This window comes from Sinohyriopsis cumingii, chromosome 1, assembly GCF_028554795.1.
Source record: "Sinohyriopsis cumingii isolate HCF-2022 chromosome 1, ASM2855479v2, whole genome shotgun sequence".
Lineage (NCBI taxonomy): Eukaryota > Metazoa > Mollusca > Bivalvia > Unionida > Unionidae > Sinohyriopsis > Sinohyriopsis cumingii.
This window is the reverse complement of record NC_142961.1, coordinates 64,682,278-64,804,173: the sequence shown is the minus strand read 5'-3', so window position 1 is coordinate 64,804,173 and position 121,896 is coordinate 64,682,278. Positions and strand designations below refer to the sequence as shown.

Here is a 121,896-nt window from a genome sequence, read left to right as displayed (position 1 = left end):
GCTTCAGCAATATTTAAACTTCCTCTAAAATCATACCGTGGCAAACTGAGTGAAAAGTGATAAGATTGCCTAATGTGATAAGATCTTACGATGGTAACCTGAGTGGAGAGTGATAAGATTTCCCAAAGTGATAAGATCTTACGATGGCAAGCAGAATGAAGAGCTATAAGACAGTCTAATGTAAGAAAAAGATTTTCTAATAGTAGAACATTGTCGAAAAATAGAATTTCAATTTTCATTCATTCTAAAATACTTGCAATATTAGAGTATGGGCTGATTTTCAAATACACAAATATAATTTTCTTTGTAAATATAATATCTACTTTTTTCCATAAAGGCTGTCAATATTTCGCTTTGTAAAAACAATAGAAATAGAAAAATCGTGTCTTAAATTTTTATTTTTTTATTTTACAGATTCATCTTTATATCTATGACCGGGTTGTGTGTTTTCATCTCTGTGGGCTTAATGTTACGGGTCATTAATGTCACTAGTCTTGGAAAAGAAACAGAACTCTACTCCAAACTTCTAGAACCAACTAACAATCGATCATCCCGAGACATAACACCAGTCTGTAAGACAGCTTTTGAAAACTCAAGGGAGGAAACTCAACACATCGCCTTTTTAAAAGTCCATAAAGCCGCAAGTTCAACAATACAGAACATTTTGTATCGGTTCGGTTATGCGAGAAACTTGTCATTCGTCCTACCTATGCTCGATAATTACTTTTCCAAACAAAGTAGATATGTCCCTAAAGTCCTTAAACCCCTAAACGGGAAGAAACACGATATCCTATGCAACCACGCTGTTTTTAACTACACCGTCATTTCGTCTTATCTGAAGGAAGACGCTGTATACATTGGAATTATACGGGAACCCCTTTCGGCTTTCATATCAGCTGCCAATTATTACAGATATGTGTGGAATGACAAGTATCTGAAAAAAATCCCAGACAAGGAATTTTTGCACCAGTTGATAAACAATCCAAAGAAATATGAACCAAAACATACATTTTTGTCACAAACTTACAATAGAATGGCTTATGACTTCGGTTTTGATTTTCAAGCCCGTAAAAGAGGTCAAGAAGATGTGGAAAAATATCTCCAATATTTAGACGAAAAATTCTCTTTAGTTATCCTGGCAGAATATATTGATGAATCTTTGGTTCTCATGAAAAGGTTGTTCAAGTGGAAATTAAGAGATATAATTTATTTGTCCAATAACGAATTCACAAAAAATGCTACTACGACAGTTTCGTCAGAGGATATCAACGTGTTTAAAAAACGGAACTTTATTGATTATAAGTTTTATGATTTCTTTCACAAAAGGTTTTGGAATCAAATTACATGTCATGGTCCTGCAATATTTGAGGAAGTTCGACATTTCAAATCTATCCAAAAAATTGTCAAGTCGTGTTGCCGGATGACCAGTACACAGCCATGTGCAATTTCAGAGTCAGTCTGGAATGAAAAGTTTTACGTATCTAACGATGACTGCCGCCTGATGAATATGCCAGAACTGGATTTCTTTCGATTGTTAAAGAAAAGACATAAATTATTGATGAATAAATTTTCAGGCAGAAGTTGAAAGACAAACTTTTACGTTAAAGCCTGATCATTATTTTACGCGATCCATACTCAGTTTTTCTGTTGATATCAACAGATGTACAAGCTGCGTAATAATGCACTTCCGATGTAGCTGGACCTAAAGTTACATGTTCTGCAAAGATGGACAATCTTCACGCTCAACTAAGAATGATGAGAATGAATTGCATATAATGGCTAGCAACCTCTTCACATTGATAGAAGATTTACAGTTAAACCTTACAGATATTCTGTTCTTTTTGAGAAAGAAAGAGAGAGAGAGAGTAAGATGGATGCCGGGCGAGTAGTTAACATTACGTCTGTCCAATATTAATGATATCTACAGAGTTTACCGTGTGATGTAGTGATTCATTTTTGGACCAGCGTCTCTGCATGAAGCTTTTATCCTTCAGTTCATCTGTGGATTATGTGTCTTTCGCAAAATTTAGGCTTCTGGGAATTTTTAAGGCGAGTACTCATTTTCTTTGATGTGTACTCTTGTGTCAATTTACACCTTTTTGAGAAGACCCACAAAACTAACCTAATTGTGCTAATCAGATTGCACTAATTGCACTACTTGCTCCATAATTTTATTGAGATGCTTTAGGATTACAGTAATCTGCGCCAAAATCTCATCTCAGAATTGGTGTGGCAAAATGTGCAATCCAAAGAAAATTGTTAAGTCTTTACTGAACTGTAGTTTTCAGAGTGCCAGGAAGGAAAGAAGCCGGCCACTAACGGGAACAGCTACAAACTTTCTGTCTGGGGAACTGGTCGTAGATAATGAAGTATTGCCCTAATCCAGAGGGATCTATGAAAAGTCAAAATTGGTAGTAACTTATTAATCACGAGAGTTTATACGATGGCTTAGTTCTAGGCATTGTATCCCAGATGTCTGAGAAACTTCAAGTCGAACAGGTGGAGGAACTGGACATACAAATCGTAAACAAAACAAAAAAGAGGTGGACGGTAAAATTGAATCGATCAACTTTCAAAATAACCAGTTAAGAGAAGAATTAGTGGACCTAATGAAAGAACGTGAAAAGCTAAACGAAGAAATACAAAATATTAAAGATCGCTGCAAGGAAGACGTGAAGATTGCAAATCACAATGAACAATAATACTCAAGAGTAAATAATAAAACAAATTTTGAATATAACTCATTCACAAAAGCGATAATGTCAGAGCAGAATTTGCAGAGATGGTGAACAATGTTGAAATCGATGAGAAGAATGTTGACATCGATGAGACGGATGTTCATGTGATACGGCTGACACCGGGAACAACAATGCCCCAGAACCATTTAATGTTAAATTTTGGAATACGCAGACTAAAGGGACCATTGTTAAGAAGGAAGAGGATTTTAAGAGCAAATTTAATGTAAGAATGGTGGAAGATATTGGACTCATTCTACCCATCCCAAACTTTAATTTATCTGGTATTTTATTTGTAGTGTGAACGCCAAAACGAAAGCCGGTAAAAGTTAAATTTATCTTTTTGACGAAATCAATGAAACAATCAAGCCCAATCCGGAAGTGAAGTAAATTTCCCCATTGATTCTGAATACACTTGGAGGAATAAACTGTGTACCAAAGCTGACATGAACAGTTCCAATTTCAGCTATGCATGTTCTGAATTTGAAAAGTGACATTCGTAGAAGGAAAAAGCCTTTTCTTGTAAGATCTTCTCATAACCCTAAGGCTCAGTTTTGACATATAGATATAATTGTTTTTGAATCGCATTTATTTTTCTGAATTGTTGCTGCTAGGTTCGATGGTACAGAGTTACCAGTGTCAATTTAGTATGAATGTTGACATGTTTTGTTTGGGGTGGGTGGGGTGTGCCATGTTAAAATATACTTGTATGTACAGCTGTGTGTGTACATATATATATATATATATATATATATATATATATATATATATATATATATCCGATGATTCGAAATGAGACATTTTCAACGGACAATAAAGGACCATCTAATTTGGACTTTAGGACCATGGTCTTCGTCACGTGATACGCGCTACATCAGAGTTCACCCTAACCATCTTTTGATATATTTTAATATCAAATTCAATTTGGCATTTTTCCCCAATCGGATATTCATAAGCTATACTAATAACGTAAAGGTCATGCCCGTTAAATACATTTCTTTTACAGTTTTAATAAGAAAAATAAAAAAATATTTTCTTCATGCTGAGGTCAGCCCGGCTCTATTCGACGAATATGTGTTCAACCCGTAATACACTCTTATGCGGGGATCAGCCTAGCATGGATTTAGTTAAGATGGGATCAGCCCAAAATACATTTTCATGGTAGGATCAGCCTAACACATAGTCTACTTAAGCTGAGATCAGTCCAGAATACACTTAAAAGCTGGGACCAGTCTAGCACAGTCTACGGAAGCTGGGATCAGCCAAGATTACACTTTAATGCTGGGATCAGCTTAGCACCAGTTATCCTTGAGCTGGGATCAGCCCATAATACATAATAATTTGCTGGGATCAGCCTAGCATAGATTTATTTGAAGATAGGATTAGCCCAGAATATACTCGAATGCTGGGATCAGTCTAGCACATATTTTGCTTGAGCTGGGAGCAGCCTAGCACCAATTATACTTGAGCTGGGACCAGTCCAGAGAACACTGTAATGCTGGGATCAGCCTAGCACTGACTGTGAATCAGTCATTTACATTCAGATTCTAGCCCATGAGTAGCCCCCACAGACAGATCCAACTAGTTTTGAATTTTAAATTTAGTATTGATGCTATTTTGGTTATGAGTTTGATGTAGGACATTGGTAATAATCAATAGTGCCATGTTTGAGAGAAAGGGAGAGTGAGTGAGAGACGAATGCCTATAGATACTTGTGTATCATGTACGTCTTACAATGCATGTATTAAATCATTTCTCGTACAATTCAGTATTGTTTTGTTGTGCATAAACTTCACTCTCTCCATGTTCAAATTGTATAGTTATACTAGCACGTCTGCGTAGAAGAAACCGGATGTATATCTTTATTGGGATATATCATTCATTATACGTTTACGTGAGACACATAGTTGAGATTGAAAAGTATTGGAATAGGGGACTGAATGGGTTTATAAGTATTTTTTTTTTAAATCGAGCAATAGTGCTACCATCCTGATTAGAAATAATTCTGAATATATATATATATATATATATATATATATATATATATATATATATATATATATATATATATATATGTGTGTGTGTGTGTGTGTGTGTGTGTGTGTGTGTGTGTGTTCTTTTCAAATTATCATTTAATGGATAGGAATTTCCGCTAGTGATTGTATACGGTCATAATGATCATGTTAGTGTTTTTACAAATTTGAAAGAGGATATTTTAAATTTTGACAATTATTATGTTTTTGTTTGTTGTGACTGGAATTTTGTTCAAGGGAGCTTGACTTTTATAATACTTTGCACGATAAACACTGTATGGCCAGAACAGCAATGCCGGACATAAAAAATCAACTTGACTTACTAGATCTATGAAGAACAGTCAATCCGGAGAGCAGAGTATTTAATTGATGACCGGCAAACCTTGTGAAACGGAGAAGGTTGGGCTAATTTTTAATCTCTGGGGGCATGATTCCTTTAAACAGATCATTCAACAATAACACTACAGTTCCTATATCTGCATTACCTACAGGTTCTGGGTACTGGAAATATAATAAGTAAATAAAGCAAAATTAATATATTCTTTTGAAACCCAAAAAATTACTATATAGCCATCACAATAGAATTAATACCCAGGCCCGGCGCTAGTGCACGGCGAACGAGGCAACCGACTTGGGACCCGAACTAACTCGCAATGCAGTTTTTTTTTTTTTGCTTGGGATCCCGCGCTCATCGCTTGCTGCCTTGGGCCTCGCATACTGCCTTGGGGCCAGCACATCCTAGGGCAGGGTCTGATAATACTAATGCGAAGATGGTTTAAAAAAAAAAAAAAAAAAAAAAAAAAAAAAAAAAAAACAACACACTAAAGGTGCAATTAACTTCTAATGACCAACTGTTCTTTTTACAAATCATTAAAATGATTGTAAGGTCAAAATCAATTAAAAAACCAAGGCAGAACAGGAGGAACAAACTTTAAGCAAACTTTAAGCTGAAACCCGCACCTTAAATTTTTTAGTGAATCAAAATAACAATCCCGCTATTATGGAAGAACTGAACAAAAAACAAGGAGAAAATGAGATAAATGATACAATGTCACAATCAAAACCATGGTTGTACGAGTCTGATGGGAAGAAATTCCAAAATATTTCCTTAATTCAGTGTGTGTGTGTGTGTGTGTGTGTGATATTTGGATTTGTTACGTAGCTTTAAAACAAAGTTCAGTCATATCGCTACGATGTCAGCAGTGCGGCAGATTATAGTGATGTCTATCACGAGGGCATCATGTCGCAGACATGTAGCAAGATGTCCCACCCTGTCACATTATCCTGACACCAAGCCGACCAGTCCTAACAGTAACTCTTAATGCCGAGCGCCTAGCGAGTCAGCCGTTAGTACCATTTTTACAGGTCTTTGTTATGACTCGGCCGGGGTTCAAACCCGCTACTACCCGCATCCGAGGCAATTAACTCATTTATTGTTTTGTTTTGTGTTGTTTCTCTTTTCCTAATGAATTAAAACCGCTCCGATGGCCTAGTGGTTACAGCGTCCGTATGGACGATGGAACAAGGGTAGTAGGTAAAAAAAAGATATATTACAAAAACAGAAATAATTTTCTAAAAAACATATAGAAAAAGCAAGATCAGTAATAATTTTAAAACTCATAAACGCTTGTTTAACCATAATTAAAAAAGCTTGCAGGTCTTTAAATAAACTCATGTTACGGTAGGCTAACGTTGAGAAATGTGGTTTAGTACATGAAAAATATGAAATATTACACTAGCGCTGGTTCCAGTTTGGATTTACGGTCGAATTCTACAAGTTCGTTCGGAAAAGGCCGTTTTCTTTTAAGATCTCTAAACCCTGGATACAATATGCGACATATTTCAGCATTTCAGTCTCAGAGAATCATTGCTTGCGCTCCAAAAGAAGATAAAGACAGGCAATTTAGAATTTAAATAACTGGAGACGAATCTTACTACTTAGTGCAGATTACAAGAATTCATCGGCACTGTTGCTAATAGGGGCAAAAATTTCTCCCTTTTATTATTAGTGACTGCGAAAAGGATTTGTAAAAGGGAGGTCTACTGGTGAAATTACAAGAATTTTGTATTGCCCGATGCACTATTTTAAAGAAGAAATGAATCTGTTCCTTTCATATTGACGGACTTTGAAGAAGCCTTCGACTTAGTTGAATGTGACTTTGTGGAAAATACTCTGAAATCTTTTGACTTTGGAGGATCAATTCGTTACTTGTTCAGGGTATTTTGCTATACAGCAAAAAAGTTGTGTCATGAATAAACGACAGTTATCAACATTTTCTTCATTCGGACAGAGGTTGTCGCCAAGGATATTTTTTAGCATCTTATTTATTTATAATAGGAATCAAACTGCTTGTAAATATTAATAACAATAAACACACATATTAGAATAATTTTCCATAATTAGATGGAGCAGTTTATAAATGATGCTTCTGTGTTATTAAATGGTTCTCCTATCTGTTGAGGAAATATGTTGGCACATGACTCTTTTTATTAAAACTTATTTATTGCTGTTTTATCTTTTCATGACTTTCAGTTTTGGCTTCTGCCAACAAAAATAGTATTACAAACAAAGACAAACATGCAATTTAGTAGCACCTTGGTCTTTGTATGCGAGTGTGTCTTTGTGTACAACGTGTGTGTGTGTGTGTGTGTGTGTGTGAGTGTGTGTGATTTAAATTTTTAACGTAGTTTTAACAATTTTTCAGTCATATCGCTACGATGTCTGCAGTGTGGCAGTTTATAGTGTTGTCTAGCATTGGAACATCATGCCGCAAACATGTAGCATGATGTCCCACCCAGTCACATTATCCTGACACCAGGCCGACCAGTCCTAACACTAACCTTTTAATGCTGAGCGCCAAGCGAGTCAGCTGTTAGTACCATTTTTGTAAATCCTTGGTATGACTCGGCCGGGGATCGAACCCACGACCTCCCGCATCCGAGGCGGACGCACTAACCACCTGAACGGTTACAATATTTGTAAATATATGTGTATGTGTGTGCACACATGTGCGTAGTTATTTAAGTAAGCGAAAATATGTAAATATTAGAATGCAAAACAATTTAAGGTAATACCCCATAAAAACCAGGTCAGGTAGTGACGTATTTAGGAGGACATGTAAAATCCTGATAACCATGTTCAACTATAAAATATAAAAAAAAAATATTCTTTCTCAAGGATAAATCCACCGTTAGTTCTGTGTAGAAAGTAGAACTACATTTCAGATGGTGATTTACCTTCTAGGAAGGGGAGTAGGATAAAATTCTACTAAAAAGTTAATTGTTTTTGCACGGAAAGACTGTCTTACGAGAGTGACAAGATGTTTTGCATGCATTTTTCGTTAAGACAGACCTTGTATTGTACATAATATGGCAAGAGCTAAATAAAATGTTGAAAACTTCTGACGAAAGCTGAAATGTATATTGGCAACGAGTACACTCTCTGTCGCAAACCAGGAGCATAGTCTAAACTTCTAGATGTTCCGAAGACAAAGAAATATTTCTTCGCGCATGTTTTAAGGGACTTGAATTCCTTGACCGAATTGTGAAAGTTATACCACTTTCAACTTCCTTTATAATCAAGGCTATAACAAACCCATATATTTCAGACTGGCGAAAATGAACTTACTTCCGAACACCTAAGATTTATTTTGGGAAAATGTCGCTGTCGGTCGTTCGCACATTAACTGCCAGCTACACAAGGAAATTTTGAAGATTTGGCATAATGCACAAATTGTAGTTCCAAGCAAGCTATGCGTGCAAGAGAGATTTTCTTTCCTTCCTTTTTACATTGAAAGTCAGGAAACGTATGTCATGGGACATTGGCTACTGAGTGCATATATATTGACATATAGTGTGTGTGTGTGTGTGTGTGTGTGTGCGTGAAGACAGAGATGGAGGCAGAACTAAGGTAACAAAAAAAAAAAGAATAGAAGAAATGTATATTTTTATCTTGAGCGCACGCTTGTGAAGAGCGAAAGAGGCAGTTTTTGAGAGCAAAGAAAAGATAAAAGTTTATATCTTATTTATATTTATGTGTTCAAGTGTGTAACTGTGTGTGTGAACACGAAATCTTGCTTACATTTTAAAACATTCATAGGAACAGGAAAACACAAGCATATTAGGAACGGAGATTTGTAATAGAAAATAATATTGGCAGCAAATAATGTTGTAGTGCTACACGTATGTTGAAGGTAACATGGCTTATAAAGGGGGTTGTGTGTCATACACAAATTTATTTACAGATTTGGTAGCATACAATCCCCTTACTGTTTGTACTCCAGTTACCTGGAGATTGGTATTAGTGCCATATACATATTCTCAAGCACTGGCACTTACGCATGCGTACAAGAATGCATAAGTATTCCCTTTATCATTTTTAGTATCATTAGTGTTATGGAAAGCCTTCTTCATTCACTAGCCCACTTTTTATAATAGTTACCCAGATATTATCTATACCTTCTCGTATGTTGTCTTACTTTCTTGCTTTGAGGACAATAAACGTCAAAATCCTCAATAAACTCAACTTTTGCCTTTATATACATCAGGTACCATGAGTCTTATCACGTTAGCCGAAGAGTCTATTCATCACTAGACCTTCCCAAGTTTGATAGAAGGATGCTTATCAAAGCGGCCGACATTTGATGAGTGGGAAAATCACTAACGCATCCATTAAAGACATGCATGTTGACTAGGAAGGGGATCGGACAAAGGACAATGCCCTGAGCAACATTAGAGTCAACACCGAGACTATTTATCATAGAGAACAACCTTCTGTGTCCAACCCTGTAGAAAGTCTTAGACCGATGATGTTACTTTGGGATTTATGCTGTAACAATCTAATTTATGTCAAAGTCTTTTGTGATGTACCTTTTTAAATGTGTTAGCAAAGTCTATAATTATAATGTCAGTTTGGATATTTGAATTGTTGTCTATGGCAATTTCATTTAAAAAGTCTACCATTTGGTTGTGACGCGAACCTTTAGATTCAAAACCATGTTTTGTCACACAAGAAATTGTTCTTTTCTAAACTATTCATTATGGAGCTATCTATGTGCTCCACTTGTTTACATGTGATACGTATTAGATGGGCCTATAATTAATTTGCTCGTACCTTTCAATGTTTAACACAGGTAGACATTTGCTTCTTTCCAATCAGATGTTAAACTCTTCCATGCATTTTATCAGGTCACATTAACTTGGGGGTGGGTAGGGTAGAATTTTGAGAATGCCTTTCTCATTTGTGGTTGTATCAGGCACTAAAGAATACGGACTATGTCGATTGTTTGGTATAGGAATATTATTATTTTCTGCAGTGAATGCCTGTTGTAACTGGCTAAATAGAACAGCAGGGCTGTGAACTGTTCTTGTGAACGTACCCGTATATGTATATCGTACAAATTTTAAATATAAATATTGATACTGAAGCTTGGCATTAACCTTATGCCACTACCAGAAAGTGATACGTATGTCCCACAATCTACTAATGCCACTGTCAGAATGTGGTATTTCCTATAATCTGCAAATGCCACCACGCTAATGTGGTATGTCCTATAATCTGCTAATGCCACCGCCAGAATGTGGTATGTCCCACAATCTACTAATGCCACTGTCAGAATGTGGTATTTCCTATAATCTGCAAATGCCACCACGCTAATGTGGTATGTCCTATAATCTGCTAATGCCACCGCCAGAATGTGGTATGTCCTACAATCTGCTAATGCCACTGCCAGAATGTGGTATTTCCTATAATCTGCTAATGCCACTGCCAGAATGTGGTATGTCCTACAATCTGCTAATGCCACCGCCAGAATGTGGTATGTCCTACAATCTGCTAATGCCACTGCCAAAATGTGGTATTTCCTAGAATCTGCTAATGCCACTGCCAGAATGTGGTATGTCCTACAATTTGCTAATGCCACTGCCAGAATGTGGTATTTCCTATAATCTGCTAATGCCACTGCCATAATGTGGTATGTCCTACAATCTGCTAATGCCACTGCCAGAATGTGGTATGTTCTATAATCTGCTAATGCCACTGCCACAATGTGGTATGTACTACAATCTGCTAATGGCACTGCCAGAATGTGGTATGTCCTATAATCTGCTAATACCACTGCCAGAATGTGGTATGTCCTATAATCTGCTAATGCCACCACCAGAATGTGGTATGTCCTACAATCTGCTAATGCCACTGCCAGAATGTGGTATGTCCTAAAATCTGCTAATACCATTGCCAGAATGTGGTATGCCCTACAATCTGCTAATGCCACCACCAGAATGTGGCATTTCCTATAATCTGCTAATGCCACTGCCAGAATGTGGTATGTCCTACAATCTGCTAACGCCACCACCAGAAAGTGGTATGTCCTACAATCTGCTATCATATTCAACTTTTCTCTACTATGAGAAAAGAAAACAAATTAATTCAGACAATCAAAAATGTGTGCCAAAAGTGTTACTTTTTTTCCCACCAGCACAGAGTAGGATATTAAAATGTAATAGAATTTGCACTATCTATTGCTAAATTAGACTGGCATCATTCAAGTTTTGCACATCTGTTGAATTATAACTAATATTTAACACATGCAATCAGGTACTTTTCTAATTTAGAAAACATTAAATTGCATATTTTAAAATTCGATTTGCTGGTGTAGGACAGTTTGGGGGGATGGGAGAGCAAATTGTCATTCAACTTTTTGGGGGGAGCGGGGTGAGGTCGGAATTTCATGTGATACTACTGTTATGATGACATGTTGACAATTTTTTTTATTTTGATTTTTTTTATATGTTACCAGTATATACCATGGTTGATATCATATATCCCATAACATGGGTGTAAAGCTGTTATCTTATATATCCCATCAAATGGCTGTAAAGCTGATATCTTATATATCCCATCAAATGGCTGTAAAGCTGATATCTTATATATCCCATCAAATGGCTGTAAAGCTGTTATCTTATATATCCCATCAAATGGCTGTAAAGCTGATATCTTATATATCCCATCAAATGGCTGTAAAACTGTTATCTTATATATCCCATCAAATGGCTGTAAAGCTGATATCTTATATATCCCATCAAATGGCTGTAAAGCTGATTTCTTATATATCCCATAAAATGTTTGCATGGTCGATGCTATATATCCTGTAAAATGTTTGTTTGATCACTATGTGCTGAGTGGTCTAAAGTGCTCACCATTACAGATCACTCATACATCTCACCTCTCTCTGTTCTAATTTAAGTCTCGGCTTAACCAAATTGGGTATGTAAGAATGTTCGCCAGTAGCTTCCCATTAATTAAGTAGTTGGTTTTCCAAGGGTTCTCCTCCACTAAATGTACTGGCCATCATGTATAGCCTATCATGTGCTGAAACATATTTAACCTCACAAAACTAAACACAGATATGTTTTAAAATTCATAAATTTCTGCACGTTGCAATCACATTCCAAAATTGTAATCCTTTGTCTGCAGCTATGCAATATTACATTCTAATGTGTCTGTACACTAACTTCTGTATAAATTAATAGGTGAAAACTGATTTCCCACTTTATCCAGGAGAGTTCAGTAATTTTACTCAGATATCACAAAAACATACAATATTTTAACACTTTCTGAGGTAATAAAAAAATCATATTTACATTTACAAAAGCTTAATCTGGGAAAACAAATATGAATTTAACTGAGACCATTTAAAAAGTACATTAAATTAGACTTCCATAACATAATATTTCATCATGTGTCACAACAGATGCAAAGTACTCAGTTAGAAAGTTAACATAGCCTTATAATTATCAAAGTGTTTGGTTAGAAGGACTGATAGCTGTACCTTGATCAAAGTGCCTGGTTAGGACAACATAGCCATACCATGATACCCAAAGTACTTGGTTATGAGAATAACGTAGCCTTACTATGATACCCAAAGTACTTGGTTATGAGGATAACATAGCCTTTCCATGATACCCAAAGTACTTGGTTATGAGGATAACGTAGCCTTACTATGATACCCAAAGTACTTGGTTATGAGGATAACATAGCCTTTCCATGATACCCAAAGTACTTGGTTATGAGGATAACGTAGCCTTACTATGATACCCAAAGTACTTGGTTATGAGGATAACATAGCCTTTCCATGATACCCAAAGTACTTGGTTATGAGGATAACGTAGCCTTACCATGACACCCAAAGTCCATGGTTATGAGGATAACGTAGCCTTACCATGACACCCAAAGTCCTTGGTTATGAGGATAATGTAGCCTTACCATGACACCCAAAGTCCTTGGTTATGAGGATAACGTAGCCTTACCATGACACCCAAAGTCCTTGGTTATGAAGATAACGTAGCCTTACCATGACACCCAAAGTCCTTGGTTATGAGGATAACGTAGCCTTACCATGACACCCAAAGTTCTTGGTTATGAGGATAACGTAGCCTTACCATGACACCCAAAGTGCTTGGTTATGAGGATAACTTAGCCTTACCATGACACCCAAAGTACATGGTTATGAGGATAACATAGTCTCACCATGATACCCACCCAAAGTACTTGGTTATGAGGATAACGTAGACTCACCATGATACCCAAATTACTTGGTTATGAGGATAACATAGCCTCACCATGATACACAAAGTGCTTGGTTATGAGGATAACATAGCCTTACCATGACAGGCAGACAAAGTGATTGGTTAGGAAGATAACATGGCCTTACCATGATACACAAAGTACTTGGTTATGAGGATAACATAGCCTTACCATGATACACAAAGTACTTGGTTATGAGGATAACATAGCCTTACCATGACAGGCAGACAAAGTGCTTGGTTAGGAAGATAGCATGGCCATACCATGATACACAAAGTACTTGGTTATAAGGATAACATAGCCTCACCATGATACCCACCCAAAGTACTTGGTCATGAGGATAACATAGCCTTACCATGCTAGGCAGACAAAGAGCTTGGTTAGAAAGATAGCATGGCCTTACCATGATAAACAAAGTGCTTGGTTAGGAAGATAGCATGGCCTTACCATGATAAACAAAGTACTTGGTCATGAGGATAACATAGCCTTACCATGCTAGGCAGACAAAGTGCTTGGTTAGGAAGATAGCATGGCCTTACCATGATACACAAAGTACTTGGTTATGAGGATAACATAGCCTTACCATGGCAGGCAGACAAAGTGCTTCGTTAGGAAGATAGCATGGCCTAACCATGATACACAAAGTACTTGGTTATAAGGATAACATAGCCTCACCACGATACCCACCCAAAGTACTTGGTCATGAGGATAACATAGCCTTACCATGCTAGGCAGACAAAGAGCTTGGTTAGAAAGATAACATGGCCTTACCATGATAAACAAAGTACTTGGTTATGAGGATAACATAGCCTTACCATGCTAGGCAGACAAAGTGCTTGGTTAGGAAGATAGCATGGCCTTACCATAATACACAAAGTACTTGGTTATGATAACATAGCCTTACCATGACAGGCAGACAAAGTGCTTGGTTAGGAAGACAGCATGGCCTAACCATGAAACACAAAGTACTTGGTTATAAGGATAACATAGCCTCACCACGATACCCACCCAAAGTACTTGGTCATGAAGATAACATAGCCTTACCATGCTAGGCAGACAAAGAGCTTGGTTAGAAAGATAACATGGCCTTACCATGATAAACAAAGTACTTGGTTATGAGGATAACATGGCCTTACCATGATTAGTTATTTTTAATGTCAAGCTATACATACTGGTTATGCATAAGGATTAATTTGTTTTCTCATATTTTTTCAAAGGTAACTAAGTTACTTGCAAAAAATCTGATTGACCATTCAAACCTGGTCTAGTAACTACCTCCACACTACAGACCATCTGTTTACAAAAACCACATGCTTCATGTGACCAATAATTGTCATTTTGCTGTCTCATTAACCCCAATATATGACAACTAATGTTTTCTAGTTGCATTATCTGGACTGTCTTTTAACTGAGAAATCATCTTTTTAGACAGAGACTGATGGGTAAAAAGAGAGAAAGATGAGCAAGCATTTGTAGTGTTTAAAAGTATCTAACAAAAGTCCATGCTGTATACTGTCAGGTAAGTTTAGATATTTCATTGATTTCACAACTAAATGGAAAGTTTTGATGAAATAACAAAAACAATCAACTTCAGTACATGAGTGCAATCATATTTATTCATAAGTGCAAGTCAAAAAATGATGACATTTATTAACAGTGTTAACAAAATTTGACATTACACATGGCAAAACCAAATGAAGAAAATGCCACGGACTATATTGCTGAATTTTAAACTAATCAGTAATAACGGTATTGAAAATGCCAGTGACGATATGGCTGAATTTCAAACTAGTTTGTCAAAATGGTGAAGTACTGGATGCATCTGCATCTTATCTCCTCAAATTTCATGACTTTTTGATGGATAATCTGAATTTCTGAATTAAACACAGTGTAATGCAAGTCTCTGGAATATGAAATCTAGGTCACAATGACATAGTTTTGTCTCAGAAGTTTTTTTTAAAGATACTTAATATAAAGTTGATGTGATATGTGTGCTAATTGTTGTATCAAAGACAATGAGCTACACTCCAACATTAACACAGATTCCTTAATTGTGTGAAATCCATATCACAATGTCCTAGTTTTATCTAAATTGTGTTCATCATGACACATGTGAATCTCAAACTCATGACTCTGCATAAAATAGTGAGCAAAGCCAAATGTAAACCAAAGTTTTCAATCAGATCTCAGCTGACTTGATAGGGACATCAATCCAAACATCAGAGCTGTTTTGCAGTCCTGCCGAACTCCACAGTGAGATTTCAATCATTTAGACACACGAAATGAAGTGGCCCTTGTGTAAATGACTGCATGTATAGTAGTATCAGTAATCTGATCAACTTCAATTAGATAGCAAATCATTTTTAAATAATAAATACATAAACATTTTCAAAGAGAACAATATCTATGTCATGCATGGCTCATCTATTTGTAATTATAATCGCCATGACAACAACAATACTAGCACTAATATTATGATGTAATACAAGCATAGAAACATTTAATTAGAACATTAAGTGATCCTAAGACTTGACTAATATATCATTTTAATATATTACACAGCATGGAAGAAAATATATGTAAAAAATACAGGGAGAAATAGATTACAGATGCTTTTAACACTTAAGTACTTTGGGAAATCCTTTCACCACTGTGCCTTTCAATTACTTAAGTAGAATAATGTATTTCTTATCCCTGCATAGCTCTAGTTTTCTTTTACTTACTTGCAGAATAAATATGCACTCAAAGAAATGTGCACTCAAAAGGATGTTACAATAATAACAATAATATGATAATAATGCAGATATAAATAATGGATATCAGTCTTAATTATTTGTGATACTTCTTTGTATTTTCCATATACCCCTCTTTCCATATAAATGATCCATTGTGAAATGACACACAAATCAATTGCTCAAAAGCCTGTTTTTCTTCTTCATTTTACTGGTCTACTGTACAAACTCACTTATAAGCTGGGTCCAACTGCAAATAATATAGACTCTGGTCTGACATTGCTTAATGTGCCAGCAGATCAAGGTCTGACATTGCATAATGTGCCAGCAGATCAAGGTCTGACACTGCATAATGTGCCAGAAGATCAAGGTCTAACATTGCATAATGTGCCAGCAGATCAAGGTCTGACATTGTATAATGTGATAGCAGATCAAGGTCTGACATTCCATAATATGCCAGCAGATCAAGGTCTGACATTGTATAATATGCTGGCAGATAAAGGTCTGACATTGCATAATGTGCCAGCAGATCAAGGTCTGACATTGTATAACGTGATAGCAGATCAAGGTCTGACATTCCATAATGTGCCAGCAGATCAAAGTCTGACATTGCATAATGTGCCAGCCGACCAAGGTTTATGGTGTTTATTCTACTTATGAATCCTAACAGACTCCATGGATCCAGCTTTACTGGCACATTAAACAATGGCAGACCTGGATCTACGCAGTTGGATCTGACTTACATGTGAGTATGTGCTGTGTTTATTCCAACAACAGCCACAAACAAAGAACTAAACTGTAAAGACCTTTCTGTCTCACTGTCAGACCATGCTTAAGCTTTACAATACTAGCAGTGAAATAACCATATTTATCCATACATACATCACACCCTACTGTTATTAGCATAGTCACAGGCCTGCCAGAGTGTTTTGTCAGGTGATCAGTCTCTCTGCAGTGTGCTTCAAAATCCTCAGCAGAATGAACAGCATGGACCTCAAATTTACGATGGCAGATCTGAAACTACCATATATACTCACATACAAGTCACGTAATCATGTAATGCTCACAATGACTGTTGTGTAAACTTAAGTTGGGTCAACTTCAATTTGCAGAGATTCATATCTGCTTTTGCACACTGTACTGGTAGATCTGGCTCAACGCAGTTTATCAGGACTAATGAAACAAAAACATGGACCCAAACATGGATATACTAGCCCATTACACAATGGCAGATCATGGTTTATACTGTTTGCATTCGGTTCTGACTTGAACACAAGTACACGTTGTACAGAATTTGCAGCAGGCAGTCATTATAAATAAATAAACATACTAACAATAATTCCACATTTCTGCTACTGAGAAAACATCCAATTTTTTTAATGCAATTCGATTAGATATAAACATCCCTTATTGCAAGTATGATCTCTAGTGTTTTATTCATTGTAGTGAAAATCCATTTTACACAGATTAAGACACTGCTGACTGCAGGAAGTATCATTCATGACTAAATCTAAATAATATATAACGATTCCAATCGATTTACATTCCAATTTACATCTAACTGCAAATTATAACAATTCCAATCGATATGAAACAAAACTTTAACATTACAATATCACATTTCAAAAAACTGTATTGAAATTTGGTCCCTTAAAAATGGTCACAACCAACTGCATTTTCTGAGATCAAATGTAAAAAAAAACTTTTTCAGAGATCTACTTCTTATACAAAGATTGACATACATGTACGTGGAAAGTTTATCTTGATTTAGAAAGACCTTAACACAGTCACCAATTTCATGATTCGAAAGATGTTTACTTCAAACTCCAAGTAAACCAGGCTTTTGCTGACCAATGCCTTGTCTGCAAACCCTATATCTTGACTAAATATGACTTTCAAAACTTTTCAACACGAACTTTAGTGTAACAAGAGGCCCAAGTGGTTCTCACTTGGCCAACATCTACAAGAACCAAATGCAAGTGCAGATGGCCAAAAAATGTAAAAAATTTCTTCAAATACCACTCATTGCATATGTTATAAAAACAGCTGTTTCAAGGTTTCTTCAGTTTTTATACTGGTACATCAACATCATTTGTTAAAGGTCACCTGCCACTTATATTGTACAAACGTGTGATATTATTATAGTTATAAACAAATGGCATTGGTTATGTATGCACACCATAAAAATGTTTAATTAGACTTAAAACTCTGCTTTATAAAATGAAAAAATTAATCGGCAATCTCCGTAAACAATTGGTAGTTTCTGCGTGCCAAAACTGGATATGACGTACATTTATCCCTTCTATTCAACCTAGCCATTCAAGTGCTTAATTTCCCCACATAAATGTCTATGTGATATGGTGTATGATCGTGCTTTTGTACAGCAAATATGGTGCAATGTGTTGCATATGGATGTAACCAAGAGAGTGATGATGGGGAAAAAGCGTTCTTTCTTTTTCCGAAAAACCATGTTTACCAGAAAAAAGTGTATTTAATCTGTGGGACTGAATAGGGGAGGGATGGGAAAGTTGTATCATTTATGCCGGATTATAGTAAATTTGACCCAAAAACAATAAGGTCCAACTCAAAATACAATTCAGCCAAACTTAACAATAGTTTGTACGTTCTTTTTCTTCAACAAAAAATTAAATGCTATGTAAGATAGGTTTTGGGAAAAAAAACTAAATTTAAACAAACTATTTTGATATTCTTTGAAAGAAAATAATCATACTTCGTAACGTACATATTTATGAGAGAAAACACAAACTGACATATCTTGCTTGATCTAATTAAAATATTTATATACATTTTTTTATGCTAAGAAATATATGCATCTGCACAATGAAATTCTCAATTTAAGTCTTCCAATCAAATTATCCATAATCATTTATAAAACAAAAATACGTAACAGATAATATTCTACATAATGCGTATACATTTTGCTAAGGGTAGTGTACATGAGATATTATAACAAATATACTTAATTTTAGGCTTCATGTTGTAACACAGCTGCATACAATACATACTAGATTACACATGAGAGAGAGAGAGAGAGAAAGAATAATATTGAGCATTTTGTCAGTATTTAGTTGCTGCAATATTAAGCTCTTACCAGTTAATTTTATTGTTTGTTTTTATTTTTCAAGTTGTCTTAGTGTCTGCACGCATAAATTGAAAGCTTGTCATTACTGGTCAATATCGTCAATCATATCTGCTCCATTATTCCGTACAAATTAGAAAGGAAATAATTTTGTGTTTAATTTGTGCCCCCCCACCACCACGGTACAAAATAAATTGATAAACATAAACTTGTTTGAAAATAAATTGAAAGAAATTAACCTTGCATTGTTATCATAAATTCCTTCTTTTTCATCATGCAAAAATTATTTTAAAAAAATATATATCCACGAACTCCGTATATGTAGTGGATGCCGGCTTGTATATGCATTCTTAGTGTAGTGTGTATCACTTATGTCAAATAACAAAATCGCAAATGAGATGAAAGTATCAACCGATTGTTTGAAGGCACCTGCCTTTATGCATGATAAGTTACTTATTGCAAACTGACCCAGATTGTATTGTATCCAGGTTAACTATAAGTTGGTATCACGCCAATAAAAAAGTAATCTATATTTTAAAATACATTCAATGTGAGTGCAAATGATAATCTTTTTGCTAGCATGGATTACAAAAGTATTATTAAAGCAAGTTATTATTGCGTATAATATTTGCCCTGCAAACATCAATTATGATTACATATGGCAAACAAATAGAAGCCCGGGTGATAAACACAACTGGCATGGAGCAATAAACTCATTGTTTAAACTTACCGACAATATCAAATACATAGGTTATTTTATTACAATGCAAACCAAACCCGGAAAATTGACTTTGGTATCTTTTTAGTGTGCCGATTTTTTCTTCTGAAGTCGGCTGACAAAAGGAAGTCAAGTTTAGTTCCTTTGGATTCTTTAAGTGTGCCGATTTCTTTCATCTTTTTTTTTTTTTATAAAGTCTGCCAACACAGGGAAGCCAGCATTGATTCTTTTTACCTGTATTAACAGGAATTTTCAAAATAAATTGAAACAATGGAACAGTTTTGAAAGCGACACAATCTAGTGCGTCGTGCATGCATACCAATATAAGGCTGAACAGTAAATTAGTTTTCATTAGTTTCACCTAAAATATTCCCTATCCACAGTTTATAGTGTTTAATTTTTCGACAACAAGAAGCATGTACTTCGTCTTGTAGGATAAATGTACGTAATTTCCGGCTGCATCTTCTATAGGTGGGAAATCGTAACTAAGGTAAGTAACAGCGTTGTATACTTCTATTTTGAGTAATTAAATTATTATTTCTTCTTTACCCTTGATAATTTTTTTGTTTTTTGTGTGCAACTATTTTTAATCATGTAATGCAAATCTGATATAAATAGGAAAATGTTGGAGTATGGCCGGTGACCTTTAAATACTGAAAGGCCTTCTTTTGGATTTGGTCAGAATCTGTACAAAGACTTTTTTATACATAAAAAGTGGTGGAAATGGTTTCTTTACTTTCAAGCAATGATGCTTTATGTTAAATTTGGTCACATTCTGTAAAATGACTTTTTAAAAGACATTATTAAAAGATTTTCTATTTTTAGAAGCAGCAGCCATATCTGATGGCAGCATTTGTTTAAAGGCCAGTTTGTTCTTATTTGCTGTCTTCCCTTATTACTAGTTGAAACTAAATCCTTTTCTCAAATTGACAGCAAACAACATATTACAGTTAAAAATGGAAACCTAGATCCTATGAACACCATCATTTATCTCTAAATACTAGAGAAAAACTAAGTTACCAATATCATTTATCATTTAATAAACAGTGCATCTACTGATAAAAAACCTTGTCTATAGCACAAAACTATAGGATCAGACATTGTTTAGAACACACTTATCAAAAACCTGTCTATACAAAAACCCATCAAGAAACAGTCTTTAGAACAATTCATGTATGAAGTATTAATTTTGTTCATTTATTATTAAAATAATTCAACATGACCTTTTCACTGGCACCAAGAGGTCACAAAGGATTTGAGTGTGTCTGTCATCTTCACATGTGATTATTTATTAATATTGTTTACAATATTCCATATGTTATTGAAACTGTATGCAAAACATTTTGCATACTCTAGATATACTTGTATAGCACTTTCAGCTATACATTTAAATCTTATGATATAATGTTAAATGGTCTGAGAACACTGATCAAATAGGCAACAAATATGTATCAACTTAGAATTTTAAAAAACAAGCTGCAATGTATTGCCAGCCTGTCACGTGCAGAAAATGGCATTAAACTCCCCAAACCAAATCAGTGAACACTGATCATTGTGAGAAACAAAGAAACAATAAATAAAAAAAATTCGAAAAAAAAAGACAAACATACAAGATGAAATATATGTAATTACGAGAATAGATCTGGTGAATTTTCCTATGTCCTGGTTAACAACATCTGCATTGCATTTTTGCAGTTTTGCATTCAAATGAAAATAGAGAGTATATGGTATTTCACTGTTCAAGTAAAAAATATTGGAACTGCAATGGCTCTGTGGGTTAGAATGCCAAACTTGTAACAAGATAGATCCGATTTCAGATTTTGCCCAGAACACCCTCATGTATTTCTATGCAAGGTACTGACTCAGCCACATCATATGTCTCTAGGCAAGGCACGTAACTCAAATTGCCCTGGCATGATAGAACACTGAATGTGCTGATGTGCCCATACAGACAATAAGAATTTTATGTAATAAATAGGTATTATATTATAAAAAGATCTTTTTAACCAATAAAATTAACAATACTTCTTATGCCTGATAAAGAAAGAGTAAAAAGCAATCAAGTCAATGGAAAAATACTTTTTCGGTCTGAAAAGGATCATGTTCAACATCATTATTTACTAACTCTTAAAGCAGACATATACACAATTTTGGGGTCTGGAAGTAACTAGAGGATTTTGTGAAGAGAACATTTCACAACCTATACAAAATGGTGGATTTAATTTTATGCAAGTTTGTTTCCAACAATAACAATAAGAAGATTAAATTCTACATGAATATTTCTGATGTAACAATATTGAATCTATCAAATAAGGTGAATAAAACATGCCACAAGTTTGCATCTGATAGTATGTAATACAGAATTTATAAACTGTATGTTTTATGAATGCCAGTTTTTTAATCTAGTCATCATAATAACAGAAAATAGACTTCAATGACCTCATATTCCAAACCCTGATGATTTCTTACATTTTTTAGAGGTATATAATGGCGTGACATTTCAGTATTATATCAGGATTATTTCAGTATGAACTTACTACAATTATAAATGGGAACATTCTAGTACCAATTTGCTTCCTGCAATGGGGAAAACTAAGTCCTTTTTAACATAGTTTAATAGATATACCATGCAGCACATAATGGATAAAACTGTGATACTGTTATACTTCAAGTAATTTACTCCTATATCAATTAAATTTGTGCAAAGGAGAACATAATACCAGTACACCCATTATACCTAGCAACAAAAAATTGCACACACTAACTTGCAAAGATGGCCAATTGGTATCAAGATTTTGGTATCTACTGTCACCTGCTGTAAGCTATACAACTAACTGAACCTGATATTCATTTACCTGCTGAAAATAATAACTGAACCTTTTGTGTCATCAAGGTTTTTAGTTATCATTTCGGAAGAGTGGATGGAATCTATCAAAAATATGGAAGGGTATATCCACTGATCCTGCTGAAATGAATGATACCTGCTGTAGGTCAGAGAACTGAAACCCTCTGTCACTTTATACAGCATTTACCTACATAATGTTCAAATTCAACAGAGAAGAGCATATACCCAAGTCTGTCATTGCATATTATACAGGCAGATAAGGCCTGTTCACTTGAAATCATAAAGTTAAGAGACCGCCCATCTTATAATAATGAAGGACTTTAATATTGACCCTAATCTAGGTTGTAAATTAATGGGCTCAGATGTTAAAATGATTGTTATATCACTATAGAGGCTCAAAAATAGCATAAAATCTGATCCACCGGCACATTATGCAAAAGCAGATATGTTACGATGTGTGTGTGTGTGTGATAAGTAAGCATTACAGATATTTAGCAAAAACAGTATGTGTTTGTAAAGATACATATGCCCCACTGCAGACATTCTAATTAGATAGTCTAAGTTTAATTTTTTTTTTTTTTAAATTGGACAGATTTCTATAATAGCATGAAAATCCAATTAGGTGATTTTTTAATAAATATAAACATGCACTCAAAATTTAATATGGCTACCTCAAGTGGTGTTTGCTAACAAGGATTGTGTCACAAAGTCTGTCCAAAAAGTTTAAAAATGTGTAAAAATAACAATAATGAAAAATCACTGTATTAGCTTAAAAATCTAATCAGGTCATTATATGAATACAAATATGCCTACAAAATCAAATTTTTCTACCTCAGGCAGTTTTTGTTTAACTGCTAACAAGAATTTTGCTAAAACAAACAGTACAAGTATAAAAAAATTGGAAAATGCAAATTAATTTAAAAACTTCTGGAATGGCCTGAAAATCAAGTCGCATCAACTACATAAGGACATAAACATTACAATCAAGTTATATTTGTCTATGCTGAGTTTTTCTGTATAATCTTCCAAAACATTTTCTAGATGGATGGGCAGATGGACAGAACCAAATCATGATGACAACAGTTTAATCAACCAAATTTGTTCATCAAAAACTCAGAAAAAAATCTGCATGCTGTAAAAAAGCATCTTTTTATGACTTGATACAATAGGAACATAGATTTCATGCACATATAATTAGGTATCCAAAGACTATATACAATATTTATTACAACAACATGAAAAGAGTATTTTCACAATATATTCTTTATTTATCTAACATGGAATGATATGACTAAATGGCACTAATCGATTTGTCATCACACATCATCAAAAATTCCTCTTGGTGGAGGTCGTCCAATGGGGCGGCTAGTCTCATTGTGAACTACAGCCTGAGACTGGTATCCACCAACTGTATCAGAACGATTCATGTACTCATCTATCAGATCAGTGCTGCTTCCTCCAGTGTAGTCAATTGGTTCAGCTTGGTTAAGCAACTCTGAGCGATCATTTTTGTTATGACTTCTGGATGTAGTTTGACGTGCTGAAAAACCCAAATATCTGGTATTAAATATTTATCAATATATAGTAATCAATCTTGGAATTTTGCAACCTGAAAGTATTAATTAGAATATCATGACAGCTTTATAAAATAAAAAAGCCAACACGTTCTGATCAATACATGCTACCACAGGAATCTAATGATGAGGCTCACTTAAAGATTCACTGTGACCTTTCAAGGGATTATATGTACAGAAAGAACACCATAGCCATCACGAAGAAATAAGTGTTTGTAGTCAATGCAAAATAAAGTGCATGATCCCATTCATACAGTAAGATATGTCAATCAACAGCTAATGCATACTCTATTATTAGAAAAGAAGTAGAATTAGGACCCATGGTGACACCATGGTGAACATGCAGGATTTGTGACCAAATAGGTGTGGGTTAGAATCCTGCCATCAGATCAACCTAGGCCTGGCTACTGTGAGGTATCATACATTTTAAATAAAAACATGATGTTGATAAATGTACTAAATTAATCTGTTATAAAAAAAGACAATGTAAGACCTCTTAATTCTCAAAGACAATCATCTTGTTTTTAATGAATGACCTTTATTTGTGAACCTAGAAAGAATCATATTCCAAGGATCTATCAGAAAGACCAAGAATATTTAATCCCATGTCTTTGGGAAACTATGTGTGCATATGGGAAGGACCTGTATTACTCATCTGGTACAAATGATGATAAATGTTATACCTCACTAATCATAAGGCTTTGTTTTATTCAGGAATCGTAAGGCTTTGTTTTATTCAGTAATCATAAGGCTTTGTTTTACTCAGTAATCATAAGGCTTTGTTTTATTCAGTAACCATAAGGCTTTGTTTTATTCAGTAACCATAAGGCTTTGTTTTATTCAGTAACCATAAGGCTTTGTTTTATTCAGTAATCATAAGGCTTTGTTTTATTCAGTAATCATAAGGCTTGAAGAAAATGAGTCTTCTTCCTTTTAAATGCTGAGTGCTGAAACCATCTTTGATATTCTACACTGATAACAAGATTTAAAAATTAACTGCTGTGATTCATATATTGGATGTCAATTTTATACCGTTTTCATTTAGGACCATCAAGGCATTAAAAGAAGTCTTCTGGTGGAAACTTCATTTTCGAGGTGCAGTGATAACAAAGATGGATGCCATGATGACTATATTCATTATCAGGCTGGCACCATATCTATTTAGTATCAATTAGACATCATAATAAGTCTGTTGGTGAAAACACCATGTCAATATGATAGCCATCTAGGAGGAGGATTGAAAATAAGATTTTATTTGTGGCAGTCGTATCTGAAAACAGTCTGGCACCATGTTCATTTATGACCAACTAGACATCACAAAAAGTCTTTCAGTGAAAACCACCTACTGATATTACTATTCATTCTTGAAAAGGAGCAATAACATCATTTTCAATGTGGCAGGCATATTGACCAATAAGACATAATATTGACCAATAAGACATAATATTGACCATCATATTGACCAATAAGACATCATACTGACCAATAAGACATAATATTGACCAATAAGACATCATACTGACCAATAAGACATAATATTGACCAATAAGACATCATATTGACCAATAAGACATAATATTGACCATCATATTGACCAATAAGACATCATACTGACCAATAAGACATCATACTGACCAATAAGACATAATATTGACCAATAAGACATCATATTGACCAATAAGACATCATATTGACCAATAAGACATCATACTGACCAATAAGACATCATATTGACCAAAAAGACATCATACTGACCAATAAGACATCATACTGACCAATAAGACATCATATTGACCAATAAGACATCATATTGACCATCATATTGACCAATAAGACATCATACTGACCAATAAGACATCATACTGACCAATAAGACATAATATTGACCAATAAGACATCATCTTGACCAATAAGACATCATATTGACCATCATATTGACCAATAAGACATCATACTGACCAATAAGACATCATACTGACCAATAAGACATCATATTGACCATCATATTGACCAATAAGACATCATACTGACCAATAAGACATAATATTGACCAATAAGACATATATTGACCAATAAGACATCATATTGACCAATAAGACATCATATTGACCAATAAGACATCATACTGACCAATAAGACATCATACTGATCAATAAGACATCATATTGACCAATAAGACATCATATTGACCATCATATTGACCAATAAGACATCATACTGACCAATAAGACATCATACTGACCAATAAGACATCATATTGACCATCATATTGACCAATAAGACATCATACTGACCAATAAGACATAATATTGACCAATAAGACATCATATTGACCAATAAGACATCATATTGACCAATAAGACATCATACTGACCAATAAGACATCATATTGACCAATAAGACATCATACTGACCAATAAGACATCATACTGACCAGTAAGACATCATATTGACCATCATATTGACCAATAAGACATCATACTGACCAATAAGACATCATACTGACCAATAAGACATAATATTGACCAATAAGACATCATACTGACCAATAAGACATAATATTGACCAATAAGACATCATATTGACCAATAAGACATCATACTGACCAATAAGACATCATATTGACCATCATATTGACCAATAAGACATCATACTGACCAATAAGACATCATACTGACCAATAAGACATCATATTGACCATCATATTGACCAATAAGACATCATACTGACCAATAAGACATCATACTGACCAATAAGACATAATATTGACCAATAAGACATCATATTGACCAATAAGACATCATATTGACCAATAAGACATCATACTGACCAATAAGACATCATACTGACCAATAAGACATCATATTGACCAATAAGACATCATATTGACCATCATATTGACCAATAAGACATCATACTGACCAATAAGACATCATACTGACCAATAAGACATAATATTGTCCAATAAGACATCATACTGACCAATAAGACATCATATTGACCAATAAGACATCATACTGACCAATAAGACATCATATTGACCAATAAGACATCATATTGACCATCATATTGACCAATAAGACATAATAAGTCTTTTGGTGAAAACCCAATGTTGATATGACCATCCATTCAGGAAGAGTAGTAATAAAAAGATTTTCCATATGGCCATTCTGGTGGTCATATTGCCCAACCGATCTGCACCATTTTCATTTAGGTCTGATTATGTATCATAAGAAATCTTCTAGTGTAAACCCCATCTTAATATGAATTTCCATTCAGGAGGAATATCAATCAATATAAAAAAATTCTGAGGTTGGACTGTGGCAGCCCTTACTGACCATTAAATGAGCTACATTTTAAGATCTAGACAATTGATAAGATGTCTTCTGGCAAAAACCCCATGCTGATATGACCATCGATTCAGAAGAGTAGCAGTAACAAGATTTTCAAGATGGCCACTGCAGTGTCCATGTTGGATGTGTGAATAGCACCATTTTCATTTACTTGTAGTGAAGTTATTTGGATTTTTAACGAAGCATTAACACTTTTTCAGTCATATTGCTATGATGTCTGCAGTGTGGCAGTTTATAGTGATGTCTAGCACTGAGGCATCATGCCGCAGACATGTAGCATGATGTCCCACCCAGTCACATTATCCTGACACCAGGCTGACCAGTCCTAACACTAACCTCTTGATGCTGAGCACCAAGCGAGGCAGCTGTTAGTACCATTTTTGTAAGTCTCTGGTATGACTCAGCTGGGGATCGAACCCACGACCTCCCGCATCCGAGGCAGATGCCCTAACCACTAGGCCACCGGAGCATTGTTTTTCATTTAGGACCAATTAGATCATGGGATGAATGTAAGTGTAAAGTTTCATGGCAATTCCCCAAGTAGTTTAGGAGTAATGATAACAAACTTGTACTAATTGATGGATGGGCAATGTATGATGGATGGATGTTGAATGATGGACAACAGATCATCTCATAAGCTCTTCTGGTCTATGGTGAGTAGAGCTAAAAGAAATTAATCTCGTATTTTTTCTTCAAAGCTAACTCATATTTATAATATAAAGGAATCTGGTATGCAATACAAAATTATCTTATAATTTTTTTTCTCCCTTTTATCTAGATAGGAGAACATTAGGTTTTTGATTGTATGCAGTTACTATGACAACAGTACTTGTACCCCATATTAGGAAAGTCAAAAGTATTTCTACTTGTACTCTGACTTAACAAAATTACTCGTACTCCTAACTGGGAAAATCATAAGTACCTGTACAAATACTATAACTCAGCAAAACAAAAAGTACTCTGCCACATATCTGCCAGCTTATTAGTTTTTTATTACAAAGTCATGAATAAAGTTAGTCATAATATTTTAACATCACTAAATTAATGCAAATACAAACCAATTCAGCATGTAAGCAACGTAAATTGTCACTTGTAATATAAAACATTATTAATACTTTATGATCCTATTTTGGATGAAAAATATTTTGTGAATATGGTTTCTTTGCTGAAATTGCTAAAATGTCTTCCCACTAAAATCATATGACTTAAAACTGTGTTATTTCCTCATATAAATATGAAAAGAAGCAGAAAACTTGTCTACCTGTAAAAGACAAATATTTACAAGCCATGGTTTTGAAGAGTTGTTGTTGTTGTGGGGTTTAACGCCATTTTTTAGCACGATAGGCTATACATGGCGGCCAGTATTAATGGTGAAGGAAGAACCCGGAAAACCCCGGAAAGAACCACTGACCCACGAGAAGCTACTGGCAAGCTTTCTCACATGCCCACATTGGCTGAATGTTAGACTCGAACCGCCGCAGGCAGAGGTGAGATGGCAGTGATCCATAACGAAGAGCGCTTTAGACCACTCGGCCACTCGGGGCCCCCGGTTTTGAAGAGAAGGTAATGAATGTAAAATGAAATGTTCTGAACTCATGTTTGAAAATGACAGGAAATTCTAGCATATCTGTGTATTAACTTTTGACCTATTATAATACTTTCCAAAATTTCCAGTTAAATACTGCAACTGAAGACAGTTGACTTTTACAGATTTTACCACAACACTTTAACACTGTTTACAATTCTGAAATATGCTTTCTGCTCAAGTGGGTTAGACAAGCAGGACAGGATACAGGTGTATAAATTTAACCCTAATTTAATATTACTGGTATAAAATGTTTCAACTGAATGCATCAACAAATGCAGAATAAACAAGACTTTCAAAAACCATAACAATTAAAAAATTTACAAGAGAACTTTAATTTTGTTCACTTCAAAGAACTATCCTATTTGCTTAAAGAGGTAAAACCAGAATGACAGGAACTCCTATTCTATCAGCATATAAACTTTTGACTCACAGTAACATTACCCTAAAGTTTTTTCACTGACGTAGAAGATACCTGACTTTCACAAAATTTAATTCAAAACTTTAACATTATTCACCATGATGCTTCATAGGCTGGCTATACAGGGATTCCTAGCATATCATTATATAAACTGTAGACCTATAGTGATATTTGTCAAAAGAGTTTTACTTACATGCAGTAAATCATCTATAAGAAGTGTGACTTTCAAAAGTGACACTTTAATACTGTTCATGATAATGATACCAGATAAATGATTACTCTAATTCACCATAAGCAGGCGAGAATTTTTTTTTGAAAAGATGCTATAATGGCATGATAATTTATTCAGGTCATCTACATATGCATACAAACATGTCTACTGTCTACGTCAAGTGCTTTTTGATTATTCATGTTGACAAGATTTGCATCCCAAAAAGTCAAAGTCAACCAATCAGTTTTTTGTGTGAATATTTGGAATATTGTTGTAATGGCTTAAAAATCTATCCAGGTTGATTATGTATGAATCCAAAAAAGCATCTAAAATTTCATTTGTTTACATCAAGTAGGAGTTTTCTTAATTGTGCTAAATCAAACTGTAAAAAAGGTTTTGAAAGTATGTAAAAAATTTAAAAATTGCTAATGATATGAAAATTCAATCAGATCTATATGAAAATACAAATATGCTAGCATAATTTCATTCGTGTATGTTGAGTGGTTCTGGTACAGTCTTGCTGACAAACTTCACAGTACAAATGGACAGATATGGCTAAATCAAGGAGACCCACTGCAAGCAGATGCAGCATAAATAAGGGTCAAGAAGACCATACAACAACAGGTACTGAAGCTGTTGTTCATGCTTGATGCTGCATCACTAATATTACCAGAAGTCAATTACGTGGGGAAGAATGCCACCTTGATACAGTGTCACCTGCACCACTGTGCTCCCTTCTGTGGTAACACATGGCAAGACTTATAGCTAAAAATTGACAAAAACTTGTAGTTGACCATTGGTCATTAGGTGCAATTTAGGAAATCGAGTTCAATGATGGCATATTCAATGTAGAAAGATTACCCCACCTGCAATGTACAAATATGATATATTTTTATTACTAATGACATCTTAGCTCGTATTATTATGACTCTATGATCTTAAAAAAGTAACAGAAAAGAACGAAAAGCAACAAGTTTTGTAAAATTCAACAACTTATTTCTAGGGCAGCTACTTTCCCATTGCAGGTGTAGTGTTAAATTTTGACTGAGTTATATCAAATGACACCGACTTGAGAATGAGAGCGGCATAGTTTCAAAGGTGTTTTTGAAGGACTGAATTTAGCAGTCACTTTCTTCCTCAGTAATGATTTCAATGTGATCACAGCCTTTGAAAAATTACCCAACCGGGTCAGAATTCAAAGAGGGTCGAAATTTAATACTACATATGGGTCGTTATTTAACAGGACATTTAAAAACTGGTCAGATATTAACATGAAATTTTTATCACAGCCATTGAAAAATGACCTGACCCTATTCAACGAGTGTCAAAATTTAATACTATACAGGCTGTTTGGAAAGGATTTTAATATTGGTCATAGTAGTAAAACAAAGAAACCTTGAATTAGTTTGTTTTACTAATTCCAATGCTAAGGTAACTTCTTTTTTTACAGCAGAACTCAAATGTGGACTTTAATTTTATAAATGCAGAGGCATTATTTACCAAGTTCTTAATAGAACACAGACTACCCCTAGTGGCAGAAGACTACCTTGGTCCTTTGTTCAAAAGGCTGTTTCCTGATTCCAAAACTGGAGAAAATATGCATGTGCAAGAACAAAATCATCTAATACTGTTTGGTGTTTAGCAGAAAATACTTCACTTAAAATTGCAGAAGCCATGAAAATTGGGCCATTTAGTATTGCCACAGACAGGAGTAGTGATTATGATGACAAAAATTTGTACTCAGTCTGTGTAAGCGACTTTGAGAGCGAAAAGAGCAAAGTCAGCGTGCTCTTCTTGAATTATCAAAATTAACAGTAGATTCCACTGGAAAAAACATTTTTGATTTGCTTGATAATGCTTTAAATAAACATAAGTTGGCAGAACTGTATGGGGTTTTCAGCTGATAATGCATCAGTGATGACTGGAATTCCTAAAGGAGTTGCATTCTATATTTTGAAAAATGTCTCCATCAGTGTACAAATCACGTTGTCCCTGTCATTTGATGCACCCTGCTGCAGGAAAGGCTACCAATGAATTAGAAGGAGAACTCCTGAAGTATCAAACTGGTATTCTAACTGACAATGTACTTCATGCGGACAGAGCTGATGTGCAATGGCACCTTATTTCCATATTAAAAGAACCAATAACTGAAAGATATAAATTTTCTCTTCTTTGTCAGGTTATGAAAGGAATATTTGTTCTTTTCCATTCTAATGCTGTGAGAGACTGTTCAGTATTGTTAACAAAAATAAAACTGAATTCAGATCCAGGCTCAGTAACCCAGCACTAAGTGCTCTGCTGGTGTGCAAAACATTCATAGTCTCAGCTGGTACAAAGTGTTTTGAAATGCAATATGAGAGTCTGTTGCTTTTTAAAGCTAAAAGTGCTACATATGAAAACTTGAAGCAGTAATTGATGTTAAATGACTAGAGGGGTAAATAAATCATTTTGTACATATGCTCACTGAAATTTATCATTTTATGTGTGGATTACTCTTTTTTCTGCTTGGATTACTCTTTTTGTTCACTTGGATTACACTTTTTCCTTGCCAGGGTTGGCATGTATGCAGCCCAAATGAAGCACTGTGCACAACTATAAGACTGATTTCAGTTCCAGATGTTATTGCAGGAATAAATAATTTTTCCAGTAAACAAACTTTTATACTCCTCTACCTGTCCTAGAACACAAACTAAAATGATAATAAAAAACATGATAAACATAATATTCTTGGCTCGGACCAAGATGATAATCCTATTATTTGTCCTATAGTCAGAAAAGTGTAAACAATGTTGTTGACAAAACTGTCACTGATTTTCAACAAGGTCATCTACAAAATTACAATTTTACATAACCCACCACATATCATGAAATAAAAACAATTGCAAAAAAAACCCTAACAAACAATGAAAAATAAATAAACATAACCACATTAATAGTAGAGGGACTGTTATGTCATATAATATGCTCTCTGACAGCTCAAAGAGTAAAGTGTCAAGGCAATGAATAATAGAATGATGGTATACCTCCCTTAGCAATATAATTCTGTTATAACTACTAAATGTACTACTTCCACTACAACCATTACCACCACAAACACCACCACCAAGAAAATGGGTGAATTCAGCCATACTAATGCTGTTGCTACTGATGCATATATATCATTACTATAAGTATGGCTACATTAACTAATCTCCTCTGACCACAATCACCGTGACCAATAATCTTTTTACTACAAGCTATACTAGAGGTCCCCTCATTAGTACAAGTCCATCTAGCTCATGACTCTAACTATCCTAGATGATATAAAGATACTTGCTTGTTGTATGAAGTGAATAATGGATATATTTCATTGTGTGAGTGAAAAACTCCATATTTTAATGAGTGGCAAGGCCATGAGTAAACACACTTTAGCTTTTTCAGCCAGGTGAAGAAGTATATATTATTCATCAGGAACAAAGCAAATTTTCTTTCTAATTTAAGATCTTAAATCTATTGTCTAGCAATATGTATAACAGACTCAAGTAGCAGGTTTCTTACGGTGTAATACATACACTGTGCATGTTGTTCTGTGATATGTGTATATTTGCACAGAAAATATCAGCAATAAAGTAACTTAATTCTCTTTCCTAATTCAATACAAAAAATGCACAAAAAAATTGAAAACAAAATAAGCAAACTGTGTCTTGGTAAAGATTCATGACAGGTGGTCATGTTTACCATTAGATTAAGCAAATGACAAAATGGCACATACAATTTCCTGATCATAATGTTATCAATGTCTAATGGCTACAGTTAAAAAACATTTTTCAATTACCAAAATTATTTCTCTTAGAAAATCTACTAATTCGCTGACTAGCATAAAATAAATAAGCCTACTTGCCAAGTTTGATCAGAATCCAACAGTCTCCAGAGTGTTTTCAAGCTCAGCCAATTAGATACCATATCAGCTCATTAATTTGCATAAGTCAGGTCCATAGTAAACACCATGCAACATCTTGGATGATATTAACTTGTCTACCAAGCCTGATCAAACTCAAAATAATGGCTCTCGAATGGTAACAAGTTATGTATAGATCCAGTTCATACTAAAAGACACTGAATATTCTGATGATGGAAGCCTATTTACCAAGCATAAACTGGATCTGAAATGCAGCCTCTAGAGTAGTAATAAGCTCATCCGAAAACAAACACGTAATCACATCATTAATATGCATGGTTCTCAGTCATTATGACAATCATCTGACATCTTAATAATATAAGCTCAAATTGAAGTTTATCAAAATCAGACCAAAAGATATGGTCTTTCAGCGATAATAAACTCTGCCAATCAGATGCAAGATCACTTCATTAATATGTATGTTACTCATTTTCCAAGTTGCATGTCTTATAAAAGGAGCTGTAGTATGTACGACCAAGATAAGACTACAATTGTACCAACTTATATATCATTACAGTTAGGTCAGCAAGTATGGTGAGTCATGTTAGATCTTTTTCAGGTCAGACCCCTACATTCAGTACCCAAAAAATATTTTTAACAAATAAATAAAACAATATGTTTGGTACTCTAAAAAAAACCACATGATTGTTAATGAAAAATTACATGAATAATGTTAGTCTGAATATCCATTCTGGACAATTAGCATAATGCATGCATTCAAATGAGTACAGTATTTTACTTTTAAATGCCAAAGAAGCAGTGAAAATGCCACAATTGACATTGTTGCTGCATTATTCAGGCTTGGGATTATTTGAAGATATGTGCTAGAAAGAAAGCATTCCCTTCAGGAGGAAGTTTGATATATAAAAGTTCTTGAAGGAGATTAAAGGAATAGGTATGTGAAAAAAGGAAAGTATGTAAAATTGCACTCAGAGCCAGGTTAAAGTGTTAAATTGGTTAATTTTTTAGGTTGAGAAAGTCAGGCATTTTAGTTCATGTACATTTTATATATCTTCATATACCTATTTGTTCATTTTGTTCAACTTGGTCTGTCACATACGCTCTATTATTCCATGATGTACGTTGATCAACCATTCCTGAGAAAATTAACATTACAGAATTAAATTATCAATTGTTTGAGTCAACAAAGTAAACCCATTTTCCCATCATCAACCTATATATGTACATTAGCAGCTTTATTATTTGAAATCTGTAATTGAGAATCCAGTAAGTAAACTTCAGTAAATAAAAACCAGCTAGACAAAACTACAATGGACAGCAAGGTTTGATCTAGGATTTAAGCCAAATTTTCCTCTAATATTTTCTAAAGGCACAAGAGCAATGGTCAATATTTCACATACTTTTCAATATTACTGGTATTAAACGAAAAACTATACTTTATTATTTAGTACCTTTATATATGCAGTGATTGCAAATAAATTAACATAAAAAATTCTTCATTTGAGTCTTTGCATATTATCATTTGTACCCTTCACATATTCAATGAAATAACTATCCATTATTGCAGTCAAAGCAAAGTTAGATGTTTTTAATGTAATGCCTGTGAAAGATAGTCAGGCCTAATGTAAAGAAGTGAAAGATATTTCTCCAATTTCTAAATTAAACTATGTTTACTTAGGGTGCTTTACTACTGTACCAACGATTAGGCTGTAGTCATTACCTACTGTTGATTAGACAAAGTGTTTTTAATATTAAATTGAATCCATTTTACAAAGCAGATAACTAAAGCCATGAGAATCACTCAATATGTATCTAACTATGGAATAGCAATTTTGAACACAGCACTACTTCATTGCAATGTCTTTAACAAGAAGTCAGAGGTGAAACTATTGGCACAAAAACAGACTAGACTGAACCCCGTTCTAGCCTATATTGCAACTCAGAAAAAAAGGAATTCATACTGATGTTATTGTTGTTGTTGTTGTGGGGTTTAATGCCATTTTTCAGCACATGATAGGCTATACATGGTGGCCAGTATTAATGGTGGAAGAAGAACCCGGGAAAACCCCGGAAAGAACCACCGCATACTGATGTTAAGAAAAAAGAATTTAAACTCCTATATAAGTAGGTAAAATTTATCAAGCATGAATTAATATGAAATTGTGTGTGTGTGTGTGTGTGATTTATGTTTTTAATGTAGCTTTAACAATTTCAGTCACATTGCAATGATGTCTGCAGTAGGCAGTTTATAGTGCTGTCAAGCACAGGGGCATAATACCCTATCCGATCATATTATCCCAACACCAGGTTTACCAGTCCTAGCACTAAGCTTTTAATGCTGACAGCCAAGCGAGGCAGTGGCTAGTGCTATTTTTATAAGTTTTGCTATGACTCAGCCAGGGTTTGAACCCACAACCTCCTGCATCGGAGGCGAATGCTCTAAACACTTACGCCACAGAAGCAGTCTTGAAATATTGTGATTAAACAATTGAAGATGTAACTTAATGACATATATAATAAATTAAAATTTCGTCATTCACCTGAAGTACACAGATATATTAACCTAGATGGCAGGGTGTTGTCATACTAGATCTCTATGACTCAGTATTCTCATACCAAATCTGGATTGCTCGGTATTCCTGTACTAGATCTGAATGGCCTGGTATTCTCATACCAGATCTAGATGTCTTGGTATTCTCATACCAGATCTAGATGTCTATGTATTCTCATACCAGATCTAGATGTCTAGGTATTCTCATACCAGATCTAGATGTCTAGGTATTCTCATACCAGATCTGGATGTCTGGGTATTCTCATACCAGATCTGGATGTCTAGGTATTCTCATACCAGATCTAGATGTCTAGGTATTCTCATACCAGATCTAGATGTCTGGGTATTCTCATACCAGATCTAGATGTTTAGGTATTCTCATGCCAGATCTAGATGTCTATGTATTCTCATACCAGATCTAGATGTCTTGGTATTCTCATACCAGATCTGGATGTCTGGGTATTCTCATACCAGATCTAGATGTCTTGGTATTCTCATACCAGATCTGGATGTCTAGGTATTCTCATACCAGATCTGGACGTTTAGGTATTCTCATACCAGATCTGGATGTCTAGGTATTCTCATACCAGATCTGGACGTTTAGGTATTCTCATACCAGATCTGGATGTCTAGGTATTCTCATACCAGATCTGGATGTCTAGGTATTCTCATACCAGATCTGGATGTTTAGGTATTCTCATACCAGATCTGGATGTCTAGGTATTCTCATACCAGATCTGGATGTTTAGGTATTCTCATACCAGATCTGGATGTCTAGGTATTCTCATACCAGATCTAGATGTCTTGGTATTCTCATACCAGATCTAGATGTCTAGGTATTCTCATACCAGATCTAGATGTCTAGGTATTCTCATACCAGATCTGGATGTTTAGGTATTCTCATACCAGATCTAGATGTCTAGGTATTCTCATACCAGATCTGGATGTCTGGGTATTCTCATATCAGATCTAGATGTCTTGGTATTCTCATACCAGATCTGGATGTCTAGGTATTCTCATACCAGATCTGGATGTTTAGGTATTCTCATACCAGATCTTGATGTCTGGGTATTCTCATACCAGATCTGGATGTCTAGGTATTCTCATACCAGATCTGGATGTTTAGGTATTCTCATACCAGATCTGGATGTCTAGGTATTCTCATACCAGATCTGGATGTTTAGGTATTCTCATACCAGATCTAGATGTCTAGGTATTCTCATACCAGATCTAGATGTCTAGGTATTCTCATACCAGATCTGGATGTCTGGGTATTCACATACCAGATCTAGATGTCTAGGTATTCTCATACCAGATCTGGATGTCCAGGCATTCTCATACCAGATCTGGATGTTTAGGTATTCTCATACCAGATCTAGATGTCTAGGTATTCTCATACCAGATCTAGATGTCTAGGTATTCTCATACCAGATCTGGATGTCTGGGTATTCTCATACCAGATCTAGATGTCTAGGTATTCTCATACCAGATCTGGATGTCTGGGTATTCTCATACCAGATCTGGATGTTTAGGTATTCTCATACCAGATCTAGATGTCTAGGTATTCTCATACCAGATCTGGATGTCTGGGTATTCTCATACCAGATCTAGATGTCTGGGTATTCTCATACCAGATCTAGATGTCTTGGTATTCTCATACTAGATCTGGATGTCTAGGTATTCTCATACCAGATCTGGATGTCTAGGTATTCTCATACCAGATCTAGATGTCTTGGTATTCTCATACCAGATCTGGATGTCTAGGTATTCTCATACCAGATCTAGATGTCTTGGTATTCTCATACCAGAGCTGGATGTCTAGGTATTCTCATACCAGATCTAGATGTTTTGGTATTCTCATACCAGATCTGGATGTCTGGGTATTCTCATACAAGATCTGGATGTCTAGGTATTCTCATACCAGATCTAGATGTCTTGGTATTCTCATACCAGATCTGGATGTCTGGGTATTCTCATACCAGATCTGGATGTCTAGGTATTCTCATACCAGATCTAGATATCTGGGTATTCTCATACCAGATCTGGATGTCTAGGTATTCTCATACCAGATCTAGATGTCTAGGTATTCTCATACCAGATCTAGATGTCTAGGTATTCTTATACCAGATCTACATGTCTTGGTATTCTCATACCAGATCTGGATGTCTGGGTATTCTCATACCAGATCTGGATGTCTGGGTATTATTATATCAGAACTCCATACAAGGGCTGAGCATGTGTTGTACTGCTTTCTTTAAAGTTCAATGCATAAATACAATTTAGGCCATGCTTAATTGGGATGATAAAAGAAGTTTTGGTTGGAGAATATTTGGAAAAAAAGCATATAATGTATTTTAAACAAAGAGTTTATTAGATCACCTAAATAAATCTTGCCATGCTTGTTAACTATTTTGCTTGTGCTAAATGAAATACCAATTAACTTTTTAGTAAATACATTTCTTTGATAATACTAACCCAATCAAAATACATTAAATATACCACAGCTACTTCACTAATCCAGTCTCTGAAAGCTAGATTTCAGCATCATAATTGCTAACAGTTGTTGATCCACTAAGGTGGAAGTCAGGCATGAGTGATTTCTGCTTAGGTTTAGCAATTGGCACCCAATTTTAATCTCCTCAGCTACTACGGAAGTAGATATGCATGCCCAACCAGATTTAAATGTAAAAGAAGGGAGGCTGGGAGGGCATGTCCATCTTAATGGAGTCCCATCTTATCAATGAAAGCTGGAGTTGTCATAAGTGAAATCAAGCCATCATGAAAGAAATGCAGACAAGTCAGCTCAATCAACAATGCATGTATCTCACTGATTCTGCCCCCTATAGCTAGAACAACTAGGAAGCATGTTTAATATTACAGGCAAATCAAGCATGTTTTAAACAGGTCTAAAATGTGCTTGATTCAGCCACATCAGAACCTTTGGTTAAATTCCATTCTTGATATAAGATTTCGGTCAAGACAAATAAAAATTCCCCAAAGGTGGGATAGGTCTTTGTTTTGGCCTATATCAAGGGATTGTAGTCTTTTAAAGCAATGATGGTTATTATTTCTTCAAAGAATCAAAGAAGAAAGTTAGCTATATGCTGTATTGAAACTTCTGAAAGAGTGATGTATTATCTGTTCACACCACTGGAAGAACACTCACTTCATAGACTTCCAAAGTGGTTGGCCCTATTACTTTAGCAATTCCATCCATCATTTATTCTCAGGATTGTTTTCTCCTGAGGGCTTGCATGAGATGAGCCAGGCATGCTGGTTTAATGATTCTGGCTTTTGGATGAAATAACTGCATTTGTAGCTACTTAAGCAGTGAGCAAAGACCAATAATGTTTTGAAAATCTTCTCTGCTAAGTTTAATATCTCATTTATCCATGATTTTTCTCAGATCCTGAAGACTCTCCGATTCCATCACTTTCTGCAAGATTTTGTGCATCTAGACCATTCTAGTTCATGTAAGCATAGAATGTCCTGTAAATTGAGATAAAGGTAGGTTGCTTGCATTCCACCTTGTCACAGATAGATCCATGAGTGGTTGACCCCAGCAGGTGCAGATTCAGCTTCTCCCACATAGACAAACGAAACATAAACTCAGCAGGGTGCCATGAATCATGTGACAATATCAACTTGTTTATAAACAAACAAAGTATATTTCGTTAAAATTCAAAAAATTGTTTTAACAGCAGTATAGTTGGCATCAAAGGAATGTCATTGTAAAAAGTTGAACATGTGAAGGAAAACAAAATCTTCAGAAAAAAATGTTAAAGTAATTTGACCCAGTGAAAAGATCTGAGGATCCCTGCCAAAATTTTAAGGTCAGAAAGACTTAAAATAAACAACATTATAAAACAAAAAGAAAATGTTCTGCAGAAGTGGGAAAATGGAATGGATGGATTAAGAAAGATTGTTACAACCAGGAAATGCTTCCCCTGCTTTCAAATGGTTTAACACTGTGAATTTTAAGAACATTCCACACTGAGGCTGAATTATTTAAAAAAGCAATGATTCTATCAGTTGAAATGAAACATGATGCCTTCCTCACAAATAAAATGGGTGGTTACACAGGATTTCCAGTCAAACAAATGTTTTGACTTAATTAATCTGCTGAATTCAATAATGAAGCTGGAGATTCAAGCAAAAAGACTGAATGACATGTATGGGATATTTTGTCATGAGACTGGGTTGTGTTTGAGATGTTATCAACAAGATCACTGGTAAAAAAAAAAGTGGACATGTCTAGGTGGTAGTAACGAGAGAACCACAAGTTCTTCTGATGAAAAAGTGAGGCCATTGGTGATTGGAAAATAACAAAATCAAATTGCTTTAACGACTATAGCAAACTAAATTTGCAAGTGACTATTGAGGCAAACAGAAAATCAGGGATGACAGAACAATGTTTAAGATAACCATAAAAAACACTAAATCAGCAAAGTAAAATGTAGAACAGAAAGATTGTACTTGGTAACTTTCTACAAATTCAATAATGGATTTGTCAAGTGCGAAGCTTTCATACTTCCCCTCAACTAGAACTTCAAAACTTCAGCCCATGGGATACAGGGATAATCCAAACAGTTTAATTCATGTACAGGAAAAAGCTGCTGAGACACATGTGCTGTTCCTAATGGATCCTCAAATGCATTGGACATGACATGACTGGTGACTCTGCTGGATGCAGTTCAATAGCTAACTTCAGCATGCGATGTGGTAACAGCTGAGACTATTCAAAAGTGCTTTCAAAAGTGTTTTTTACCAAGAGATTTCAGGTGTAACAGAGAAAATGACAGACTACTGGGATGAAGAGAACTTTCTTTCCCTTGTACAACCTGGAACAACCCTTGAGGATAATGTGCAGTGTAATAATATCTTAACTGGAGATACTGATAGTGATGAATGGGAGACATTATAGTGTGTGGAATTTCAGTGAAAGATGATTGGAGGAGGAAAGTGACCATACGAGTGACAAATACATGTGATGATCAAAAATTTGCCATAATGATTGGATGAGGAAAGTGACCATATGAGTGACACATACATGTGATGATCAAAAACCTACCAATCAGAGCATCATATTACAAACTGCATGGATGCATTCCAAAAACATTCAAGGACCTTGCAACAAATAAAGTTGAACATGTGGACATAATAACAAAAAACACATGATATGGGTAAGAAGAAAATAATATGTACTTCCTAGTCTGCAGAAGAAGAAAATGAGGTATGGATGGGGTTTGTCATTCACCCATCTACCCATAAGAATACCATTCCTGCTTGACTTCCACCTTAGTGGGGAAAACAACTTGTTGCAGTTTGTTGCAAAAATAAGCTTGGGAGGGCTGGATTTGTGGGAATTGTGGTAGCACTCCTGATGTATTATGATCAGGCAATGTATTTGAAGAAGAAAACTACCCAAAAAGATGCATCATGTTTGAAAAACATGTTTCAATGTATCAAATCTGAAGACAGTTTCTATGCAACTTAAATGAAAGTGTCCATGATTGCGATGGAAACTGTTTCACAAAAATTGCCTGTCAAAGTTTTGGGGAAACTATTCAACCTGTGCATAATCCAGTTTGCTGCATCTGTTTGCATTACTTCTAGGCCAATGTATTCTCAATTCATCAAACACACCATGGATTATGATAGAATTATGTATCTGAATTTACCAATAAATAATGTTTTTACTGCCATTTGAATTTGTCTTTATCCCTAATCTTAAACAATATTCACACAAGAACAGGACTTATCTGATGCTCTGTATACAACCAACTTTGATCAGAGTGAAAGAACTTTAATTTCCTAAGTGCAAAGTATGGGTACAAATCAAGTACAGATCTAAACCTGCCATGTTTTTACAGTTAAAACTACCCAACACATACTTGCTCATTTTTCATAACTGGTATATAAATAATGTGCACAAAACAAATAGTTATCGAATTTTAAATGTACAGTAGCTTACTGCAAAATAATTAATGCTTTGCAACCATTAAAGCTAAGCTCCCAGCTCTAATTTGACAATTAAATTCCGATTAAGTTTGGTTTATTTCAGTCAGTGGATAATTCAAGTTATATCCAGCTTTTTTGATGCCTCATTTCAGAATGTAGAAACAAATGTATATGTGTGTATCAGTATGTCTAAATAATGTCTTTACACACTTAATATGTGGCCTGTGGGGTACAGTCAAGTTCTTTTAGTCAATTTGTTGCCTTTTACTGTTTTTGAAAAGATGTTTAAATGAATGCTGCCAACATCTTTAAAGACAATACCTTTCCTTAAGATCCTGAAATAAAACTTTGGAAGGGCCATACCCTGAACACATTCTTCATTTCGGAGGAAGGATAGCTCTAATCACCATTCAGAGAATTATTTTTAATTTTCTGTCATTAGGCAGAGGTTTTTGTAACAGTAGAAATAGGAAACTTTCTAGATGAATCTGGGATGCAGTTTGATAACAATATATGAATAATGAACAGAGCTCGACAAATTGAAGAACTTTTTGTTTGCCCAGATATACTATTCTCTTCATTATTTTGGCAAAAAAATTCAGGATTTTTTTTTTGTGGGGGGGGGGGGGGCAAATATATCTATATAAAGTTAAACCGCTCTAATACAATCATCCACAGGAGAAGATAAAAGTGTTTTAGTTACCAAGGTGGTCTTGGTAATGCAGTGTACTGAATACCAAAGGGAACCACCACTTCCCATATTTTACAGTTGTAGCATATTGGTCGTCTAAAAATGGGGGTGATTTTAAACAGAGTTTCAATGTACTTCTATTCAAATAACTCAACATTTACTTAGCATAAACATCATTTTATTTTGTATTGGACAGAGCTTAATAAAGTCTGCTTGATGAATCCCAAAATGTAATGAAAATTCACATCCTAGACTTTAAGAAGTTATAAAATACCCTTTCTTATTTGCAGATCTTTTGCCTCCTCTACATCAGTCCCACGGGAGGAGCCACTGTTTCCAAATCTCTCATTCCACTCCCTTCTTCTGGCATCACTATCTGCCTTCCTCTCCAGCCTGCGCCTTTCTGTATGTGGAACAGATTTAACATGAGTGTTACAAATTGTCTTATATTTTAATACCATATAATTTTCTAAAACTTTTGCCAAAAATTCTAACATTGCTGATGATACTAACACCATCACTTCCAGAAAAAAAAGAAACTTATATCTTCCTATTTGTGAATGCAACTGATACAAAAGTGATACTGAAAGAGTACAATTTAAGTAAATGAATTTGACTTTTTCTATTCAAAATTTGAAGAAAATCCCAGTAGCTACTTTTTAAATTTCATCTGAAGTATTTGATACAAATTTTTGGTTTCCAAACTAGAGCATTCACTCAAAGTTTTGAACCCTCTATTATCATACTGAGACAGATGCTTGCATCATCTGGTACATAATTAATGATGAAATAAAGCTGATTTAAGCTAACATTAGTAATCCTGGATCCTACTTAAATAACACCCACAGGTCTAATCTTGGCATTCATGTTTTATTTAGAATTAAAACCCTGAACAAAACTAAAACTTAAGTGAAAATCAAGTGTTTTTTCCCCAGAAGTTGCTGGTATTCTAGTTTTAATAACGGTGGATTGGCATCACTGTAAAACACTGAAACTTTTTTCCACCAGGATGTTTTCTTATCAAATTTACTAAAATTAGATTGTGGTTCTTGAGAAAAAGCCATTTAAAGGTTTTTCTTTGTTAATTATGATTTCCAGAATTGGCATTCACATCATCTGTACAAACTAGAAAACCATTATCTGCCAGTACGCTTTGTCAGAATTTTTAAAATTCCGTGCAGCCATTCTTTTTAGAAGTTTGTTTTAATATTTTTTTAATGTGACATGACAGCCATATTTTATGTCTGATTGGCATCATTTGCATGAATTTGAATGCCCTTCAAACCAGGATACTTTCTATCAAATATTGTCAAATTCTTTTCAGCAGCTTTTGAAAAGAAGTTATTTACAAACATTTTCATTGCTATTATTTCTGTAAACTTGAAAGCCCTTCCTGCCAGAACCCTTTCTGTAAAATTTACTCAAATTATGTTTAATGAATTTTGAGAAAAAGTAGTTAAAGCTTTTTGCTGGTTTTAGTAATGGTTACTTTATGTAAAAAAAACAAATTAGTATTATCTTTTATGAGAGTCCCTTGAAGGGACCTTTTTTCTAGTGGATGAAAGGACATATGCATGCATTTCAAGTCTGATACAAATTTTAGAAACATGCCCCATGCTCCCCATGGTAACAACCTCTACCAATCAGATGCAAGATCACCTCATTAATTTGGGTAAATCTTGTTCATTGTCAAACTCATTTGCAATCTTGATGAAACTAACCTAATCATCAGGTCTGATCAAAACTGGATCAGAAATATGGCTTCCAGAGTGGTAACTATCTATGTCAATCAGACATGAGATAACTTCATAAATTTACATGGATCTCACCCATTAACAAACTTGTCCATGATCTTGATACCATAAACCTATATTCCAAGTTTGATCAAAACCAGATTAGAAATATGGCCTCTAGAGTTGCAACAAATTAAGCCAATTTGGTGCAAGATCACTATATTAATGTGTGGTTCTCACTTTTTATCAAACTCCTCCAAATTCTTTATGTCATGAGCCCAAAGTCCAACCTGAATCAGAAATATGGCCTCCATAGTAGTAAGCAATTCTTGGTGGCTGGACAATTAAAATTGTGGATGCTCTAAAGACTTACTCCATTCCTAAACCATTCATTGCTTGTGACCCTCAAAAATGTGAAAACACAGAAAATGCAAACAATAAGCAAATGTTATTTTTGTTGCCTCTTGCCTATTGTCATGAGGTCAACAAAAGTGTACCAAGATAAAAATCTGTGATCTTTGTGACAGATCTGTGGAGTTACTTAGTAGATATAGGCTTCATTCCCAATCAAACAGCTTGTAAGATATAAAGTAGAAAGAAGATAACTCTTTAAGATATTGTCCTTAAACAATGACCATGAAGACAGGCCCCCCAAATCTGGACTGTAAAACTAGCAATGATGTATAAAGTGTGTTAAATCTCACCTTAAACAGGTCCTAAGCTACATGGCAGAAGGAAATATGTGGCTGAAAACAAAATAATGACCTGTGACCTTGATCTAAATGATAGGGCCACAAAGTAGTATGCAACACATTCTTACAAATTTACTCTGATGGAAAACTTTAAATACTGAGCTGCAACTTTCACCCTGAAGATAGGACCTGAATGTAGTATGTGATAAACTTGCTAATTACATACAAGTATACAAATTTTCATCCATTAAGCTCAAGATGGTGCTAACGATAAACAGCATAAAAGAAAGTATGATGGAAAGCTTGAAATAATGAACTATTATCTTGACTTTAAAGATACGACTACCATTTCATTACATGATACAGCTCCAAATGACAATGTGTAAGTTGACCAAGTTGCATAACTTAATCTCAAATGGTTCTAGTGTAAAATAGCAGATAAGAAATTGTGATGTAAAAGTGAATATACTGAACCAAGACCATGACCTTGAAAAGGGCACTCAATGTGGTATGCTACATACCTTCTAGTTCTGCAGTATAAGCATATCAACTTTCATCCCTAAATCTCAATGGGCTTCCAATTTTAAAAGTGGAAAGGAAAGTCTGCTGAAGAACTTAAAATACTGACCCATGACCTAGATGACAGGACCCCCCTCCCACTGCAATGTGGTATGTGACACACCTGCTAACGATATATTTAAGTATACCAAATATAATTTCTTAATCTCAAATGACTCATAACAGACGGGAAAGAAAAGTGTGATGGAAAAATCATGACCTTGACCTTAAAGGTAGGACCCCTAACATAGAACATGACAAACCTTCCAGTGATATACTGTGCATTCATTATTATGAGTTACCAATTCTTGTGGTTTTCATTGATAAGACTGACCCACAAGTTTAAAGTGAAAACAAAATAAAAGCCAAATTTCTATCCAAAATGCCATCATCCCCGCCACACACACACACATGCTGAGTTTATGTGATGGCTAAAGCATCACTTGTTCACTCACTTTTCTGTTTTTATACCAATGTTATTTACTAAAAGTGTGTGGAATTACTGGCACACTGGTTTACCATGGTATTATTTTCCATTGGTACGTACCACAGTACTTTTTAACCAGACTGTTACTTCAGTAGTTTGCATTTACAAGGAATACATGGAAATTACAGAGTATATTAACTGCATGATATCATAGTACATTACAAAATAATTAATAAAAATTGTGTTCTTTACTAAAATGTTGCATTTTGTCAAAAATTAATTTTGAACATTACAAATATAATTATATTTATGATATTTTAATCACACGTTTGACAATTGTCACATGCCAATGTGGTAACCAAATGGGATATTGATCTGTGCAATTTGCAAAAAGATCAGATTTATAAGCGAATATATACAGTTGTTACATTCACCCTCCAACACCCTTAACTGCCAGACCTGGTCCTATATTCGGGAAATTTTTGAAGCACAAAATTCAAAAGCAAATCTTCAAAATTACTTTAGTTTATCAAAATATGTGTTCACTTATATGTCAGGTCCAATTGCAAACAACACAGATCATGATTTGCTGTTGCATAATGTACTGACAGATTAGGGTCTATGTTGTTTGTTCTACTGATAACTCCTAACAAACTGCATTGACCCAGACAGGCCAGAGGCACCCAAGTAGAAACAACCGTAAAGTTGTACCACTACAATATTAATCCAACAGAATTTACCAATGGTTCCTTATATACTTCTGGCATTATGTATATCTCTGAAACTGAGCCAACTTTAAATTTATAAATCTGGAGGCAGACACAAAAAATACAGAAGTCATTGTGATTCTGTAGTCTCCTGTAGACATTATATGATTCAATGTTAACAAGACATGTATTTATAAAAATAAAAGAAACATAATAATGCAATATACCATCTCAAGACATATTTTATTCATCAAATTACAAAAATTTAAAACCTTTTGAATACCCAAATGTGATCCTTTTTATGTGCAAACCTCATACACAAGACAATTTTGAGAGAAATAAGGAACAAAAAAATTTAAAATAGTTTGGTAGATTTTTTAGGAATATCTTCATGAAAACTCATGATGTTTGTGTAAAATATTATAATAATTATTACAATATATGTTACCTCTGCGCACAATTTCCCTGCCTTCGTCCACCAGCTCTTGTGTCAGATCATCATCACCTATAAACTGCTGAAAGCCAAGGAAGTGAAGAATCCGACTGCCAAGACTGAAGTATGTACAGATACACAGCAGGACAATGGCAATTGGGAAATAAATGTTGAATCCATCTGAGATGATGGAAACCACATCCATGTGCCCCATGATCTGAAATAACAGATATAATCAGGATATTAATCAACTCAAGAATGCTGATTGTATTGTATCATTTTTCAGTTGACAGAATTGTAGCTTCAGATATTGTGATGTTTTTAATGTCCTGAATTTCGTCTGTTTATTTACTTATTTAATTTTACTTAACTTTCTATAAACAAAATTCATGGATCTTTAATTCGTTTTAGAAGGCTGAATGGTGAATATAACCCACATTACAATATTCACTGAGATAGTGTTTGAAGCCTCTAGCAAGAACATTCCTTTCCTATCATATGCAGCTGCCAAAATAACCATTTTCTTATCACTTCTTCCATAGGCAAATGAAGCAATCAATGTAAGTCATCGTAAAAAAAAATTGTTTTTGGAACGAAGGCATCTACTATTAAAGATGGAAAGATAAAGCATTTTTGTTGAAATGAATTCTATCCCTGGACATTAAAAACACACCCTATCATGATGACTGATGTTTGCTATGGTATTCTTCACTGTCATTCTTTATTGCGGACAAAAGACAGATACTGTTAACAATATAAGCTAAATCTTACACAAAGTCAAGAACACAATAGCGCCTTTATTTTTAATGAATTGTTTTTTAGTACTCACTTGTAGATTCTCCAATACAATAATTATTCAACTATCAGAATATATTTTGAGGAAAGGAAGTTTATAGTGAGTGGCAATGTAACTTTCCATTCAGGAGAAGTAGCAACAACCACATTTTCAAGATGGCTGCCATTGTGGTTATATTGGAAGTCAGATTGGCACCATTTAACTTGAGTACTGACTAGATATCATAAGAAGTCTTTCATTGAAAACCTGATGCTGATATAATCATCCATTCAGGAGGACTAGTGACAAGATTTTCAAAACATTTGCTCTGGTGGACATACTAGACGTTAGAACAGCATTTTTTTCATGTAGGACTGACTAGACCTTGGGTTGAGTGTGTGTGTGTAAAGTTTCACAACAATCCTTCAAGTAGTTTTAAGGAGCATTAATAACTAACTTGTTCCAATGACAGACAGAAAAAGGATGTTAGATCATAGATGATGGGCAACAGGATAACCCATAAGCTCTTCTATGTCCAGAAAAACTAAAAACCCAAAACTGGCACAGCTGAAAAGTTGATCAATTAGTTGATCTCAATTAGTATACTGAAAGAAAAGTATCACTATTCTCAGAAATGAATTTCCTTAAAATAGAGATAAAACTTATTTTATGATAATAATTATAGTATTTTAATATAATTTTTAAAAAAGATAATATCCATTCATGAAAGCAAATAAATTTGATTGTTTCCCTTTTGACAATTTAACTCTTTGAAGGCATGCAGGTTCCCATATCCAAAGTTGTTTTACAATTCCAAAATGATGAAAAAAATCAAATCATCGCTTAATGCCTGAATTTCAAGCTTTTCATACCTTTTAGAAACTTCTGTCAAAAAACCAAAATGGCTAGCAAGCACAGTAAAAACAATTAACATAACATTCGAGTTCAAAGTGTCATATGGTAACAAAACAAATATTTATTACCTCATAAACAAAATCATGATTGGTCAATTATATACATCAGGACATGAAAAGAATTTCTGTTAAAAATTATTCTAGAGAGGTTAAGAACTACAACAAGGCTTTAACAAGATCATCTAAACTTACAAACAGGATATAAGTAACTCAAATGATGATTGCAATACACAACCAAGTAAAACAATTTGGCAGACAGCCTCTGCTTAAAACATTAAAATGCAAATATTTTATTTATGATCCAAATATAATAAATGATTTTATTATAGGCTGAAAAGAGTTACTGTGCATTTTTTATTGCTGTAAAATAACTCAACTGCAACCAAAAGAAGGCTAGATGTAATTAAATCATGCTGATTCATCAGTTGTCATGGTTTTTTCAGCCTATGGGAGGTAACTATTACAAGAAGTGCATTGTTAAGAACCGTCTGCATAGCCGACAATGGCAGACAGGATATTTACAACACGATAAAGATGAAACTTTAGCTAAAGAAATAGTTTGTTTACAAGGCAATAAATTCTGACTTGTACTTGGGTACTCACTACAGCACTAGTGACCATATATGGACTTGTATCAATATTGTCATAAATACTGACAATGCAAAAAAGGACTGTACCAATCTTGTCATAAATACTGACAATGTAAAAAAGGACTGTACCAATCTTGTCATAAATACTGCCAATGCAAAAAAGGACTGTACCAACACTGACAGAAATATTGACATTGCAAAAAGGACTATACCAACACTGAAAGAAATATTGACATTGCAAAAAGGACTATACCAACACTGAATGAAATATTAACATTGCAAAAAGGACTAGACCAATATTGTAAGAAATATTGACATTGCAAAAAAGGACTATACAATATTGTTAGAAAGACTGATATTGCAAACAATGACTGTACAAGTATGGAAAAAGCTTTTTTATATATTGCATAAATTGTAAGACAAAAGCTGAAGAAACGTTTCATAAAAAATAAATCTGACTCCCTGAAGTATAAACCTTAAAACCAAGACCAATTGTTAGTAGTAATTTAGACTTCTCTAATTCCAAACCTTAGAATGTATGCAAAAAAAAATTATTCTGCAATTTTAACAGTAGAATTATTTACTGTAAATTCATTTTTGTAGATATCAATTTTCATGGTTTTCTAAAATGACATTTTTGTGTCACTTACACTGGTGGTTTGATGAATTAATGCAAAAGCTTCCAAACAATATTTATCTCTTGGAATTTAAAATGCATGGTTTGTTGCAACCACAAAATCCAGGAAAATTGGTATCACCTGAAATATGGTAAATATGCAACAACTTATCCATCTCCATGTTTTTTTTATAGTGTTAGTAAAATATTCCTGAAATTTTTTAAATGGAAAAAAAACTTTTGCCAATGTAACCCCGTTGTAAGAAAACATAATAAAATACCGGCAATATAAGGTGTTTGTAACCCCTAAAAAGATTCTGAAAGCAAAAGAGGAAAAGATGTGAGTTTTGTTGCAGTAGAAAAATCAATGGGTAAGCAAGGTTAATTTTTAAACCCTTTTTGTTACGTTTTAGAGCAGTAAAATAACCCAAACCACTACAGTCTGAAGAAATTTTTCCGTGAGCAATAATTCGTATGACCTGTGTTAACAATGACATATTTTCACAAACTAAATATCTATACAATAAAAACATGATAATTTTTTTTACTGTAAATGCAAAATAAATTTGCATCCTCAGTGAAGTTAATGCATTATATCATATTAAGGTCATAAGAAATATTGCATACAATGAAGTACAGTCAAATTTCATTTATCCAACATAAATCACTGCCATTAAAAACTGCTGAATAAAGGTGACTCTTGGTTAACAGATGTAATTTATAACAGACCTTTAAAACAATCGATCACATTTGTGGCATTATATAAAAGTGATGTCTAATAAATTGACACAGGAAAAATGAAAATGGACTGTAATTACATGGGTAATGTAAGGTTACTAGAAATAAGTTTTAATAAATTTTGAACAACTACAGTGATATCCTGTTATAGCGAAAGCTTGGTGAGAGGATACTTTTGGTATTAACATAGTTTGATGGTAGACTGGTTGTAGATTTGCTATAGAAGTGATGCAGGAAACAAATATCTTGGCTTAGCTTATTGTGTATGCATAGAAATATGTGCATGCAAACATGAAAAGTTGGACACATGAATTCAGTATGTTATTAAATGAAAATGTATGGGAAAAATATACATATTAAATATATGATTTAATTGATGCAAATGAAAAGTAGAACTGCAAAGCTTTGCCATCACAAATCAACATGCTTTTCACTGTATAATTCCAAACTACTCGGTCTCCACCCCCAACCTCCAATACCCCCCCCCCCCCCGCAGATAATGACCCAGGAGTCAAAATGCAAAATCAATCAAATATATGGTGTCTTCATGTTTTAGATGCATATATTAAGCCTTGTTCAAAATATTTGAAAATGTCATTGTAATTTAACACTTTGTACATATGACACTGAAGCCTTTCTCAGAAACACCAGTTGTGGAATCCACTAATGACACTCTTCTTGCAGTAGGTCACCAGAGGGGCAACATATATGCAGTGTTTTCATAAATTTCCACTTTATGAGATGTGGTAACTGGCATCCAGACAGATGTAAAGACAAACAGAAGGTATCACAATATCTGGGATGCTTTTGGAAAAGCGTTAGGACAAATGGCAAGTGTGAAAAGAGCATATCATCTCCAAATAACCATATGGTGAAATAACACAAGAAGAAATATTTAAGTTTTATAACATCATGACAGGGTAATCAAGATATCAGTACTGTATATACTGATTCAATTTGGTATGCAAATTTAATAGAAGCATACAGGATGAATGAAAACTGAAGGGCAATACAGGAAAGTAGTGCTACATGCCACATTAAACAAATGTTTTCATTCCCAACTCTAATTTTTAGGAGGTAAATATCCAGATTTCCAAAACAAAATTTCCTTGATTTGGTTGACTTTCTATCAATTACCACTGCTAGCCTTCTCCCCCTTCCCCTGCTCCCATTACAGGAAGTGTATATAAGCTGCATAAAAAATAAAACGATCTGGTTTTAAATTTGGCAAAGATAAGGATACAGAGCATCCATCAGGGTAGGAAGAGACATAAGACAATAAAAGGTTTCTCATGAACAGAGAATTTTCATTACCAATCAATTTATTTTGAAGACCAAAACTGCATGTTTTTCTCATTGTCGACGTTCAGTCTCATATACATGAAGGTTTCCTCACCTAGTTTTGACAATACATGTATATGTCATACTTTAGTACTACCCACAACATATATGGTTTTTATATTAAAAGGATTAATGACCAAGATATTTCAAAACTGAGCAATATTCAAGACTGGCTGATAAATTTTTTTATTAATTACACAAATGTTTGACAGATAAATATGAAGGATACGTGTGATTAAAAACAAATCACTTTGCCTGTCATCCACACATCCTGGAATGACTACAATATGTTCTATATTAACATATGACTAAATGAAATACAACTGAACAAACATATTAAAGAACTTTGCCGAATCTCTGAAGCTTATCGAGGCCTATGTTAAAAGTTAAAACCTATTTAAGCCAGGCCTGCACATTCAGAAGCCAAGAGCCTGTTTGCAAAACTATGTAAACCCCGATACTGAATACAAAGTTACAGATCTTCAGTTGAGCAGTGACCCATTATACCTGTGTGTAGGAGGTCTCTTCAAGATTATCTGTGTGCACAATGTGGCTGTCAAGGTGTATAAGTCCAAGGAAGTTCAGACACATTGGGGGTGTCAGCCTGCACAACATCCTGCAAACACAGGAAAGAAAACTTCTTGAACATGTTTTAAATGCTGAAAAGCAAGGATTAAACAGAAGTGTCCTATTATATAAATGTTATATACACGAATTTATACCAAAACTGAAATACAAAAAAAAAAGGGAAAAAAATCCTGATGTCTATGCCACTACCACTGCCATTAGATAGTGACAGTGTCTCTTTCCTGTATTATCACTGCTTATAAAACTGAAATTGTGTGAGGACTCATGACAATTATGAAAACTTTAATGCTCACACGAGTTACATTATAAATTTTTGATTGGGCTTATGCATTTTACAATTTTACAAATTTCAAGTTTAAACAATTGTAATCTTTGTTATTATCATGTTTTAAAGCATTGAACATAACCAGGTGTCCATATGTCTTGATCAAAAACCTGCATTCAAGGTTGCCTGAACAGGTGAGGCAAGACAAAGATTTTCACAGGATATTATGCTGCCTAGTTTAAAAGATCATTTATCTATGATTTTTTCCCCCAATTAACAGAAGCAATAAGGATCAAATAGCATTAATTCCCTCACTTTGTATAAGTCTTTGGGGACAGAAAGGTGGGGGTTGGTGGGAATGGAGGACAGTGCATAGGTACATGCATCTAGATCATTCCAGTTTATGGAATGATGTAAAATGCCCAGGCTTTTGGATGTTGGACTGGAGAAGCAATGGTGGGTTGATTTCTTTTTCACCTTGTTGCATATAGACCCAAAATTGGTCGATCTCATCAGGTGCAGATTTGACTGAATACCAAGTGATGAAAGATCATTCAGTTTGTAATACTAGACATTCACTTGACAGAATTTATATTCTAGGTCTTATACAGAGACGATTGTAATACAACTGACCTTAGGGCAGGTAATTAAAATGGCACTGATATGTATATCACAAGACGAAGATAAAAAACACTGAATTCTTGTCCAAGACAGATTAGAAGCAGAAAAAGAATTATAACTGGAGTATACCTTATTGTGTGAGAAAACTCCTTAGAATCACTCAAACAGTGAAAAAGTGCAAGTGGAAATCAGTTTTGTAATGCCTTCAAAAACTGCATGCTTTATAGCAGCGGAAGTAGTAATTGGAGTATGAACTGGATTTGGCACCAATCCACTGATATAAAGGGAGACAATCCATCGATATAAGGGGAGATCACACTTGTATGACTTCCATTTAGATGGGCATATGACCTGCAACACTTTTGCTGCCAAAAACAAGGGCTTGATTTGCAAAGAAGTATTATTATTATCATTGTCTTAAAAGAAATCACTGTTTAAATAATTGTACTTACATTCCAGTAAATATCATACTGTACTCATTGGTTTGATGGTTGGGTGCAATGTAGTAGTAGTTCAGAATCCTTATCTGGAACACACTGTAGTAAGCACAGCAACACAAGTAGGCTATAGTCAGAATGCTACCCAGCTATAAAAAAAAAATACATCATCAAAAATCCAGAAGTTTATAATAAAGTAGGATCTTACTATAGTTGACTTCAGTAATAATAACTTTATGGTTATATCAAGAACCATCACCAGAATCCTTAAATAAGACAGATGACTTCTTAAACAAATGCCTTTATATAACACAACAGCTGTCCCTTTCTGCTGAATTTTAGTTTGGTATGACTCGGTCGGGGATCAAACCTATGACTTTCCACTTCCAAGGCAGACACTCTAATCACTAGTCTACTGGAGCGATCTGACAGGCTGATGACATGCCAAAGATCACTATGTCAAATTTCAGCCAAGTTGGTCTCCACAAAAATAATTCAGGTACTATATGTGTTCATAAATCTCAGTCCCCACTTGTCTGCTCACATTTTTTCCTGTTACAACAGTAGCGTTTATGACAATCATAGCATTCTCTATGTTACAAAAATCATAGTGAAAATTTATCCAAGGGCCTATTAAACAACAAAAGAGAAATATGCCTTGAAAAAATATAACCAGTTTAAATGAAACTAATGGCATTCATCTCACGCTGTTAACAAATCTTCAGATAACAAGGAAAAGAAATTTTTCTTAGTAAATTATGTTTTTCCAATATTATTTATCAGATGACATTAACATTAAGAAATAGCCACTGCTACCTCCAAATTTAAACCTCCCTGAAAGAATAAAAAACGTGTTTATATATATATATATAGAGAGAGAGAGAGAGAGAGAGAGAGAGAGAGAGAGAGAGAGACAAAGGGAAGTAACTCTGTCAGATAAACTCCCCTTGCCCCCACAACCATACCAAGGATATTTACCAGTTTAAACTTGAGCAAATTCAACTACCGGATGGTTGCTTTTTTGTGGGGAAGGGTTTTAGGGATTAAAACTAATGTGACTGGGTAAGTTTTCAAGAAAAACGTAATTTACTAAAGAAATTTGTTGAATACATTATTCAACCAGATTAAGATTAGGAGCTCAGGTAAGGGAATGAAATGCATGAGCATCCAACTTCTACACACACCACACTCTAGGAGTTTAATAACTGTCCTACTGAAAGGATAAATGTCTCTTAATATGAAGGCAGCACAACTTAAGAAATCTCCATTTATACTTGTACAAATGAGACCAGTTGTGTCTTATACCTTACTACACCTCTCCCTTGATAACTCACGCACATCAAGGTCCAAAAACACAGACCGCACTATAAGCGAGGGCGCAAGTTACAGAGGGACCTCCAAAAAGTCTGCTAGACATCCAGAGAACCACGGAGTTTGGTGGGAGGGAACTGTGATGTTTAATGACTGAATCCTCGTTTATCAATCAGGTCAAGAAAAATTGTCAATAAAGCGCTTTTTCCAATGAAGTTGTTTCTTATTCTGTATAAATTACATTTATTTTTTAAAATGTCCAATATCTGAAAGATTGATAACATGATTCCAACTGGTTTCAACAACCAACGTGGTGTGCGAAAACATTCGTGCATTATGTCACAGATTTTTGTTTTGTTGGTCAGTCTGGTTCCAGGAGTGTTACGGATAGTATTTTGCGAAAAAAGGATCTTCCAAGCAAGAAACCAGACTAACTGTTGATACACTACAAAACAAGATTCCTTTTTATAAATAAACCCACAACATTTTGTGAGACCATCAACTACGTCAAAACCCAGTTGTTTAATTGTTCAATTAGTAAGATACTGACGCCATGATTTCATTGCAAGTAACAGTGAAACTTCTTATCATCCTTGAGGATATCTCTACGTGTGAATTCAGGAATTCTCTGAAACTAGTTTTCCTCACAAATGTCTGTATCTGTGAAACAAATTTAATTTATGAAGTACTCATTTCTCTTGATTGCCATGCTATCTTTAATCAATTATGATTGAGTAGGTTAATTTAAGGTAGTTTAATTAGATTACATATACAATAACATTTATAACAGTGTTCGATTGATTGGCTGAAATGAGTTACCCAATATATGACTGGTTAAGCATGTAGGATTTGTATGCCTTTTAACTTTTTTAAAATTCCACCTCCTTTGATTCAAAAGATGTAATTAACATGATAATAGAAAAGGAGGCCTGCTTTTTATTTAGTGCAACAATACAACAAATGCTTCCGCTAGTCCAATATCAAAACACGGTCGGCACTTAATTAGGTTCTCAGAGAAATGCTTGCAGACATAGCTGTTATGGTAGATTGACACGTTTTACGTTTAATTACAAGAGGACACATTGCACTTAAGATGATTACACTTAAAAGGAACTAAAAGATAAAAAGAGAACACAAATTTCAGTTAATAAAAAAAAAATATTTAATTGGTATTTATTTATTAAAGTACTGCCTCCACTAGCATAAGTGACATTTTCATTGATCAAAATTTCCTTGAATATTGTTAATTACGGTGATTTAAAAGAATGTCTTTAGGAGAGAAAATGTAACAAATTTTATGACTTATTTTTAAAGTTGATATTTCATAATGTTGATTAAAATTTCCAGATCCTTTCACGTTTTTCTATGATAAAACGAGCGACATATAAAAGTTTCTGTTACCAATTTTGATTGCGATTTTCTTCAAGTTTAATAAGTAGGGATCAGTTTTGGGGTATTTTGTGATTTAAAAATGGGATCCAGGCCTGACCCACATTATAAGCAGGTTTGCAAGTTATCAGGGCACGAGTCATCAAGAGAGTGGTGTACTGTCTTACTGGCAAAAGTTTCCAATGTGAGAGAGCAAAATTTATGACACCATGTTTGAAACTGAGATTGCTCTGTCATGAACTGGGCATGATAACTGTCTGGGCAACTAGCAGTAGCCCACTGAGATTCAGCTCTCGGCCATGTCCTGTAAACAGAAGCTGAAGAAAGTAGACCTAGTGCGTCAGTCAAATGGTGTCAACTATGTCTCTAACTGAAACATCATGTTAAAAGGCCAGGACCATAGGAATTTCTTGTATTTTGTGAGTCAAGGTCTTCATGAGGCATACATGATCTTGCATTAGTATAGAGTACTTCAATCAGATGCCCACTTTAGCCCTTATGGCGCAATGCCTTGCTTTCCAATCTTAACGAGTAGGAAGAGGTTCTCACATTTGCAGATGTTCTGTTTGCCTCAGATAGCATCTGAAAGAACAAACTGGGTCTCTGTCTCTCTTAATGTGTTGATTGAGGAAAGCAGGAAAATATTTAATTTTTGATTGTCTGTAGCCAGAAACCTGTTCTTTGAGATGAAACTAGTTCGTGTCATTGGTACAAACGAGGCATCAGAAGGAAACTGCATGTACTTTGGATCCAGGGACAGTGCACACAAGTTGCCCACCCTGCAAGCTAATTTTTTGTCCTCAAAATGGAAAAGAAATTAGCCAAATGGGGAAAATGTAGTCTAAAAGTGGTGTGACATCATTTATGGTCAGGAGTCAAGCATACTAACCACTGAACCAACTAGTCTCCTCTCTACAATAAAGTACGTAATTTTTCAACCAAGACGGCCCTGACATTATCCTGGCATGAAGAAGATTCTTCTGAGCAGCATAGGAGTTTCTAAGAGTTTCCTAAATACATCATCAGATCGAGTAGATCGTTGACCCATTATTGTTCATTTGAAGATGGGCAATAAGAACAATATATTTTGCAAGCTTTGCCCCTCATCTAATGGTATAGTTTTGGTGTTAAAACTGTTTGGGGAAGGCAAAGGCCTACCTCTGGTTGCAGCTGATTGATAGAGCATCAAGGGCTCTGGCCTCTGGGTCCAGAAATGGAAATGAAGGTGGAAAGTTTGTTGTTCAACCTCATTGCAAATAGGTCTAGCCTCAGTCAGCCTCACAGGGCACAAACGTGATGAAACCAGATGGATGGGGGCAGTATTCCATATGAAGCTGCTAGCTTCTCCTTGATATTAAGCCTATTAATTGCACCAAAATGACAGTAGTACGTATCATGCAGTCTCCATTTTGAATATCACCAACACAAAGTCTATTACTGGTTTCAATTTCCCATTAGCTTTCATGACCAGAAAAAAGTCTGGAGTTGGGAACCTGGTTTCCTGACAAACTCCATCACCTTCCTTGTCAACAAATGCTCTATCTCTTAAAGTAACATGAGATCACCTACATAAAATGGGACCATGAAAGAGGTGGGGGCTGGATGAACATGATCAAGAGCCCTTGTGAATTTCACTTGGAACACCCAATCATTTGGCTAGCTGACAATGCCATTATCAAGCATGGATTATGGTTTGGCTGGTCAGAATGGGTCATATGATTGGCACAATTTGTGAAACAGATCCATATGTTGCGTCAGCAAAAAGTATGATTGGTCTGGCCAGTTTCATGGGGGCAGTCCACTCCCTGCCTCTACAGTTAGAACTCTGGACAGACATGCAGTTCACCAGTCCAAAATGATAGTCTAACCAGATACACCCATGCATGGGTCAGCCAGATTGCTGGACTGGTTGGTTCACAGCTGGAGAGGCATTTGGTATATGATTTTTGGACAAAGCCAGCCAGCAAGACAGACTGCATTATCATAAGAACAATTTCACTGACATCAAGCTGGTCTGGATCACTTACAACATCTTCCAAAGTATCATGAGGGTTGGTGGATCTTTCCGGGGATTTCCTGGGTTCTTCCTCCACCATTAATACTGGCCGCCAGGTATAGCCTATCTTGTGCTGAAAAATGGCGTTAAACCCTACAACAACAACAACAACAACCAAACTATCATAAGTGACCACTGCCATCAGCACAGTACTGGGAATCTTCGCTGGATGTGGGGAGTGGCACCATTACTTCCCCATAATGCTCATTAACAATTCTGAGTTTGGATAAATACTCAAAACATCTTGGTCTGATAATATAGAATGTGGCCTCTTTTCTAAGCCTTTGAGGCATTTTAGTAGATGCCAGACAATACCGATCTGCCCATGATGCACAAAACATTACATGGGTGCCATGACAAACATTTTATGCAGGCAAGGCATGCCTCATGGTTATCCTCTGCCTCTTTGAAGCACTTGATAGAGAAAAAACGTGTATAAAAAATATACAAAGTATATTCAATCAGGTGAAACTCACATATTGAGAAAACCTAGTAAAGAAATGCATAGGAAACCAGTGTTTATTGCTCTCAAGGTCAAAATTACAATGGCGAAAGCTGACATGCAAGTCTTAATAAGTGATACCTCATGGATAATAACAAATAACAAAAATATTCACTGAAAAAAGTCCTAGATTTGTATACACAAGATATATAAACCCATCAACTTACTAGGTCACTTAAAACTTTCTGATAGATGATCTCAATAATGTAGAAAATAAAGTGAGTCTGGAGGCAATGTTAATAGTCGAGAGCTCAAGCTTAAACTGGTAAACATTTGAAGTACAGTGGACACTTAGCAGGGATAAAGGAAGATTATATGTAACAGTTGATTTCCTTTGTATGTATACAGAAAGATGTATTTTCATCTTTCAGGGGGCACTCACTAGTTATTATGTACTTCTGAGAGAGTGACATATGTAAGGTGAAGTTGTTTGCATTTAAAACATGCACAATGGAGAGAATGTTGGCATACCTCTATGCTACATTAATGTAATGTGGATGATATTTCTTTGGGAAATTGTACATGATCTAAGCACACTGCTAACTAAAATGACTGCTTCCTTGTGCTAAAAAATCAGCATGAATTAGTCTAAAGTACACTATCCATGGCAGCTATTAAAATAGGGAAAATGAATTTTGCCAGACTAGACAATACCAGCTTCTGAAAGTGCAATGAATGAATTACCAAATATACAAAATGTAAAAAGTTATTGGCTCTTTTTTTTATACAATTTACCTCTGAAGTTCAAGAAGTGAAAATGACCAAGTGGAGCTAACACTTTTTTGAAAGGTGCACATCTGGAGTGAGACCAAGCTGTATACTCTATAACCCATATTACACCCATCAATCATACACCATAATAAAGGGAATTAAAGGTTCTTTGACTTATACCTAAGATATACAAGGTCTTTTTTAAATAGCCAGTATAACCAGTGAGAAAAGCCGGGGAAATTCTTTTTCTTTAAAATTCCAACCCTATGCAAAATACTAAACTGTAGAGCGCCACCTTAAGTTAGGGCTAGATTCAAAGGTAGTAATGGTTATTTCTGAATGTGAATGGTAATACATTTGGCAGAGAAATGGTCAACAGGATGCTCTCCTGCTCATTGGTTTCATAAATCAGGTGCTTTGAACTTTAACATATATATCATCAGTCTTATTATGTTCTTTTATGCCTGTCATCAATAATTATGTTTAACCAATTTGCAATTCAGCTGATTTAACACTGCAAGATTCTGTCTTAAAACAATTATTTAATTGACTCCTACAAAGGTATGAACAGCAATGTGTACTTTTTTCTGACTTCGCAAAATAACACCAAACAACTGTTTTGCTTCATGAAAAGAAGGGACAATTGTATCTGCATAATAATGGTACATAAAGTTTTTACAAAGTTACTCACTGCTACAAAGTTAAATTACCTCAATGTAAACATAGTCATAATTGACTTTGGCCAGATCGATGAAGATGGCAAAGATGGAAAGGACAGGTTGCTTGATGAAGAAGAGACACTCAGACCAGACCACCATGAAGGAGATGATAATAAGGATGACTGCCAGGCCACGCATCACCCATGGCTCCAACATACACTTCCAATACCACTCTGGAACATAACAAATAGGACACGTGTAACAGGATGAAGTGGGGCTGCCACCAAAGATCTAACCCAAGACACTCTTTCATAAAAGTTAAGCACACATCAAACTAGCAAAACATGATGTGAACCTCACACTCTGCATGTTTGATTTTGGTACAAAACAGTCTTGACTCGAATATTTGTGGCAAGAATGCTTTCTCTTTTACTGTCAAACCTGATAATTTATTCAACCCTTGGTAGCTGATGGCATTGAAGGAATGTGTTACAACTACTCTCAATGAATAACCTTATATCGACAGATCTTTGTTCTCATCCAGTTATATACAGTAAAACTTGATTACAGCAACCACCCTGAAGACAAATTTATGTACTATGAACCAAAGAGCAAAATTTAGCATTATTATTAGTAGTAGTATCATTATTATTATTTCACATTACTAGCACTAATAGTATGCTACCAAGATACATGTATTTAGTTTAGCTATTTAGCAACAATCAAGAAAATAACAATTACTGTGTCATGCACTCATCTCTCTCCCTCTCTTATACACACACAAACACTTTAATCTCATTATCAGGTGAAATGGCTCCTAAATAAAATTCCCAATTGACAGCTTATGTGTAATTGTGAAACACATGATGCTTTGTTGGGCATGTGAACATGTGTTCACACTTTAACTTTAAACAACTGATGTATGAAGCTGTTGTTCAAACTCACAGAGATCAAAAGACATTCGGCTTTTGTTTGTGACCTTTGATGATTAGTGAATGAAAAGCTTCCTAGGGTTATTGTTAATAGCACCTAAAACATTAATCACGAGTTTCCCCTGACCTTTCTCTCCCCATTTTTGATATTTAGACATTTAAGATGAAGTGCAGGGTTGGAGTCAATTGCCCATCAAAAAGTTGGAATTCGCTACTGCAAAGCCAGATTCATCAGGCAGAGAAAACATGTCAACATGGTAGTCATGTGATACAACAAAACCATTGTCAATACGTATTCCATTCATGATGAATCTTACTTTCTCCAAGTTGCTGCAAAAGCAACAGGTTTCTGGTCAATGTACTCTGATTAAATATGTTGAGAATTACGTGTCCATTCATTCTTTTACAAACAATATGTGACTCTCCTATAATATTTTCCAATTTTTGTATAACAACATTAGAAAGGGGTTTATTGTTGATATCACACATCTACATGGACATGTAGGTTGCAAGATTGGTGTAGTCATGTGACTAGCAATGCAAATGGTGAGTACCAGCTCAAATTTCATCAACAACAAAGTTTCATCTCATCTGTAAATAGATTAAAGACATATAGCAATTACAATACTCAAAATTTCACAGAAATTAAATAAATTTTCCTACTGATTTCATATAGATATGATTTGATGTAATATTGTTTAAGTTTGCTAGGCCCACTGTTATGCAACTACCCTATGCCACCAGTGCAGAGTGGTGGTGAATTCCAAGTTTTTAATAGGCCTCTGTCTTGGAAACTACATAAATGTCCAAATATTACAAATGCGGTGGGAAGGATCTTAAGGAGACTCAGATTCCTAAACACATGGGATATTGATGGCAAAATGAAGACACCTTTGACTTTCACTGGATTACAAAGTACAATCGATTATGAAATGTTTAAACATTGATTCAGATAATATACCTCTACATAAACCATGCCTTACTCATCAAACAAAATAAATTTCATTTGCATACTTGGAGCGCTAACTTCTGATATGCGCTAGTAAGTCAGGTGCAACCACCGTCTGGTTAAAAAAAACACATGGCTACTGGATGCAGAAGACATGTGACCACTAATTACATGACATTTATATAGAAAAATTTCTGGTGAGCAACTGGAATGGCCATTGTAACCAGGTGACTGCTGAATTCAGGTGACCATTAGGACAGGTTTGACTGTATGTAAATGGCATGACTGCAGAGATAAATCAATTAGGAGAATCAGATACAACCAAACATTATTGTTTCTTTTTTAAGTGAGGAATTTAATTAAATCATTACCTAATTTCACAAATATGTGTGAATTCATCTTAATCATTTTCTAGTTACAAAATATTTCTGAAGGTCCACCTGCATGACCAGTCCCTTTATTCCTGTTATTTCTCAATTAATATTTCTTATGAATAGAGTCACGACATCACACAGTATGCTGGCCATACATATTAATTTTGTTGGAGTGTCGTAAGAAATACATTTTTAATTGATACCTCTCTCACTTCTTTACATGCTCAATTTTTACATGTATAAGGTTTATTAAAACAGAATTTATTTTTACACATATGACATGCAAGATTCCTAACCACTACAAACTAATTTTCCTACAATTTCTTTCCTCAGCATCTACTGTACATAACCAGCTTGATCAACTCTATTGCGTCAACTTGCACCATGACATTAATGACAACAAATCAACATTAGAGTTGTTAATGTGTCATGATGTTTGTCATCTAATATTTCATACAAGGGTTCCTTAAACTACTCTCACATGCAAAATGTACTATGCTGTACCCTCCTTGTAAATGACTGTCAGAAGGTTGATATAGAATTTCAAAACAAAATCTTAACATTATAGTTGAGATTGTCAGTATTGCTGGTAAAGAAATACATGTCTCAATATCCGATCATGAAGCCAACTCATCAATACACCATGCTCAAGACTTACCAACTGTTGGAGTGTAAATGGTTCGGAGGAGTGCAGAAGTCTCATCAGTTGACAAAGAATGCTTGAACCTCTTTTCAAAGCTTCCCTCATTCATTAAAATATCCTCAAGCAGGAGTGCCTTCTCCATCAGACTGTTCCACTGAGTCTGATGTCGCTTGTGTGTCTGGGTTGCAAACATTACTGTTCGATGAAGCTTGACCAGCTCCTTCTCAGAAGGGACGTCATATGTTTTGTTGTAATCCTCATAGTCATCAACATTACGGCTAACTGTCTTGCGCATAGACTCGGGACACTGATGGAAAGACTTATGTCATTTTATCAGCAAAATAAGTTAATTGATTAATATTACTATTTTCTTTCCTAGAGAGAAAACTTACATAAATCATATATAATGGACTAAAAATTCTCCTCATAAGATATTGTATATGTCAGTCTAGAGAAGCTGAGGTTGAAATGCCAGGGTCCTCCTCTAACCCAAAATGATTCTTTATAAGATCGGAACTAAAAATCAAATTACCATTCAATTAGATTCTATGAATGACTGAACTGAACTAAATTTGTTCTTTTATTCTTATGTACATCTTCAGTTTTACACTAGAAGGTTAAGGTCATTTAATGTACAAATAATATTTTCTTACAAAACCTAATTATTATATGATTTTATGGTTAATTTAATATTTTTCTTTGATGGTTGGAAGAATATATTTCATCTGCCAACATGGAAACAATCTAGAACTTTTTTATTTTCCCACCTATCAAGTTGTGGCCTGTGAATGTTTTTCATAACATGTATAATGTTTAATAATTCACCAACATGTAAGATCAATGAACATATCCACTTGTGACTTCTGTGATCTTAGGCACATATAAATTATTCAAAGTAATATCTATGCAAACATGTATAAAAAAAATGCTGGAATCAAGAGCATGTCAATAATATGAATATGGATCTTACAGAAGTGTTTACTACAAATGAATTTTAAGAAACAAGCTGAACATATCATGTGTGTGATTTGGAATTTTAACAATTTTTCAGTCATATAACTACGATGTCTGCAGTGAGGCAGCTTTTAGTAATATCTAGTAATATCTAGCACTGGGGCATCATGCTGCAGACAGGTAGCATGATGATGTCTGACCCAGTCACATTATCATGACAGCAAGCCAACCAGTCCTAACACTAACCTTTAAATGCTGAGCACCTAGCGAGCCAGCTGCTAGTACCATTTTTTATGTCTTTGGTATGACTTGGCTGTGGTTCAAACTTATGACCTCCGGCATCCAAGGTAGATGCTCTTACCAATGAGGCTACTGGAGTGGTTTGAATATATTGTATTGCAACTAGCTTGTGGTATGATGTGATAGTACTTCATATATATATATACTGCACAGACCCAGATCTGGCATTGCATAAAATGCTGTTAGGTTGGGGTCTATATAGTAAGGACAAAAAATAAACAACATTCTCCGAGTTGTTTGCAAATGGATCCAAAGTAAATTCAAGTACAAATGGGAATTAATTTGAATATTATGTGATGATGTGATGGGTAGAAAGTTTCTTACCTTTAGAAGAATGGTATCTATATGTTGCCTCAGTGGGTGATTGTATCTAATATTTTCTGAGGCTTTCTTTATCTCCTGAAAGTATAAGAGATTAAAACTATGCAAATATTCTGATATGGGTGTCATAAAAAATTGTGAGTCAGGCTTTAAACCGGGCAGTCTAGCCTCTAAAACTTGTTAGTCTAATGAATGATTTTGATTCTGATAATGTTCTGGCCCAAATTCCCCTTCTACTAAAATAAAAACAAACAAATGACACCACTGTTATCGAAAATATCAGATCATTAAGAACAAAAAAGCAGCCTTAAAATCAACAGCATATACTGCATAATTTCTAAACACAGTGACAGACTTCAAATCTTCATGTTATTCTGTTCTCTTAAACAAATGAATACTTCTCTGTAAATGTACAGAAATATTAATATGCTTAGACTGGATTTGTTCATTTTAACACCATTTTTCAGCACATGGTATTCTATACATGGTGGCCAGTATATATGGTAGCAGCATAACCTGGAACAACATTGGAAAGAACCACTGACCAACAAAGAACTACTTGCAAGTTTTCTCACACACACACCTTGGTCAAGCTGAGATTCAAATCCAGCTGGACATAGGTGAGATGTCAATGATTTGTGAAGATGAGCACCTTAGACAACTCGGCAACCTGGGGCCCTGCTAATATGCTATGAAAAATGCATAGCCATTCCAGTCAAGCCAGATAAGATCTTTATACCCACCGCTGTTATAAAGGTAAATTATATGAAGGGGAGTAAATATTAAACACATCTTTGCATGATGACAGTCCAAAACGCAGTTCATTGTGGAAAACAATTAGTGGTCAGTTAGTTATCGAAACACATGCCTGTGAATGTACAATTGAAATCAACAGTTGCTATTTGATGGCTTGAAGTCTGTATTTTGTTCTGAGCTACAACACCAGAAGTAACTGGTTAATAGGTCAGAACTGAATGAAATTACACTACAATACCCCAAAGATACATTCCTGTCAGAACACATCTAACACGATTTTTTTTAAACTTGCAAAACCCCCAACACTTGTTTTTTTAAAAACGTAATTTTTACTAATCTTAAAGCAAGATGGAGATCTTTTTATTGAAAGGTCCTTTGAGAACTGCTGTAAGAGAGTTTAATATACTAATTTACAAAGGAAAACTACATGAAACTTAATGACTCAATTCATCTGAAGTTCAGTGAATCAAAGAGATGCATGATGAAGAAAAAAAGATAGTACACCTCTTTATATTGACAAAGAATGTTCAAGCCATCTTGATTAAAGATTATTGGGTAGTTCATGATCAGTGCCAACATTTCATTTGAAGTTGGATTCTATTCCATATATAAAGTCCAAGACATTATTACTCCAGCAAACGGAATAGTGTGGAAGTGAGAATCATTTCTAAAGACAAAATGTTGAAATGAATCTGTGATTCTGGGAAGAATGAGCCAAAAGCATGCAAAGTCCAGTAAATAACTTTTTAACTCCTTGCTGATGGAGTTCAGACTTAAGAAACACAGTAGCACAGAGAAGCGTTGTATTCTTTGCACAAGCTGTAAACAACACTCATTAAAGAGTGTACAACATCCATAACATCACCCAGCATCAGAACCACAATATCATCCAGTATCTAATGCATGTTAAGATGAAGACAGACTACTAACACCTGCTTCACCTTCAAATGGAGAGCTGTATTTTTTAACAAATAATTTCTGGCTGCCAAATGGCTTGAAAAGAATACCCTCACTCCAATTTGAAGAAGACAAATACTAATTCTATCCATCATAGAAGTTGAACAAAAAAATTATTAGGAGTATTGGAACAGTGTTTCTCTAAAATCCCCTTGGTATCAGAATTGGAGAGTGAGCAAAAACAACCCTGCTGTCTGAACAGGAGGTCAAAAAAAAGGTGCACATCTCTAATGCACAGATGAGGGTAAAGGGAAACACAGAATTTTAGAGCAAAAAAAGTATCCTGGTTGTAAAGACACCCCCACCACCACCACCCGATTTTAAAAACAGAAAATTGGTTTATTTAATTTATTATATGCGCGTTGTGATTATGTGAGTATGTGCATATTTATGTGGTGATGATATCTAATGATGCGAAGTCTTCCAACTATTGTTTGTCTGCAACTGTAATAAATACTACAAAGAAAATGTGTTTTATTTTCTTTTCTTCAAATTGGAATTTCCTGTATAAAAAATATCTAAGCTTATATGAGGAAATAACTTATTCTCATTTGTATGATGTCACTTTCTGGAACCACAAAACACTTTTTTTTACTGCTTTCATGACACAAGTTCTTGGGTATATTTTTACAAATGAATTACAATCAGACATTGCAAGTGTATCTGAGATACAAAATTACCAGTGCTTAAATTGCAGTTTACCGATATAAATTTCTATCTACCCAGAAAAACAGTATCTTACAGAAGTGATCATGATGGTTTAATTGTGGGTTAAAAGCAGAAATAATTTTGCAAAAATCAAAATGGCTGTCGTATGTGTCAGTTAGTAGCAATTTTGATCAAACATTGGCTGGTAGTAACTGTCTTCATCTCAATAGCTAAAATATGCAAGATATTCATACGATTTTGGCTACAATCTTTGCAGGCTGAGTGAATAATCCAATGTATACAGGATAAAGGAGCCAGAGAGGAAATATTATCTCTTTCTTCTTTAACTGACATACATGTGAACATCCCCTGTAAGATAGTTTTCAACACCAGATGTGGAATGTTTTCCACCACTCCCATCACTCACTGATATCTCCATGATATTCAAAATTATTATTTCAAATTTTTTAAAAAAAATTATTTTCATGCTTTGCTTTCAATGTAGTATATGTAGAGTAAGATTGCATGTGATCATGAACTGGCTTAAGCAGGGAAGACAGTTTAGAAGCTAATTTCATGCAAGGTAAAACAATTAACGTCATTGAACTTTATTTAATTCTTTGTTAATTACCACTTAAGATAGTCTGCAATCAAAATGAAGATTGTTATAAATAGCACCGCCATGAACAACTGTATGCAATAACAAAGACAAATGCCACTGACGTTTTTTGATCCTTTGCAACCACAAACACTTAAAAATTAAAATTAATGTTCTAAACAACAAATAATTTTAAAAAATGGAGGCTGGTTACCAGTTTCCTCATTTTTACAGATAATGCCAGTGGTGTTATTTGTCATATACAGTAAACTAAACTAAAGTATACATCACCAACTACCGTTGAACTTATGTCAATACCCATTGAGATTAACCATTCTTTCTTCAAATAGAATAGTCATGGACACAAACAGTTCAAAGATTTCTAATGTTCCTTATCTTCTGTGGAAACCCACACATCAGTAACATCATAATGAGAAACTTTTAGAAAGGATTTCAATGTTGCAGTAGAGCACATGGCTTGCCTTTGGAGTTAATCCATAATGCCAGTGAGGTTTTTGTCTTTAATACTTGTAAGTGATAATTATTTTCCTGATTTTATTGTCATCATTAAAAGGGTTGCCTTATTTGTTGCTTTTTTCATGTTACAGTGATTACAATCCACACACCAATCTATCATTAGTTCACATTAGTGCAGCCAGTTATACCCATTGTTTACAGACTTAATCCATTTATGTTGTTGGTGAATTAAGCCACTGGTTGTTGTCTCGAAATAAATTTATACTTTTTCTGGATAAGTTCATTCATTGGCACATAAATTCCATATTTACTGAAAGCCTTAGCAAAACAGGTAGAGTCATTATTACAACTATAAACAGATAACATTAAAATTCTAATATTAGCAGAAAGAAACAAGTAATTGAAAGAAGTGAAGTAATTTTAAGGAGAGGACAAATAATTACTACTGTAGTTACATTCTGAAATTCATATTGTAATACATGTACTTGTCAGCTGCAAATATAGACATGAATGTTTTAAGAGATGTATATCTACATGTTGCTACATAAAATAATTTGCACAGGAATACATGCAACATTTTTAACAAGAACTATGAATAAAGAAAACAATACATGTACAATGATTGTTGGGTTTGGTCCTTCTTAAAGTGTTGAATTTTGACCTTGGAAACTAGTCCTTTGCACAAACCTGTTATGACAGACTAACTGTCTTGAGACACCACTTTTTGTTGATCTCTTAAGACTGGTTTTACTGTTGTATTAATGACAACAACAGCACTGATGATGACAGTGATGAGAAACGTTCAGGCTGACTCAGAAGAAACCTTGGCCCAACAATATAATATCACCTCGTAAGTGTTAAGATAAAAAACGATGACTGTAACAACTATAATCCAGGCAAAGATTTCCTAAGAAATGTTGCAAATGTATGTGGTACATATAAAGAAAGTATGGATGTTGTTGTTGTTGTGGGGTTTAACGCCATATTTCAGCACAAGATAGGCTATGCATGGCGGCCAGTATTAATGGTGGAGGAAGAACCCGGGAAAACCCCGGGAAGAACCACCAACCCACGAGAAGCTACTGGCAAGCTTTCTCACATACCCACATTGGCTGAATCCTAGATTCAAACCCATGCAGACAGAGGTGAGATGGCAGTGATCCGTAACGGAGAGCGCTTCAGACCACTCAGCCACTTGGGGCCCCGAGTATGGATGTCAAGAAATTAATGTGAAAGAAATGATCTGATGAGATAATGTAAATTTTTTCATTAAAAAGAAGGAAATGTGTTTGATAGTTTCACTTTTTATTCATTTGCATGCTAAAAATCTGGTTGATGAAAACCATCCTTCTTCTGAACTCCAAATTCCTGACCAAATTTTGCAAAATCTTAGTTGACCTCTCTGTTCTGCAACATGCATAAATTGGTGAAAACAAGTGAGACCTTTTTCAGATAGGCTCAGTGTATTTCAAATACTGCCTCTGTGCTCTGATCATGAGATAATGGTTGCATCCATCTTTAACAGGTGTTTTGAAGACAAGGGTTTCAAAGCAAAAATCTAATTGGTCATTAATCACTGGGTACTTAAATTCAAAGTTAGTAGGAACCATCAAATCCATGAAAATTTGGTACTCATGAAAAATAGTGAATATACAGTATACAACAAATCTTCCAAGTGGCACAAAAAAGACCATATTAGGACCCAAAAACAAAAGAACCCTGAAAATAAATATTACATCAGAAGTGGTGAAAACAAATATTGTTAAACAAATTAGACTCATTAATAGATCATAAATCATCAAGAATAATGTTTATCAAGGAAAAAGTGTAAATTGAACAAACCTCCAAAACATCCTCCAGATTCTCTTCTGCTTCAGTCTTTTCTGTGCTCTGTTTTGCAATCTTGAACAAAGTCCTTGACAGTGTGTATGCATGGTTGGCATTATTCCAAACATACCTTGGGACTTCTACAAGTCCATAACCAAGCAGCAAGACTAGCAGAAATAAACCCCATGTGTTGCTGGCTGTAACACCAATTACTTTCAATTTCTCACTGTAAAATAGCATGTAAGATTTGGTTAGTTGGACTTGTTAGCTTACTGGATAACATGAATTCAGTGCGACTTGTTAGCTTACTGGATAACATGAATTCAGTGCAGATTTCCTTCCCTCTGCAATAAATCCAAGAGAAATGCATTACAAATCAGTAAAACATTATTTATATGGGCAACAATTAATCACAAAGTTGGATCATCATGATGTATGAATTATTTGCTTCTTGGATCTAAAATAGCAACATACATAGCTGCCAACAGAAATACTGACTGCTTGTGACAAAAATACTGATTTTCAGAAACAAATACTGATTTTAAAAAAAAATTAAATGCATATGTAACTATTTACAACATATACAACCATCAGATCAGTTAAGCAGGACAGTGCCTTACATAATTATTTAATGTCAAATATGTATGTGTTGCACCTGTGTACCTTCTGCATGGGCACCATGTTCCATTCAGGTGCCCATTCAGAAGGTGCAAGAGTTTATAGAAGCCCTTTTTCACACCTTGTTTTTTCCCCAATCATTATCAATTCCAATGTACCAACTTTCATTAATGATCTCAATTCAGTGTGATTTTCTTACTGAACTGTTTTCATTCTACTATACAAATAATCCTTTGCGATTTTACTGTCTGGAAAACATGCAGAAATAAATCGCCAGCAACACTAGTAACTGAAAGAGGAAGGTTCATTTCTAAAAGAAATTTAATAAATCAAATTTCATTCGAATTACATCAAGGTTTTCTCTGGTATTTATATACATCATAAGTTCAGACTGAGCTGTGTATGATGAAGCAGCAACCTGATGTTTATTAGCTTTTTCGTGTTCTTGTATTTTATGGGTGCCTCCATGCCCAACAGCAAAATCACATTACACAATTTGTAAAACTAAGTTTTCTCCTTTACCAGATGGTTTCACAAATCTAAACAAGATGGCACAATTGTCCTTCCAGTTCTGTTTTCTTCTCTTTCCTGGAGAAAATTCTGAATATTCTGCTTTCCTATTCAACACGATTGAATATTATGAAGATGATATACAGTGACAGCGGTAACTGTTTGCAAAATCCAATATGGCAAATAAAAACAGGCATGGTAGCCTCAATTTCGAATGAACCAATCATATTGTAGAACTGTATTCCTATATACATGTGATACATTTCTATCAGAATGGAACCAAGTACCCATTCTAAATTAAAAAACATATTTTAGCAACAACAACAAAAAATGCAGACCCTTATTCAGGTCCAAAATATGGAACAAATATGGAAAAAAATGGGACACTTGGCAGCTATGCAATACATAGGAAATTCATTTTCAAAAGTAAAAGTTTACTTCACAGATCAAAATAAATAATAATCAAATTATTCTTCACCATGTTTAGATATAACATTCATGTCCTAGGTCACCATGTTTAGATAAAACATTCATGCCTTAGTTCACCATGTTTAGATAAAACATTCATGCCTTAGTTCACCACGTTTCGATGAAACATTCATGTCCTAGGTCAAAAACTGGATAAATGTTATGCCAATCTCATAACATTTCAACTATCAAGAAAAGTACATTGTTGACTCAGTTCATGATACAAATCATAAAAAGGACTGAGGCAAAGAACTTCCAAGTTTTTGGAATTTTATAAATTAGCTAGGTCTCAGAATGTCACATCTTGCATTCTTGTGAAATAAGGACAGCAATGAAAAAATAGCAAACACTGTCTAAATCAAGCAGTGTTTAATTTATGACATCTACATGTTTATGATAGCTCAGCTTCATACAAAGTACATGCTACGAGACTATGTAAACAACCATTTGTGTATGGAATTTTTACTCTGTAACCTGGAAAATATTATTAAAAATAGCTCTGAATTCACCTTAAATAAATCCAGAAATGGTCAGTGTCACAACTCATTCTCAAAAATGTTATTTTTTTTCTTCTTCCAGCCTTTGTTCAAGCTGAAAAACCAGTTTTGTTCATGTCCATTATTATGTATTCATTAGATTTCATGGCTGTATCAACGGTCAGGAAAACTAAGAATATTAACCCATTAAAACTACAAAACAAGAATGTAACAAATTTCTGTCAGCTGAAATCTCTCAAACTGATGATTAATTTGGAATGTCCTCTACTTTATTTCATAATATTTAGTGAAAAAACTAAAATGGTGTCCTGTTGCATATCAAATCAATTAATGATTGGTTTTCATTTACTGATCTTCATGTTCAACATAGTAAAAAAGATATGTTCTTTGGTGTCTCTGTTATCATACAATCACAGCATCAGTTAGCAGTGAGACAAGTTGGCTCAATGGTTACCATGCTGGACTTGTCAATGAAAGGATAAGGGTTCAAATTCTTTCACTGGACCAGCATGGGTAAGCATACCAGACTTGGAACTGAAAGGGTCCAGATTTGGATCCTATCATCGGACCAGGATTGGTCAGCTTCTGTGGTGTGTCTTTGGGCAAGTCACTTTACTCCAATTGCATATGCTCTAAATAACCTAATCATGCTGCAGTGCCATAAGGCAACAAATCAAAACAACAACAGTGGATATTTCCAATGATGTTGAGCATACTGCAGGACAAAGATCTCATTGATATCTGACATCCTTTTCTGAACAACAAAAAGTGAAATTCTTTTACACCGTATCCATGAGACACAATCTCCATTCATATGGAATAAATGTTGCCCTAATATGGTGTTTCAAAACTAGGTAACATGAGCAAATGAAAATAATTATACAATTTTGGGAAAAACTTGTCCAAGATGTAGAACTTCATTCACATCAATTTCTGCACAGTGAAAACAAATGAAAAAACATGTAGCAAACTTTTAACACAAATTTTCTATGATTATGACCTTTTCTCCAGTATTAAAAGGGTGATAGACCATGTAACAGAATGGTCTTATCTTCATGATAATTAATCCTATATATGAGGAAGTTTAGACAAAATAAGCAAATAAGAAAACTTTAACCAAAACTTAAATGCACATTTAATATTACTGTGACCTTGACCCCAAGATAAAAGGAGGTATAGTGCATGTCACCAAATAAATTGTTTAAGCTTTATAATGATTAAATCCAAGTATGACAAAAATTTCATCAAGGGGGTCAGGAAATATAAGTGAATAAAATTTTAACAAAACTTAATGCTCATTTTATATGAATTTGTTCTTGACACTAATGTCAAAATAGGTTAAAGTGCATATCACTGTCTTAGACTGATACTAATTCATCCATGTATGAATAAAATTCATTAAGAGTTTAGAAAATACAAGCAAATGAAAAAATATTTAACCAAAACCATAACATAAATTTCCTACAACTATTACCTTGATCCTGAAATCAAACACTAAACAAAACACATCTCAACCCTTCCCCAAGTAGGTAGACCAGAATTCTATGATTGTTGTGTACACTAACAAACCAACCTAAATCATATCCTAATGGTTGAAATCTCTGCATAAACAATAAGTTGTGGAAATAAATATGTAAATTCTAATACACACACACACACAATCAGATTTTAATACCCTCATTCATCCCAGTGTGAAAACATCAAATATGACAGTCATAATAATGGATTTAACTGTCATGCTCCTGAAAACTAACGTGTGAAAACTGATTAAATTTTGGATGGACGACTTCCTGGATACTTACGCATCAATATGAAGATCAGGTCTGGCAGCAACATAGATCAAGCATACTCCAAATATCAACAGATATGTTCCATAGTAGATAGCATTTTGTATCAAAGCTGACTTTATTTTCCCGGCTACACTAAAGTCCCCAGCACGGGAATATGACTGCATCATTGGTAATAGCAGCCTGAAAAAGGTAGTACATTTCTAATTATTCTTTATTCGTTTTAATTTTTTGTTCTCATATATCCCTGATATAAAATCTACTGGAATATATGGGGGCAATCCAGAGACCAATGAAAAGAAATTCTTCCTTCCTTTAATTCTCAATACTATAAAACAGATTAGATTTTGGGTGTAAAAATTCAGCAAGTTGGCCTAAAAACACTTTCAATTCTAGTTTACACCCTCATTATACTGGACCCTATTCCACCAAAGCTCACAGAAGTTTCTATGTGGATGCATCCTGAAAAGTGAAACTCAATCATGCCATCACTAAATCTATGTGACCCTGACTGACATTTTGATATTTTCATGTAACTATCTGTTCATTCCATCATCAATATCACAAAACCTATCACATACACTTGTGAAAATTGCCATGTGGAAGCATTTAAAGCTGAATAATCCTCCTATATTAATAACTAAATCATTTCGACCTCATTTTCACACTAAGTGGCTTTTGTGTTTTCAGCCATCCATTTGTTACATACTCAATATCTTGGATACTTTAACCTATTCATAAAACTTAGCATGTGATGTTGTCATGGGCTGTAACTCAACCACATAAAGCTATGCTACTGTAACCTAATTTTTACACCTGAGTGACTTTCATTTATTCATCTATTTGTTCATTGCACCCTCAATTTCTTGGATGACCTATACTCATGAAACATAGTATGTGGACGCATCTCAAAGAAAAGTAACTCGGCCATACCAAGATCTGATTTTCAGACTTGACCAACTCTGGTATTATACCAGTCTGTATATCTAGAAAGGCTACTCCAAATTTGCTCCCATTGGTCAGGGATATCATGATTATGAGTAAATACTTTCTTCGCATTTATTTCAGTGGATAACAGATTCTGATGGCACTTATATTTACATCTCAGTCTAAGATTAGTGTCCACCCTGATATTTGTTTCCTGAGTGCAACATTTTACAGCACAAACAATGTTGTGTGGGATGTTCTCCAACTGAATGACCAGGGAACTAGAAGCAAAACTTTTAAGAACATCTCCCATACTTGGCAGCCCATACTGATACTGTTCCACAGACTGAAGTCTGATTGCTTTAGTTGGACTATACATATTCTGATATCTTTTTCTTTATGGAATAAAGGTCAGACATCAGTAAGTGTGTGCATTTACAAGTTCTGTTGATATAAATTTTACTATTTTATTCCATCAGGAAAAGGACAAAAGAGTACATATAGTCCAACTAAAGCAATATGATTTTAATCTGTGGAACAGTGTCAATATGAACTGGCACATGTGTGAGATATTCTTGAAAGTTTGGCCTCTAGTTCCTCAGTTAGTCAACCTGGGAACATGTTACACAAGAATGTTTGTACTAGAAATAAGATGTCACATCCAAACAATATAAATATACAGAGTCAATATGAACTGGCAAATGTGTGAGATATTCTTGAAAGTTTGGCCTCTAGTTCCTCAGTTAGTCAACCTGAGAACATGTTACACAAGAATGTTTGTACTGGAAATAAGATGTCACACCCAAACAATATAAATATCAGGGTCAACATCTTATATTGTAGGGCCAAGTCAGGAACTACTAAATTTCTCAATTTTCTGCTCCACCAATTTAATGCACAGTATGATGACCTGAATTATAATAAATGTGTGATGCATGAAAATGCTGTCTCTAAGATAAAAACACATCAAATTTTGAGATTTTAGAAAGCCTTGGAAACATTGTTTATTAAAATTTATATGCAAACAGATCTGTAGAGATTTAAATGTCCCTTAATAGGATGCAAGCAAGAAAAGATACCAGCCTTTCAAAAACTTCACTTAAAACATGTACCATAATTTTCATAAATTTGTAAGATAAAAAGATGATATGTTTACCATGTTAAAAACTGTGATGTCCAGTAGACAACATGCCACAGTGCTGGAAGTACATGGTCAGGCACATGGCTTACTGGGGCCTCACATCCATCACTGTCATCTGGGTTTTCCCCAAACAGCCTGGCATGAAATGTGGTTTCTGTATGGTTTGCAGTGCTTGTTGTAAATGCAACAGTGGTTGTGCCATTTCCAGTTGGAGTGGCATTTGTTGTAGTTATATCTGTAATTCTTTTGTGTCTTCTATCTTGAACACATTGGCGAAAAAATGTCTGAAATTCATATACATCACACTGGTTAGTATGCAGTTCAAATTTGTAATGCTCATATTTTGCAGGAATGTGCCTTAAAATGAAAATAATTTACTGTAAATAATGTCTTTAATTACAGGAAAAACTTGTTTTGCATCAGTGCCCCAGATAAGCAGCACATCCACTTATTTCACTCAATTAAAACAGTTAAGTACCCAATGTATTAGTCCAGAATGCATAGCACATACAAAAGCATTTTTCTTTCAAACAAAATATCAATGTTTTTCAGCAAATATTTGTGTAAACAAACGGCTAATTCAAATGTCTGGTATAATTTTGTCTCTGATGCCACTTACACAACTGATAAAATCTAATAAAAAAAGCATATGCTTAGTATGCAAATAAGTACAGTAAACCATCTAACTTTTATTGCTGCAACTGACATGATGCATGCATGCTCATGTCTTGCATAAAATCAGGCATTCAGATAATAGCAGATACACTCTAACGATGTGGAAACAAGGAAGAAATCTGCAAAGCCTGAATGTCTACTGAAAAATTCAAGAATTCTAAGCTTTCTCCATCCAAATGACAGTCCATCATCAATATCAACCCTCTCAGATAGAATTTATAAATCTGTAGAATCCTGCTCTATTAAACTGTCCTAAAATCATGAATCCTGCTATATTAATCTGTCCTACAATCATGAATCCTGCTCTATTAATCTGTCCTACAATCATGAATCCTGCTCTATTAATCTGTCCTACAATCATGAATCCTGCTCTATTAAACTGTCCTACAATCATGAATCCTGCTCTATTAATCTGTCCTAAAATCATGAATCCTGCTATATTAATCTGTCCTAAAATCACGAATTTTGCTGCATTAAACTGTCCTAAAATCATGAATCCTGCTCTATTAATCTGTCCTAAAATCATGAATCCTGCTCTATTAAACTGTCCTACACTCATGAATCCTGTTCTATTAATCTGTCCTAAAATCATGAATCATGCTATATTAATCTGTCCTAAAATCATGAAATTTGCTGCAATAAACTGTCCTAAAATCATGAATCCTGCTCTATTAATCTGTCCTAAAATCATGAATAACACTGCATTAAACTGTCCTAAAATCATGAATCCTGCTCTATTAATCTGTCCTAAAATCATGAATCCTGCTATATTAATCTGTCCTAAAATCATGAATTTTTCTGCATTTAACTGTCTTAAAATCATGAATCATGCTCTATTAATGTCCTAAAATCATGAATTTTGCTGCATTAAACTGTCCTAAAATCATGAATCCTGCTCTATTAAACTGTCCTAAATTCATTAATCCTGCTCTATTAAAGTGTCCTAAAATAATTAATTATGCTGCATTCAACTGTCCCAAAAAATGATGGAGACAAGACAATCATTACCATGCTTAGACATAATTTAATAAAAAAATACAGAAAAATGGCTGAGATATATGCATTGTTTCAAATACAAAATGAAAAATATTTGGTCCAATGAGGGCACACCAAATGTACAGAAACCCTTGGTAGAAAGTGTTGCCAAAGATAATATGCGTGCCGAGAAATTCAATTTGCTTGACAACATAAAACAAAAATCACTGAATACTTTTCAATTTTGAAATGAGTACCAATTATTTTGGTAAAAATCTGATTTCAATCAATTAATTTAAATTTTATGAGTGAAACCCAATAGGTCAAAAAGTTAACTGGGGCACTGTTGCATGTTTCAAAGCATAAATAAAATTTTATGTTTCTATTGTTTTTGAAAGAAGATGGTATATATATTGGATTTTAAAATTGTTTTGGTAGTTTGGAGTTCTATAAACATGAAAAGAATGGTTAAAATCATTACAAAAGAAGCAAACTCTGATTTGAAGAAACTAATAGTAAGATTCATTGGATAAAGATACATAATAATTCTACTGGTATTTTAATTATTGAAATTGAAAGATTTCATGAACAATTATTATAAATCTGAGAAATATGATGTATTTCCAATGTAGGAGAGGTAAAGCATTTCTGGAATATATCCTGTGCATTTTAAAATATGTCCAATGATGGCTATGAAGAAGAGCTAGACCTCTTGAACCAGTTTCAAAAAGCTGAAGTGAGAAACAAGTTAATATTGTACATAATTCAACATAAATTATGACAGCACAGTGGTAGCACACTTGCTCTGCAACTCTGTGGATCACAGGTTTTGACCAATACAAGGTAAGAATTCACCCATCCATGGTTGATAATTTTTTTCTGGGATCTCTAGACTCCTCCCTACACAAAAGTCTGACCCATCAAGAGTATTTGATATAGCTGTTTTAACATGCTCTTAAATGACATGCAATAAATAAAATTTACATCTGAAAGTACTCACTGAGGATACATCTAGTGGCAGGATGAAGATGATCATAAAGGAGAAGTACCAAGCGATGAATGTGAACAGCGTGACCAGCTTATGCTGCTTCCTCAGGTCACCATAACGATGGAGGAAGAATGCTGCTAGAACAAATGTCAGGATGATTTCTACAACCAGTGGCCCTGCACTCATTATTACTTGCTATCCAAGCTTGTACCTAAAAAGACAAGGTTTCAGAAAATTATTGGACAGTAAAGATTACGTTCTTGTAATATTTAGTTAAGTTCATAAAATAAAAAAAGAAAATCTAACAATTAAGCCCAATGAAAAATAGTTTATTCTGGATAATTGATTCATTCCATTCCCTGAAAGGTGATAACTGGATTTTGCATCCAAACAATTTTTGCCAAAACATGTTTAATCGTTTGCATGAATTTCTTTGCCATACATATTTGGAGTAGCAATCAATGGACTCATATGAAAGACCAATTCCAAGTAGTGAAAAGCCTTGCAATATGATTACCTATGATGGCTGATTCAGGCTGATCTGTACAAGATCTGAATCCATTCCCCTCTGGTTGTGAGTCTAGCCTAAAACTTAAGCCACCAAGCGGAGGAAAGAAATTTATTGCAACAAGCAATTTCTCTGAATTATTTTTATTACATTATGTTGAGAGGGCATCAAAAATATATCATTTTAAATTTGGGATGTGACCTATGTGAAAGAGCCATGGAGTTACAAGGCAGACATGGAAAGCAACTAAGATTCATGTCTCTGTCTTAGAAGTCATTTGAGTAAAAGTGCAACAATGGGGTAGAAATTAATCAGTGATCTTGTCCTTGAAGATAAAATCTTGATTATGACATGAGATGTTCATAAAATAGAAAAATTAATACGTACGATGAGTCATCCCTGAACCTCACAAAAAGTTTTTAAGATATGAAGCAGAAACAAAAGCAACCATCAAATATATACCAGTGACCGTGACTTTGAAAATAAGACTCCAAATGTGGAATGCAACACATTTTCCAGTGGCAATATATAAGTGTACCAAATCTGATCCATTTATTTAAAGGAGGTCACAATTTACAGAACTGAAGAGAAAATGCTACTGAGGCCTAAAATAATGGCATGTGACCTTGAAATTGCAGATGTGACCCCCAATGTGGTACATGGGAAATATATCAAGTTTCATCCCTTAATCTCAAATGACTCTAATGTTATAAAAAAAGGAAACGAAAATATGAAGGAAAACTTAAAGTATTTACCAATGACCTTGAGCCTGAGATATGATCCCCAATGTGGTGTGTGATACAATTGCTAATGATAATGTACAATATTAAATTTTATCTCATCATCTCAAATGGCTCGAAAATTATTCAGCAGTGTGAAGCAAAATTTAATATACTATCCAATGACCATGGCACTGAACATACAACCACCAAAATTATGTCAGTTTCTATTGATAATGTCAACATATACCAAGTTTCATGTCTAAAGCTGAATGAGTTGTAAAGTTAAAGAACAGTAAGCATTTAAATACTGACCTGTGCTCCTGACTCTGAAGATAGGGCAATCAATATAGTGCACAACACACCTTCTAATGATGATATGCATGTGTATCAAGCTTCATCCTTTAATTTCTAATAGGTCTGGAATGAAAAGAGTGAACGAAAACTTAAAATATTAGAGTCAAGACCTTGACCTTGAAGATATGATTCCCAATATGGTTGGCAGCACATCTTATAATATCAAAGTATAAGGATACAGTTTCATATGATACCCTAATTGCAAACAGTTCTAATTTTACTACGCATAATGTAAAGTTAAGTTTTATCCCTTAATCTCAAACAGTTCTAAAGTTATTAAGTGCAATGGAAGGTATAAGGAAATATGGAAAATATGGAGCTGTAACCTAGACCTTGAGGATAGGATCTGCAATGTGATTCATTAAACACTTTATTAATAATATATAAATATACAAAGTTTCAGTCATTATTCTCAAACAGCCTGAAAATTATTGAGTGTAAATGAAAGTGATGGAAACCTTAAAATACTGAGCCATGACAGGAACCCCAGTGAGGTATGCAACATCTTTTTAATCATTATTCAGAGGTATACCAATATTCATCCCTTAATAAAAAAATGGCTCAGTGACCTAATTTCATATGACTAAGTTACTCTCCTTAAGATACATTCACATACCAATTTTCATCAGTGTATAGTATCCCTTTTTACTTTACTGTGAATGTAAACAGTCATTTACACATTCAATTCTATTTCAGTATTTTTTATTATCATAAGCAGCAATATACCTGTCACTAAAGCTTAAACAACACATTTTGTAGCTGAAGAGTGCTAATCAAAAACATGTACATGAATGATGCAAAAAGTCTTAATTTATTGGAACTACTGGTAGAAATGTGTATACTCACGGTATGTTTTCATACACAGTTTAGTCAATATAATTAAATGGATTATCTTTTCCACTATAAAATGTTTCTGTAGCCAATGTCTGGGTAGGGTCAATTTTGTTTATTCTATAAGACATGCAGATTTGTTTCACTTTAATATCAAAGAAGTTAAAACAATTAATGTGGGATAGCACTGAATTGTAACTGAACCTATCAGAAAAACTGGTGTTCTCCAAAAATGTAGTGAACAAATAAATGCAAAGATCTTGCCCTTCCATAAATTAAATCATAGTTCATCCAATTAAATCATAGTTCATCCAATGAATTCAAATGGTGCACAAAATAAAAGGAACAAATATAAAGCCCAATAGTGTAATGATTAATATTACTATTGGTAAGATTTTAAATGTATGTCTGTACCTAATTCAGTTTCCTTTCAAAGCATTACTGCCACATGTATCTTCTGCTCAAGACAGATGAAAAAAAGAAAAAAGCAATACTGAGGAAGGCCCTATTGAGGATTTAACTCCTGCAAATTTTTGGGTGGAATACATATGAAAGATATACTTTTTTTAAACTTGTATATCAACTACTCTTCTAATTTCCTAAATTTACTATAGCAATAATAAACCTCATGCTGATAAAACCATCCAATTAGGATCACTATCAAGAATTTCAAGATAACCACTGTGTGATAGCCGTACTGGATGTCAGATCAACACCATGTTCATTGAAGATCAACTGGACATCATAAGAATTCATTTAATGAAAACCCCACATCAATATAAGTTTTTCTTCCAGATGAGATACAATAAGACTTTCAAGATAACTGCTGTGGCAGCCAATTTGGACTTCACATCGGCACCATTTTTATTTAGGACCAACTAAACATCACAAGTCTTTTAGTCAAAACCTCATGTTAATAAAACCATCCATGTAGGTGGAGTACCTATAATAAAATTTTCAAGATGGCCACTGTTGTGGCTATACTGGATCCCAAATCAGCAACATTTTCATTTAGGACTAGGCAAACATCATCAGAAATCTTTCTGTTGATATGGAAATCAGTTCAGGAGATTTTCAAGATGATTGCCAATGTGGCCATACTGGAAGTCAGATTAGCACCATTTTCGTTTAGGGCCATGTAAACAACAATTGAAGTCTTTTAGTGAAACCCCCCAATTCTATATGACCATCCATCCATTCAGAAGAAGGAGCAATAACAAGATTTTCATGATGGCTTCCATACTGGATTTCAGATTGGCACAATTTTCAATTAGGACCAATTAGACATTATGAAAAATATTTTGGTGAAAACCCCAAGCTGATATGACCATCCAGTGCTTTGAAATAGTTAAAAATTTTTAAGATGGCCACTATCAGAGGCCTCAGAACACTTAATCATGCATATTTGGAAGCCAATTTTTTATCTGGGATGCAGAAAATCACTTAAGCTGGAATCCTCAGTTTGCATGTAATAGGTGGGAGGCAAAATTCAAAGACTTACCAGTCCTGTTTGAGCCACCTGGTTTATGGGAAAATGTATTGATGAATTAGCTGTTCTGATATTTACAATGACAGAATTCAGTGGCTGAAAGACGCCTTGATGTACATGTTGCCATTATAAGAGTACATCGAAAGAACATGATGCAATAGCTGGGCAGCAAGTTCAAAGGCTTTGACTGGTGGCCAGGTGGGAAAATGTACTGATATCTAGTGATTGAATTCAGAGGCAGAAAGACCCAGAGATAAACATGTGTTCATTTATAAGAGTACATCAAATAAACAACTTTAGCTTTCATTATTGTGTTCATTTCCGAATGTAGCAAAATAGGCAGTGCACATGACCTCAGAATCAACACATGTTGAGACTTAGACAAAATGCCATTCACAAATTTGGATAAGTATTTTGGGGTTAAACAGCAAACTTACAAAGACTGTAATGATATTCAGGAGAATGCTAAAGCTGCTAGAATTGATTGTTCGGATGGTACATTAGCCAAATGTAAGAAAGTGAGTGATGCATAGCTTAGTGCTTGGAACAAGACCTTCCTTGGATTGACAAAATTCAGTCTCACTCTGATTGACAAACAAGAGCTATGTCAGTGTTAAAAAGAATGTAGAAATTAAACTAAATGTCAACCAATAGTTATTCACAGTTTTTTGGGATGGCCAGCGGTCACACTACCAGGCGAAGTGGGCAACTAAGTTGCCTAAAAAATGTAAACTTCTCCTTCTTCTGTTAGGAAAGCGAAAATGGCTTCACCATGTGATTTTTTAAGAGGTACATTGACTGACCATATTTTTTTATATGCCCACATCACCTTAGCCTGGTTAGTTCTAGTGTTGTAGTGAAATGTATTCATCAAGACATCAATCGCTAGGACTGGTTTTTATATCAATTATGTTGACAAGCAAACTCTTGCCCATTCACAAGCATATGTTTTGATAGCTTACTGACCATTAACCATTTACTGAGTAAGGTAGCAACTATCGCTGCCCAATTTCCACACACTCCTTTGAGGATAAAAACATACAAACTTGCATTTCAAAACTTTAACAATAGTGTGTAAATAGCAATTTGCGTTTTAAGATCAGAATCGGTGATCTGGATATATATTAACTGCCTTTTGTACACTATTTTCTCATAAAATTAGTCTGAAACTGTAAGTGAACCAGTAGGCCTAACAGGAAATAATGGCAGAAATTGCTAAGTCTGGGATGTACCAGTTATTAGATTGTCTGTTTTCGTAAATCATTGGGCAAATATATTCAGAAAAAATATACAATTCATTGAAAGCAAAGCCTAGGTATTATTTTATTAAAGATTTACCTTTAAAATGCAAATTATGAAGGTCAGAAACATATGGGACAATGCTGTGTAGTATGTTGTGGAATTCGCAAGATGCGTTTTATGGTATAAGTTTTTCTGACTTGACAAGTATTTGTGAAAATATGGAATAAAGCAGCAAAGGAGATACTATTTAATCATTGCCTAAAATTACTCCAAGTACTTAAACAAATAAATAAACCATAAATGTACAATCTGTCAATGGACTATTGTGATGAAGCTATATTAAAGTGAGTGGTTACATTATGAAAACCTCTCCTCCTAAAAATAGTTGCACTCATGTCTGTGTTGACTCTGTAGAGAAAAAAAGGGTTTAGTTCATATACTGACTATAAAGGAGACATATCTGTAAATTTATGCATTTTACTGTGTTATGTATGAATAGTTATGGCAATGTTTATCTGCAACGAAGAAAAAAGGACGAACATTATGATCTGAAGACACGTGTGCATTTGTCCTCATGTGCATGGTACAGGGGTTGTTTCAAACACATTTAGAAATCTTTGAAAGTGCCATAAACTGAGGCCATTCTGATCACAACACAGAGACTTTCTCATTCACATCTTTTACCTAAAACAATAAATATCAGCAACGCCAACATTAAATTAACACAATCAGTACGATACCTAGGTGTTTCTCTGGATAGTACTCTCACATTGCACCAACATGTCATGAACATACGCAAGGCTGCATATCTTGAGCTGAGATGCATCAGCTCAAATCGCAAATATCTTTCAGCTGATGCCACTAAAACACTTATGTGTTCATTAGTACTTTCAAGACTGGACTATTGTAACTCAATTTTGTCTGGTTCATCTCAATATCTACTCCAGAAACTTCAAAAAGTTCAAAACACAGCTGCTCGGATCATACTTACCAAGATCAGAGCACACCTCCCCGCTGCTCTGTACCCTAAACTGGCTATCCATTCGATCCAGAATCAAACACAAATATTGTTCTCTGTGCTACATTTCACTGTCGGACTCTAGTCCAACATACCTATCTGACCTCACTCATGTGTACACACCAGCAAGATATTTATGCTCCTCTTCTGACAATCGTATACTCATTATTCCAAGTATGAAAACAAAGTCAAATGGACAGCGTTCTTTTGCATACCAGGGACCAGCAACATGGAATGAATTGCCCACTGAACTTAGACACAAAGACACAGTGATCACATTCAAGAGGGCTCTCAAAACTCACTTATTTCGACAGCAAGAACAAATTTAAAGACCTAATAATGTTTCCTACCTGAAATATTCTCAGCATGCTTTTTATTTTTTTAATATTTTTTCTAATTTCATGTTGTTTGTTTTTGTAATAATATTATTATGTTTCTTATCTTATAGGTGTTGTTTTAAAGTTGTAAAGCGCTTAGAGCTTCTAAAGATTAGGCGCTATACAAAGTCCTCATTATTATTATTATAATTGTGAACTTTTAGAAAGTATAAATAAATGAAAGAATTTTTAACAAATTGATTAAGGATAGTTGATACAGCATGTTTACTAACTTGAAATTACAGTAATATAATCTGGTTACTCATTTAAAATTTGTTACAATGTAGTTTCTGCTATTATCTTTTAGAGTCACATGGCCAAAATAACTCAGAAAATTGTCTACTTGAAAATAAAGTATTGCTTAAATCCAAAGTTAAAAGCAAATATGAATACTGTGAAATAGAAGGCTTAATTAAAAAAAGAGAACATATAAGTGTGTGTATTATATATATATATATTGCATTTCTTTGTGTTGACTTCTCCCTGTTCTGTCCAAAAAGAAGAAGTCACTGATCCCTAAAATTCAAGTCTAGCTTGAGCCCTGGAGGGGACTGCAACTTTTGCTGGTGGGACTCCTATTTTTATCAAAAGGGGAGTCCTGGACTCCTAGTTTTAAAATCCTAGCGAGATCTCTGGGAGTTATATAAAGTACTGCAATGTGACTGAACTATATGGACTTCTAAGATCATCACAGCATTTATTGAATGGATAGCAAAATCTATGGGTGCATTGGAGAATAAATTAATTCCAAAACTGCAAAAGTTATGCATATTCATTATGTCAAATTGTAAGAATATGCACATCAATGCATTGTTACGATTTAACTGGCTTAGAAAAAATTAGGCCCCATTCAACATAAACATCCAGTACTCTGCTATTGTGGTGACCTTATGCAATAGTCCTACAATGTAAGACATAGCACATGCTGGTTTTGTTTTAGTACTATGTCTTACTATCCAAATAATGGCTTTGTATAGCTTGTTCCTATGTCGAAGACATCGAAACTAGTAGTCAAAGTTTCAGGAATATCTCACACATTTGGCAGCATATATCGACACTCTTCCACTAATTTATGTGTAATTCATATACTTACTGTACTGTCTTTATCATGGCAGAATGAAAATATGACACTAGCAAATGGACTCATTTTCATGTTACATTGACTTAATTTGACTTTGTTGCAATGTGACGGTAGTCGAGGTATGCCTAATTATGTTTAAGTAGGTTCATGTGGCGGATATATTTCTTGAATGAAACGAAACATTGCTTTACAGTTCTAATAGGCATAATATATTTTTTATTCATTTCGTTAAAGAACACAATTTCAACTTAACCCGATTTTGGCATTCTCAGCTTTCATTGCTCTCCAGCCAACTGAAATGTAGGCCAACGAAACTTGAAATCAGGTCCATTTCTTTTGTGAGAATTTCAATTTATTAGAGAAAAGACATCAGGGTAAGTAAAGTCTGACAAAAACATTATAACTTTACTTTGTAGGAAAGCTTCGTTATTGGTTGCCAGTTGTGTGTGATATTTCTGAAAATTTTACTTTCGTTACACTCTTAGTCGACATCAAAACACGCTACACAGCGCCGTTATTTAGGCAGTAAGACCCAACCAGACCCAGAACAAAAATATCGGGTGATGTGTCTTATGTTGTACGACTACGTAATACGCATTATAATAGCTATTAAATTTTTTTTTTTTTAGGAAATATATGCGTCTGCTTGACTATGATTAGTTTACGATGTGTGTGGGCACACGTATCTGTCTTAAATTGTATTATCTCAGAGTGGAGAATAAGAAATTTCCCATAATCGAGTAAATATAGTCTCTTCGCACAGCTGCCTCAATCCTGACTCAGTCCAATTCATTTAAATGAAACCAACATCAGGGACCATTTCACCATTTCCTCGCTAAAACTCGTGAAACCTTTCAATACAATTTTGTATAAATAGTCCTAATTTCAATACCTACCAAGTAAACATCTGTTTTATTTCGCTCTTCTATCGACCTCAAAGTAAGTGAATTTAATGCAAATGCAACTGTAACATCGATTTTCGTTGAAGCTGTTGACGTAAACCCGGAAATGTATTAATCGGAACATCATGAGAACCGGACTACATTACATTGTTTCCGGCCCATCAGTCACAAAACTTAATACCATTCTTTCAGAAAAATATTCAAACTTAATTTAGTTTATTGTTTAGGCCATCAGAAAGTCTACGACGACAATTTTTAATATCTTACTATTGGGATGAACGCTTCTTGCCCAAATTTTTTTCTATTTTCTTCTTTGCTGTCTTTGTATACCTTTCGACATGTATGAAATTCTCTTCGTTAAATATTCAAAGCGAAATGAACTGGAAATCGAATGCGTGTGTGTGTGTGTGTGTGTGTGTTCATGTATATCGGGTTTTCACGGTAGACCATTTACACCCGTACTAACTACTTTTGAGAATTCCATATTCGACTGATTAATAGTTTTAAGATTTTAATTAATACCAGATACTTTTTCCTTATGGTGCTTTGGTTATCGCTATCTAGGAGATGAACGACCAAGGTGTTATTGCTCAGATCGAGTAAACAATAAAATATGAATTTAATGGACGGAATAATTGAGATCTGAGTAGGAATATATAACAGAACAAGCCGAGCCAAAATATGTAAAAATCAAACAATTTAATCAATTACATAAACAAAATGAAATTGAAAATGACATTTGATTGATTCACTTTCTCTTAGAAATATTGTTAAAACAATTATGTGAAATTCAGTAAGCCATTCTGTTATACTCATAAAACAAATTTCATCATATAATCGAGAGTTTGATGGAACTCAAACGGCTGGCATGTCAGCCTCATGTGTGTGTGTGTGTGTGTGTCCCTATATTTGATCTACTAAGTCAATATTTCCAGCCCTAACTTTTTGTCTGCGTGGGTTCGAGTCTCGGTTCGGCCAATGTGAGTACGTGAGAAAGCTTGCAAGTAGCTTCTCGTGAGTCGGTGGTTCTTTCCCGGGATCTTCCTCTACCATTTATACTGGCCGCCATTATTAGCCATTCTTGTGCTGAAAATGGCGTTAAACCATACAACAACAACAACAACAACCAGCCCAAACTTTCATATTCCAAGTCTCATTAGAGCAGGGCGTGATTCCAGACGGCTGGAAAGGAGCATTCGTCAGCTCATTGTTCAAGAAAGGCGACAAAAGCAAAGCCTCAAACTCAAGGCCGGTTTACATGACATAGTCTGCTGCAAAGTCATGGACCACATCATCCGTAGTCACCGGATGCAGTTCTTCGAAAGCAACAACGTCCTATCTGAAAGACAACATGGCTTCAGAAAGAAGAGATCATGTGAGAGCCAACTTGTAATCACACTCCAGGATCTAGCAGGCGGTCTTAACAACAAACAACAGATAAATACTTTAGTTTAAACCTTAATCTAAGTAGCTTTAAAATATTACTTGACAGTAAAAGTAATTAGATATTCTACATTGGATTAGAATTGATACACACAAACAGCTGGTTTATGTCATAAATTCACTAGGGTTTATGTTCCATGGGAATAATAGTAGTAGTATATGGGGCCACCCTAGCGACAATGGGAATTAGCATTACAGAACCCCTTGGGCCACTCTAGCGACAAGGGAAATTTAACATGGAGAAAAACCCTGGGTCACTCTAGCGACAAGGGGAATTGAACATGGAAATTGAACATGGGAATGTCACCTGGGGATCAGTGGGAATTAAACATTGGTAACGTCATAGGTTTATAGGGTCAAAACCTTTTATAGAGTAAAATGTATTTGTAGGGACAAAGGGTTGATAGGGACAAACATAGACATTCAGAAACAAACAAATACACATTCAAACACACAGAAAAGAGGACAGAAATATTCTCAAGAAAGACTCACAGATAGAATAGAGACTCGATAAAGAAAAGTCTGTTGTATGGGTTCAAAACATTTATTCAAGTACATATATACATGGGCTCTCTGGCCTGTGCTTTGGTCTAAGCACTATCCATTAAATACATAAACATTTGAACATAAAAGAAACATATTTACGAGCTGTTTAGTTATTGACTCTAGTAAACTAATGTTTAAAATTAACGTTCACTCCTTTCTAAAATCACTTCATATGCAACGAATTTACATTAAATGTTCGTTTATAAGAAAAAGTTAAAACAAGTAACAAACAATCAAATAAGAGAAAGTTCGTGTTTGTCTCTCTATCCGTTACACACGTTGTTTAAAATCTAGTCAGCTACCACTTGTGTCCCAGCATAGATGTTTCCGATCTCGTATTCCCTGTCAGTCGTAAATCTGCTGTTACGTCCATCTGCTAGGTACACTTATCGGTAAGCAGATCAAGAGCAGTGATCGTCTTCTTCCCATGGAGGTACAACATATGCCATATGAATAGTCACTTTTCCATCGGTGATGTCAAATTTTTCTCTCACCGACCGCACGTCTTCAATAGCCCTCAAAAGTTTGGAAGAAGTTATTTCTGCAGGTGTGCTAAATCCGAGACATACAGGCGAGTTTAAACTGTCGTGATACATAGATAGGCTCAAACGACCTTCATCTTTGACTTGGCAATGACATTTGAGTTCCTCTAACAGTGAGTCAAGTAGATCCGTAATGAAACCTGATACTTCCTCGGCTGGAACGTCAGACGCGAAGTCTTTAAATTTCACCGTGTAGGTGTAAGTTGTCGTTCTAAATTGTTTCGAGATCGCTGTCTGGGTCATTTGGATGTTAAAATACTCCTTTAGGTCTATTGAATCCTTTCCCTTCTTGAACGCACTTTGCTGTGACGGTATGGTGGTGAAAGAGGTCAATGATGTTTGTTCCTTCTCTTTTTTCTTCAGCGTAGAGTTATTCATCTTTCTCGTCGCTTGTCCTCGCAATGAAGTGTCGTTCTTGGAAGTCGTCCCTTTTTATACTGGGTGATATCAGCATGTCCATAAGGTAAAGTTTTGTGGTCTGGAAGTTTCACTGGTTGCACGTAGTTTGTCATGGCATTAGTACATAACAACTAAGATGTGGTATTGCATTGGTGATGTGATCGTGAGGCATAGAATCACACCCGAGTTTCTCTTTGGACTTGAGTCTTACGCTCTATACTTGCTGTTTGAAAGGATTCATTTTTGTCGATTGGTCTTGGTAGTGACAATGAACTATTGGTCTTGGACGTTGTCCCTTTTTATATGCTGACCAATATCGATGTGACCGTACGGCAACGTAAAGTGATTGGGAAGTCTCACTCGCTTCTGGTACACGATTTGATAGATTTTTTCCAGGGGTCGACTGATGATGTGGTGAGTGGGTAAACGTACAATATTGTTCGGTTGGTGAGTGGTCTCTTTAAAGTTTCCATCCTCTTCCGATTGCAAGGCTTCTTTCAATACCCCAAAGTTGACCACTCGACTGGTACGATAATTCAGAATCAGTCCTTTCACTTTGCACTCCGTGTGCACTTCTCCTTGTTTGTCCCGGTATTGGTAGCCGTAATTTTTAGGACCGCCACTCGCGAAACTTAGAATCTTGTCGTCGGGGTGTTCGTCTGTCCAGGCTCCTAAACGGTTTTCTTCGATGTTAGGGTGTTGCTGACCCGGTCGATCGATGTAGATGCAACTGTCCGTGTCAAAGTACAGGACGCGTTCCCCTAACAGTTCTAAAGCTTCGTACAATTTTAAGCGAGCATGAGCTGTCACGTAAGCCGCAATGATGACATTTCCAAAAGGGTCGTCTTGTACAAAGTCCACATCTTCTTCGTAATTGACCAAGATCAAATTCTCTCGAACGACGTCCACGTGTTTCATGTATCTGGTTTTGTCGTGAATCATCTGGAAGTAGCGGGAAGGTTCTGTCAAATATTCCGTCTTGGGTAAACACGGTCGTTGTGCCATTTTACCCCACAAGCAATTTAACATCACTTTGGTAAACGATCGCCTGCCTTCGTTTTTCTCGATGTGGTCTAAAGAGATGCCTTCTTGTTCAAAGTATTTCTCTTTGAATTGTATTTGGTCTTCGGGAGTGTGACACCAGGAAGGATAGCCGCTGGCTTCTTGTTTCAGTTTCAAAAAGGCATCCACGTAGTCAGCGAAAATGCCTTTCTGACTGGGATCACCCTTGTGGTATTGTTGTGTCTTGGGAAAGTGGCAAATTTCGTACACTTCTAACAGTTGGTATCCCATGTCCAGAGCTTTAACAATTCTACGCTGACCCAGGTTCCCGTCAAGGCACGTTATTCCTGGGTGTGCTGACTAGGTTGGTCTTGGTTGCACGTTTCGGCACAAGTACGGCACAATGGAAACATCAGTCTGCCTTGACAATGGTGAGGTAAGACGGGATGGTATAGGTTCGTGGGAGGCAAAACTTTACACTTGATCAAGCCTTCGTATTGTCGAATGTTTTTCAGGTCGATGTGTTCCGTTAACAATTGTGGGTGCCCTACAGGAAAGCGACACTATTTGCACACGTAGGGATACAGCGAACACACGTCCAAGTATTTGATTTCTTCTCCTTTCTCTTCGTCGGCTTGGTACAGCAAACAGGTGGCATTGGTCCTTTCTCCGTACAAACTATCTCTCGGGTTCAGCGGGTCCATGAACTGGTAACTTTCCACGAGGCGTTTAAACTCGGGATCGGTTTTCATACGGTGATCATACTCGTGTTCCCACATTTCCACCACTTGGTATCCTTCCTGTTCCAACTTTAGGCGCCGCTGACAAGTGTCCTGGTACAAGTCTTCCATGGTTCGTTGTAAAAACTGATTTTTAGTGCTACGATCAGGGTAACAGACGGGACATCCGTGAAATAAGCAACCGTTAAACTCGTACACGATCTTTGGGTTTTCTAAGTCCCAGCCATCGACCGAATACGTTCCGATGGTCTTTTCACCCCCTCCGTTGCGGGCATGCTGAATCCATTTGTTTTCCTTGTCGCACAAGTAATGTAACCAACGTAGGGCTTTGACCGAGTATTGACGTTTGACAAAGTTGGTCGTTTGAGGGCTGATGACAGCCACGGTGTTTTCAGACATGAATCGTTGTCGATACACTAAGGAACACGCTTTGGCAATGGTGCAAGCTTCTTTCAAAGGATCGACCCCTCCGTGTTCCATGAACAGTTCTCGAAATTTTCCACAGCAACGCCGTAAAATGTCCACGTCGGAACGACAATACTTTAGCATTTCTTCCTGAAAGTCGAAAGGGTCCGAGGCGTGAGCCTGGTACCAAGCGTAGAAAGCTTCTCGTTGTTCGGTACGCATGTTGTCGGGGTCGTAATAGTGAGCCTCAGATAAATGGGGTAGAACGGCGTGTTGATTGGCTTCCGTATTGAAAAAGTGTGGAAAGTACCCTTTAGCCATTTCTGTCATTCCAAACGTTTTAGGCATTCGACTCAAAGGCATGGCCAAATAGCTCATCGAATCTTTAAACTGTACTTGTCCCACTTGCATGAAAATGATTTTGGCTCCGTTCAAAGTCACTTTAGGACGTTCGGTGCCATGTTCCGTATAGTATCTGAGAAGAAACTGTCCATCGTATCCGGAGAAATTGTGAGCCATCACCGTGGCATGATGATGACAATCTCCGTAACGTTCGATGTCCTCTTGGCTCCACGTCTTGTCGATGGGGTCTAAGACCCATCGAGCGAAATCGGCTAGAGTGTTCGGTCCCCGAAAGATTTTTTCACGTCCTCCAGGAATCTTGCTGCAGTGAGGGCAATGACTGAAGATAGGTTCTTGAATGCACTTCTCGCACGCTCGATGAGCCACGCAGAAATTAGGAATGTGAATGCCAGTCTCTTGCATGCATTCGAAATCGAAAAAGATGAAATTGCTTTTCTTCTTGTGACCATCCTCTTTCTCTGGTTGGGGTTGGTATTTTTGCACGTAGCATTGGTGTTTCAAGTCCACGATGTGATGACAAATGTGACATTTTTTTTTCCTGAACATACGTGTGCCTTGGTACTATTGGTACGTATGCCTTGTCCACACGTAGGGCACAATCTCAGGAGTTGACAAGCACATTTCTGCTGTGAACCTTGCGTCTTCAGATGTTGTTGGTAACAGGCAGGGCTGACAAACGTGCGCAGACAAGCAGGACAATGCAATGGTTTTGCCCTTCGCTCAGACAGGGTGGAGAGGCCAAACATCCTGGGCATTTCGATCCACAATGTTTGTGTTGCTCTCGATTATTATAACCACGCTCACATTTCTCACAGTAATATATGTATCCCAGGAATCCGGGGATGGCGGTAATGGTATCGAAATGTTCATCGTGATAATAGACATGAATGTATTTTCCGTCCTTAAAGTCTTGGCCTCGAAACAACAGAAGTCCGCGCACTTCTTGAGGGTGCACTTTCAAGGTGTATCGTGGAGCTAGGGCATCTTGCAATTTTTGCATCTCAGGAATGCCACAGGGTGTGTCTTTGGACAGTCCGGCTTGTTGTAACAGGAGTTCTGCTTCATTTCGTTGTTTGGCTCGATCGGATCGTTGAATAGTTTTCCAGGTTCTTTTCCATTCTACCGTGTCGTTCTTGTTGGCATAGGTTCGTCCCACCACGATGGCACGGGCTAAACACATCTGGTCTTGAGGGTTGTTAATTCGGACGAGACTTGTTTTGGTGTTGCGAAGGTCGTCCACCAATAAGACCTTTTTGCGTCCAGTCCCTTGAGGAGGAGAGACGTGGGCCATTTTCAGTGTGGCTTTACCATCGGTGATGTCAAACTGATCATTAGATTGTTGTACGTGTTGAATCTTGTCCATGACTTTGGAAGTGGTTAGTTCTGCGGGTCTGCTAAACTCGATCCAAACAGGGGATTTCAAGCTGTCTTGATCTATGGATAGTGTCAAGAAATCGTCTTCTTTCGGTTGACATTGTCGCTTTAGTGTGGTGAGCAAAGAATCCCACATCTCGGTGATAAACCCTTCTGCTTTCTCCAATGGTGCGTCCGACTTGAAATTTTTAAACTTCACCGTGTAGGTGTAAGTCGTGGTTCTAAATTTTCTAGAGGGTCGCTTTTCCGTCTCTCGAATGTGATAGTACTTTTCAGGGTTAACTGGTGGACTTTGGTTTGGAGTGGGCTCTCTATGTCTCGTCGCAGACGTGGAAGGTGTTGATTCAGGTTTGCTCATGTCTTCGTTTTGAGCGAACACTTCTTTTCGTGTGTGAGGCGATACGTCACTTCGCTGCCTCTTACGTTCTTCTTCTCTCTCACTGAAATCGTGCGATCGTTTCATCTCGATTGCTGATTCAGAAATGATTTAACCAAGTTCATTCTCTCCATATATACCCTCTCTACCTCTTGTTGTCACAATGACTTGGTATATTTCACAAGGGCAAGTGAAAGCCAAGCGTATAGGAGCCCAACGACAGTGGTGCGTCTTAAACACCTCATGCATCTTGATGACCCTTCGATTCAAACCCTACCACGAAAGAAAAAAGTTGCAAGAAAAAAACCCAGACAGTTGGTGTCTTCAAGAGAGCTAGAGACGCCGGCACTGTGTCGCTGGGACACGTACGTACTCCAGAAAACTACGCCACTCGACAACGTTGTCTCCTTCTCTCAGTCACTTCTACTTTGTCGCTGAATACATTCTACCAACCCTGTTTTAACACACGTTTCTTCATCTGATATTTTTAAAAAATATACTAAACGCATTTTTAAAAGAACTACCCTTTTTCGACAGCAGTGACGGCGTCTCCTCCTGCTGTTACCACTGTTGCTGCACAAAGATGATCTTTCCTTAAGATCAAAATATGAGACAGAGCAAGTAAGTTGTGAAGTTGAGCGGAGGTGTCTAAACAACAACTGTCAAGCCTCTATGTTCCATTTCTGTTTGTGATAATAACTTGTGATACTTAACATTTTCTAAAGTGGAAATCTTTACAAACCGTACAAAAGTTATATGACTTTGGCTTCTGACAGTTGTACAGACTCTTCACTTTATAAGTGTCACGAGAAAATAGTGTATCCAAGTTTTACCATTTTCCAAAACACCCACACACTTGCAACGTGACCAGAATCTGTACTTCTTTATTTGTGGATATCCAACAGACCCGTCCCAGCATTTATAGCTGGTTAAGAACTGTAGGAATATCACCTCATTTTTTTCAGAAATATCAAAGCTTTTATGTGTATCTTCCCTGTTCCACCCTTTATTAGTGCTTAGGTATATTCCCTAAAGACAAAAACAATTTGGAACAAAATTAAATTTTTAATTAAGGTTTCTCTCTGTTTATACATTTTTTTCAAGTTGTTGGTACATGGCATATGACATCCAAATACTTTCTCAAACTGAGAGGCATTTCTACACATGTCATTACCTTTGTTAAATTCGGTTTTGTTGGTTAGTCATCGTTAATCTTTAATTCTATTTTTATGATGTATTTCTTTTTTGCTAGAAGATTTAACTTATTTATGTTGTTTAGTCCGTTGCTGCAAAAGAAATTACATGTATCTATAGCAAAGTGTTTAAGTTTGTTCAGTTTTTTATTTCAAGCTCTACAAAAGGTACCAAGTTTGTCTTGCAAGGGGATTGAAACTTTAAGTTACGCGGACGTGAAGGAAAACATACCTTTGTTACTACAATTTGCTGTCTTTGTGTTCGTTCTAATCATGCTTGCCTTATATCTTTTTGTTTTAGGATCATATTTCTTCTGATGTAAATACATACATCAATGGACAGACAGCTTGTGTTATCATCCTTGAGGTTCACTGTACTTTTAGTTTCTTTACTTCATACAAACCCCAAAATCACTAGCTTGAAGGGTAAAAAAATAACAAAAAACTGACACCTAGTACTGTAACACATCTGTCTCTGTTGATGTGAGTGTGCTTGACAAAATGTTTGAGTAAGATTAAAAATGTTTGTCAATTTCAAAACTCGAACCAGTACTGTGGCCGTTTAATATTTTGATGTGGCAAGAAGAAATGGTACAATACGCAACAAAGGGATTGTACATTTACACTCCAATCTGTCTGCACTGCAATGGTAACAACGCTCTTGCGTTGACATTATTTTGCCACACTACCTAAGAAAAAACAATTCATCACTCATCATAAACGATTTCATTGGCTATACATATTTTCTTACCGCTTTCGCTTCGAATTGACTTCAGTACCTTTTCGCACAGTGACGAGATAGGACGTGTTTTTTGTTTGTTTTTTTTTATTTTTTTATTCTGCGGCTGGTCGCTACACTACTTGCTCTGAATTTACAACCAAACATTGTGTTACGCATTGTAAGTGACTTCATTGGCCAACCGATATTTTACACTTCTGTCTCTATTCATGTGAGTGTGCTTGTCAAAATGTTTGAGTAAGATTAAAAATGTTTGTCAGTTTCAAAACGCGAACCAGTACTGTGACCGTTTAATATTTGATCTGGCAAGAAGAAATGGTACAATACGCAACAAAGGGTTTGTACGTTTACACTCTCCAATCAGTCTGCACTGCAATGGTAACAACGCTCTTGCGTTGGCATTATTTTGCCACACTACCTAAGAAAAAAAACAATGCATCACTCATCATAAACGATTTCATTGGCTATACTTATTTTCTTACCGCTTTCGCTTCGAATTGACTTCAGTACCGTTTCGCACAGTGACAAGATCGGACGTGTTTTTTTTTTTTTTTTTTTTTTATTCTGCGGCTGGTCGCTACTCTACTTGCCCTGAATTTACAACCAAACAATGTGTTGCACATTGTAAGTGACGTCATTGGTCAGTCGATAGTTTCCACCGCCTTAGCTTCAAATTGGTTTCACTTGTTATTCGCACCGCGAGATGATCAGACGCGTTTTTCTGTACCTGACCATTAGTCACTTCACAAACAATAAAACTAACACACAAATGATCACGCCATGGGCGACTCATGGAAATTATGTTAGTCATGTTACGAAATATATCACGACTTGTTTGGATGTACATTTTTGTGGTCACTCTTTAATCACATGCGTCTTCAGTTCACTCTTGTGATATTTTTTAAAGGGTATATTTTTTCTATGGATGTGATTGTTATGTTCTATATGTTCTTTTATGTTTTCAGTGATTTTACTTTATATCTGTATTTTAATTTAGATGTATAGACTATGTAGTCTGAAATAAAGAATTCTTATCTTATCTTATGTAAGTGGAATGAGTGTTTCTTTGAAACTTGCATAAGCAAAATATACCGTAAAAAACAAACGTACGTGTCGTGATATTTTTGAAGTAGGGATACATGCTTTCTCTCTCTCTCTCTCTCTCTCTCTGGTTTTGATTTATACCCTAATGAAATATGTTCCCGTTTGAAGATACCTCTCCAAAATTGTGATCAGTGGTCACCATAATTACGCGAACTGTTCCGTTTGTCATCTTATTTTTTTCAAAAGTTTACACTCTAAAAAATTGTAGAACGATTTTTTTTCTTCCATCAGTAAATCTTTGGATAAAATAAAAGCTTGAGTTTGCACAATTCTGGTATCTTAACTTTATCCTATTTTGGAACTGCAACATGTCACGGAATTTTTTTTCTTCTAACATTAGATTTACAGTTTTTCAGAAAAAAAGACAATCACACGGCTTTTTCAAGAATGAAGCAAGCGACATTGCACTGTATAACCTGCCTATGGTTAACTCTGAATTCTAAAGTCAAAACATGGGTTCAGGAAAAATGTAACAATGTTCGTCCTATATTCTCTTAGTTTACACTGAGCATAGGACGAACATTTTTACATTTTTTCCTCAACACCTTCAACGTCTGCGACGAGACATAGAGAGCCCACTCCAAACCAAAGTCCACCAGTTAACCCTGAAAAGTACTATCACATTCGAGAGACGGAAAAGCGACCCTCTAGAAAATTTAGAACCACGACTTACACCTACACGGTGAAGTTTAAAGATTTCAAGTCCGACGCACCATTGGAGAAAGCAGAAGGGTTTATCACCGAGATGTGGGATTCTTTGCTCACCACACTAAAGCGACAATGTCAACCGAAAGAAGACGATTTCTTGACACTATCCATAGATCAAGACAGCTTGAAATCCCCTGTTTGAATCGAGTTTAGCAGACCCGCAGAACTAACCACTTCCAAAGTCATGGACAAGATTCAACACGTACAACAATCTAATGATCAGTTTGACATCACCGATGGTAAAGCCACACTGAAAATGGCCCACGTCTCTCCTCCTCAAGGGACTGGACGCAAAAAGGTCTTATTGGTGGACGACCTTCGCAACACCAAAACAAGTCTCGTCCGAATTAACAACCCTCAAGACCAGATGTGTTTAGCCCGTGCCATCGTGGTGGGACGAACCTATGCCAACAAGAACGACACGGTAGAATGGAAAAGAACCTGGAAAACTATTCAACGATCCGATCGAGCCAAACAACGAAATGAAGCAGAACTCCTGTTACAACAAGCCGGACTGTCCAAAGACACACCCTGTGGCATTCCTGAGATGCAAAAATTGCAAGATGCCCTAGCTCCACGATACACCTTGAAAGTGCACCCTCAAGAAGTGCGCGGACTTCTGTTGTTTCGAGGCCAAGACTTTAAGGACGGAAAATACATTCATGTCTATTATCACGATGAACATTTCGATACCATTACCGCCATCCCCGGATTCCTGGGATACATATATTACTGTGAGAAATGTGAGCGTGGTTATAATAATCGAGAGCAACACAAACATTGTGGATCGAAATGCCCAGGATGTTTGGCCTCTCCACCCTGTCTGAGCGAAGGGCAAAACCATTGCATTGTCCTGCTTGTCTGCGCACGTTTGTCAGCCCTGCCTGTTACCAACAACATCTGAAGACGCAAGGTTCACAGCAGAAATGTGCTTGTCAACTCCTGAGATTGTGCCCTACGTGTGGACAAGGCATACGTACCAATAGTACCAAGGCACACGTATGTTCAGGAAAAAAAAATGTCACATTTGTCATCACATCGTGGACTTGAAACACCAATGCTACGTGCAAAAATACCAACCCCAACCAGAGAAAGAGGATGGTCACAAGAAGAAAAGCAATTTCATCTTTTTCGATTTCGAATGCATGCAAGAGACTGGCATTCACATTCCTAATTTCTGCGTGGCTCATCGAGCGTGCGAGAAGTGCATTCAAGAACCTATCTTCAGTCATTGCCCTCACTGCAGCAAGATTCCTGGAGGACGTGAAAAAATCTTTCGGGGACCGAACACTCTAGCCGATTTCGCTCGATGGGTCTTAGACCCCATCGACAAGACGTGGAGCCAAGAGGACATCGAACGTTACGGAGATTGTCATCATCATGCCACGGTGATGGCTCACAATTTCTCCGGATACGATGGACAGTTTCTTCTCAGATACTATACGGAACATGGCACCGAACGTCCTAAAGTGACTTTGAACGGAGCCAAAATCATTTTCATGCAAGTGGGACAAGTACAGTTTAAAGATTCGATGAGCTATTTGGCCATGCCTTTGAGTCGAATGCCTAAAACGTTTGGAATGACAGAAATGGCTAAAGGGTACTTTCCACACTTTTTCAATACGGAAGCCAATCAACACGCCGTTCTACCCCATTTATCTGAGGCTCACTATTACGACCCCGACAACATGCGTACCGAACAACGAGAAGCTTTCTACGCTTGGTACCAGGCTCACGCCTCGGACCCTTTCGACTTTCAGGAAGAAATGCTAAAGTATTGTCGTTCCGACGTGGACATTTTACGGCGTTGCTGTGGAAAATTTCGAGAACTGTTCATGGAACACGGAGGGGTCGATCCTTTGAAAGAAGCTTGCACCATTGCCAAAGCGTGTTCCTTAGTGTATCGACAACGATTCATGTCTGAAAACACCGTGGCTGTCATCAGCCCTCAAACGACCAACTTTGTCAAACGTCAATACTCGGTCAAAGCCCTACGTTGGTTACATTACTTGTGCGACAAGGAAAACAAATGGATTCAGCATGCCCGCAACGGAGGGGGTGAAAAGACCATCGGAACGTATTCGGTCGATGGCTGGGACTTAGAAAACCCAAAGATCGTGTACGAGTTTAACGGTTGCTTATTTCACGGATGTCCCGTCTGTTACCCTGATCGTAGCACTAAAAATCAGTTTTTACAACGAACCATGGAAGACTTGTACCAGGACACTTGTCAGCGGCGCCTAAAGTTGGAACAGGAAGGATACCAAGTGGTGGAAATGTGGGAACACGAGTATGATCACCGTATGAAAACCGATCCCGAGTTTAAACGCCTCGTGGAAAGTTACCAGTTCATGGACCCGCTGAACCCGAGAGATAGTTTGTACGGAGAAAGGACCAATGCCACCTGTTTGCTGTACCAAGCCGACGAAGAGAAAGGAGAAGAAATCAAATACTTGGACGTGTGTTCGCTGTATCCCTACGTGTGCAAATATTGTCGCTTTCCTGTAGGGCACCCACAATTGTTAACGGAACACATCGACCTGAAAAACATTCGACAATACGAAGGCTTGATCAAGTGTAAAGTTTTGCCTCCCACGAACCTATACCATCCCGTCTTACCTCACCATTGTCAAGGCAGACTGATGTTTCCATTGTGCCGTACTTGTGCCGAAACGTGCAACCAAGACCAACCTAGTCAGCACACCCAGGAATAACGTGCCTTGACGGGAACCTGGGTCAGCGTAGAATTGTTAAAGCTCTGGACATGGGATACCAACTGTTAGAAGTGTACGAAATTTGCCACTTTCCCAAGACACAACAATACCACAAGGGTGATCCCAGTCAGAAAGGCATTTTCGCTGACTACGTGGATGCCTTTTTGAAACTGAAACAAGAAGCCAGCGGCTATCCTTCCTGGTGTCACACTCCCGAAGACCAAATACAATTCAAAGAGAAATACTTTGAACAAGAAGGCATCTCTTTAGACCACATCGAGAAAAACGAAGGCAGGCTATCGTTTGCCAAAGTGATGTTAAATTGCTTGTGGGGTAAAATGGCACAACGACCGTGTTTACCCAAGACGGAATATTTGACAGAACCTTCCCGCTACTTCCAGATGATTCACGACAAAACCAAATACATGAAACACGTGGACGTCGTTCGAGAGAATTTGATCTTGGTCAATTACGAAGAAGATGTGGACTTTGTACAAGACGACCCTTTTGGAAATGTCATCATTGCGGCTTACGTGACAGCTCATGCTCGCTTAAAATTGTACGAAGCTTTAGAACTGTTAGGGGAACGCGTCCTGTACTTTGACACGGACAGTTGCATCTACATCGATCGACCGGGTCAGCAACACCCTAACATCGAAGAAAACCGTTTAGGAGCCTGAACAGACGAACACCCCGACGACAAGATTCTAAGTTTCGCGAGTGGCGGTCCTAAAAATTACGGCTACCAATACCGGGACAAACAAGGAGAAGTGCACACGGAGTGCAAAGTGAAAGGACTGACTCTGAATTATCGTACCAGTCGAGTGGTCAACTTTGGGGTATTGAAAGAAGCCTTGCAATCGGGAGAGGATGGAAACTTTAGAGTGACCACTCACCAACCGAACAAGATTGTACGTTTACCCACTCACCACATCGTCAGTCGACCCCTGGAAAAAATCTATCAAATCGTGTACCAGAAGCGAGTGAGACTTCCCAATCACTTTACGTTGCCGTACGGTCACATCGATATTGGTCAGCATATAAAAAGGGACAACGTCCAAGACCAATTGTTCATTGTCACTACCAAGACCAATCGACAAAAATGAATCCTTTCAAACAGCAAGTATAGAGCGTAAGACTCAAGTCCAACGAGAAACTCGGGTGTGATTCTATGCCTCACGATCACATCACCAATGCAATACCACATCTTAGTTGTTATGTACTAATGCCATGACAAACTACGTGCAACCAGTGAAACTTCCAGACCACAAAACTTTACCTTATGGACGTGCTGATATCACCCAGTACAAAAAGGGACGACTTCCAAGAACGACACTTCATTGCGAGGACAAGCGACGAGAAAGATGAATAACTCTACGCAGAAGAAAAAAGAGAAGGAACAAACATCATTGACCTCTTTCACCACCATACCGTCACAGCAAAGTGCGTTCAAGAAGGGAAAGGATTCAATAGACCTAAAGGAGTATTTTAGCATCCAAATGACCCAGACAGCGACCTCGAGAAAATTTAGAACGACAACTTACACCTACACGGTGAAATTTAAAGACTTCGCGTCTGACGTTCCAGCCGAGGAAGTATCAGGTTTCATTACGGATCTACTTGACTCACTGTTAGAGGAACTCAAATGTCATTGCCAAGTCAAAGATGAAGGTCGTTTGAGCCTATCTATGTATCACGACAGTTTAAACTCGCCTGTATGTCTCGGATTTAGCACACCTGCAGAAATAACTTCTTCCAAACTTTTGAGGGCTATTGAAGACGTGCGGTCGGTGAGAGAAAAATTTGACATCACCGATGGAAAAGTGACTATTCATATGGCATATGTTGTACCTCCATGGGAAGAAGACGATCACTGCTCTTGATCTGCTTACCGATAAGTGTACCTAGCACGATGGACGTAACAGCAGATTTACGACTGACAGGGAATACGAGATCGGAAACATCTATGCTGGGACACAAGTGGTAGCTGACCAGATTTTAAACAACATGTGTAACGGATAGAGAGACAAACACGAACTTTCTCTTATTTGATTGTTTGTTACTTGTTTTGTTTTAACTTTTTTTTATAAACGAACATTTAATGTAAATTCGTTGCATATGAAGTGATTTTAGAAAGGAGTGAACGTTAATTTTAAACATTAGTTTACTAGAGTCAATAACTAAACAACTCGTAAATATGTTTCTTTTATGTTCAAATGTTTATGTATTTAATGGATAGTGCTTAGACCAAAGCACAGGCCAGAGAGCCCATGTATATATGTACTTGAATAAATGTTTTGAACCCATACAACATACTTTTCTTTATCGAGTCTCTATTCTGTCTGTGAGTCTTTCTTTAGAATATTTATGTCCTCTTTTCTGTGTGTTTGAATGTGTATTTGTTTGTTTCTGTATATCTATGTTTGTCCCTATCAACCCTTTGTCCCTACAAATACATTTCACTCTATGAAAGGTTTTGACCCTATAAACCTATGACGTTACCAATGTTTAATTCCCATTGATCCCCAGGTGACATTCCCATGTTCAATTTCCATGTTCAATTCCCCTTGTCGCTAGAGTGACCCAGGGTTTTTTCTCCATGTTAAATTTCCCTTGTCGTTAGAGTGGCCCAAGGGGTTCTGTAATGCTAATTCCCATTGTTGCTAGGGTGGCCCCATATACTACTAATAATACTTTCAAGGCAGTCTTTACTCCCCTTCCTAGCGCTATTGGTGTATTGCGTATAATAAATAGTACAGAACGCCTTCTGCAGTTATTCTTCAATAACAAATAACATTACATGATGGCAGCTGTAAAAACAAAGGATTGAAATGATCAGAGTTGAAAATAGCTTCATTTCAATTACAAATCCGGACAAATTTGACTTTTCCAGACCAGAAACTTGGGAAAAGTGGTTTCAGCACTTTCAACGCTTTCTTCAAGAAATTCAAATAAGTACTTTGATTTATATCATGGGAAGTGAGGCTGATGGCATGTTGTCTTCGTTCAACCTGACAGAGGAAAATCAAAAGAAGTGGAAGCCCGTGACAGAAATATTCGTGCGATATTTCATCCCAAAGAGGAATGTAATTTTTGAAAGGACAAAATTTAATCAAAGAAAACAGAAAGAGATAGAACAGTGGACAGTTTTTTGTTTACCAGCTATCTATGTGTTAGCAGATAATTGTAATTTCGGGCCACTACATGATGAAATAATCAGAGATCGATTTGTAGTTGGACTGTGAGATTCAAAACTGTCGGAAAAATTGCAGTTAGATGCGAATCTAACTCTACAGTCTGCCGTTAGTCAAGGTCGACAAAACGAGGCTGTGAAAAACAACAGTCAATTATACGAACAACTGGAGAACGAATGACTGAAATGAATGAAGTAAAATCGTATTCACTTAAATATGGAAAACAGAAACATAAAATCCCAAAAGTTCAACAGAATAATGTCAGCAGAAAAGGATGCATGAGATGTGGAAAGAAAGTTGATCATTCTCGAGTGTAAGAAAAGAAGACACTATGCCAAATGCTGTCTGTCAAAATCATCAGTTCGCACAATAGAATCGAGGGCGGAACCTGGATTTCTAGGGACTGTTAGCACAAAGAAGGGTCAGCCGTGAATAACGCGTGTGAGATTGAACAACGCTTCACTTTTATTCAAGATTTATACTGGAGCTGATGTGACTGTAATTCCTGAGAGGGATTTACGAAAAATAGGAGACCAAAAACTATCAAAGTCTGATCGAAAATTGTATGGACCTGGAAACTCTGAACTTAAAGTGCTAGGAAAATGTACATGTGGTCTGAAATCGAACAATGCGTTCAATGTACAAGACATATTTGTTGTAAAAGGGCTAAATCAGGCACTTTTGGGCAGGCCCGCGATTCAGGCTTTCAAGATTATTGAACAGGTTTCCTCAGTAAATGCCTCCGATAAAAACTCACGAAATGCAAGCAAAATTCACGATAAATCCATAAATTTAGATAGGGATTATCGCGAGAAATTCCCAAATTTGTTTAAAGGTCTAGGGAAAACAAAGTGGTTCTATAACATAACTGTGCACAAAAATGCCAAACCTTATTCCTTATCTTCCCCAAGAAAGGTTCCTATTCCTTTATTGTATAAAGTTCAAGAGGAGTTGGATAGAATGGAAAAAATGGGTATTATTTCAAAATTAGACGAGCCCACTGAGTGGTGCGCGGCAATGGTTGTCATTCCGAAACGAAGGTACGGTAAGAATTTCGTGGAGCTATCTAAACTGCATGAAACATTAAAAGAGAGAATCACCCACTACCATCAGTTGAAGAATCCCTTGCAAAACCTGATGCAAACTTAGGCTTTTGGCAGATAAACATGTCAGAAGCATCACGCCGCCTTACAACTTTCGTTACTCCTTTTGGTAGGTTTTATTTTTATCGCCTTCATTCGGAATCAGTTCCGCGTCTGAATTTTTTTAGAAAAGGATGTCAGAAACCCTGAAGCGACATGGCGAAACACTGTCACATGAACGATGTTCTTGTTTTTGGAGAAACGCATAAACAGCATGAGGAAAGACTAGAAATGGTCATGAAATCAATTCAAAAGGCCGGCGTCACTTTGAACGCTGAAAAGTGTGAATTTTCGAGACCATCCATTAGGTTTCTTGGGCATGTTGTTGTCGAAAAATGGTTGACGAGCTGATCCGGTAAAAGCCAAAGCTATAACTGAAATGGAAATTCCGAAATGCATAACAGAGATACGACGATTTCTCGGTGTGGCAAATCAACTGTGCAAATTTAGTCCAAATTTGGCAGAAAAATCAAAGCCATTACGTGAGCTTTTGAAAGGTAACAGCTCGTGGACATGGGTCCAGATCAAGAACAAGCTTTTAGAGACTGATATCTTCACCAACTTTAGCACATTATGATCCAAAAAGAGAAATAGTTGTATCTGCAGATGCATCTTCATTTGTACTAGGTGCTGTGCTACGGCAGAAACACGGTAGCACTCTGAGACCGGTGGAGTTCGCATCGCGAGGTATGTCAGAAACTAAGCATCGCTATGCTCAAATAGAAAAAGATGCCCTTGCAATCACTTGGGCTTGTGAACGCTTCAGTAGCTATTTAATTGGGTCATAATTCAAGCTTGAAACTGACCAAAAGCCATTAGAACTACTAACGAGCACAAAAATCTCGGGATATTTACCCCCTAGAATTCAACGCTTTAGAATGAGTTTGATGAGATTCAACTTTTGTCTAGTTCATGTTGCTGGCAAAAATCTATTCACTGCTGATGATCTATCTAGAGCACCTGTAAGTTATCACTCTGGGAGTGACAGAGAATTTCAGGCTGAAACTGACGCCCATGTTGATTTTGTAGTTAGTAATTTGCTTGCATTAATCACTCGACTTGAACAGATAAAGTCTGAATATCGAAATGATTCGATTTGCAAACAACTGGTACAATTCTGTGAAAAGGGGTGTCCAGAGAAACCCGCGATCAACGGAAAACTTCAATCGTACTGGGTAGATGGAGGTGAATTTACAAATCAAAATGGTCTTTTAATGAAAGGTACACGCCTGGTCGTACCAGAATCACTTCAAAAAGAAATCATAGAGAGAATTCACGATGGTCGCCAAGGCATAGTTAAATGCCGAGAAACGTCTGTCTGGTGGAAAGGACTAAATACTCAGCTAGAACCCTTGGTAAAGTCTTGCCAAAATTGCATCGAAAACTCAAGAGATCAAGCTGAACCAATGATACCAAATGAATATCTAAGTCGACATTGGCAAAGAGTCGCTTCAGACTTGTTTGAACTGAATGGTCAAACATATCTCTTGGTGATAGATTATTTCTCACGATACATCGAAATAGCAAAATTGCAAGGCACAGGTTCAAAAGCAATTGTCAATCATCTCAAATCAATCTTTGCGCGACATGATATACCAGAAGTATTAGTTTCAGATAATGGTCCGCAATACACATCCGCAATGCTCAAAGAATTTGCGACAAATTATGGATTCAGGCATATTACAAGTAGTCCAAAATATCCACAGAGCAATGGTCTGGCCGAAAGAGCTATTCAAACAATTAAAAGAATGCTTAAGAAAGCAAACGATCCTTGCATACCTCGTTTGACATATCGCGCAACACCATTACCATATGGATACAGCGCTGCCGAATTAGTGATGGGAAGAAAATTACAAACTACTCTGCCAATGGCACCAAACAGCTTAGAGCCGAAATGGCCGGATTTAATGAAACTGACGAAATCGGAAAACTATCAAAAGCAAACTCAAAAGTGAAATTATAATAGTCGACAACGTGCGAAAATCGAAAAAAAAAAACTTAAGGTAGGGAACATAATATGGATTAAAGATCATTTTTCTTCAGGAATTATTATATCTGATACATCTACACCTCGTTCATACATGGTAGTAACTGACGAGGGGGAGATACGGCGTAATAGGAGAAATTTAATTTCCATGCCTACTACATTATCGGAGCCTCTCAGAGTGACTGTTGCAAACCCTGATACTCTGACTGACCCAGATGAAAGCAAAGCAATGCCAACCATTCAAAACAGATATTTCACACGTTCGGGAAGGATGTCAAAACCACCTGAGAGACTAAACGTTTAAAAATGAAGTTGATGTAGCTTCTTTAGAAATGCAGTCATCAGATCACGTTTCGTTTTAATGTTAACTTTCTTAGGAGGGGATATGTAGTGTAAGCCTTAATTTAAATAGCTTTGAAATATCACATGAGAGTAAAAGTAATCATTTATTAGGATTAGAACTGATACACACCAACAGCTGGTTTATGTGATACATTCCCTAGGGTTTATGTTCCATGGGAAAAATACTCTCAGGTCGGTCTTTTCTCCTCTTCCTAGTAGTATTGATGTCTTGTATGTAACAAATAGTTCTCGATCTACATCAATGAATTGCCGTTGGAAGTCGATTTCCAAGTTAGCCTTTTTACTGACGACAGCTTGTTGTATAGGGTAATCGAATCTGATCAGATGCAGAACTGTTACAAGCAGACCTAGACCGGCTACAACGATGGGAGAAAGACTGGCAAATGGGGTTCAATCCTGACAAATTTAGGATCATCTGAATCACCAAGAGACGGATCGTCCCAGCCATATAATAATAATAATAATAATAATAATAATAATAATGAGGACTTTGTATAGCGCCTAATCTTTAGAAGCTCTAAGCGCTTTACAACATCAGACAACACCTATAAGAAACATAATAATATTATTACAAAAACAAACAACATGAAATTAGCAAAACATTAAAAAAAATATTAAAAAAAACATGCTGAGAATATTTCAGGTAGGAAACATTATTAGGTCTTTAAGCTTGTTCTTGCTGTCGAAATAAGTGAGTTTTGAGAGCCCTCTTGAATGTGATCACTGTGTCTTTGTGTCTAAGTTCAGTGGGCAATTCATTCCACGTTGCTGGGCCCTGGTATGCAAAAGAACGCTGTCCGTATGACTTTGTTTTTATACTTGGAATAATGAGTATACAATTGTCAGAAGAGGAGCGTAAGTATCTTGATGGTGTGTACACATGAGTGAGGTCAGATAGGTATCTTGGACTAGAGTCCGACAGTGAAACGTAGCACAGAGAACAAATTTTGTGTTTGATTCTGGATCGAATGGATAGCCAGTGTAGGGTACAGAGCAGCGGGGAGGTGTGCTCTGATCTTGGTACTCTAAGTATGATCCGAGCAGCTGTGTTTTGAACGTTTTTAAGTTTCTGGAGCAGATATTGAGATGAACCAGACAGAACTGAGTTACAATAGTTCCAGTCTTGAAAGTACTAATGAACACACAAGTGTTTTAGTGGCATCAACTGAAAGATAATTGTGAATTGAGCTGATGCATCTCAGCTCAAGATATGCAGCCTTGCATATGTTCATGACATGTTGGTGCAATGTGAGAGTACTGTCCAGAGTAACACCTAGGTTTCATACTGATTGTGTGAATTTAATGTTGGCGTTGCTGATATTCATTGTTTGAAGTAAAGGATGTGGATGAGAAAGTCTTTGTGTTGTGATCAGAATGGCCTCAGTTTTATCATCATTCATCTGCAGCTTGTTACAAGTCAGCCATGATTTCACATCAGAAATGCACCTCTCTACACCTTGGATGGTAGCATCAACTTCAGTTGGGTGGCTAGATTTGTATATTTCGGTGTGATCGTCGTACAGTTGGTGAGACACTGGATGATGATCTATGACACTTGAGAGCGACTGGGTGTACAGAATAAAGAGATCAGGTCCAATAACAGACCCCTGTGGAACACCACCACATTGATCAACTGGGCTAGAGTGTATTCCATTTGCAGATACAATTTGTGTCCTGTTGACCAAGTAGGACTTAAACCACAGTAAGGCTGTATCATGAATGCCAAATACATGCTGGAGACGGTGAAGTAATATATCATGGTCTATTGTGTCAAATGCTGCAGACAAATCAAGGATGGTGAGGACTGTAATCTTTCCGCTATCCAAAGCAGAGAAAATATCATTATAACTATTTTTAGAAGAGTAGTTTCAGTACTGTGGCAAGGGCGATATGCAGATTGTACATTGTTAAAAAGACTGTTTGAATTAGATGAGATACAAGCTGGGACAGAACAACTTTTTCTAAGATTTTTGAAATGAATGGGGGATTAGAAACTGGGCGGTAGTTCTTTAAATCGTTATGGTCTAGTGTTGGTTTCTTCAGCAGAGGCTTTACAATGACAGTTTTGAAAAATGATGGAAATTCCCCAGATGAGAGAGAGGTATTAATAACATCAGCTAGTGAAGGCAATACTGGATCTAAGCACTCAAGCAGCAGTGATGTTGGAATTGGATCAAGTTCACATGACTTTGGTGCACTCTTCATCAGGATTGTACGTACGAAATCCATAGAGACAGGTTCAAATGCTGCTAATGGTTGCCGCTCAAATTCTGTATCCTAACTGTATGGTGACGGCAAGTCAATTAAAATTGTGGTGTCAAGCTTATCTCTAATGGTTTGTACTTTGTCATGGAAGAAATTTGCAAACTTGTCCGGAAGGTCGACAGGAGAGAAGGTAGTTGGAAGTGGTGTTGATTTGTTCCTTGACATTAGCTTGTTAGTAATCTCGAAGAGCTCTTTGCAGCTGGAACTTTCCATGATCTTCATAGTATAGTGGGCTGATTTCACTGCATGGACTATGTTTGTGACATTCTTCTTAGCGACTTCATAGATTTGCTTATGAATAGTGAGTCTGGTTGAAAGCCAGAGCCTCTCAGCTTTACGGCGGTCTCTTTTAGCAGTGCAAAGCTGGTCCCTAACACTGCTATACCATAGAGAACACTTTTGAATTTATACTCTGCACTTGGTAGCTGGGGCATGTTTGTCAAGTAATGAACGCAGACAGTTATCGAGTCGTTCTGCGGTAGGAGGTAAGCAAGTTGTTAGGTTAGCATGGATGTCGTGCATTAATTTGGTTCTATTTATCATACGGAGGTTTCTCTTAGTAGCAGATAAAGGTGGAGGGTTAGGGACTGATACGTCAAGATGGCATATACTGCAGAGGTGATCTGATGCAAGGTCATGGGATACCAGGGAGGACCGTAGAATGCTATCATCAGGTCTATGAAGAATCCAGTCTAAAATGTGACCATGTTTATGGGTGGGTTGGTTAACTGACTGTTTGAGGTTGAAAACATTAATGGAATCTATGAGTTTTCATGTATTTGAGTTTCCGGGACAGTCAAAGTGAAAGTTGAAATCTCCAAAAATAATCAGGTTGCCACCTATCGAATTTCCATAGTCCAGGAGATTCGGAAACTGCTCCAAAAAGAGAGTGTCAGTCAGCTTGTTTTTTCTACTAGGAGGAGGACGGTATAGGCAGAAAAAATGGACTGACCTTTGCTCCAGTGTGAGTGTGGTTTGGACTAGTTCAAACGATGTGTGGTCGAAATCGAATGTTGTGGTGTAGTTAAGACGTTTTATCATGGAGTTCTTTGTGATGACAGCATTTCCACCTCCGCGAAAATTACGGGGGAACGACTTGATGGATTTACCAGTGGGTGTTAGATCCGCACACTTGGGCTCATCGCCTGATGTTTTAGCCATGTTTCTGTCAAGAAAAATATGTTAGCATTTTGGTCGTTGATAAAAATTAACTATTTCTGTGCGCTTTTCCGGTGGTCCTACTGACTGGGCATTGAATATACACCATCCATGGTCAAAAACGGATGATGACATCCAAGGCCAAATATTTGGGAGTCACGATCGACAGCACCTGATCATGGAATAACCACATTGACTCTGTTACAAAGAAGGTAACCAACACCATAGCGTTCCTTCGTAGAAATCTGTCTACATGCCCCGAACAAGTAAAGGCTAAGCACTAAAAAACCATAGCACACCCACTGTTAAAGTATGCGTTGACCGTTTGGGACCCATCTACCAACAAAAAAATCCCACTTTTAAACTTGAACAAGTGCAGCGAAAGAAAGCAAGATTTACTATTGGTGATTATCGACCGACCTGTAGTATGTCCACCATGCTCCAACATTTGAGAATGGAAGGGCTTCAAGATCGATGCCAACAAGCAAAAGCTGCTATGATATACTGGATGTTAAACCAGATAGTTGACATCCCAGCAGCACCATACCTCCAACAGACAGGATCCTATACTAGAGGACATTTATGAAGTTTTCCCGTCCCCTTCACCAGAGTCAACGCATACAAAGACTCATTCTCTCCATTAATAGACCGCTCCGGTGGCCTAGTGGCTAGAGCGTCCGCCTCGGATGCGGGAGGTCGTGGGTTCGATCCCCGGCCGAGTCATACCAAAGATTTACAAAAATTATACTAACAGCTGCCTCGCTTGGCGCTCAGCATTAAGACGTTAGTGTTAGGACTGGTCGGTCTGGTGTCAGGATAATGTGACTGGGTGGGACATCATGCTACATATCTGCGGCATGATGAGCCAGTGCTTGACATCACTATAAACTGACACATTGCAGACATCGTAGCGATATGACTGAAAAATTGTTAAAGCTACGTTAAAAATCCAAAACACATCACATCACATCTCCATTAGGAATCCGCCTGTGGAACTCCAAAATCAGCCACCACAGTCAGCGCCAATTCCATCGATGCTTTCGGTGCAGGGGTTGGCATGGGGATCACTTAGTTCCAGACCAGGAATTTTTTAAAACTTATTTTAGCTGCACTTGGACCTCCCACCACATGTACATAGTTTACGCCATGTTCGAGTATGTTCTAGAGGAACTCAGCACATTACTGGAAGAAGAAGAATAAATATAGATATTATTTCGAAATGTTGGGTAAAGGTTTCCGATGGGAAGTAAAGAAACAATTTAAACAAAGTCAACCCTCTTACTACGGTCATCCATGAGCTTGCTAGAAACTGGATTTTGTCAAGCTATGACAGTAGTTAAGTGGAATACCATAGCGACAATGGGACTTACCGTTAAAAACACCCCTGGGAACATATAGCGACTATGGAAATTTAACATTAGCACCCCTGGGAACATATAGCGACTATGGAAATTTAACATGGACGAAAAACCCTGGGAACATACAGCGACAAGGGAAATTGAACATGGAAATATGGGACTGTTGAGCGTCAAGGGGAAATGGAACAGGGTCGGGACCCTATTTTAATACGGTCCCGACCTGATGGGTCTATGGAAATGGAACAGGGGTAGGCAATTGAAAGTCGATCTCTTTTCGAGAGATTGGAGTGGCCCTGAAAAGGGCCTTTGGATTTATGTTAATATGCCCTTCACATAAAGGGCATCTGCGGCATCTTCTTGTCCTCAAGCTGCGTCTTACTGCAGGGCCATATATTAGAGTCCTCTTGAGGTAACCTTGTCTCTCCACGTACACTCTTCGTATCCACAGACTGGTGTCTGACCTGTGGACAACTGTCCACTTGGATCGGACATACATTAGCATGTCCGTCCTGAACATCATTGAAGAAACAAGGGTTGATTATTCGACTGTGGTCCACATCTTGAGGCGACGAGAACAGGTGAATCAATGCAGTGAACTGCGCTTATTTATAGGTAGAGGAAGGATTGAAACGGATTGAGTTCATTGACCAATCCAAACACGCGTTACAAAATTCAGTCAGCCCGCATCCAATCCGAAGAGAACAGTCTGTGACGTCACGTGGTCTATATAGATTCGCTAGCGCCTGTGCGCTGTCAATCCATGTGACAGTTATTCAACATGACGGAAACTCAGAAAACGATCCATTGGGGTGTACCAGTAGTGGAGACCACCCAAGGGAACCCGGACTTGCTTTCAGAAGAGGTAAATTGGGATTTTGTGGATTTTCTTGCCTCGCAAGAATTTGTTCCGGAACCTTCGTCACCTTCTTCATTACCGCACGTGGAGAATTTTAGACAGAGACAGAAAGAAGAATTGGAGAAATTTATACAACGACAAAAGGAAGCGGAACAAGCTTTTCTTCTACAGCAACAACAGCAAGAAGAAGAGGTAAGAAAAAAACAACAACAAGAAGAAGTAGCAGCAAAGAAACAAGAGGGTGAAAGTCAAACGGTCACGGTTTTGTTAGACATTTTAGCGGAGTTAAGAAGTCTGAAACAAATGTATCAGACTTCTTTATTACGACCGAAGAGAATACGACCTTCCCGAGCTAAACACTCCAACCCTGTGACTAAGCCTACCGTACCACCCTTAGTGATTTCAACCAAATCATCATCAACAGTACGCAGTCCAGAAGTAGGTCTTGCTAGTGCCAAAGGCTTAAGACAGTTAAAGTTGATTGCTTACCTCACCTCTACACCAAGAAATAAGGCCCTTTTCAGGGCCACCCACGTCTCTCGAAAAGAGATAGACTTTCAATTGCCAATAACTCATAAAAAAAACATTTTACCTCTATAGTACGTGTCTGTGTATGAGTGCGTGAGTGTACGTTCTTATTTTAAAATCAAAACTCAAAGACACTTACCTTATAGAATTAATGTATTCTTTTATCAATAGTTACAATCCAATTCAAAATTCACAACAGAGCACTTTAAAAAGTTCATACACTTCTTCTGTCTCATTGTTTATTCTCTGTTTCTTAAATTTCTTCACCGTCACAGTCTTTTCATCCTCTTCCTCCTCACTTTCTTCCCTTCTTCTTTTCTTCTCCTGTTTCTTTTTCTTCACCTGTCTGCTATCTTCCTCTGAAGAATCCCTCTCTTCTTCTGACTCCTCTTGTTTCTTTTTTGGGCAATCTGGAGACCAATGTCCTTTTTCTTGACAATAATAACAGGTACCTTGACTTTTGTCTCTTTTAACCCCTGTTTTTCTTTTTTGACGGTCTGGACACTCTGAAGACCAATGCCCTTTCTTCTGACAGATATAGCAAGTATCTTCACTTTTATCTCGAAAAGAAGGCGAGTAGTCCGAAGGCTGGTCTGAAGAAAATTTTCTAATGCCCCCTCGCAAAGCTCTGATGAAACGTTCGATTAGGCTAGTCTCTTCCATCGTTGTGCTTGCTTAGAGAGTGAAATGAATAGTGAAAGGACAAGGCACACGCCCTTTTATATACGCTGGTCTGCCATGACTATAAATTAGTCCATCCTGTTTAAATTTTAGTCCTTTGACGTTTTTCACTCAAGATGAAACGATCCAATTCATTTGAGAAGAAAGAAGAAGAAAGTAAGAGGCAGAAACGTGATCTATCGCCTCGTACCAGGGCTGAAGTCTTGGCACAAATTCATGCCAGTCATTTTGAAGAGGACATGAGTGAACCTTAATCCAAACCCTCTAAACAAAGTTCACCACCCTTAGACAACCCTGAAAAGTACTATGACATTCGAGAGACCGAAAAGCGCTCCTATAGAAAATTTCGAACCACGGCTCACAAATACACGGTGAAGTTTAAAAATTTCAAGTCCTAAGTACCGTTGGAGAAAGCAGAAGGGTTCATCACCGGGATGAGGGATTCTTTACTTACCACACTCAAGCGACAATGTCAACCCAAAGAAGACGATCGTTTGAGACTTTCCATACAACACGACGGTTTGAAATCCCCTGTTTCGATCGAGTTTAGCAGACCCGCAGAATTGACTGCTTCCAAAGTCATGGACAAAATTCAACACGTACAACAATCCATCACCGATTGAAAAGCCACACTGGATATGACCCACGTCTCTCCTCCTCAAGGAACTGGACGCAAAAAGATGTTATTGGTGAACGGGCTTCGCAGCATTAAGCGTAGCCTCGTCCAAATTCACAATTCTCAAGACCAAATGTGTTTAGCCAGGGCTATCGTGGTGGGACGAACCTATGCCGACAAGAACGACACGGTAGAATGGAAAAGAACATGGAAAACTATTCAACGATCCGACCGAGCCAAACAACGAAACGAAGCAGAACTCCTCTCACAACAAGCTGGACTGTCCAAAGATAAACCCTGTGGCATTCCTGAGATGCAAAAATTGCAAGATGTCCTAGCTCCACGCTACACCTTGAAAGTGTACCCTCAAGAAATGCGCGGACTTCTGTTGTTTCGAGGGAAAGACTTTAAGGACAGAAAATACATTCACGTCTATCATCACGATGACCATTTCGATACCATTACCACTATCACCGGATTCCTGGGATACGGTTATTACTGTGAGAAATGTGACTATGGCAACAACAATCGAGAGCAACACAAGCATTGTGGATCGAAATGCTCAAGATGTTTGGCCTCTCCACCCTGTCTGAGCGAAGGACAAGAACCAGTGTATTGTCCTGCTTGTCTGCGCACGTTTGTCAGCCCTGCCTGTTACCAACAACGTCTGAAAACACAAGGTTCACAGAAGAAATGCGCTTGTCAACTGCAGAGATTGCGCCCCGCGTGTGGACAAGGCATACGTACCAACAATACCAAGGCACACGTATGTTCAGGAAAGAAAAAATGTCACATTTGTCACCACAACGTGGACTTGGAACACCAATGCTACGTGCAAAAATACCAACCCCAACCAGAGAAAGAAGATGGTCACAAGAAGAAGAAAGGCAGTTTCATCTTTTACGATTTCGAATGCATGCAAGAGACTGGCATTCACATTCCTAATTTCTGCGTGGCTCATCGAGCGTGCGAGAAGTGCATTCAAGAACCTATCGTGAGTCATTGCCCTTACTGCAGTAAGATTCCTGGAGGGCGTGAAAAAATCTTTCGGGGACCGAACACGCTAGCCGATTTCGCACAATGGGTCTTAGACCCCATTGACAAGACGTGGAGCCAAGAGGACATCGAACGTTACGGAGATTATCATTGCCATGCCACGGTGATGGCTCACAGTTTCTCCGGATACGATGGACAGTTTCTTTTGAGGTACTATACAGAACATGGCACCGAACGTCCTAAAGTGACTTTGAACGGAGCCAAAATCATTTTCATGCAAGTGGGACAAGTACAGTTTAAAGATTCGATGAGTTACTTGGCCATGCCTTTGAGTCGAATGCCTAAAACGTTTGGAATGACAGAAATGGCTAAAGGGTACTTTCCTCACTTTTTCAATATGCAAGCCAATCAACATGCCGTTCTACCCCATTTGCCTGAGGCTCACTATTACGACCCTGACAACATGCGTACTGAACAACGAGACACTTTCTACGCTTGGTACCAGGCTCACGCCTCGGACCCTTTCGACTTTCAGGAAGAAATGCTAAAGTATTGTCGTTCCGACGTGGACATTTTACGGCGTTGCTGTGGAAAATTTCGAGAACTGTTCATGGAACACGGAGGGGTCGATCCTTTGAAAGAAGCTTGCACCATTGCCAAAGCGTGTTCCTCAGTGTACCGACAACGATTCATGCCTGAAAACACCGTGGCTGTCATCAGTCCTCAAACGACCAACTTTGTCAAACGTCAATACTCGGTGAAAGCCCTACGCTGGTTACATTACTTGTGCGACAAGGAAGACAAATGGATTCAGCATGCCCGCAACGGAGGAGGTGGGACTCGTGTACGAGTTTAACGGTTGCCTATTTCACGGATGTCCTGTCTGTTACCCTGACCGCGACACTAAAAATCAGTTTTTACAACGAACCATGGAAGACTTGTACCTAGCCACTTGTCAGCGACGCCTAAAGTTAGAACAGGAAGGATACCAAGTGGTGGAAATGTGGGAACACGAGTACGATCACCGTTTGAAAATCGATCCCGAGTTTAAACGCCTCGTGGAAAGTTACCAGTTCATGGACCCGCTGAACCCGAGGGATAGTTTGTACGGAGAAAGGACCAATGCCACCTGTTTGCTGTACCAAGCCGACGAAGAGAAAGGAGAAGAAATGAAATACTTGGACGTGTGTTCGCTGTATCCCTACGTGTGCAAATATTGTCGCTTTCCTGTAGGGCACCCACAATTGTTGACGGAACACATCGACCTGAAAAACATTCGACAATACGAAGGTCTGATCAAGTGTAAAGTTTTGCCTCCCAAGGACTTGTACCATCCCGTCTTACCTCACCATTGCCAAGGCAAACTGATGTTTCCTTTGTGCCGTACTTGTGCCGAAAGGTGCAACCAAGACCAACCTTGTCAGCACACCCAGGAAGAACGGGCCTTGACGGGGACGTGGGTTAGCGTGGAATTGTTCAAAGCTCTGGACATGGGATACCAACTGTTAGAAGTGTACGAAATTTGCCACTTTCCCAAGACACAACAATACCACAAGGGTGACCCCACGCAGAAAGGCATTTTCGCTGACTACGTGGATGCCTTTTTGAAACTGAAACAAGAAGCCAGCGGCTATCCTTCCTGGTGTCACACTCCCGAAGACGAAAAGACATTGAAAGAGAAATACTGGGCACAAGAAGGCATTACTTTAGATCACATCGAGAAAAACGAAGGCAGGCGATCGTTTGCCAAAGTGATGTTAAATTGCTTGTGGGGTAAAATGGCACAACGTCCGTGTTTACCCAAGACGGAGTATTTGACCGAACCTTCCCGCTACTTTCAGATGATTCACGACAAAACCAAAATTGATGAAACACGTGGACGTCGTTCGCGAGCATTTGATCTTAGTGAATTACGAAGAAGATCTGGACTTTGTACAAGACGACCCCTTTGGAAATGTCATTATTGCGGCTTACGTGACAGCTCATGCTCGCTTAAAATTGTACGAAGCTTTACAACTGTTAGGGGAACGCGTCCTGTACTTTGACACGGACAGTTGCATTCACATCCATCACCCGAGTCAACAGCACCCTGACATCGAAGGAGACCGTTTAGGAGCCTGGAGAGACGAGCACCCCCACGACAAATTCTAACTTTCGCCAGTGGCGGTCCTAAAAATTACGGATACGAATACCGGGACAAACAAGGAGAAGTGCACACGACGTGTAAAGTGAAAGGATTGACTCTGAATTATCGTACCAGTCGTGTGGTCAACTTTGGTGTATTGAAAGAAGCTTTGCAGTCTAGAGAAGATGAACACTTTAAAGTGACCACCTATCAACCCAACAAGATTGTACGTTTACCCACTCATCACATCGTCAGTCGACCCTTAGAAAAAGTCTATCAAATTGTGTACCAGAAGCGAGTGCGACTTCCAATCATTTTACCTTACCGTATGGACACGTTGGTATTGGTCTGTATATAAAAAAGGAACCCTAGGCAAGATCGATAGTTCATTGTGACTACCAAGACCGAGCGAACAAGATGAATACTTTCAGAGAAACACAAAACAAGTTCAGACAGGCACAATTCAAGTGTGGGACTTCTGAAGTGGAATGCGATTGTGAGCCTTGCGATGGGAACGATGCTGTACGTTGTGACCTTAGCGATGCCGTAAAGCATCAGTAGTGAAAGGGGGCGCTTTACGGACAATGGGAATTAGCATTAAAAACACCCTTGGGTCACTTTACGGACAAGGGAAATTTAACATGGCGAAAAATCGTGGGTCACTTTACGGACAAGGGAATTTAACATGGCAATAAATCGTGGGTCACTTTACGGACAAGGGGAATTGAACATGGCAATAAATCGTGGGTCACTTTACGGACAAGGGGAATTGAACATGGGATTTTTTTTTTTAAAAATTTAAAAAAAAATTAAAAAAAGGGGTAGGCAATTCAAAGACTATCTCTTTTCGAGAAATATGGCTGGCCCTGAAAAGGGCCTTTGGGTTTTATGTTAATGTATTCATTAACATAAATGGCACCGCATTGGTCTTCTTCTTGTCCTTAGGCTGCGTCTTACTGTTGGTCCGTACATCAGCACTCTTTTCAGGCATCCTTGTCTTTCGACGTAGATCCTACGTATCCACAGGCTGGTGTTTGTCCTGTGGACAACGGTCCACTTGGATCGGACATACATGAGCAAGTCTGTCCGAAACATCATGGAAGACACAAGGGTGGATGACTCAACTGTAGTCCACATCTTGAAGCGACGAGAACAGGTGAATCAATGCATTGAACGGCGCTTATTTATAGGGACAGAAAGGATTGAAACGGATTGAGTTCATTCACCAATCCGAACACGCGTTACAGAATTCAGTCAGCTCGCATCCAATCCGAAGAGAGCAGTCTGTGACGTCACGTAGTCAATATAGATTCGCTAGCGCTTGTGTGCATTCAGTCTATGCGACAGTGATTCAACATGACGGAAACTCAGAAAACGATCCATTGGGGTGCACCAGCAGGGGAGACCGCCCAAGGGAACCCGGACTTACTTTCAGAAGAGGTGAATTGGGATTTTGTGGATTTTCTCTCCTCGCAAGAATTTGTTCCGGAACCTTCGTTACCTTCTTCATTACCGCAAGTGGAGAATTTTAGACAGAGACAGAAAGAAGAATTGGAGAAATTTATACAACGACAAAAGGAAGCGGAACAGGCTTTTCTCCTACAGCAACAGCAACAAGAAGAAGAGGTAAGAAAAAAACAACAGCAAGAAGAAGTAGCAGCAAAGAAACAAGAGGGTGAAAATCAAACGGTCACGGTATTGTTGGACATTTTAGCGGAGTTAAGAAGTCTGAAACAAATGTATCAGACTTCTTTATCACGACCGAAGAGAATACGACCTTCCCGAGCTAAACACGTCAGCCCTGTGACTAAGCCTACCGTACCACCCTTAGTGATTTCAACCCAATCATTATCATCATCAACATTACGCAGTCCAGAAGTAGGCCTTGGCCGTGGCAAAGGCATAAGGCAGTTAAAGTTGATTGCTTAAACTCACCCTTTCACCATGAAGAAAAAAGGCCCTTTTCAGGGCCACCCACATTTCTCGAAAAGAAATACAATTTCAATTTGCCAATAACTCAAAAATAACTCACCCATGTTACCCTTTTAGTACGTGTCTGTGTATGAGTGCGTGAGTGTAGCTTCTTATTTTAAAATCACAACTCAAAGACACTTACCTTATATCATTCATTTATTCTTTTCTCCATTTTTTACAATCCAATTCACAATTTATAACACAACACTTTAATAAAAAGTTCATTAATTTCTTCTTTTCTCCTTGTTTAGTCTCTCTGTTTTTTGAATTTCTTCACTGTCACACTCTTTTCCTCTTCTTCCTCCTCGCTTTCTTCCCTTCCTCTTTTTTTCTCCTGTTTCTTTTTCTTCACCTTTCTTCTTTCTTCCTCAGAAGAATCCCTCTCTTCCTCTGAAGAATCCCTCTCTTCTTCTGAAGAATTCCTCTTTTCTTCTGACTCCTCTTGTTTCTTTTTTGGGCAATCTGGAGACCAATGTCCTTTTTCTTGACAATAATAACAGGTATCTTGACTTTTGTCTTTTTTATCCCCTGTTTTTTTTCTTTTTTGACGGTCTGGACACTCTGAAGACCAATGCCCTTTCTTCTGACAGATATAGCAAGTATCTTGACTTTTATCTCTAAAGGAAGGAGAGTAGTCCGTAGGCTGGTCTGAAGAGAATTTTCTAATGACCCCTCGCAAAGCTCTGACGAAACGTTCCATCTGGTTAGTCTCTTCCATCGTTGTGCTCGGCTTGAGAGTGAAATGAATAGTGAAAGGACAAGACACACACCCTTTTATATACGCTGGTCTGCTATGACTATAAAGTAGTTTATGGTGTTTGAACTTGAGTCATTTGACTTTTTGCTTTCAAGATGAAACGATCCCATTCATTCGAGAAGAAAGAAGAAGAAAGTAAGAGGCAGAAACGTGATCTCTCCCCTCGTACCAGGGCTGAAATCTTGGCACAAATTCATGCCAGTGATTTTGAAGATGACATGAGTGAACCAGAATCCAAACCCTCTAAACCAAGTTCATCACCCATTTGTCAACCCTGAAAAGTACTATTCCATTCGAGAGACGGAAAAGCGCTCCTCTAGAAAATTTAGAACCACGGCTTACAAATA

The 121,896-nt window shown here is 36.6% G+C and overlaps 2 protein-coding genes across 4 annotated transcripts; one reads left to right on the top strand and one right to left on the bottom strand.

Annotated features, from left to right (window-relative positions):
* The first annotated feature begins 440 nt into the window (after positions 1–440).
* On the top strand, positions 441–4,488 carry LOC149807011 (galactose-3-O-sulfotransferase 2-like). Its single transcript, XM_089933099.1, has one exon. The coding sequence runs from the start codon at positions 467–469 to the stop codon at positions 1,583–1,585; it is 1,119 nt and encodes a 372-aa protein (XP_089789225.1). The 5' UTR covers positions 441–466; the 3' UTR covers positions 1,586–4,488.
* Positions 4,489–14,946: 10,458 nt separating this feature from the next.
* Positions 14,947–87,997, bottom strand: LOC149807010 (G protein-coupled receptor-associated protein LMBRD2-like). Of its 3 annotated transcripts, XM_089960615.1 has the most exons (15): positions 87,896–87,997; positions 80,920–81,024; positions 79,390–79,588; positions 76,755–77,023; positions 74,687–74,854; positions 70,807–71,017; positions 65,532–65,606; positions 63,969–64,260; positions 61,107–61,288; positions 54,443–54,576; positions 53,024–53,132; positions 47,558–47,759; positions 43,267–43,395; positions 34,851–34,925; positions 14,947–24,287 (listed from the first exon to the last, which is right to left on the bottom strand). In XM_089960615.1, the coding sequence occupies exons 3-15, from the start codon at positions 79,561–79,563 to the stop codon at positions 24,064–24,066; spliced, it is 2,244 nt and encodes a 747-aa protein (XP_089816741.1). In that variant the 5' UTR covers positions 79,564–79,588; positions 80,920–81,024; positions 87,896–87,997; the 3' UTR covers positions 14,947–24,063. The 3 variants fall into 3 exon arrangements, with proteins under 3 accessions (XP_089816741.1, XP_089816754.1, XP_089816748.1); XM_089960628.1 differs by lacking the exon at positions 34,851–34,925; XM_089960622.1 differs by lacking the exon at positions 80,920–81,024.
* Between the last annotated feature and the right edge of the window lie 33,899 nt (positions 87,998–121,896).

Excerpts from the sequence above, each read along its gene's own strand:
- LOC149807011 (XM_089933099.1), top strand. The coding sequence starts at position 467 with ATGTTACGGGTCATTAATGTCACTAGTCTTGGAAAAGAAACAGAACTC.
- LOC149807010 (XM_089960615.1), bottom strand. The coding sequence starts at position 79,563 with ATGAGTGCAGGGCCACTGGTTGTAGAAATCATCCTGACATTTGTTCTA. Across the intron at positions 53,133-54,442 it reads AGTATGATATTTACTGGAAT|GATGTTGTGCAGGCTGACAC; the intron begins GTAAGTACAATT and ends CTGTGTTTGCAG. Across the intron at positions 47,760-53,023 it reads AAGAGACCTCCTACACACAG|ATCATGGGGCACATGGATGT; the intron begins GTATAATGGGTC and ends CTGTTATTTCAG.